Below are 141641 nucleotides of genomic sequence, written 5' to 3'. Positions count from 1 at the left end.
TACATGAGACCCTATTTCAAACAACAAAAGGCCCAGCCCCTCCCCTGACACAGTTTCACGGTCTGTAGTGAAAGGAAACTCTGACCAGAAGCCAAACACTCAAGTTCAAGTCCCTCCTCCGTACATTGTTTACCTCCTGGTTCATACCTTGAAGGCAGCCAGGAAGATTCGCTGCAACGACATGGCTAAGGCGGAAGGTACGTTGGCTGAAACATGGGAAGGAACAGCCAAGTGTGAAAGCATTGTGCACGCTTCCTGTCTCTGCAAGGGATGGCTGCGGCCTGCAGAAGGGACGCGTGTTAGAGGGGCCCTCGGTCCTTTCATTCCTCGGGCTGACGGACAGCTCCCCGAAGCTAATGGGATCCCTTTCCCTGATCCTTGCACTCACACCGTCTCTGATGTCTCCAGTCAGTCAGCGTGCACAGGCCGAACTGGAAGCCGCCTGCCAGAAATAATCGACTTTGCATCTTATCAAAACTTTGAAAGTTGAAGCTCTGTTCAGAGGGAGGCAATGGGGGGCTGCGAAGGGGTAGGGGGAAAAGAATGCCAGGATCTTGGGATTATCAAGATTTGGATTAGTGTGCAATTTCCTGAGTCCCCAACTTCACAAATGAGGTCAGAAAGGTCCGTTCTGAATGGAGCCCATTAATCTCTCGGCTGTTCGAGGAAACATGGCCAGCGCAGGTGTGAACAGTCTCGCTGTTATTTTTGGGAGAATGTGAGCCGAACAGTCACAGGAAGTGCACGGTCCCCCGCCAGCATCCTGCTGTATTATTTTAGGCTGCAGAACTGAGGCCTGTAAGCAGAACCCAGCTTTCAATACACCTTTAAAGGCAGAGGGGCACTTGGCAGGCAAGAGCCCTGCTGCAGAGCTGGAGGACATTCCAACAATATGTGTGTCCAGAGGCCGAGCTCACAAAGGGTCACCTGTGGACCTCCTGGGAAGCCACATCTATGCAGTGGTCACAGGCTGACACAGAAGAGTGAGGGGGGACACAGCCCAATTTTACGGCTTCCTGGGCCTCGTGTGAGTCACCAGCTCACAGACAAAAGACAGATCACTTCAGATCAGGGTCCATAAAGGTCTGTAATTGGACATAGTAAAGGTTCTAGACACTCTGGGCTGGACAGCCCTGTAGGAAGTGGTCCACAATGTTGTCCCACATGACAGCCATGGGAACGGCCTATGATGAGTCCCCTTTATTTACAGCATGTCATTTTCAAGGGTCACCAAATACTCTTTTGACTTGTTCAGCCATTCCAGCAGGTGAAGCCGGGCTTGGCTCTCCAGCTCTGGTCAGCAGAGTGACTGGCTCCGAGGCATTGTTCGCTGACCCTTTTACTGAGTGAAGTAACCGCCACACTGACACCGTCACTAGAGGCCCGCAAGCTGAGCCAGGCACACGTGACAGAGTGTGAGCACTTATCTTCTGTCCCCAAACTCAGAGGAGCCATGGAGCAAGGGCCTGAAGTGTGATCCTGCAGCTTCGGAAAGGCAGACAGGGAAGAGTCAGCTTAGGTCCCTTACCACAGCCCTGGACCCTCAGAAAGCCCCATGCCCCCCAGGGCTCTCCAGGGTACAGGTTCTCTGTTTTGTTCATTTTCTATGCAAACATCTCCTGGTCACCTGCTACACACAGGCCTAGAGATAGGGCAGGGCTGGAGCTCTGGATAGGCTAAGACCCTGTCAACCCAAGACGCATCCCCTCAGGGCTAGCACAGGCATGGCGTCTGTCTGAGGGTACATGTGGTAAGACAAAGACCCAAGGGCAGCCTGGGTGCCAGTGTAAGATCAGTGAGGCAAGATGTGGGAAGCGGGCTTTGCTAGCAGCAGTGTGGTAGGTTTCAGCCAGTGCCTCTGGAACTCCGGTGGCCTGGGGCAGCTGTGACTTTCTGCCCCCCCACAGCTGTCAATCGCCACATCTGAAGTCACAACTTAAGAGGCACATCCTCTCCAGACCCTCCTTCCCCCATGGGGCCAAAATGACACCCATAGAACAGGGAGACCTCACTTGCCATCACACTGAATACCACAAGGATTTGGGCCAGGTGGGTCCGAGGATGAAGGGCTGGGGGAGTGGCTGTAGCCAGCCTTGGGAGCACCTGGGGCAGTAGGCAGAACAGTCCAGAGAGGATAAATCTCCCAGGAAGAACAGGGGCCTGCCTGCCCAGAACTCAACAAATGATGTCACAGACTAGTGGGAAATGGCTTTGGGAAGACCTCAACGCTCCCTAGCCAGGAGTTCACCTCCATTTTCTGCGGGCCTCAGTCTCTCCATCTGTCCAATGGGTGCAGCAGCCCCTACGTGACGCATGCCCCATCTTGGGACCTGAGCTGCCACCTTCCTGTGAACTGTCAGTCCCTTCCCAAAGGGAGTTGTGGGGTCCTTGGCAAGGAGGTCGGGGGAGGGGCTTCCTCGCCTCAGCTGGCCAGAAGAGCAACTAGAAGGGGTTCTAGTCACCTCGCATGATCAGGTGGGAGAGCAGATCGCCAGCAATTGAGGTCGTAAATACTCACCTTCCCTTTTAGCACGTTTACAGCGCTCCCTCTTTTCCGACGCAGTAACTTACACTAATGTCTTCCTCCCACTGCATTTGCTACCCCGCTGACATCTGTTTAAATGTGGGGCCGGTGGGACTGAGTAAATCACCCTCTGCTGATTGCACGGATTTGGTTCCAACGCGTGCTGCAGAGACCACGCCAGCTTCACGGCCGGCCTGCGGCCACAAACGCCGAGCACAGCTCTCAGCCTTATCTTGATGAAGAGACATAAATCGTAACTCCTGTAGAGTGTGTATCAGGAGGATCTGGCGGATGGAACATGTGACTCTCCCTCCATGTGTCGAGGCAGCCATGAATCAGGTCTGGAGGACCTGCCACCAACTGCTAATGCCGAGACATCAAGAGGGCCGGGGAGAGACACACCACCGGTCTCCTGGGTTCATGCTGGGTGGGAAAGTATCCCAGGCTCACTTTTGCTAAAGTCTGACGTTGCTGCAAAGTGCACACACTGTCCCCTTTAGCGCTGGGCCCTGCTACACAGGAACAAAACAAAACTGAGCTGGTGACTGGTGGTTTATACCTGCGACATTTTATTCTTTAACATAAACGAGAGACTCATTCAGCGCTGAATGGTTTTTGCATGAAGTTGGAAACAGTCTCAGCTCCTTTTGGATTCTATATGGTTGTAAGATAGCTGCCTAAGCTCCAACTATCACATCTCGACAACAAAAACGTCCAAAGAAGGAGAGAGGAAAGGGTTTGCCCGGCCCTTTGAAAGAAAAGAGAAAAACAAAATAAAACATACTTTCTTCTGCAGAACGGTTTTAGAATAATGAAAAATTGTGAAAATCATCCGGAAAGCCCCACGTACTCCACCCTCCTTAATGTCTTCCTTTGGTGTGGTGTCCATGGGACAGTGAGAATCATCACTGACCAGAGACTCTACTTGATTTGGGCTTGCCTCATTTTCCTCCTCGTGAGATTCTCCTGGAGACCCCAGGCTTCCCCATCCTGTGTCTCCATCCCGGAGCCATGCTGTCTGACTCTGCCCTAAGCTGCCTACCCAAGCTCTCCGGGACCCTGAGGCTGAACCAAGTCATTTCAAGATGCAGGGCCAGGGGCTGAGAGATGGCTCAGTGGTTAAGTGTTTTCCTTGCACGCGTAAGGACCTGAGCTTGAGCCATGGTACCCACATTAGAACAAAACAAAACAAACAGCAAACAAACCAACAAAAGCAAGCAGGCATGGCGGCATGCGTTTGCATTCCCAGGGCTGGGGAAGTAGCAGGCAGAAGCAGGCAGGTTCCCGAGGCTTGCTGGACACATGGCCCAGCCCACTTGGTGAGTTCCAGGCCCGAGGGAGACCCTGCCTCAAAAAACAAGGTGGACAGCCTTTGAGGAATGACAATCAAGATTGTTCTTTGACTCCACACACACATGTACACATACATTTCCCTGAAGATATGTGAACACATGTACATGTATGTGCGTTCACATGACTCAGAGAGAGGCTCAGAGTGCAACATTGCTGGAACATGCATTCCTATAAGCTAGCTGCAGGAATAAAAACCCTGGTTTAAGGACCCAAGCCTCTACACATGGTCCTCTCTCTGTCGTGGTCCCACTCAGTGAGGAGGGCTCCATGTGGAGTTCAGGAATCCAGGATCTGTTTCCTGGGGTCTTGGGGGGGTCTTCTCTCCCAGTGGCAGATAACAGAAGATGGTAGGATCCGGTTCCGGGTCAGACACCTCTCCACAGCCACTGTCTAGGGCCCAGATAGAGAGCCATGTAACTCCATGAGTCAGGAAGTGACGGTGGGTGGGTGGCGATAGGGCAGCTGGGCTAAGGGGTGGGTGAAGTGCCTGCTACATAAGCTTGGGGACCCGAGTTCAATCTCCAGAGCCCTTGTAAAAAGCTAGACATGGTGATACATGCCTGTAAGCCCGGAATTGGGGAGAGAGAGACAGGAAGATTCCTGGAACTCTCTGGCTGGACAGACTAGCCAAATCACCAAGCTCCAGATTCAATGAGAAACCCTGCCTGGAAAACAAGCTTGATGACTTCTGAGATTCCTGGGGTAGTCCTCGGCCTTCATGTGCCCACACCATGTGAACCCACATAAAAATGAACACATGTGCTCTCTCTCTCTCTCTCTCTCTCTCTCTCTCTCTCTCTCTCTCTCACACACACACACACACACACACACACACACACACACACACACACACGGACATGGAATGACATGGATGAGCTGGTCCGGCTCACAGAGCATCTCAGGGCCCTCCAAGGACAGAAGGGAGCTTCTTGGCTGGTGTACAGCAAAATTGGTGTGTAGGAGGAAGGAATACCATAGTACAGAGCAGAGCCTTGCCCTGTCACCCTCACTTGACAAGCTTCTTCTGGAATTCGAGACTCAAGGTATTCCGAACTTGCTGGGCAGAGTTGTAACCTCCATGATGGAGTCCAGTCCGAGGTTTCTAGGAGACACCCAGGAACACAATGGGCAAGTCCCTTCAGAGCTGACCTTGCAAAGGACTCCACAGAACCCCAAAGCTACAGCCATTCCCGGATCAGGAGGGGCTCCAGGAAGAGCGGCAGGTGTTTACATTTGCTGAAGGGATCATTTGGGTGACGGATGACAGGCCCCGGCCTCGGAAGATCATACAGGCTTTGCCTTTCAGTCTTTCCAGGGTCAGATACAGTGCAGGGCTGACATCAAGCTCTGCGTTGGGAGGGCCGCTGCTGTGGATAGTCGCATGCTTCGGCACTTCTGGTTTCTGAGAGTTGAGTAAAAGTGACGATGATGTCACATGTCCTCCTGAGGGACTCATGTATCCTCAGCACCCTGGGCCAAGGTATGGCTATGGTTCCTTACTCCGGTTTCAGCGGACTACAACAGGTGCCCACACTAGGCAGAGGTCACCTCCAAGTTGGGATGGTCCGTTTGGGGCCTCCAGGCCTCAGTTGCGTACAGCCAAGCAAGGTACAAAGCATTATAGGGCAAAGGGTGGCTGCCTGGCAGATGTCAAGACTAGCCTGGAACCCCTAAGGAAGATCATGGGTGAGCAGGGCACTGAATGCCAGCTGGCTGGGCCCTGCTGCCCTGCTCTCACTAGGAAGCCCACACAGTCCTGTAGAGGAAGTTTCTGACTATGCAAGGAATCAGGAGGAGTGCCCCAGCACTGGAGACGGGCCCCCAGCAGGAACGGTCTGTGTGTTCTGTCACACAGGAGTCACCTGGGGGTCCATGGACATCCATGAGGGCCTCTTCTCTTACACCCAGCAGCACTCTGGCAGGTAACAGGATGCAGGGCACAGGGCAGAGTGTGCTCAGAGAGAGGCTGCTGTGCCTCTGGAAGGGCGGGACAGCCCTGGCGCCTCCTGTCACCTTGCTGGGGCTTTTCTGGATGGAGCGTCGCGTGTGACTTCTCTGAGTGTCATTTTCCTTCCTCCGTAAGGGGCTGCCAAAGCCTGGGCCAAGATTTCAGGGGGGACTGCCAACCACTACAGCAAGATTCTCAGGCCTCGGCCTGAGGCGGTTTGAGGCCCAGGAACCCCTAGTGTACCTCCCTTTGGCGTTCCAAGCCATGGGACATCCCTGCCCTGTCACCTTCTGGAAGCCAGCCCCACTCTCCTCCCCTACCCCACACTGGTAGGCCCCACTGGAGGACAGGCTGTGAGGATCAAAGGTGGTGTATGCAGTAGGTGATCACGGGACACCAGCCTGGCATGACTGCCCATCAGAGATGAGTGGCATAGAGACTCATTACACATGGGCTCAAGATGGCCCAGAGGGCATTTCTCTGTTCTGTCCATGGCAGCCTGGGAGATGCCTCTCCTGGAAAACTGAGCCAGTGACGGCCATAGCCACCTGCAGCCACCAGCGACAACCAAGGGCCAAGATGGTCTCTGAGGCGGTAGCAAGCCGTGGGCCAGGCTGAGGGGGTGGGAAAGACACTGAGGGCATGAACGCTGACCCCTAACCTCTAGGATTTTACCAGAACCCACCCTAGCTGTGGCATTGAAATGACAGAACAAGACTCCTATCCAGGACACACACCACCCTGATGACTCCAGGCTGCACTGACCCTGGGGGTCCTCTCCTCCCACGGACATCGGGGACACCGCCCTCCCCAGCAGAGTCTCACAGGCTTATCTCAGGGCTCCTAACGGGAAAAGGAGGTATTTACAAGGGGTGAAGTCCGCCCTGGCTGCTGGCCAGTTCACATCCTTCACAGAGGGCAAGTGTTTTTTTTTTTCAGACTTCCATATTCTGTGGAGCTGAACAAACGCACTCCTGGTGAAAACAGAGAGGAGGCAAGTCAGCCTGGCTCAGAGCGGGAGAGCCAGCCTGCCCAGCTTACAGCCTGGCTCAGAGCAGGAGAGCCAGCCTGCCCAGCTTACAGCGGCGAAATAAATACACATGGGAGGAACAGGTGGGACAAGGGGGGAGCAACTTGCCTAGCATGTCCGAGTCCTGGTTCCATCCCCCGAGCTGAATAAATACATGAATATTTTCTCCACACCTGACATCAAATGGATCCCGCACACACACCCATGGGCTCTGTGTCCTGCGATGTGAGGTGACCCCGAGCTGACAACAGTGGAGTGACTGTGACCCACCTGGTCACCAAACAGGAACAAATCCTCTGGAAATGGTTTTGAAGTGTGTGTGTCTGGTGTGTGTGTGTGTGTGTGTGTGTGTGTGTGTGTGTGTCTCAGTTGATAGAGAGTCGGCCAGGCCTGATGACCTGATTTTGATGCCTGGAACACACACTGTGGAAGGAGAGAACCGACTCCAGAAAGTTGTCCTCTGAACTGCATATGAGGGTCATGGTGCATGCACGTGCACATGCACGCACGCGCGCGCGCGCGCGCACACACACACACACACACACACACTCATATACATACATGAATGTAAAATAAAAAAAACAGATTGTTCAGTAGAGGCAGTGAGGTCATGGGTCATCTATTATTTTCAAATACAGGTAAGAAATAAAAATAAAATATAAAAAATTAATATGGCTGGATTTCAAGGTCATTCAGGGGGTTTAAAATAGTGAACACACTGCCAACTGGGAGGATTAGGTAGAAAGGGGCCCTCTAGCCCCCAGGCTCCCAAAAGCTTCCGCAGCCCCACACACTAGCAGGGACTAGTACCCTGTCTTGGAAAGTGCAGGGTGTGAGGCTTACCTGTGCTAAAGTACAGGATGGGTGGACGTGCAAGGCCCAGAGTCTCTACATCTCTGCTCTGGCCCCAGCTCCCCAGCTGTTCTGCGTACTGTGTAAGGCATCCCGGAACAGGGTGAGCTTGCTAGCTGTTCAGGCTCCAGAAGCGGTCGGCATCATTCCATTGTGTGGCCCAGCCCTTCTCTCGACACTTCTCAGCATTGTTTGGCTCTTGGCCCTCCATCCCCCAGAATCATGCCGCTGTGGATGCCCATAAAACACAGAGGCCCTCACCTTCCTGTTTTTGCAGCCCTGGCTCCCTCAGGATGTGCTTCACCTCGGAGCTTTGCTCAGGTTCCCAGGCACCTCTAAGTGTGCAGCTCCCAGATCTGCAGCTGCCTGGAGCTTGATTCTCTGGGGATGGCCTTGAACTGTGGGTTTCTAGGGGTATCCAGGGAATTTTCTGGAATTTATATAGCTAGGTATCCATTCTTTTGCCTGTGTGCTCATATAGCAAATATTTAAGGACTACAACCCCAATCATGGGGTTCCATCTTCAAAGAGACAAGACTTTGAGGGGTGTCCCAGCTAGCTAATGCTGTGTAACAAAGCACCCCAAAACTTAGAGCTGTAACTCTACAATCATTTGTATTGTCTGTGTTTGTTTGTTGAGAATGCTGGGCCAGAATGCCATTCGTATCTCAGGCCCCTCTCCTGGGGGATTTATGCAATAGGATTTTATTCTAGCATAGATCTGGAATCCAAGTATCTGATACAGAAGTGTCCACTGAGCTGGTTCATTCTTGGAGTGGGAGGGAGAAATGGTTTGGGCTGCACCTCACGTTCTACCTGCTTTGGCTCTGGGTTCTGTTTCTTGCAGACCTATCTACCCAGCCTCTGCCTTTATCTCTGCTTGGTGCTCTCCCTATGCCGATTTCTTGCTTCTGTCAGACCGAATTCCAGCTCACCCTCATGGCCTCTGATTCACTTTGCTGCTGTTCTGACAAAACACCGTGGCCAGAAGAACTTAGAGAAGGAAGGGTTTGTTTGAGCTTATGATTCCAGGGGGCTAAGAGTCCGTCACTACAGGGGAACACAGTGGCAAGCAGCAGACGTGGCAGCTGGAGCAGGAAGCTGAGAGCACACATTCTCAACCATAAGAATGACGCCAAGAAAGCAAGCTGGAAGTGGGGTGAAGCTACCTACTCTCAAAACCCACCCCCAGGGACATACTTCCTCCAGCAAAGCTGCACTGCCCTAAGTTTCCCAAACAGCACCACCTACTGGTGGACAAAGTGTTCAAACACCCAAGATGATGGGGGACATTCTCAAACAAACCACCGCAACCTCCTGTTAAAGGAGCCTCTGTGAGTTCTCCATTGCTGAATAAAATCACCCAGCAGGGGTTGGAACACCCCTAGCGTCTCCTCTGGGTCCTGTGGTGGCCACGGCAGGGTTAAGTGGATGCCTGAGCCTATCAAACCTAGCCACAAACCACATTGTGTCACAGCTACTCAGTGCCAGGGCTGACTCTCTCTGTCACCCAGAATGGATACGTACATGGGGCAGTGCATCCTAGAGATGTAGAGGCTGGATGTGTGGGGAAAGCCCTCCCTGTGCACCCTCCACTGTGGCCAGGGTCCATATCTGGAGCTGCTACCACACAGCACTGCAGGGAGTGTCAATGAGTGTCCTTCAGCAGAGGGGGTAACCTGAAGACCACCCTTTCACGGGCAAAGCAGACGCCCTGTAGGGGTGGCTGGCTGAGCATGGGGAAACTGGGAGCATGCAGTAGGTACCCCCCTGGAAGATGGAAGGGCCTGAGCTTGTATTCTCAGGGCAGATTCTCATGGGACACCCAAGGCTCATTTCCAGTCACATCTGGGCATTTCTGAGACCCCAGTGACTCCTCCTGTCAATACACGTGTTCAAAGTCACAAGTTTGTTTCCCTCTGTGTGATAAAAAAAAAAAAAAAAAAAAAAAAAAAAAAAAACAACTTGTCAGATTGACAAAAGAAATGTGGGGACCTGTAGAGTCCAAACCTGTGTGGAAACATCACACTTGAGATGTCCATGGCTGAGGAAACAGCATGAAGGGTCAGATCTGAACACAGGCCTGTAGCTGGGAAGCAAGGACAGGCCGACCACTACAGAAGCTTTCACTCTGGGGCACCCGCTTCCTCCAGGGGCTTCCTCAGGGGCTTCCTCAGGCGCTTCCTCGCTTTGAGCCCAGGTGTACCCCTCCTACACAGAGGGACACGCAGGACCAGCTCCTGAATGGATATTCGCAGTGTGCCTCAAACTCAGTTGTTTTACAGCGTCGATGACTTCCACACCAGAAAGGCTCCAAATCAAAGGCTTCCTGCTGCAAATTCCCTTCCACATCTCAGGTACTGAGTCACTGGAAGAGCTGGTGAAAACTGAAAATGCTCCAAAAATAGTCTGGGGAAGGATGGGGGGGGCTGACCTTGGAAGATTTGGGGGGACTACCTTGTGTTTGCCAGAGTTTTGAAGATGTTTGAAGCATCTTATTTTTGTTATTCTAAAATCTTTAGTGTTAAAAACAACAGCTTATTTTTTAATTTGGCAGCAGACGTGGGCACAGAAGGGCAGGTGAGATCGCTCAGTGGCAAATGTGTTTGCAGCCAAGCCTGGGACCTGAGTTCAATCCCCCAACCCCACGTGGTGGAAAGAGAGAACCAACTCATGCAAACTGTCTTCTGACCTTCACTCATGGGCCATGCATGACACATGTATGTTCACACACATGGCACACTAAACAAATAGAATATGATTTTTTTAAAGTGGACATGTAAGACAGAACTTGAAAATAAGTGATGGGACCAATGTCCAAGAGTGTTGAAAACCATTTAAAAAGCAGATGGTGACGTGACTGGGACCTGGGTCTCCATAAGACCCATGAGTTTGACGAAGGCAGGAGGGTTCCCAGCCAGGCCCACACCATCCTTCTCCTTGAGCCATCCTCCCCCTCCCTTCAAGACTGACTGACCCTAGAGGTCTCAGCTTCATTGAGAAGAACCCAGTACTGAGGTGGCAGTGGTACAGTGAGTGCCTTTTTTTTTTTTTTTTTTTTTTTTTTGGTTTTTCGAGACAGGGTTTCTCTGTGTAGCTTTGCGCCTGTCCTGGAACTCACTTGGTAGCCCAGGCTGGCCTCGAACTCACAGAGATCAGCCTGGCTCTGCCTCCCGAGTGCTGGGATTAAAGGCGTGCGCCACCACCGCCCGGCGAGTGAGTGCCTTTTGTGCTGTTTCTGTGGTGGCTTGTGTCTGGTGGCTGAGTGTCCTCTCCGTCCTCGCTCACCTAGGCACAGTCACAGTCACCAGGATTCATCATTTTAGCTGTCCCAAGGAGTGTGTGGCTTTATCTCATTGTGGTCTCTTTCCTTTTATTTCGTCATGGATGTGTGTGTTTGCATGCATGTGGGCACATGTGTGCGCTTATGTGTGGAGGCCAAGAGTTGATATCCTGAGGCAGGATTTTTTTACTTGACTCCCAAAGTTCACTGACTCAGCTGGTTGCTAGCCAGCTTGCCCTGAGGATCTCGTTTCCACCTCCCAAATGCTGGGATTACAGGCAGGCTACCACACCTATCCAGCTTTTACATGTGTGCTTTGATCAAAAATCCAATCCTCAGGCCTGCTTGCCAAGTGTTTACTGCTGAGCCATTTCCCTGGTTTCAGCTCGCATCTCTCAGCATGAGATGAGGTTTACTGTCTGCATCTTTGACTCAGGATGCCTTTGGCCGAGGGAACCCACCATGGCCAGCTTTTGCACACCCCCGGGCTATCTTACAGCTCTTCTTCCCTAGGGTTGTTGGTCCACAGCAGAGACTTGGCTCTGGTGGCTGGGATGAGAATAGAGAACATACAGTTTCAAGGCGGGGTTCCTCAGAGGTAAGTGGAAATGACTGCTGGGGTGTGAGCCTGTGTTTATCTAATGCCAAAACCCATACTGAACCCCGAGTGCCCCCACCAACCCTCCTACACTGTAGGCACCAGATGTTTGGTGTGGGGTAGCCACATCTGCTTGCTGAGCTGAGTACTCCAGTTGTCAGTCTCTTAAGAGACCCATTACACCTCACACTCCCACCAGGAAAAGCCAGTCTCACAGGAGCCAGGTCATGTTTATCCTGGGACACCGATCAGTCTAGAAAAGACTACATACAGGTGGTAACAGGTCTGCTGAGCAATGGTGTCCATGGTCATATCATACACTCTTCCCCCAGTGAGTGGGGACTTTGAGTGACAGCATTAAAGGGTCTCCCAGTATGAGTGTAGGCTTTGAATGACAGTATTAAAGGGTCAGTCTGACACGTGATCAAAACAAGCCAGGCACAGAGGGAGCAGCGCAGAGCTGGCCAGAGCCGCACATGGTTTCTTAACGTGGCCTGTGCAGCGAGGACGGGATTTCACAGACCTGCTTTACGGCTCCCCTAAGTAACATTATCTTGTTAAAGACATTAACCTCAGGCCTTGGCTGTTACATATTTAGTTTTATTGTTTTTTCATCCTGGGGAGAGACCTGTAGGAGACACTCCTCGGTGAGAAAAGGGTCGAGGGTCAAGAAAACATTGAATGTCAAGGTGGCCAAATGGCTGCTTGGGGAACGCTGGCCAATTACAAAGAACAGACAGTGCTGCTCTTCACGGTCTGTTTTATGATCTAAAAAAAATCTATGAAATACCAAACGTTAATAACCCTTTCATAGTTTGGCCCAATGTGACACAGCTGTGAGAGAATGCTCCTGAGCTCAAGCGTGGACAAGGCAGGGAAAGGCTGTCATCCTGCCCCATGGGGCTGAGGCCACCCCAGCTGGGGCAGGTCTTCGGAACGAGGAAATGCATCTGCCTTGGCACCCCACAATGCCCACGAAACAGCTGCAGGTCCTGCCGCTCCAACCAGCCAGGAAATGACTTTCATTCTGATTGGGTCCATGGGAGTGGGGTTGGGGACACCTCTTCTGACAGAGCCTGGGCTTATGGTCTCAGCTTGTCTAAGATTTGGGATTTCCTCATCTGGAGAGAAAACTCCAGGTAACTGAGTCAAGCAGGGGCCAGTTGGATTCCCTGGAGCTGGAGTTACAGATGGCTATGAATCACCTGACGTGGTGCTGGGAACCGAACCCTGGCTCTTGAGCCCCTAGCTCTTGACCATCTCTCTAGTCCCTGAATCTCATTCTTTCTGAAGCTCATCCATTCCTTGCTTGATAAAAATCATCACCAAGTAGGACGTAGGAACACCCCATGCTTCCTGTGCCCACTTCCCTCTGCCCAATGGCATGGGTGTCAGGATCAACACAAGGAAACTGGGCTGGCCAGGAACCCTGGATGTCAGTACTATACCAGACCCATGTTCTTTCCACAGACCACATTGCTTTGGCTTGCTCACCCTCAAGATTGGCCCACAGACTCTGGGACCAGAAGTGAATGACACAAGGGAGGTGTGGTTAACAGTGGACCCAGGACTCAAGATGTCTGAGGTTCCTGACTGGATGATCCTGTGCCTGCCTTGCTCTGGCCAAGCAGGAATGTTTTGTGAGTTCATGGCCAGTCACCTGACTATCCTGCATAACGTCATCTTTTGAACTTGAGATAGGTCTTGTGGTGCCCTTGGATGTCAGAACATCAACTAGCCTGCTTCCTTCCTACCCCATGCACAAATAATTTGGAAGCCCAAACATGTAGCAAGACGATCCTGGGGAAGAGGCTTTTCTGAGAGGTCTGCACAGAATTGCACTTCGCCGTCTTTTCCCCTCCTCCCCCTCCCTTCCTTTGCAGGCACAGTGGACCACTGGCTCAGCTTCCCAGAGTAACCAGAATATTCCAACTTGGAATATCATCTGAGTTTTAGTGGCTAAAAAGCCTCTGAAATACTGGAGTTTTAATTCAGAAAGTCTTTTCAAAACCCCATCTACCCTGAACCCTGCTCTTCAAAGTATAGATTTGCTCAAAGAGCTTTTCTGGAAGTCTATGTAGTAATATCTACCAAGCTTGAATAAACAGCAACTTGGCTTCCCCGAGGTTCGGGATTACAGAGAGGAAATAATTAAGGATGTGTGTGGACTTGACGATGAGATGTTCACTGTGGTGATGTTTATCTAGATGTCGGTCAGCAAGCGATGCCAGCAGCTCTGAGGAAGGGCCCTAAACTGCAGGGGGATTCCATTCAGAGAATGAAAATGCAGCCAGATCATGTGCATCTGGGAAAGGGTGGGGGCTTGGGGTGGAGCTCAGCAGCAAGGCTTTGGCTCAGTTCAATCCCAGTGTCACAGCAGTTTTCTTTGTTGGTTGTTGGCTTTGGTGTTTATCTTTCTGCTCCGTCTCTCACTGCGATGTCAGCTAAGAGCGGTGAGCAGTAACCACGCCACACCCTGGAGGCCCCCACCCCAACCCCGTCGTGAAGTTTCCTGCACTAAAGAAATTAGCTCATCACTTTTATTTTTTATTTTTATTTTTATTTTTTTTTTTTTGGTTTTTCGAGACAGGGTTTCTCTGTGTAGCTTTGCGCCTTTTCCTGGAACTCACTTGGTAGCCCAGGCTGGCCTCGAACTCACAGAGATCCGCCTGGCTCTGCCTCCCGAGTGCTGGGATTAAAGGCGTGCGCCACCACTGCCCGGCTCATCACTTTTAAAACGCAGGCTTGATCAGATGTTGAAGACACAGGCAGAACGTAGCCAGCCAGGCTCTTTGCCAAAAGGTGACCTACATGACCTCTAGCTCAGTTCCCAGGAAAGTCCTTGTTCCGCTCAGAAACCTCACCAGCCAGGTCTCTACTGCCTACATTATTGTCTTCCAAGATCCCACCAGAATGGTCCACAAGGCTCTGCTGGGTTCCTTTAACCCACCACTCCAGAGCCTGCAACACTTCCCCAGCATGCTCTCTCCAAAGGCCTACAAACCCAGACTCAGGGTTACAGTGGCAACAGCCCACGCCTCGGTGCCAATTAGTTTTCTAGTTGCTTTGACAAATGCCATGTAAGGAAAGGGGACTTCTATCTTGACTCACTGTTGAGAGTGGGATCCATCCTGCAGCAGGCATGGTGGCCCGGGCACGAGGCAGCTGCTTACATCGTCTGCGGTCAGGAAGCAGAGGGGGACACTGATCGATGCTCAGCTCACTTTCTTCTTATCTTTTAACTAAGTCTGGGTACCAGCCCATAAGATTGTGCGACTCACTCAGGGTGGGTCCCTCTTCCCCAGTTAAGCTTCTGTGGCAACACCCTCACACATACCTAGAGGTGAGTCTCTCAGGTGAACTTAAGTCATGGCAAGTTGACAGTGAAGAGAATCCTCACATATTTATTTCCTTACACACACATGTGTTTCCTTACCGTATTCTAGACAGTGCCACGTCCTAACAGTGGTCACCAACAGGACAATACACAGGGTCAGAAGCAAGGGAAATGGCATGAGTGGATAGATGGATGCTTTGTGGGTTCTTTAATCATATTTTTATTTTCTTAGGAACGGGCAAAGCTCCTATGAGGGATTCAAGGTGGGTGGGGTCCCTGACCTCGTCTTCACATGGATTAGGTGTGTTTCCCTGCCGTCACTTTGGCTCGTCAACCCTCTTTCCCGTCTGTCAGAAAGCACCAGGTTTCTGCACTACGTGACTTCCAGCACCACCGTCCTCTGTGGTCCCTTTTCCTCATCTAGACAGGTAGCCACCCCTGCCTGCCTTCGGCACAGCTTAAGCTAGCATCCCTTGGAGAAGTCAGGAGTCGGAAGTCCCACCCTCAGCAGGGAAGGAGACAGAGCATGAACTGCAGACGGGCGGGGTCGGGAGGGTTCTGACTCCAGATACAGCAGAGGAGTCAGCCGCAGGAAAATTCTATCACCATTCCCCCCCCCCCCAACACCCCTGCCTTGGACTCAGGACCCAGAACATACAGGGACTCCTGTGGGAGTTGTAGCTCCAAGTGGACTTCTGAACAGGCAGGTGGAGATGGCAGAGGCTCCCATGTCCTGGGCTTCAGCTGGGCAGCAAAGGCCTGCAGTTCAGAGCTATATCGGGCATTTGAACTTGGAGAGATGGCAGAGGGGTCAGGGCCAGTGACAGAAACACTCAGAGGTAAGAGGTACAAGGGTTCAAGCCTTTCAGCCACCTGTCAGCCTTCCTTCCCCCGGAGGGTAGGTGTGCACTCACAGCTGAGGGGTTCCCGACAGCGAGACTTGACTCTAGAAAGTTCCACAGATGTGTTTCTCTTTTTCCAGTTGACTGGGAAAGCTGACTCAGCAGCCCGACCAGCTCCCTGGCTTCCTGTACAGCAACCCTCCTCCACCACAGGCAGCTGATGCCAGGGTTTATTTTTCTGTACGCAGCTGTGAGAGAAGATGCTCTCTCACACAGGTGAACCTCCATGGGCACCTGGGGACCAGGCTCCCTGAGTGAGACACAGCAGGAGCAGGGTGGGTAAGTCAGGAAGATTCCAGAGAGGACCATCTGAGCCAATCCATGATGGAGCCAGGGGTCAGCCGGGTACCTCAGAGGGACACGAAAACTCACAGTATCGGGCCAATAAGAGAGACTGTGAGCACTTAACCCATCAGGTTAACACTGGCTCTGGTTTGGCTGGACAGGTTGTTCCAGCCTCTTACCCATCCCAGGCTGCTGAGGTTCCCTGGTGCTAGCTCCTGGCAGTGACTCACCACCACTACCACCCACTCCACCACCGCTGTACCAGTTCTAGGTCAGAGGGATGAGGAGGACAGAGACATTGTTAGCCAGGCCAGCAAGGTCGGCGTAAGGACTAGAGCAGGGAGGGTGATAGTATTAACGCCAAAGCCACCATGCCAGGGTGACTCAGGTCAGGCCTGGCTTCTGGCTGAGCAGCTCTGGGCAAGGTACTAAGGTCCCAAGCCTCTGAGGACCCCAGGAGATGAAGGAAACCTAGCACAACAATATGAATAAGGAACAGTGCGGGTGACAGAAAGTCCCCAAGGAACAGTGGCTTCAGTGATCTAGAACCTTCTCCCTGTGTCATAACTGGAGATGGGCATCTGGGGCCAGTTGCTCTGCTCCACAAAGGCCCTGGGGACCTGGACTCCTCGCTGCCTTGAACTCTGTGCTCTACCATGGGCTTTGCTTTTCCCCACAGTGACAACCTAGTCACCATCCCATACACACAGTTGAAGCAGGAGGAAGGCAGAGACTGTATGAGGGAATGTGTCGGAGACCTGGCATTAGACCCCACTCACGGGAGGACTGTGGAGATGGTCTAGAGAGAGAGAAGGAGCGCCAGATATGACTGCAGCTGGGGCCTCAGCTATCCTCAGGCATCTGTAGAGTGGGGCTGTCTCCGGGCCATCCTGAATTGAGCCCAGAGGGTACCCGTGTCACATGGTACTACCTAGACTCAGTGTAGGCAGGCCTCCAATTCAGGGCACTCTCCTAAAAGGACCCTAGGTGACCAATCCATCACCCATCAGCTGCCCTGGAACTCAGTCACCCATGCTGGATGACGGTCCTGAAAGTCTTGCCAGGACACTCACAAAGCCTTGCCTCACTGCCAGAGAAGCTGGCCCATTGTCAGCTTTATCCTCGTGTGTCGTGGAACCTAGGGAGTGAGAAAGGGGTCCTGCTGCAAAGAAAGGCAGAGAGAACAGACAGTCGGGGACGCCAGCGGTCTGCCCATGGCCATCAGTGTGAGCTGGCATGGCCAACACTGAGACACAGTCATACAGCTCAATTCTGTTGTCAACAGAAGAAATAAAGCGCTCTCAGGGCCCAGGGCCCCAAAGAGACACAGGCCAGGTAGAGAGGAGATCCATGACACCTGGTGGGCCCTTGGGCAATTAAAATCAGAGCTGGTCACACACAGGACACCATCTGGAGTCCTCTCCCATCCTATAGCTCTGGGAGAAGTCACCCACCTTCAGCACCAAGAGGTGCATAGAAAACCTGTTGATCTGTGGTCTGCAGAATGGGCCTCATTGGATCAGTGGTTTTTGTGAAGCCTGAGGATGCCGCAGAATTGGGAGGTTGGTGGCAGGCTGAGCAGTCCCAGAGGTTTTCTCAGGGTAATAGTTCCTCTTCCCTGTACACTTGACTGGATTTAGAATCGTCTGGGAGATGCATCATGTCTTCAAGGCTGCTTCCAGGGAGATTTAACTGACAAAGGAAGACCCTTCCCAAACGTGGGTGGCTCCATCCCCGACTAAATACAAAGCAACTTAAGGAGGGTCTTGCTCTGGCTCACAGTTCGAGGCCACAGTCCAGCATGGTGGAGAAGGTGTGGTGGGAGGAGTGGGGGGCAGCTGACCACATGGCATCCACAGTCAGGAAGTTCAGATCCTTTTCTTTTTACTCAGTCAAGCACCTACCCCTCTTTACAATGGGTCCTCTCGTCTAATTAACATAATCAAGATAATCCCTCCCAGGCCTGGCCAGAGGCTAAACTAATCTAAATAATCCCTCACAGATGTGCCTGAAGGCCTGCCTCCTGGGTGATTCCAGATCTGGTCATGTTGACAATCTGTGCTGCCCATCACCATAACCCTGAAGTCACTGTTCTGTGGCTGGTTACAGACCCAGCTCCTCCACTCCCTCATCACACGCCTTGAGACAAAATGGACTAGGGTTTTGGAGCCCTGGCTTCCACCCTGTGTAAGACAGAGGACAGCAGTCCCTGCCCCAGGGGGTTGTGAGGTGTTGAGGAGACCCTGCAGGCCAAGCTCCGGTCACCATGATAGGTAGGACAGTGCTCCCTGATTGATAGCTCCTTTCATATGAAGTGGTTACATGGAGTGTAACAAGCCTCCCCCAGCTCGGTGGGCACAACATCAACCATTTAAATACATATAAAAATACAGTATTAACGCCTGAGAGGGACTCTATCTAAATTGGGTATTGATTTAAATATTAAGGCAACTCACGTAGTTAAAAGGGAGGTTTATTTTGTGGGGCAACTTACAAGTGAAGGGATAGGTTACAGGATCTGGGAAAGGTGTGGCGCAGTCCGGCGGTGTTCTCTGGAGAACTCTGCTCAGTCTACCTCCAGTGTCCAGGATCCAGGAACCAAGAGAGCTGGCCCATCTGGATCTCAGGTCTTCAGGGGTCCTCTCTCAGCCCCGCCTTGTAGGCTAGTTACCGAAGCCTCAAAGGGGGTGGTACTTCCAGGTCAAAGCTGGAACGGCTACCCACTACAATTAGGGGAGGGGGTGCTTGAAGGTGTCCTCCCTTCTTTCTGGCCTGGTGTTGTCTAAGCCAGCATTCCCGATCACTGTCAGCTGTGCTCCTGTGGGTGAATGGTGGAGACAGAATTACATGCCCACCCTCTACCTAAGGCACACACCAATTCATTTGTGGGTTCAGCTTGCCAATCCAACAGACCATCTGGACACATAGTGTTGTGATTTAGTATATCCCCAAACTCACATTTGGCCATGTGACAGTATGAAGAGGTGGGGCCCCAAGGAGGAGACTAGGTCGTAAGAGAGGTGTCCTTGTGGGTGGGATTAGGGCTTGAGAGGGAGTCCAGTCTATTCCTGTCATTCCTCCTGCCACCTGAGGACATAGCGCTTAAGGTGCCATTTTGGAAGCAAAGACCAGGCCCCCTACTAGACAGAACCAGCTAGGAATTTCCCAGAATCCAGAACAACGAGAGAAAGAGAAACAATCTTTATTGTTTATAGATTACTCAGCGTGTGAGGTCATGTGACAGCAACACAGGACTCACATGGGGTGCTCACCTTGGGGCACCACAGAGGCTTATCTTATAAGGCAGTCACAGCAAACCCCGAGACGGAAGACCAGTCTGCAAGGAAATGCCCCCGGAGGCAAACGTGTCCACCAGAGTCGCCAAGGCTTGTGGAAAGCACTACGGAAGCTCAGAAGGGCTGGCTGTCTCTACCCTGTGTTCTGATTGAACCTCTTCCTTTCCCTGGCCACTGTGTTCAGAACCATGATGTCCCGTTTGCTCCGGGCAAGGCAAACATAAGCTTGTAAAGAGTCATCTTGGACAAATTTTGAAAGATAAGCTACCTACAGGAGGTTGGGAGAGGGCTCCGTCTGTACAAACACGAGGACCTGAATTTTATACCCAGCGCCCACATGAACAGCTCAACATGGGGCACCCACGTTAACAGCCCAGCATGGCGGCACCCATCTGTAATCCCAACACTGGGAGAGCAGCGACAGGCAGGTGGATCTGTCCGGATCTCACTGTCCTGTCAGTCTAGCTGAATGGGTCAGCTCCGGGGTTAGTGAGAGACTGTCTCAGAAGTAAGAAGAGTGACTGAAGGAGAGAGTGGATATGGACCTCTGGCCTCCATGTAGGGCCATATGCGCGCGCTCATGCGCGTACGCATGCACGCATGCACGCTGCTGACAGCCATCCGAGGCATCCAAGTCTGAGTTCTGATTTTGTCCTGTGTAGGGCTCAGGACAGGGTGCGGTGGGTCTTGGCCCCTTCACAGCAGTCCCATCTAAGCCCCAAGAAGAGTCACTGCTCTTCACAGCCACTTCCTGGCTGAAGAACAGCTTCACCATCACGAACTTGATCATGAGTCAACCAGGGGGCACCGTCTCTCCTGGGCCCCCTCCGTTGGGCCCCTTGGAGCAGGTGTTCCCCGGGCGAGGTCTCAATGCTTACATAACCCTGGTTCCATTTGGAAGGATGAAAAATCACCCTGCGGTTCACTGTAAACAGGCTTAGGCTCACCCAAACACACCGAGGAAAGGTCAGCAGATTATTCATGAGCCCCTCTTGCCCCTTTGTCCCTCCACCTCCCCCGCCTCCCCAGCTGCAGACATCCTGGTACCCACCCTCTCCACCTGGCCATCCAGGGCCTGGCGATGGGGGTCTCCTCAGCAGCACTGAGGACCCTGTCTTGGCAACCATTCCCATAAGAAGAGGCCAGTGGGAGGGGGTACAGGAAGTTACCAGAGAGGCTGCCGTGAGTGGAAGCTTGCTCAAGGAAAGGCCATCTTTCACCATGACAGAAATGGAGCTAGGAACTGAGAGGGAGGGGCCAGAGAGGTTTGTTCAGAGGAACAAGGTCTTGACTGTACACCAGCTAATGGAGCCCCATAAAACCTCCGCACTTGGAGTATCTACAGGTATCTCCCTCAGGCTTGAGACAGTGTCTCAGGCCTATTTTACAGATGGGAAACTGAGCTAGGAGGCCTGTGCTCTCTGGGTTCTGTGTGGGTGCATGGTGCAGCTGGATCCCCATCCAAGAAGGCACAAGAAAGATGGTTGTGGCTATAACCAACCAGGTGAAACCTGAGACTCACTGAAGGTCTCAAGAAGGACATTGGAGTGTCCCATTTGGAAATGCAAATGTGGGGTTTGTTGTAATGACTACAGGCCCACCTTTAGGCATACTTTCTGCTGACATACAGAAGTGCCCTGTTGACAGGATCCCAGATAAGACAGTAGTGGAGTCATCTGGGGACTTGATGGAATTCCTTTGGGCGTCACCCAGCCCTCCCGAAATGCCAGGGAAGGGCCATAGGGCAGACTCTGTCCGTGTTCTTGTGTTTGCTGGTTTGTTTTTGTTTTGCTTTGTGTGGTGTGTATGTGTGCCAGGTGGGTGCACATTTGTGTGCGAGTGCACATGCACATGTGTTCACATGTGTGAGACAACCAGAGACAGAACTTGGGTGTTACTTTTTCAGCTTTTCATCTCATTGTTTTGAGAAAGGGACTCTCATGGGCCTGGACCTTGGTGCGTAGGCTAGGCTTACTGGCCAGCAAGCCCCAGGGATGCCCTGTCTCTGTTTCTCAGAGCTGGGGTTACAGGTGTGAGAATCTATATGTAGATTCTTGGGAACGGAACTCAGATCCTAATGCTTTCATGACAAGCACATACTGACTGAGTCATCCATGCTCTTTAATGCTGTCTGGTGCTGCTGATATCCCACCAACTCTGGCATCTGATGATGCTTTGACCAGGGTCTATGGGGCCTGACCCAAGGTATAAGATTGACAAGACTCTGTATGAGGAGGTTGGACCAGTTTTTCATGCACTAGTTGTATCAACTCCAGCAAGAAACAGAGGGAGGGCTAGACAGAGGACTCCCCTGCACACTGTGAACCTTGCCCAGAGAGTCGTCAGGCCATGTGCTGAGGCTTCCCGTGGACACTGGCTGAAGCAGGGGACAGGTGGGTGGGGCTCAGGATGGCATGTGAGTGCCCAGAGAGCACAGGGCTGGCTGAGAGCTCATGCTCGGACAGCAGGTTTTTATGGGAATATGTACTCTGGGGAGAATCAAACACGGAGGGTGGTTTGTGGGAGGCGGGGTGTGAACGGAGGTCTGGATCACGAAGAGAACTTAGGGAGCATAAGTAGGGCAGAGGCAGCTTGGGGTGAATAAAGCATCCTGAGTCAAAGAGTCCCAAGCACAGAACAGGTGAAGTAGCATATGGGTCCAAGAGTGTGATGGAGCCCACATGCCCAGGTGTCTATAGTCACATCTGTCCTTATTGCTTCACCTTTGGTGGTAAGACACTCTGACATTTCACCGGCTTTGGAAAACAACAGCAAAAAGTGCAACCCACCTGGAATGAGTCAGCAGTGGTCCCAGTTGTTACCATGGAGATGGGTCCAGGGGAAGCCTGGTGTCATGGAGGCTGTGATGAAGGCAGGGATGGGAGGCACAGCTGTGTCAGGGCACCCTATGTGTGTGCTCCTTACACTCATCTTCATTGTATATGCTACAGAACTGATGGTCACATGTCTCACACTTGCCCAAATGAGGCTGGACACCAACCTTACTGGGGGACCAAAGTTTAGGGGTCCAAAGTTCACTGGCACCAGCTTTAGCTTGCACAGTCCACTGAAGGCAGAAGAGAAGGGGCGGTCATGGACAGGTCCCCACTGAAGAAAGCACAGGGAGGTGGCTTAGGGCAGTGTCTTAGCTCTTCCTCTCTGGGAAGAAGGAAAGGGAAGCAAGAAGCCATCCACATGGACGAGCAAGCCTTTGTCAAATACTCAAACATGGCTGTACAGACTATACCCTCTCTCAGCCTTAGTTAGCAAGCCCTAGAATATGAACACAGCTGACATGTTTAAGTTCAGATGTGTAGGATTTGTTTACATCCAGTTTTACACGCTAGTTTACATCCAGTTCTAAACCCTAGTTTACATCCAGACTTGGCTCTTCAAGATCTGTGTGACTGAGGAAAAGTTATTCATTTCTGTAAGTCTGTTTTCCTGTCCATACAGTGGGCATGGTAGGACATGGCTTCAGGGAGATTGGAATCATGGCCTCCAAAAGTTACTCCTACAATACCATCTGCTATTGTTTCCATGCTAACACAATGGTAATGATGGTGATAGTGGTGATGGTGGTGTTAGTAATGATGATGATAGTGGTGGTAGTGATGGTGATGGTGGTGAAGGTGGTAGTGATGGTGATGGTGGTGGTGATGGCGGTGGTGGTGATGGTAGTGATGATGATGATGATGGTGGTAGTGATGGTGATGGTGGTGTGGTGATGATAATGGTGAACTCTAGCCTTAGGCCTAATCCTACTGCAGGATCACCTCTTGGAAGAAGAGGAGGAGGAGAAAAAAGAGAAGAGGAGTGGGAGGAAGAGGAGGGGCATCATGACTCTTTCCCCACTTCTCATCTTACTTAGACACAATGGATCCAAGGATGTCTCCTACCTGGTTCCCACACCAACTTTACTGGATGCCTTTCAATTCCATTCCTGATTTACTTCCTGAGCAGCTGGTCCCTTGCAATGTACCCTGGGTCGTGGATGACCTGGGTCTTTTCTCATCCTACACAATGCTTCAGTAAATACAGGAAATGTGGATTTGTTCCCAGACATGACCGTACAAAACTCTGATGGATAGTGCATACTCCTTTTTTGTTTTGTTTTTGTTTTTCAAGACAGGGTTTTTCTCTGTGTAGCAGTCCTAGCTCTTCTGGAAGTTGCTCTGTAGACCAGGCAGGCCTCATACTCACAGAGATCCATCTGTCTCTGCCTCCTGAATGCTGGGATTAGAGGCATGTGCCACCACCACCTGGCTGCATACTTGTTTTTTAACCACCCCAATCAAGGCTCAAAACTGACCTTTCCAAATTCTACACGCAGATGGACTCCCTAGGTGATTCCAAATCCAAACTCCAGCTCTTTGAGAAGAAAAAACCCAGGCTGGTTGGGTAGGTCTGTAAAACACCTTGAATCAAATGGTGGTGTCACCCACCTCACCCCTAAGCAATCATTGGTCCAAGGGGATAGTCCCAGGCATTGGCGTAGGAAGGTCTGCAAGCCTGAGATCAGGTCCTAGCACTGATGGTTGGAGCTACATGGCTTTGAATAAGTCACTGTGCCTCAGTTTTCCAACATGTCCAAAGAAGTAGTAGTGGCAATACTTGCCTGAGAGAGCTGTAGGGACTAAATGAGAAGTGTCTGGTGTCTGCTAACAATGACACACTGAGAGAATGCTTTGTTACAGATGAATGTGTACACAAAGATGTGGATGGTGAATGATGGATGAATAAAGATATGATTGAATGGGTGGATGGTAGACAGAATGGGTGAGTGGAGTATTGGTGGAGGATGAATAGAAGATGGGTGAATGGATGGTAGATGATAGGTGGATAGATGGATACCCGGGTGAGTGGATGGGTAGGTTGATGGATGGATGGATGGATGAGTGGATGGTGAGTGACTGGGTGAATGAATGAATGGGTCGATGGATGGGTACATGATGGATTGAAGATGGATAAACAGATGGTGGATGCATGGGTTAGATAGATGGTGGGTGGGCAGATGGAGAAAAAAATGGATGGGTGGGGGAATCATCCTCTGCCCACCACATGCTCATGTGCATCTCCCTCTCTCTTTATCCAGCTGAAAATGGCTAGATAGGCTCTGGACCCTCACCATGCCACCAAGGGACATTTGCATTTCTGTGTGGCTTTTTGTGCTGCAAACATGTTATTAAAACCTGAAGCAGAGCTGTTAAGTAAATTAGGCTTCAGAAGTGAAACAGAAAGCCTCTTTAAATCAACAATGTTGTGACCCAATCACAAAGAGAGCATGGACCTAAACAGAGAGTTCTCAAGAGAAGTACAAATGCCTGATGAATATTTTTTATGCTCAATATCCACAGCCACCAAGTAAATGAAAACAAAAATTCCCACCTAGTCAGAATGGTTATTGTTAGTGACAATGAATGATGGCAAGGATGCGTGGAAGGGGACCCCTGTTGTAGAAGATTTGTTTAACTATGCAAAGATGTGTTGCATTTGTTTAACTATATAAAGATGTAGTGTTGTTTCACCTTGCCTGCCTAAGGTACCTGATTGGTCTAATAAAAAACTGAATGTAAAATAGCAAGGCAGGAGAGGGATAGGCAGGGCTAGCGGGCAAAGAGAATGAGTAGGAGGAGGAATCTAGGTTCAGGGAAGGAGAAAGGAGAGAATGAGGGAGGAAGAAAGGGAGGTGCCCAGGCCAGCCAGCCAGCCAGGCGCCAACCAGACACAGAGTAGGACATACAGAATGAAATAAAGGTAAAAGGCCCCAAGGCAAAATGTAGACAAAGAAAAACAGGTTAATTCAAGTTATAAGAGCTAGTGGGACAAGCATAAGCTAAGGTTGAGCATTCATAACTATTAATAAGTCTCTGTGTCATAATTTGGGAGCTGGCTGATGGCCCAAAAAGAAAGCCTGCTACACACACCTCCTAATAGTGCCACTCCCTATGAGCCTATTGGGGTCATTTTCATTCATACCACCTCAGTGTTTCATCACAGCAATAGAAACCTTAACTATGACAAGTTGGTGCCAGGATAATGGGGTATTGCTGTGACAGATCTAACCATATTGTTTCAGGAGGATTATTGAAGTACTTTGGAACTTTGGGTTAGAAAAGTCAATGAATATTGAGACCTCAATGGGTTGTTCTGTAGGAGCTTGGAAGATAAGAGTTCTGAAAGCCGTGAAGATGTGAAGGCCTGGCTTGTGAAGTTTCAGAGGGAAGCAAAGACTCTTCCAGGCCATTTGTGTAAAGAATCTGTGGTGTCTGGTCAGCTGAAACTGAAGAGTCAGCCGTGATTAACAAGGGATCAGAACCACTAAAGAAAAACCTTCTCTTTGCTGGGACAATGGATGCTGGACAGCTGGGGCTGGAGAATCAGCTGCAATTAAGAAGAGGCCAGCATCACTGAGGCGATGTCTTCTGGGAGGTATTTCCTCAGGGTCAGCACACAAAAGCTGTGTTCCAGAGGTGGCCAAGGCTGTGCCTCATGCTGGCAGCCGAACTTGGTAGTGTAAGAGTCACCCAGGTGGTACTGGTTTCACAGGTGTGAAGGGGTCATGGAGACCAGCTGAGGCTGGCACTGTGTGGCGGGGCTGGAATCCCTGACGAGAGCCCAGGAGAGGCACTCAGTAGTAACAGTGCATCCTTTTTGCAGCAAAAGACCCCGGCATTTTGGAGATGCCAGTACCATGGGATGACCACCAAGAACAGCAGCAGCAGTGGAGTGGAGCCAGCTTGAGCCTAGAGCTGTGTGTGCTGCAGACGGCGGAGCTAGACAACTGACCCAAGGCCTTTGGAGGAGCCCAGAAGATCATGAGTGGATCCTAGACACTGGGCAGTGAATTACTTACAATGTTGGAGTATGGTTTTGTTTTGGTTTTTAGATTGTGACTGTGCTCTGCTTCATCCCTCTTGAAGTAAGAAAGTATTTAACTTATTTTTTATTTTACAGGAGCCCACAGTTGAGAGACTGAGTTTTTAAAGAGACTTTAGGGTGGTTCGTTTGTTTTGTTTTTTCCCACAGGGTTTCTGTGTGTGTCCCTGGCTATTCTGGAACTCACTCTGTAGACTAGGCTGGCCTCCGACTTAGAGATCCACCTGCCTCTGCCTCCCAAGTGCTGGGATTAAAGGTGTGCACCACCACTGCCTGGAGGGATTTTAGGTTTTAAAAGAGACTTTGGACTTTTAAAGCGACTGAACTTTTAAAATGTTTGAAGTGGTAAAGACTGTGGAACTTTTAAGTTTGTAATATGCTTTACATTTGTTGCATTTACTAATCTTAGATCTTGGGGATGAACAAAAAAATGGAAAAGTTATGGCTTAATGGTGATGTGTGTGTGTGTGTATGTGTGTGTGTGTCAAGTTGACAAGGACAGTTGTGCTGGCTAGTTATATGTCAACTTGACATAAGCTAGAGTCATCTGAAAGGAGGGAACCTCAATTGAGAAAATGCCTCATTAAGATCTTGCTGCAGAGCATTTTCTTAATTAATGATTGATGGGGGAGGACCCAGTCCATTGTGGGTGGTGCCATTCCTAGCCTAGTGGTCCTGGGTTGTAGCTAAAGTTTTCCTGCCTGGCCCACAGTCAGGACAAATCTCTGCCACCTGCCAGTCCCACAGCTGCTCAGACCCGACCAAGTAAACACAGAGACTTATATTGGTTACAAACTGTATGGCCGTGGCAGGCTTCTTGCTAACTGTTCTTACAGCTTAAATTAATCCATTTCCATTAATCTATACCTTGCCACATGGCTCGTGGCTTACCGGCATCTTCACATGAGGCTTGTCATCATGGCGGCTGGCAGCGTCTCTCTGACTCAGCCTTCCCTTTCCAGCTCTATTCTCCTCCTTGTCCCGCCTATACTTCCTGCCTGGCCACGGGCCAATCAGTGATTTATTTATTGATCAATCAGCAACACATTTGACATACAGACCATCCCACAGCACTGGGTTCTGTAAAAAAGCAGGCTGAGCAAGCCATGATGAGCAGTCCAGTAAGCAGCACCCCTCCATGGCCACTGGATCAGCTCCCGCCTCCAGGGTCCTGCCCTGTTTGATTTACTGTCCTGACTTTCTTCAATGATAGATTACAATGTGGAAGCGTAAGCCAAATAAGCCCTTTCCTCCCCAACTTAATTTTGGTCATGGTGTTTCATCACAGCAGTAGAAACCCTAACTAAGACAAACTGGAACACATTAGACTATGAGATAATCCAGGCCCAGAGACACAAATACCATGTGTCTTCACTCTGTGGATCTTAACTTTGAGTTTTTAGATTTGTGTGTTTAACTGAGAGTGTCTGTGAAGGTAAGAAAGTCAGAAAGAGCCCGTGAGTGTGGCAGGAGATAGTAAAACGTGATAATAAACTAACTGGAGGGATAGTAAGAGTTAAAGTGTTAAGCCTGGATGGGTGCTGGCAGATGGGAGAGGAGAGGCAATGTGGATAAGTTAACCAAAACCTAAGGGTGTATTGGAAGGCCTTATGGAAAAATCACTGCTTTGTAAAAAATACCATATAAAAGAGGAATCTGGAGATGGAGGCATCCTATATGGATGGACAATGCCACTCCCTGAAGACATGGGTTATTAAATGGAAATCTCAGTCTTAGGTGTAGCTAGAGTTTTCCTGCCTGGCCCACAGTCAGGACAAATCTCTCTAACCTGCCAATCCCACAGCCACTCAGACCCAACCAAGTAAACACAGAGACTTATATTGGTTACAAACTGTATGGCCGTGGCAGGCTTCTTGCTAACTGTTCCTACAGCTCAAATTAATCCATCTCTATAAATCTATACCTTGCCACATGGCTTGTGGCTTACCAGCATCTTCACATGCTGCTTGTCATTATAGCGGCTGGCAGTGTCTCTGACTCAGCCTTCCACTTCCCAGCTTTATTCTCCTCCTTGTCCCGCCTATACTTCCTGCCTAGCCACTGGCCAATCAGTGATTTATTTATTGACCAATCAGAGCAACACGTTTGACATACAGACTATCCCACAGCACTTAGGTGTGGGATACCTCCCTCTGAGTTGTTGGTCAAGAAGTTCCCAAAACAACAGACTATTGCCATTGCTTAGCTGCCTACTATACTAGCTGGTGAGACCTTATTGCTGAAGGCACTTTGTTTGCAAGATATGGAGAAATCAATCTGCAACTGACCAGGATACTCCCTCCTGCTAGGTGGCTTTTGTAGTTCCAGAAGGTGCTATGCAGTCAGTCTGCTGGGGGAGAAAAGAGATCAATGGTCTTACCCAGTGGTGGAGCCTGAATGCTACAGCACCTATGTCAAGCATGTTGTGTCTACTAATGCAATAGTGGCGTGATAGTTATGGGGGTAACCAACTGCTTTATTCTTGGATCTGAGGCCTGTTTAATGGGAGGGAATTGATGCCTAATGCTATAAATCTGGTCAACTATCCATTACTCAGGAGGTCATAGTTACTAGGGCAGAAACCTACTATAGTTGTTTTGTTTAGTAGACATGTTGCCAAAATGCTTTGTAAATATTTCTGTTTCTACCCATAGATTAGTGCTGCTCTCAACCTTGGTCAGAGGGACTTCTCTTGCAAGGGGCAATAGTTAATGCAAAGACTCAAATAACTAAGAAAATGTAATATTGAGTGCTCAGCCATATACAGGACATCTGTATCAACCCTCTCCCTGCCCAAGGGAACATCATGGAAGAGGGCATGGGAAGGAGGTAAGAGCCAGAGGATGGGAAGCAGTACTGTGAAATGCTGTCCTCTGAACACAATATGGCCATTGCACTCATGAAGATGCATAAGATCAAGTCAGACAAAATCTCAGCATGGATATGGAGGTGCTCATGGAACTCCGCCCCAGATGAGGAGTTTTGACAGTTGATAGCTGCAGAGGGGACGAGAGTCACTTTTCTTTGGGGTGTGGGCACTGGTAGGCTGCCCATGCTCTGGTGGATGGCCCTACACCCATGCACATTTGGGCATCACGAATAAAGGAGAGAAGAACATAAAGTTGGGAAAGGGACATCTGGAGGAGGCAGTGGGAGATAGATATGATCAAAATACGTTGTATACTGCCAGTGGCCATGTCAGAGGAGCAGCAGATGGCTGTTGATTTTGGGGTATCAGCCCACCAGGAGGCAAACCCTTGATGGGTGAATCTTGCATAGGCAAGGCCCCGAGACCACAGACTCCAGAATGTCTTTTGCTTCTGCTGTGCCTTCACATGTTTGCTGCTGCTGTCTTTCTTTAGTATCTGGTATGGTGTGAATGCATGTAGGGAGATCCCCACTGCCTGTAACGTAGTGTGTTTATCTCATGAAAATATCCTGTTCTACTGGGCATTTTTACCTGTGGATTATTATGAAGATAATTTCTTCCTAAGCTGTGCTGTCTAATTGATAATAATAATAATGTTAGTTTAAATAGAGTTTTGATGATTGAAAATTAAACAAGGAAATGTCACACAGCTAGAACACATGAGTTTCTATTGAGGAGCCACATAGACTGTGGCTTAGCTTAATGATTAAGAAAAACAATTGGGGGCTGGAGAGGTGGCTCAGAGGTTAAGAGCACTGGCTGCTCTTTCAGAGATCCTGAGTTCAATTCCCAGCAACCACATGGTGGCTCACAACCATCTGTAGTGAGATCTGGTGCCCTCTTCAGGCATGCAGGAGTATATGCAGCCAGATTATATACTGTATAATAAATAAATAAATAAATAAATAAATAAATAAATAGATAGATAGCTAGAAAAACAATTGAGTCCCAGTAGGCCAGCTAGCTTAAATTCTTTTAACCTTAATGTTGGGAGATGTGTTCACAGGTTTCAGAGTGCATCATAGCTGAAACAAGGAATAAGTCTGTTGTTGTTTGTTTTTTACTCTTTTTGGGGGGCCCGCCACCCAGCTCCCAAATAAATCACACATGGAGGCTTATTATTACTTATGAATGCCTGGCCTTAGCTTGCCTTAGTTTCTAGCCAACTTTCCTTATCTTAAATTATTCCATTTACCTTTTGCCTCTGGGCTTTTCCCATTCTCTAACTTCTGTAAATCTTACTCTTACTCTGTGGCTTGCTATCTGGCTGGCCCCTGGAGTCCTCCTCCTGCTTTGGCTCCTAGATCTTAGCTCTCCTCCCAGATTTCTCCCTCTATATATTCTCTATGCCTGCCAGCCCTGTGTGGTGATATTGTGTTCCCTAAAATATTGTGCACCCTAATAAACTTATCTGGGGTCAGAGAACAGAACAGCCACAATATTAAACATAGAGGATAGGCAGAGGTAGCACACGCCTTTAATCCTAGCATTCCAGATCTTGGATCTCTGTGAGTTCAAGGCCACACTGGAAACAGCCAGACGTGGTAACAAGAGCCTTTAATTTCAGGAAGTGATGGCAGGAAGCAGAAAGGTATTTAAGGCATGAGGACGAGGAACTAGAGGCTGGTTAAGCTTTTAGGCTTTTGAGCAGCAATTCAGCTGAGATCCATTTGGATAAGGACACAGAAGCTTCCAGTCTGAGGAAACAGGATCAGCTGAGGAACTGGCGAGGTGAGAAAGCTGTGGCTTGTTCTGCTTCTCTGATCATTCAGTGTTCACCCCAATACCTGGCTCCATGTTTGTTTTTATAAATAAGAACTTTTGAGATTCATGCTACAGCCCTGCCTATCCTTTCTTCTGCCTTGCTATTGGCCATTCAGCTCTTTATTAGACCATCAGGTGTTTTACACAGGCACAGTAACACAGCTTCACAGAGTTAAACAAATACAACGTAAGTACAAGTAACACACGTTAAAATAATATTCTACTACATAAGTCAAGATTATATAATAAGTAAAGTTGTGGAGGCTACATAAAGGGCACACAGTAACTTTTAATGATGTCACACTGAGTCAATGTGTAAAATAAAACACAGATTGAAAAAAAGTAAACATGGCCTGGGAGATGGGCAGAGGAAGGGAGAAAGCGGATCCCAGCATCTTTGGTGCTTTCCGTGAGTGTCTTGGCAGGATGTACTCTGCCTGACTGAATTCAGCTCATACTTTAAAGCCTCACAGGACCCTGAGGTCTTCTTCCCACTTCACAGATGGGGAAACTGAGGCTCACCAAGAGTGTTGGGTATTTTCACAGTATTTCCTCCAAGGTCATTACAGGACCTGGGAAGTCCTGTCCCACATTCAATGGCCTGGATTTTCCCAGTGTATGAAGTGACTCAGTTTCCCTCCTTCTCCTCCTACCACTGAGCCAAGTACACACTCTGAATCAAATCCTATGCAGGTTCAACAGTCCCCTTTAATATGCCACTGACCTCAAATTTCCCAAAAACTTGGGGCCAAGACTCTGGATGACAGTGATTGGCATGGCCTCCACCATGACCGAGAGCTCTGGCCATTCCAGGAGGCTCTGCCGTAACTCAGATGTCTGAGGTTTCATTCAATAGTGGCAAGGGAAAGCTCTGGGAGGAAGGGCCATGAGTCACCACAACTCCTCCCCACCATAGTAGTAATGCCAGCCTCCACCACGCCAAACCCAGGGACGGGCGGGGGCTGTGAGTTCAGTTTATGGGTCTCTTGGGCTGCCTTCAGGTCTGTGTCGTCAGCAGGCAGCAGGTCAAATCTATTATGACTGGGCCTTTTCCAGCCCTCCGTGGTCGGAGGCAAAACCAGCCTTACAGAGCCACTCGTCCCATGTCCCCAGCTCCAGCTTTCCTCGATGACACTCCGACCTCACCACTTTCTGACATCCATCCGCCCAGTGCGGGTGTGCCATGGCCCCCAATTCTCCCCTTCCTCTTCTCCTAATGGGATGGGTATGGACCGCTGCTGAGGGAGATGACAGGTCTTTCTGCACCCCGTCCTCACATTTGGGGGCATTGGGAGTCAGTACTGCCCAAGTATGCCCCAGTAATTTAGGCCATGGGAGGACCCAGGAGCTTCTTAAGAACCAGCGCCTCCCCGCCATTAGTGAGAACTGTTGCTGTGGCTCTGATCATGGTCGTCGGGGCCACACGAGAGGGGTCAAAAATGAACTCTCCACTGTCAGCACACTTCCTGTTCAGTAAATATGGGATGTGGCCAGGAATTGATATCATTGTTTATAGTTGTTTTTAATTAGCATGCAAAGTAATGGGCTCCAGGGGACAAAGTTTGGTGCTAGAGAGCTTGCTGAGTGTGTGTGAAAGCCTGCGTTTGATACCCACTCCTGAAAAAAAGCAATGGGCTTCCCTGTGGCATTTCCATACTAACTTTGTCTTGGTGGTCCTCTTCCCAACTCACAAAGCTCTCAGAAGCAGCTTCTCTAAGCCAGGGGCTGCAGGCCTGGCAACTCAGCTACTCGAGGGGCTTAGGTGGGAGGACACTAAGTTCAAAGCCAGCCTGAGCAACCAAGGGAATTCAAACCAACCCAGGCAACTTGAGCCTGGATTGGATTGTGGTTGCTGCCCACCATGTCAGGGACACCCTCCTCACCCTGCAGGGTCAGCCTAGGCCATTCCCAAGGCCACTTCAGGTTTCCTAGTACCCACTCAAGCCACACAGGCTCCCAGGTCAGAGCTGGGGGGGGAGATGTTTGGGGTCCCCTAAAGCCAGCTGCTGAGTGACAGTCCACAGGCTTCACTGCCTATGCCTGGGACGGAGCCAAGAGCTGCCTTCGGCAGTTTTTAACTCTAAAATACTCCCAGCTTCCAACAATCTTCATAACTGTCCGCAGCCATGAATGTGGCTGGTGCCCAGACAATGCTCATGCCCAGATGCTTGAGCACAGACACCTGAGTGCAGGTGGTTTCTGGGGTGGCATCTGGGTTCTCTCCTCAAGCGGTGCATGATGGGACTTCCTACCCCCTTCTTGTCTGACACCTAGAGACCCTGGCCAGGAGGTGCCAACCCAGCATCTGTCCCATGGAACTGCACTTTCTACCACCAAAGGCTTCCAAGGCCAGCTGGGCCCATCAGTGAGGCGAGGGGGGACGGCAGATGTGTGGGTGTTTTAGGATTACAGGAAGCTCTTGGTGGCCTCCAAGTACCAGGTCAGGGTTCTTTGACAGAGTTGGAGACCTGGAAGTCCCTGGTCGGGGAAACAAGAAAGCGTCAAACCTTTCCTCTGGCCAGGGCAGAGACTGAAGTAATCTGGTGGGATGCATTTGATTTAAATAATGAGATTTAGATGAAAAAGTCACAACCCTCACCTCTCAGGAGTATTTTTTTTTAAAAAGCAGTTGTTTATTAAAATCAAAATTGTAAGGATGGAGAATGTAGCTCAGTGGGTATAAAGCTTACCCAGAATACAGGAAACCCTTGAATTCTATTCCCAGCACCACAAACAATACTGGGTATGGTTGCACATGCCTATTAATCCCAATACTTGGGAGGAGGAAGTAGAAGGATCAGCAATTCAAGGTCATCCTAGGTCACATAGTGCACTCATGGCCAGCCTGTGCTACATGAGATCCTGGCTCATGGCCAACCTGTGCCACATGAAATCCTGCCTCAAAAAAGGTAAGTCAAAACTGTAAAACTCCATATAACAAGCAAAATATCAAATTTTTAAAAGGACAAAATATGATCCTGACTTTATAAAACCCTTCCTGACTGGCCCATCCCTGATTCTGGCCCCGGACCTAATAAAACTTTATTTATATTTTTAAAAAAAAAGGCTTGCCAATCACAGCAGATAATGGTTTAGCACTTTAATTTTTCTTTCCTAGGCTAAAATATCATTTGTCTTGATCACCCAGATTTCGGGTATACTTTTGTCTGTTTTGAGTTGCTGGAGACAGAACTCAGGGACTCATCCATGCTCGGTGAGCATTCTGCCACCAGGCTGCACCCTTGACCCTCCGTTGCATTCTGCAGGTGGCCCTACCCTGTGCCCCACATCCTGAATCTGCCTGGCTTGACACGTGCCACATTTGAGGCTCATGAGCATCGGGGCTTGGATTTGGGGGTGCAGCCACGGTTTTCTGGGTTCTGCCCCGCTTAGCCTGCATATTTGCAGAGAACGTTCTGGGGTCCATTCTGCTGACGGGGCACAGCCCTTGCCAGGGGTACTGGCATCAAAGTCTTTTCAACTTTAACGATGTATGACATTTTGGAGACAAAATACGGCTGGGCTAATCATATTTTAATAGCCCTACCTTTCTGCGCAGCCCTCCTGCCCTGCGCACAGCGATGTTTTAATTTCCCAGCTCTGATGAGCCTCATTCCAACTAGGCATTCAGTTTCCCCACTTATAAATTTCTCTCCCAGATGTCGGATGCCAGGGAACTCTCCAGAACAACTCCACAAATATAATATTTAATATTGGATGTCAGTTTGGGTGTTCCACTCAATTTCCTGGAAAGAGCTTGAACCGCCTCTCCTTTGGGTGGGACGTCCAATCAGCTCCATACTCCCAGGCCAGCGGAGTGCCGTGTGATACCACGGAACTGAGTGCTCTCATTTCTGAAACACAAATTTGGAGCAGATGTGAGGAAAGAGTGTCGTGCATTTCCAAATGCAGCCGTTATCAGGCAAGCAGGCAGGAGGGACCACGTTATCAGGGGCCAAGCTTGTGAGTCCCTTCCCTCCATAGCACAGCAGGCTTTCTGGGCAGCCCACCAATGGAAAGGCAGGCAAAGGTGGCTGGCATGGCATCCCACTCTCTGCTCTTGAGGAATGAAGGTAAGATGCAGAGGCTTGGAGCAGGCTTTCTACTGGACTTGGGATTTTATTTCATTAAGAAAAAGGTTTCACATAGCCCAGGCTGGCCCCAAGTTCACTAGTTAAGTAGCCCAGGACAGCCTTAAACTTATGCTCCTCCTGCCTCTACCTCCCCAGAGTTGGGATCACTGGCATGCACCATCACACCCAGGTTATGCCATGCTGAGAATGGAACCCAGGGCTTCTTGCATGCTTGGCAGGAACTCCATCAAATGAGCCACACCCCAGCCTCTGACTTGGAGTTTTAGAGCTATATTATTGGGGTGCAGATACAGGGAAAAAGTCAGTAGTCTCCAGACAGCCACCCCAGCTGGATCCCAGGCTCACAAACGTCCTCTGTCCAGCTGTTTCTTCATTTCTTGAGGTCACCCAGTTCTTTGAGCCTCAAAGTTTCTGTTCCTGGCAGAGGTTCCTTGGTAAATTTCTGCTGCAGTAAGCTGGACTTCCTGGAGAGAGAGCCCTGGGGCACTGACACGGGTGGAAACACAGCCTCAGCCATCTAGGGCCAGAGAGGCTCAGGACCAGAGTGGACAGTGTGCCGAGGGCAGGAGGCAAGATGCCAACAAGCACTCGGCTGCCCCATCCCATGAGGAAAGGATGGGTCCCTAAGTGGGCTCCTCCTCTGGGTCCCTGAGTGGGCTCCTCCTCTGTCACAGACAGAGTGACAGAATTAACAGAGCTGGGAACCAGAACCTCACCGCAGGACAGTGAGCTTCTGACCCCTGCAATGCTTGTTCTGGGCACACACATAATTGAGGCAGGATGACAACAGAGCCTTCCTAGGAGTCTAATGTGGACCTAAGTGTCATGGAGTCAGAAGGCTGGGGTCTAGTCCTAGCTCTCCTGGGCCTCTGAGGAACTCACTTTACCATCTGGGCCTCAGTTTCCCAGTGTCAAAACCAGAAGTGGGACAGAGGAGCCTCAAGGCCCTTCCTAGAGCTCAGATCTCACCCCTTCACTGAGGACAGAAGGTGAAGATGAGGCCCTTCATCACCTTCTTACCAGGCTAGAAGACAACCTGAGTCCTTTGCCTGTGGAGGCCCCAAGTGGGACTTAAGGAGCCACAGCTGCGGTGCCACATCTGGGGGAAGTGTGTGGGCGGTTCCTGACCACCTCCTTGCTGCTTGGTCTGGCTGAGTGTTCAGGAGTTATGTCCGCCTCCCACAAGGTTATGGAGCCCCCTTCCTCATCCCCCATAACAAGTGACTGGGCCTCCCATCTGCTGAGTTTGGGGGGTGTCTATTGCTAATTGAATTGTAGAAGATGACCCCACCTCACAGCTGTCCGCAAAGCAAACAGAGCCCCAGTGACTGGATGAATGAAATGGAGACCATGGGGCAGGGTTACCTGGGACATTCTCTGCAAGGCCTAGCCTGGTGTTGGAGGGGGTGGTGGGATCCTGTAGTGACCTAAGCAAAGCTGGGGTAGAGGCGGAGAGCCCTTGGCTGCTGGGAAGGGCATGCCTTCTCTGAAGACCACATGTGCTCACCCCTGTCATGGTGAAATACGTACTACTGAGCCATCTCACTACACCCTGCCCCATCACACACCATGGGACTGAGCAGTGAGCCCTGATGAGCCCCATGTCAGTCCCTCTGCTGCACCATACAAGCATCTGTCCACTCACGGAAACCCTCGCACAGTCCGGGCTCTGACATGAACACCAGGGACACACAGGAACACAGAAACAGCCCCCGCAGCCAGGTATATGGACACCCAGAATTAAAGCCACACTTCCCAGCCTCCCCTGCTGGTGGCTGATGTTATCTGACCACATTATAGCTAATAAGATTAAGGTAAGAATGTGGTCACTCTATCCCTAAAACATCAAACAAACCCCTACAGCTGACTGGAGCCCTGCTCTTCCTTCTAAGCAGTCCTCTTTCCTGCTGGCTGGAATAGAGGGGTGATCCACAGAGCTGAAGCAGCCCTCTTGTGTGAGAGGGCACAGGGTCCATACTGCAGGAGTCATGGAGGAGAGGTGCCACAGCCCCGTGGCCTTGGCGTGACAGAGAGGGGAGTCTCCGTGCGTGCTTGTTTGCTCTTTTGGTGTTTTCACCTGGAGACCACTGAAATCCACCAGAGGCCACAGTGGGAACAAGAGGCTCTGCCTACAGACACTGCCCTGTGGGGAAGCGCTGGACTACTAGGGACCTGAGAAGTCCTGCTCTGCCTGATAAAACAGGCGTGAGGCACTTGTCCCGTGTCAGAGGGAAAGGCTGTGAGCCTCTGATAGAATGCATGCCATCCTGCACAGGATAGAGGAAACCCCCCCCCCAAGTGTGAAGACTGGTTAAAGTCCTGACCACAGCTCTGAACCAAGGGTGTACAGTGTCTGTGGTGTAGTACTCATTGCACAATGCCCACAGTGTGGTGCTCCTTGCACAATGCTCCTTGCACAGTGCTCACTGTGTGGTGCTCATCACACAGTGCTCATAGTGTAGTGCTCACTGTACAGTGCTCATAGTGTGGTGCTCATTGCATAGTGTTCATTGTACAGTGCCCATAGTGTGGTGCTCATCACACAGTGGACACATTGCTCATCACAGTGTCCATGGTGTAGTACTCATCACACAGTGCCCACAGTGTGGTGCTCACTGCACAGTGCCCATAGTGTGGTGCTCACTGCACAGTGCTCATCACACCCTCACTCAGAGGTTCTCAGCTCAGCCCAGAACATGGGCTAGCCCCTGAATCCTGGACCCTGGGTTCATATGCTCCTTGACCTATAGTCCAGCCTCCTCTCTCCTCAGGTCCCCACTGTTCTCCGGATCACCTAGGGAAACTATCTCGAAATCAAAAATCACAGGGCTGGGCAGGGCTGCTCAGTGGTGAGAGCCAACTCTCGAAAGTTGTCCTCTGACCTTGACACAAACTGCACACACACAGTAATAAAATTCAAACTTTTATTTCTTTGTCTTATGTGCGTGGTTGGTTTGCCTGTATGCATGCACCACGTGCCTGCCTGGTGCCTATGGAGGCAGAAGAGGGCACTATACACCCCAAGAACTGGAGTTAGAGATGGTTGTGAGCTGCCCTGTGAGTGTTGGGAATCCAGCCCCGGCCTCTACAAGAGCATCATGCTTTTAACCTCTGAGCCATCTCCACTGCCCCTGCCCCAAATTTTTAAATGTTTAAAATAAACAAAGGGGAAAAGGCAGGAATGCACATCCTGGCACTCTACGGGAAGCCTGGAGTTTTGGGGTGCACTGACTTGGATTTTGGCTGTTTTTTTTTTTTTTTTTTTTTTTTACTTAACAGTCAGGACCACGTGTCTGATCTCGGCGTGGATGATCCCAGCAGGCACTGGAGGCTGACCAGCATCGCAGCTACTTCAGCATCCGCAAAGGCTGCCGTGGGGAGACCCTCCACTGCAGACTCTGAAAAAGACAGCTTCGCATAGCATTCCCGAACTGTGAGGAACGAACTGTTTTCTTATTTGGGGGGAAAAGTGTCCTTTTATGGGAAACAGGCTCGGCCCTGTGTATGTTCGTCACATGAAAGCCACTCTGCCCTCATTTGTGGCCTCCTGACCACAAGACAAGATCTTTAATTAAAATCGGTTTGGTTGTGTGTGTGTGTGTGTGTGTGTGTTTCAAAGAAAACCATGGAAATAGTGTTTGTGAGTCAAGACCTAACAGACGCTACCCTAGTAGCCTTCTTTTTAGCCTGTCTTCCACGAGACACTGAATGGTTGGGAGGTGGTGTCATTGTGGCCCTGTGGGTCTGGGTCTGGCGAACCCCTGAGCATATGTGCTCTGGTCTTCACCGAGGGCAAGAGGAGGGTGCCTAGTGTATCCAAAGGGCAGGCCTAGGCCAGGGCTGGGGAATGCCTGGCTCTGAATGGCTAGAACGCCAGGGCCAGACCAGGCAGATTTGCTCATTATCCGCACATGGCCAGGGGGAATGTGGAATCACATGGCTTTTGGGAACTGTTTCTAGCCCAGGAATGAGCCTGCGGAGACCCGAGTGCCATCTAACATGTTAGCGAAATTAATGCTTAGCCGTGTTTTTGGGAATCCTGTGGTTGGGCGTTCCATGTTTTTTCCTCTGCCAACAGCTCTCTGCAAAGAAAAGCCAGGGCTGCACATGACAGAGCCCCACTCAAGCAAGATCTAGACGCTCCAGGCTCCAGGCTGGGCTCGCAGGCTTGCCCACCTTCTCAATGCTTCCCGCCTGCTCCCAGAGGTGGCTCCTCCTCGCCACAGACCTTTTAAAGTCTGCAGCATGGACTTGGACTCTGGCACTCAGACATGTGTGTGACATTTTCCAGCTCTCACTTATCCTCAGCTGTGCTGGACTAGCTACATAAGCCCAGGTGGACGTCTATGCCACTGCTACAAACGATCAAGGAAGCTGCTTTCCAGTGGCAGGGGAGGAACTCTACGATCTAGGGGTAAGGGCAGAGTTCAACCATGTAACAGAATGCACAATGCACTCACTTGGGAGGGGAGGTAATCATATACAGTCAATGACAGAATATGCATTTTATCCTATGAACCGAAGAAATTCTAAAATAATAAAACTGGGTTTCCAGAAAAGTGGCTGAAAAAGATGCTGAGAATCAGACAGGTGGGATGCAGGTGGGAGTGTGCACACCATGCACACCCTGCACACTGTGCACAGGCACACGTCTACAGTGTATTGGTTATTGTCTCTTTGCTATGACAGAATTCTTGACAAAAGCAACTTCAAGCAGGAAGGATTTATTGTGGCTCACAGTTCGAGGGTGCAGAGTCTATCATGGCGGGGAAGGCACAGAGACAGGAGTGTGTCACATCACATCCGCAGTCAGGAAGCAAAGAAAGATGAACGCTGGTGCTCAGCTCACTTCTTCCTTTATTCAGCCCAGGACCCAAGACCATGAGATGGTGCTGCCAACATTCAGGGTGGATCTTCCCACTTTGGTGACCACAACCTAGAAACTTCCTGGCAGGCATACCCAGAGACTTGTTTCCATGGTGATTGTGAATCCCATCATGTTGACCCTCAATAGAGACCTTCCCAGGGATAGACACATGTTACATGACTGGAGCTGTTTAAATCCCACCCTCAGCTGATGGAATAAATAAGCAAGATAAACCAGTCAAATCACGAGGCTGACATGATCCTGCCTGTTGTCCTGACCTCAGGGAATTCACAGAGGAACCACCCAGCAGTTGTAGATGCCTCCTTCTTTCTGAGTGCCTAAGAAGCCTATGCCAAGATAGGGGGGCAGAGGGGTAGGACATTGCCATATGTCATAGGGAGCTGAATGTGCAGCTGGTTCTCTGGCTGCAAGGGGGCTGTCTAGAGAATTTCAGGATAGCTGGAAGTGAAGGAACAAAGGCAAAGCAAGACCTACCGCTGGTGCGATAGTGGCATGGCAGTCATGGGGTAAACCAACTGTTTCCCGGTGGGATCTGAGGTCTGCTTCATAAGAAGGGATCCAAGTCGAGTACACCTGGTCAAAAGCTGGAGGGTAGGAGGTCACAGGTCATGCTGTTGTTTTGTTAAATGGACATGTTACCAAATTGCCTTCGAAGTATTTCTGTCTGTATCCACAAACTATCTCTGCTCTCAGCCTGGGTCAGAGAAGCTTCTCTCCAGTGTAGTGGTTAGCGCAGAGACTAGTGACTGGGTAGAGTGCTGAGGATAAGTGACTGCTGAGTTCTCACCCTCAATGGGACATCTACATCCATCCTTTCCCTGCAGGACTCAGGGAACATCGTGGAAAAGGAGTCAGGAAGAATGAAAGAGTTGCGGGCCGGGGGAGGGCTGTGACATGGTGTCTTCTGGACACGACACGGCCTTTGTACTCATCAACTCACAGCAGCTGTGGTGACCTCCACAGGATCAAGCCAGTCAGCCTCCCAGCATGGATAGGAGAGGGGCTCATAAAAGCCCGTCCCTAGGTGAGAACCCACTGACAACTGATGGCTGCTGGAAAAGGAGGGCCAATTTTCCTCAAAGGTGTGGCTGCATGGTGCCCATGCCCCCTGGATGGATCAATACCCACATGCATTTTTTTATTTTATTATTTATTATGTGTACAGTGTTCTGTCTGCACAACAGAAGAGGGCATCAGATCTCATTTTAGATGGTTGTGAGCCACCAGCCAGGCCCCAGCAAGTCTCACGTCACCCACACGAGCTGCCCAAAGGTGGCAAGTACCATTCTGTTACTGCTGCCCCTCAAAAGCAACTCAGAGAATTTAATTAGCTTGCCTGTCCTCCCTCCCCCAGGAGCGTGTGTCTGGCTCTTTTCAGGGTGAAGGAGTATTTTGATGGGCAACTTGTCACATGGCTGACTGCTCCAGAGTCCACAGGCCAGGGGGCCACATTTCTTGCCCCTAATTTGTCTGTCTCCAGAAATGAACTGGGAGCTCAGAGGCTGGCAGCCTTACTTGTACCTTTCAGGAATCCAGTCATACTGTCTACCCATCCTACCATGTCTGGTCCTACAAGGAAATAGCTTTCTAACAGTTAGAAATCTGTCAGTGCTGTTTTATCCCAGTTTACAGGGAATACACAAACCCACAGCTCCTTGTCCCCAGCATACACGTATGCATGCACACACACATACATACACATGTGCATGCATGCACACATGTGCACACATACATATACATGGGCACATACATGTGTGCACACATGCACAAACACACACTCATACACATGCACACACGAATGCACATGTACACACACATACACATGAACAGACATACTCGTGCACATACACGCACACACACATGCAGCTCCCAGTGCACATAGAAGACAGGGCATGTTCCCAGGAGCCCAGGCCGCTGGGGTCCTGCCCACCCCATCAGCTTCTCTAAAAGGCCCCTCTGTGACAGGAGGGCTTTGACCCTACACAATGCTCTCTTGTCCACTGGCCTCCAGAGAAGGAAGGGAGTAATTTCGCAGCGGTTTCCCCAGCGCTGAATTCTGCTGGAGACTCACGTTTCCCAGACTGATCTGCAACGCAGACTCTGTCCCCAAGGAGACCCAGCCTGAGCCTGGAGAAGGCCAGCAGGGTGGAACACAGGAGCTCATGCCATCGTGCTCCCTGGGATGCTGAAAAGCCCACATTCTGGGAGGACACTGGAAGCAAGGTACCCAGAGGGAAAGCCCAGCCAGCAGGCCAGGCGGCACACCTTTCTTCCTGTGCTCTGAAAGAGGAGCTTTGCGTGGTTGAGATTAAACACTGGACGCTCTGTGGTGAGAGTGGACTTCTCATCTCTGCAGCGTCAATCACAGAAACTGCATCCGGGTTACCACCTGCAGGTGCACTTGGGGACAGGCTGCACCCTCACTGTGGGGCTGCCCATGGTTCACTGCTTTAGAACTCCTACCTCAGTCCAGCATTCCCCCAGATGCCACTGGCCTGTGGTATCCAGAGCTATGGTACGAGCCCCCAAAACCTAACTGAGAGATGATTTGTGCTGAATCTGGCAGGAAGAAAGTCTCGGGTTTTACACTGTCTTTGGGAAAGCCCGAAGCCAACCTATAGCTGATTGAAGGAAACAAAACTGGCATTTAGGAAATTCTTCCCATGCTTCTCCAGAAGATCAGCAGGGGTGACTCCTCAGAAAGTTCCAGAGAAGGAAGCCTGGGACCAAACTCTCCACTGGGTAAGATCTGCCCTCCTGATTGTACGAAAAAGTTTTCGGACACTTTCTGGCTATCAGCACAGTGTGACACAGAGAAGTGACATTCCAAGATGGCATAGAGACTCATCTGCCTGCCTGTGGGCTTCTCTGCATAATGGCCGTGTGACTTTGAGCAACGTGTGTAACAACTGCCCCTGGGTATACATAAGGGAGTTAATACTTACAGTGGCTGAAGGCTGTTGGTGCATAATAAATGCTCAGCATGTCACTGTGGCATGTGTGATGGCCCCACTATCATCCCATATGCGGGACTCAGCTCTACCAGAAGGGCACAAAGGCCAGTGGTGGAGGCTGGGACTCTGTCACTATGGCAAGCTCGGTCCTGGAGAATGTCAACACAAATGCTAATCAACAACACATATAAGTACACGGGCTGAGGAGCCAGGCGCCAGGCCTGATGGCTGACACGGGCCTGCCCAGTGGCACAAGACTGGGCCTATAGGGCAGATGGACAGCAACCATGGCAGGTCCAGTGCTGACACCTGCCTCAGAGTCCACCTCTGGTGGAACAGCTGAGTTCATCGGGCTCCCTCCAGTGCCTCCAGAACCCCAACCTCAACCCCTCTCTCCACCATCTACAGAAACAGGACACAAGCAAGTCTGCATTTTGTCCTTGGACTTTGGTGCCTGGACAGGTGAGAAGTGAGTCTTTCTGCATGAAGTGATGGGAGCCAAAGCATCCCCCCGGTAGGGACCACCACCCCATGCCTGCAAACATTGGCTCAATGCTTCTGCAGATCCAGGAAGGTCTAGCCAGAAATCATCAATCACCATCATCTTCCAGCACTTTCCCCCAATATTGGCCCCTCAAGTGATATCTGGTCTGACTCTTGTCACTCTGGATCCTGTTCACCTGTTGGTCTGTCTTGCCATTTTCCTCCATGTGTGGATGTGCCCTGTGAGCAGGTCTCAAGACTCCCAGGAGCCTATGCCTGGACTATGTGTGTCCCATATGCTTCTTGATTCTGTTTCTGTCCCTGACTTCTGCCCTTAGGTGGACAGGAAGGCTGAGGCCCCGGAGTTGATACTTCCCTTCCTCCAGGCTCACGTGATGGAGACTTGGTCCTCTATGTGGCAGAACTGGGATATGGTCGAGCCTTTAATAGATGGGTCCTAGGGAAAGATGATTGGGTCACTGAGAGCATGGCATTCAGAGAAGATCCACAAGAAAGCACGTTACAACCAAGCGAGACGGCCCTGATCTGCTGTCTAGCCTTGCCACACCTCCTCCCTCCCACCCACTGCCACCTCGATGCCATTAGTCACATCATGGCACAGCCAGGGCTTTAACCGCACCACACTCCATGCTGGTTAGTTTTCTTTTGTCAACTTAATAAAGGCTGGAGTCATCTGAAGAGAGGGATCCTCAGTTGAGGATTTACCTCTACCAAACTGTCTACTGACAAGTCTGTGCAGCATTTTCTTGGTTGATGATTATGAGGAGGGCCCAGCTCACTATGGGTGGGGCCACCCCTGGGTCAATGATCCTGAGTTATCTAAGAAAGCAGGATGAGCAAGCCAGTAAGCAGCACTGCTCCATGGTCTCTGCATCAGTTCCTGCCTCCAGGTTCCTGCCTCAAGCTCCTGCCCTGACTTCCGTCGATGATAGACTTTCACCTGGGATGTATAAGCCAAATAATGCTCTTTTCTTCCCAAACCGCTTTTGGTAATAGTGTTTATCACAGAAACAGGGAGCAAACTAGGACATGGACACACACACACACACACACACACACACACACACACACACACACACATTGCCATCAACCTCTTCTCTTTATAAAGCACCAAGCCTCTGGTGTTTTATCATATCAACAGCAGACACACAAGCGCCCATTGCAGGTGGGAAATCTGTCCCTAAACTCACAAGCAGACTCTAGGGGAGCAACATTTGCATGAACTTGCTGGGCTAGCCATATCAGCCAGGGCAGGAACAACATGGTGGCTATGGCACAGTACCATAGGGCTCATTTCTGGGAAAGGCTCCACGCCCATGCCTCAAAGGAACAAAACCCCAAACCCCACAGACCTGCCCCCAGGAAGCTCTGCCTCCTGCTGTCTCCACAGTGCTTGGAAGCTCATCACTGAAGTGGGTTGAACCCTTTCTGTTGGTTTGAAGAAAAATAACTTCTCTTGTTTGTTATAGCCACATTTGTTATTTAAAGGGATGAAATAATTAAAACAAGTGGCCCCATGCAGTCGGGTTTTATCTCCACCATCACCATTTGACGTAATAATCGTACAGTAACTGGGGTCCATGAACTTTATCTGTCACCCTTGACTTACAATACTGATCTTTTATTTAACAATACATGGAAATCAGGTTCTTCACTGTAGCCAGCTTCCTGGGACCAGCTTCCCCATTTCTCTCTGACTAAGAGTCTTAGACAACACAGTCCATTTTCTCTCTGCTCTCAAGGCCAGGACCTGGAAGGTGAGAGCACACCTGGTCCTTTGGTCAACTCTGAGACTGTTCTACCTCACTCCAGCATCCCGTGTCCCCAGCCACCCTAGGCATTCCTCACTGAGCACTGAGATGACCCCTCCAATGTCTACTTCTCTAAAAAGGGGGGGGGGTGGATAAATGGTTCAGCAGTTAAATGTGCTTGATACCAAGAGTTTGATCCCTGGACCCTATATGGTAGAAAGAGAGAACCAGCTGGGCATGGTAGCATATGACTCTAATCCCAGCACTCGGGAGGCAGGGGCAGGTAGATCTTTGTGGGTTTGAGGCCAGCCTGGTCTATATAGTGAGTTCTGGGATAACCAGAGCTACATACATAGTAAGACCCTGTCTCAAAAAGAAAGAAGTTTAAATTTTTGTTTTATTTTTATTTTAAAGAACACCACATAAAATCTTTATTTTTACACTTTTTTTTAAAGTCAGAGTTTCATTCTGTAGCCCAGACTGGCCTCAAACTTACAGTGATCCTCCTGCCTCTGCCTCCTTCCCTTCTTCCCCATATGTAGCATGAATCTTAACAGTTCTTATCAATAAAATCAAACCTGAGGCCAGTTATTGGGGTGAATGTTGGAGGATCAGAGAAGCAGAACAAGCCACAGCTACCTCACCTTGCCAATTCCTCAGCTGATCCTGTTTCCTCAGACTGGATGCCTCTGAGTCCTCATCTAGAATGAATCTCAGCTGAATTGCCGCTCAACAGCCTGAAAGCTTAACCAGTCAAATGCTTCTAGTTTCTGGTCCTCATGCCTTATATATCTTTCTGCTTTCTGCCATCACTCCCTGGGATTAAAGACTCACTTTCTGAGATTAAAGGCGTGAGTCACCATGCCTGGCTGTTTCCAGTGTGGCCTTGAACTCACAGAGATCCAGAGGGATTTCTGCCTCTGGAATGCTAGGATTAAAGGCGTGTGCTACCACTACCTAACCTCTATGTTTAATATTGTGGCTGTTCTGTCTCTGACTCCAGATAAGTTTATTAGGGTGCACAATATTTTGGGGAACACAATAACACCACACCCACAAACAATTACCCCCTCCTGTTTTCTTGCCTCACACATTTGAGAATGCAGACAGCATGAAAAACTGCCCACAATCCCAGGCAGTGGACTCTTGGCTCCAGGTCTCCGAGGTGGCCCCTCTGCCCTGGCACCATGTTGGGACATGTCTACATCTCAGTCCCTCCTGCCTGCTGCACTGTGCCCTCCTCTGCTCCCATTCCCTGAGCTGAGGAGGCGTGTGACCCTGGCCGGGTACCCAGGGGTGTGTGGTCCTGCACTGGTGGCAGGGCATTCCCAGAAGAGTGGTTCAGTGAGGCCCCTGTGCTGCCTCAGGGACTCCAGCCCAACCAAGCCTCTGGAGGTGACATTACATGGCACAGAGGGATGCCCTGCCCCATCAGTCCAGAGAACCCGATTTGTGGCGGTGGTCTGTGAAACCCAACTCCATCCACACAGAAATGTGCAGACGGGCACCCAAGGCTCTCCTGTCCCATGGGGTACTACATGAGATGAAATGAAGGAACTACACCTCTGTGTAGAGGCCTGGGGGATTCTTAGTCCCAATATAGGGTGTCCAGCATCAGCACACTCTGTCAGCTTCTACGTACACATGACAGCAGGCCTGTCTCTGGGTCTTCACGTCTAGAGGGGTCACCTGGGGGTGGCAGGGTTTGCAGGGGCCTTTGGCAGTTAGAATGTGTTGACTGTGAGAAAATCATCCAGCTCAACCATGGACACTTCTGTAGTGTTTCCGTTTCACTACAACAACCAATGCTTTTTCTTCAAGTGTGTGTTGGTACTATGCTAGACAAGGAGACAGCTGACATACGAGATGGGACAGCCAGAGTCACCCCTCCAGCTGACACAGGCTTCTGGGAGTATGTGTGTGTGGGGGGGTGTCTTTTCTAGTCCCAGAAGAAGGGATCTGTATCTGCTGTGATTGGGGGCTCCAGTACCTTTGCAGATGTAGGTCGAGAATCAAAATAGAATGTAGACCAACTACATTTCCCAGAATCCTTTGCAACAGGTGCACCACTGGAGAGGGTTAAGGTCGGTGGTCGCCCCTGGACGTTTTATGTAAAGAGTTCCGACCTCCAGCTGGGTGGTGTGTTGGTGTGGTCTTGAAATCAACAGTCCCCACGGCCATGTCCTGGTTCTGTTCAGAATTCTTTTTGGAGCCAGCTACAGAGTTCACACCTCTGGTCCTTCAGGTAACCCTGCATTAAATCCCATCTGGGCAATCCAGATGTCAGGAAAGATGAAGAGGAAGTGGTGTGTGCGCCTACCTGGAGGCTTGGAGTGACCCAAGTGTCTGGCTGGACACCCCAGGCTCTGGCACCCGCTCCGGAAACATCCAGACACTTCCATGTGAGGCACAATTGGTCCACCAGTCTACCCAGGGTGCTGTGAGTGGTGTGTCCCTCCGAATGGCCACATGAGCCAGACGTCCGTGTTCCCTAACCCAGGTGTCCACAAAGAAACCCTCAAACCCCAGGGATGGCATCGGGTGGGAGGGCCTCTAGAAGGAGCCCTGTGGTGGCCCAGGGCCCCCACGAAAAGGACAGGAAGCAACTTTGTCCCCTTCCTGCCTCGTGGGGAGGTGACAGAGCAACGGGGGGGGGGCCCCCCGGAAGGGGGCCTACCATGCACCTGGGCCCGCACCTCCCGCCCTCCCAGAACTACAGAGAACGTGTCTGTTTTCAAGTCACTGGCCACTGCCAACGGCACTGTGCTCAGGCAGTGCTGACTGTGAGCAGGGTTAACACGGTCCTCTTCTGGGAGGCCAGACTTCAAAATAATAACAACAATAACAACAACAACAATAATAATAATAGAAAACTGGGCATCCGCATCAGTTGATCAGCTACAGGAGCAGAAAAGCTCCTAGCCTTTCTGGTCTCCCCTTCTGGCCCCCTTACCACACACAACACCCCCCCCCCCCCCGCACACACACACACACAAGTGCACAAGCAGTATTTGGTTTTGTTCCAAGGCAGGTGCATGTGGAGCCTAGAGGTTGGCGCTGGCATCTTCCTCAATCCCTCTCCACCTTCCTCTTCTTCAGACAGGGTCTGTCACTGAACCTGGGCATGATGAGCTAGGCTGCCCGGCCAGCAGCTCAGACCCTCTGGTTTCCACCTCCCTCCTCAGTGCCCAGGACCGGGGCTGTAGGCTGGCACCACATCTGGTTTTTATGTGGGTGCTGGGGATCAGCACATCAGGACTCACGGGGTCCCCATGTTTATACAGCAGGCACTTCACTCACTGAGGCCTCCGTCTCCCCAGGCCTTCCTGAAGCTCTACGTGCCTGGGATTTCTTCCCATGGAGGGTGGCTTTTTTTTTTTTAGCATCCTTTGGATCAATGTACTCTGTAGTTCCCCGTTTTCTTCTGCGGTGGTTTGAATGAGAATGCCCCCCCCCCCAGCCTCATGTCTGTGAGTGTCTGGTCTCCGGCTAGTGGAACTGTTTAGGATTCGAAGGTGTAGCCTGGTTGGAGGAGGTGTGTCACTGTGGGGAGGGATGAGATTAGAGGTTTCAAAAGACCGTGCTATTCCCAGTGTGCTCTCTGCTTCCTCCTTAGGCATCCAGATGTGAGCTCCCAGCTGTTCCTGCTGCTGTGCCTGTGCTCGGGCATCATGGACTGAAACCGTAAACTCAATCAAATGCTTTCTTTTGTGATGCCTTGGTCACAGTGTTTTGCCACACAGTAGAAAAGAAACTAAAGTCACACGTGGTGGCACACGCCTTTAATCCCAACACTCGGGAGGCAGAGGCAGGTAGATCTCTGTGAGTTCGAGGCCAGCCTGGTCTACAGAAGAAGTTCCAGGATATCCAGGGCTTCACAGAAAAACCCTGTCTCAAAAAAACAAGAAACAAAAGAAAAGAAACTAAGACACCTCCCCAGTTCGCCCTGTGTGGGACCAGCTCACAAAGACAATCTTAGGCTGTGCATGGTGGTGCATGCCTTTAATCCCAGCACTTGGGAGGCAGAAGCAGACAGGCCTTTGTAAGACCAGCCTGTAGCAAGTCCAGATGAGCCGGAGCTACATAATGAGACTCTGTGTCAAAAAAGAAAAAGAAAGAAAAAGACAACTGTATCCCTTTTTAATCACAGAAAAATAAATCATAACGTGAACACGATATTCAACCTCCATACACTGAGCCCAGCATCAGTTACAGCACCCCAGGCCTGTCTTGCTCCTTTTTGCCTTGCCTACATTCTCACCCCTCCCATTAGGCTGGGGTTCCCCCTGTATTGCGGATGGGGCTGGCTTCCCTGGCAATTCAACTGCTGGTCAAATGTGAGTCACATTCTGACATATCCTGTTTGGAAAAGTGTCCTTTGAGAGAGACAGAGGCCCTAATTTCTCAGAAAAAAAAAATCACAGGTAAGAACACATGCATTCACTGTGCATACACATGTGTGCACACACAGGCATACAGAAAAGGCATGCAAACACATACCTGGGCATGCAAACACATGCCACATACACTCGTGTTTGTGTACACACAGGCATAGAAACATACACACAGGTGTGCAGAATGGGCATGCATGCACATGCATACTGTGACTCTAGGTGCTAGGAAGCCCTCGGTCCTCAGGTGCACAGATTAAGGACTCACTTTAGCACCCACACAGCCTGGGCCCAACTCCTCCAGAACCTTCCTGTGGGAAGTGAACTCCAAGGCTCAAGCTCAACCCCTGAAGATCACGTGATAAAAACACCAGAGATACTGAGCCTCCAGCTCAGCCCCTTGTCTGGATCCAGGTTCCATCACTCCCTGGTGTGAGACCCTGGGGAACCCTCTACCTTCCCCATATTCTCATCCAATTCCTCTCTCGTCAACTAGCCTCAGCCAGCCTGTCTGATGCTCAGGGATGACCCCTAGACATGAAGTCACAGTAGCCAAACTGGCCAGATGCCCTCCTCCTCAGCCCCCTGGGGGTCAGCTGAGATGATCCTGGAAAGCCAGGAGAATGGGCCAAATCCAATCCCAGAAGGGTAGAGCCTGCCTGGGGGAGCCTAATCCTGAGTCTTCTGAGTGTTCGTGGGCCAGTCTCCCAGAAAGCCCCACTCTCAATGGGAAGGAAACATGGAAAACAAAAATGATGCTGCATTGGGCACTACACTGCCTTCCTGCTGGAACAGCCGGAGACAAAACAGCTCTGCACACAGTCACGGGGAACAAATCTGTCATCTCAGACCTAAAGAGAGAGACCTTCCCTGCCACCAAACAGCCCAAGTGGTCGTGAGGATACGGAGATGCTGGCTTCTGATACAAGGAGCGGGTGGCCCAAGGCCAGTGCCTAGACTCAGAGCCTGGTAACAACGTATGGAATTCTTCATCAGAGCTGTCATCCACAGCCCAGCCGTGTCTTCTGTTCCTGCCTCACCCCCTTGGAGGTCCTGAGCAATTCAGGACCAGCCTGGTAATCTGGACCACTTCCTGCTCATGACTTCACAGCAATAATCCACATATCCACACCAGCCACTGAAAAATGCATCTGATAACATGACTTAGCACAAACTCTGACGCAGATGAGCGTGTGGAGAGATGATTAAAGCCACCAGAGACTTTGCACCTGGTTCTCCTGAGAACCAGCTCCCTGACCACCAACCAGCAGGAGCCACACAGGCTGCGGAGGTGACAGGCCTTCTCTCCGAGCAGAAAGCCTTGTGCCCTCCAGCTCACCTCTTAAGTTCTTTCATCCTCAGTTGTACCATCTGAGAAACAGAGAATACGGACACCTGCCTCCAAGGCTGTGGGGACTGACCACCTGGGCAGAACCCACCACTCACTTCCCAGGCTCACACAGTATTGCTACCTCAGAGCTGCCAGTGACCCACCCTGGAAATGCGTGAGGGGTGTGTGTGTGTGTGTGTGTGTGTGTGTGTGTGTGTGTGTAAAGGTGGCAAATCTGCCTCCCCTCACCAAGGCTGGGGTTCAGGCACAGCCCCATCTCTGGTTTTGAATGGGTGCTAAGGAAGGGAATGCATGAGCTTTCCGGAGGCCAAGAGGCTGTGTGCATGTGTACACAAGTGTATGGGATATGTGTACGTGGTGTGTTTGTGTGCTCCAGCAGGCAGGACCTAGAAGGCCTGCCCTCTGGCCAACACAGCCCACACCACTGAGGCATTCGGAATTCCCAGGAAGGATGGTGGGGTGTTAGCAGATGACCTGGGATCGTGCCTGACCTGGAAGCTGAAAGCTGAACCATGGCTAGTGGGGCTGGGGACCTAGCCCACGTTCCTCTAGATCACAGCTGCTGTGTTGGGGGAGGGGGCTCCGCCTCATGACTAATCTGCCCTCCAAGACCTCAGGCAAACATTTAGACTGGGGACTCCCTCCTCTCCTCTGATATGTCCAAATATTTGCAGCTTGTGGGTCACCCAAGCCACTTCCTGAGAGGCAGGATTTAGGATGCTCCTGCCCACACAAACCTTCAGTGTGTCTGGAAGGTTCTGGTTCCACTTGGGCCACCTGTGCCCAGGATGGTGAGGAAGGGGGTGGTAGGTTGAGGAGGAAGCTGGGAGGGGGTGACTTAGAGCGTCTTTTGCTGAGTCCAGGCTTGAGCCGACAGATGAGCTGACAGATGGAAACCTGGGGCCTGGACTGGGAGCTGAAGTCGAGCCCTCTACCCTGAACCCCAGTTCTCCCCCCTCCTCTCACGAGAGGCTCTGCTCACTCCTTCACTCCTCCCAGCAGCCTAGAGTTACCCTCTACTCCCTCCCCCTACCTCCTCTCAACTCCCCCCCCCCCCCACTCTCCTCTCCTTTGTGATGGGATCCAGCCTAGGGCTTCAGGCTTTCCCACTGAGCTGCACCCCCAATGTGACTGACCTCCCTGCCTACTTCTGGAACTCTCTCCCTGGCCTGCAGCCTTCACTGAGTTCTCTGCCTTCATTCCCCTCAGGGGTCCTGGGAAGAGACTGACTTCTCCTTCATTTCACAAATGAGGCTGGGTAACCCACCCAAGGCAGCCCGGCTGTAGGGGCCTGCAGACCTGGTCCACTCTTACATTGTTGCTGGTGTCCCTGTGTACATCCCTCTGGGGGCTCCCCACTGCAGCCCCAGGGGGCATTTGTCAGACCACCAGCTCCTGCTCCATAGTGGTACAGCAACTCAGAGGCAGTGCCAGGCCTGTGGTGGGTACAGGCAATGCCAGAAAGAGCCTGGAAGCCGGCTGCTCCTGCCTGGGTCTCCTGGAAAGCCCAGCCTGTACTTAGCTCTCGCGGTAAATAACAGTCCTGGTTTCTGCTAAAAGGATTCATTCCCAGAATGCAGTCATTTCCATCCCCTGCTCGCTACAACCCCTATTTTATGGCTAAATATACGCCATAATGAGGCTCTGGCCTGATAGCGTTGTTAAGGAGATATTTGACCTTGGGTTTAATTGCAGGATGGAAGAAATGGCTGGGGCGCACACAAGGGACCCTGCCAGCGCATTCAGGACTCGGCATCTGGTGTCTCTGGCCCAGGAGAAAGTGGAGGGACTGTGCCTGAGGCCAGTGATGCTCAGCCAGGACCCACCCTGGAGTCCCCAGACCGGCCACATGAGGGCCACCCTAATCCTGAGGGGCTCAATCTCTTAGTCCTTCCTTATGCCTGACCTTGGCCTCTCTGAAGCTACCAGGTGGGGGAAAAAATGCCACTGCCGTCCAGGAGCCAAGGAAAAGGTCGGCCACTGTTGGGACAGACTGTACCAGCGTTCAGCCTTGTTTGAAGGGGCACAGAAAGTGGCATGCACCTGCTACAGGTCAAGCAGAGATGGATGCAGAACCTGACAATTGAGTTAATTGGCTGGAAGGTGGGGGCGGAGCTATAACCTAGCTGGCCTGGGAGGCGGGGTCAAGGCCTGCAGCTGCAGAGGGGCTCCCCCCTGCCGCAGAGGGGCTCCCCCCTTCCCAACCCCTTGCTCCGCACCTCTGCACACTCAGCTTCTTCTCTAGGCTGCTCAGTGTCAATGCTCCAGAGCCTGTCAAGCGGGGGTGGGGGGGGGGGGGGGGGGGGTCAGTGAATGCGCGACTTTAAAGAATGTCTTTGAAAGATGGTTGGCTGCCGCTGTGACTTATGCCCACTTTATTCTGTTTGGGTGGATTAGGAACCATAACTATCTGGGGAAGGTCAGGATGCTGCTGATCCCCCAATACAACCACACACCTACCATGCTACCCAAGATCTTTTGATGACCAGTTAAGAAAAAGCCAACAAGTCGGGCATGGTGTCATAGACCTCTGAGTTCCGGCTACCTTGGTCTATAGAGCAAGTTCCAGTGCAGTCATGGGCCACACAGAAAAACCCTGTCTAAAAAAGCAAAGCAAAAAACAAACAAACAAAGGAAAGAAAAGCCCAAAAGTGTCACTGGCTCCATTACAGAAGGTAAGGACACTGAGGGGCCAGCCAGTCCCCAGGAGCTCAGCACTCAGCCCTGAGGTGGCTGAGCAGAGGGGTGGGACCAAGTCCTCAAGCGCTTTCCTGAGTGTGTGAGCATGCTGGATGCCTAACCCTAGATTGGACTACAGACCTAGTTCCTTCTGGCCTGTAGTCCGAGCCTTCAGAAACTGAGGCAGGAGAATCCCAGTGGGTTTAAGGCCAGTGCTCAGGGCCCAGTTAGGCTATAGAGCGAGACCCTGTCTCAAAAGTAAATACATCCTTTTCCCCGAGACAGGGTTTCTCTGTGTAACAGCTCTGGCTCTCCTGGAACTCACTTTGTAGACCAGCCAGACTAGCCTCGAACTCACAGTGATCCACCTGCTGCTGTTGGGATTAAAGACACGGGCCACCATCAACTGTCTCTGCATAGGTTTTTCGAGACAGAGTTTCTCTGTAGCTTTGGAGTCTGTCCTGGACTAGCTCTGTAGACCAGGCCGGCCTCGAACTCACAGAGATCCACCTGCCTCTGCCTCCCAAGCGCTGGGATTACAGGTGTGTGCCACCACCGCCCGGCCTCATAAATATATTTTTAAACCCAAACCTCTCCTCTTGAGCCCTCCATCCAAGGACAAGGTCATGGCAGAACTTCCTATAGTGTCCCCTCTCCCCTTTGGGAGGTTGTCTGCTGAGCTCAGTTGGACTCCTCTCCTTCAGGCTATGCTGGCTGGGTCCCCAAGGCCTGCTGAAGTTATTATGTAGGTGTGTTTTCCAAGTGAGAAGACGCAAAGGCCCCCAAATGACGAGGAGATTGTGGCACCCCAACATTGACCTGAGGCCCAGCTCTCTATGTGGGAAGCCAACCGGGCGACTCCGCCCTGCAGGCATCCGAAGCAGAGCTGAACCAAGGCCATGCCCATCTTGTCTGCACAAGCAGCGGTATAAAGATAGAGGAAGTATGTCAGATAACCACCACCCAGTCCAGCCCAGTCCACTGTTTTCCAGGAAAGATTAGACAAGATTCAGAGCTAAGCAGCTGGGTGGACAGTCCTGAGTGGGTCTGGCTTCATGGTGTGGAAAGGGGCTGGGGACACCTTTCCAAAAGCCGTTCAGCCCTCTGTCCTGGTTCAGGCAGGCACCCCTTGCCTACCAAGCTAAACCACCGCCCACCGCCCAGAGGAACCCTGAGGATCCTGGGTTTTTTTTTTTTTTTATTTTTTGTTTTGTTTTGTTTTTTAAATCCTGGGTTCTCCTTGACAGAAGAAAATGAGGGGTCGGAAGCCTGCTCCACCGCCACCCATCGGGCTTTTTCATAGGCAGAGCAGAGGTGGAGAGGGGTGCAGTTGTTGGAGAAAAGATGGGGGAAGATTGTCTTAGGGAGGCAGACCGACCGGGTATGTGTTTGGAAAGACCAAGTGCTCTGGGGAGGGGAGGGATCTGGCTGGGGAACAGGAGTCAAACCCCTGGCAAATTCTATTACAAAAAGAAAGGGAAAGTCGGGCTGGAAGGGTTATCGGCTCTCCCAGGGCCATTTTGGAAAGGGCCCTTTTTCTTCTGCAAACCCAATTGTATTGCCGCTTCGGACACCACAGTTTTCCAGTTGGGAGGGTCGGAGAGTGGACTGGAGGGTGCACAAGTTGGAACGGGGGTTCCTGCAGCAGCACCCCAGGCTGGGGTGGAGTTCCTGCTAAGTCTCCCAAGGCAAAGCGAGAGCCCTTTCGGCATAGAGTCCCCAGCGGCACCTAACTCCCATCGTGTGCTGTTTGTAACCCCATCCTTTTTCCATTAACGTAAACACCACTTGAACAAAAATATACAGGGCCACCTACTTCGCTGGGAAGATGGTCCAGCGCCCACCGACCGGCTTCTGTCCAGGAGGTGCTCAGGGACGCCAAGTCCCTCTCCCCTCCCCACCCCCCAGGTCACCGCACCTCAGGCGGCTTTGAAGCCTGGAACTCCAACCTCTCCAGGCTCACCCCAACCGTCAAACACGGGCTGGTGGAGTCCGGGTGGCGGTGGAATCGTCAGCTCAAATTCCTGATCAAACCACTTGCTGATAACACTGGGTAAGCCGGCTCCTCTCTACTGGCCCGCCAGGACACTCCCTGCCCTGCCGCACAGGCCCTGGTGCCCACCGGCACCTTGCAAGGAGTTGCTTGAGTTAGAGTCGGCCAGGCCTTCCTTCAGCTGGAGGATGAGGGGGAAGGGGGTGGGGATAAGGCCGGGCCTAGGACCTCAGCTAGGCATTAGCCACTGGACCTTTTGGTGGAGTCAGATCAAATGTATGCAGGGGTGAAGGGTGCCTGCAGTCCCGGACAACTGAATGCTGTGGCCATTTAGGGGCTCCCTGGCTTCCACTTGGGCCCTGTGATTGCTGAAAACTGAAAATGGAAAGGTACTGGAAAATCAGCCAGACCCACCAACTTCCAAGGCAGGTCTACAGAGGCCCAGGCAGGTGGAGTTTGAAGCTGGCCTTGCTAAGCTTCGATGTGACAACACTGCTTCTGAGCCTAACTTCTAAGAATATTTTCATCACTGGCATCACGGGCTCCCAGTTTAAGAACATCTCTTAGTTTTTCATGGGCAAAATCAGACGGAAGCACACCCAATTCACAGACATAGTCACCTCAGAGGCAGCCTGGGTTGTAGAGTCCAGCAGGGAAGCCTTCACCCCTGGCTCATTTCGCACCTCCTGGCCTCAGAGTGGAGGTGGTCTATGCCCAGGGTTGGGCAGACACTCAGACCATGGCCAAAGGGGCAGAAGGTGCTGAACTGGGTCCCCCCCCCTCAGAAAGTGGCTGATGTGTGCCCCTGTGCCCTGGCTCCCTGGTCCCCCTATTCCAAGGGCTTGAGGGAAGAAAGGCTGAAACCTACCCTAAGCCAGACAGGCGATGCCCTGCTGGTATGTGTGGAGAGGGGATGCATTAGGAGAGTGCCTAAGCCAGTTTCCCAGCAGAACGGTGGGATTTGGGGCCCGAGGGTCCTTCCCCGGCTTGCACTCCTCCCCCGGCTGGTGGAGCGAAAATAAACACCAAGTTCACAAAATCAGGACCCGTCATTAGCCCAACCGCAGTAAAAGAACTCTCTTCACAGAGCAACAGAAACCAGCCCGGACTGCCAGGGACCCTCCTGCTGCCTTGCCCCAGGGGACTGGATCCCGCTGCAGCTGGGGCCACCAAGCCAGAATCGAGCGGACTCAGTCAGCTACTAAGGGCACTTTCTCTGCCTCCTCCAGCATCCAGATCACCGGCATACCGCCTCGGCCGAAGGCCAGCCGGAGTTTTGTTTTGTTTTTCCTGGGAGACTACGATGGGGAAAAAAAATGTTCCAGACAGACTCACAGAATCGAGGGAGTCTCCACTGCAAAAAAGGAGAAAACTTAGGAGCAGGTAGGAGGCGGCCAAGGGCAGCATGGCTCTCACCTGGTAGGAAGGGACTTCGAAAGCTAGCAGAAACCGGGCTAAGCTGGGAGGGAGGGAGGGAGGGAGGAGAGAGTGCTCGTTCAAGCCCACGAAAGAGCCAATTCGATTCCTAATTAGGTTGGTTTTCATGGTGAATTAAATAGGTCCCGGCCCAATTTGCAGGAAAAATAATGACCCCCCTCCGAGGGCATCCGTAGAAGACCGTCTTCAGTTCTTCAGAGAGAGAAGGGAGGCGAGAGGGAAGATGACAGATGGAGCTGACCCAGGGATATAACGAAGTATTTGAAATATGTTTGGGTTTATATTTTCCCAAAACAGCTAATTGTGAACATCCCCCTATGCCAGGGACAGAATTTTTGCAGGCAATTAATTGAGAACTACTAGAAACACGGGTGTGGGAGCTCCTTCGTGCTGGGATAGGGAGTGAAGTACTGCGGCGAGCAAGGCGGGGAAATTCCTTTTAAAACGAACAGGCGTTAGGGGCTGGAAGTGACCGAACTGTAAAGAGCAACAGATTGGTGTACCTCTGAGCTTTGAGAAAACACATTCAAAAATAAAAGGATGAGCAGGATGGACCACTCTGTCCTGCTTCTGACTCCTTTTGTTTCGTTTGTCAATTTGCAGGGTAGAAAGCGGCTGGCTAGGCTGAGGGTGTGGTGGTGGTAAATATTACTGTCTGGGAACAGGGTGAAAGTTGAGTGGGTACCAAATAATAAAAATAATAATAATAATAATAATAATAGCCGTAATCAGAGAAGGAGAGAGAGAGAGAGAGAGAGAGAGAGAGAGAGAGAGAGAGAGAGAGAATCTTAAATTGCAAGGGACTAAGGGGCTGTCTGTGTGTATTAGTAGGTTTCTTCAAAGGCGCCAGAAGGAGAGCCGGGTTCATAAGCAACCCCTCCTGGGTCTGTTTATGAAGGGAGAGGGAGCTCCGGCCTCAAAGAAGCTAAGCCCGGGGTTCCTTCAAGCGCCTCTGCTCAAAGTCCTTCTCTTCCAAGCCCATACCTCGACAGCAGCCTCCTCGTTAAGGACTCCCTTAACTCCCCAGAAAGGGAGGTCAGAGTTTGAGTCCCCTACTCAGCAAGACCACCAGAGCGACTCTGGGGACACTGCTGCTCCAGAGGTGTCCAGCCAGCCCCACTCCACCCCTCCCTGGCACTTCTCAGAACCGGGGCAGTAGAGAGTGGTGCCGGGAAACCGTTGCTCCCCCAGCCTGCTGGCTCTGCTCTCTTGCCAAGTGAGGAGGCGGGGAAACCAGCGGGGCTGGGGGGGGGGCGGGCTGGAGGTGTGATTTGGTTAAGAAATGTGGTGGAACACCCAGCACCAAGCTTGCCTTACACCCTGGCAGAGTCCGGGACACCGCACCTCCCAGGTCCTCCTCACTGCTCACTGTTGCTGGAGGGATCCGCATGGTTGCGGGTTCCATCCAGAAGGGAAGTCCCTTCCAACAGCTCTCAGGGTACTGAGACCCTTCTGTTCACCCCTGGGTGACCTGTGTTACCCTGCCCTGAAACGGGGCAGAGCTGGCAGGTGCTCAGAGCTTCTCCAGGGTCAAGGCTGTCCCCCCAGAAGTCTTCAGAGCCCTAAGGGGAAGCCAAGCCGGCTGCGGTGATTCTGCCTATCAGTCACCTGGAAATCATAGCCTCTGAACGGGGAAGAAGCCTGCTCCAAGAGAACACCCTGACACTCACACACCAAGTGCGGAACTCATCCAGTCTGAGGCCAGGACTAGCTCTGTAGAAGGGGGTACCTGAGATGGCCCCTGCTCCCTTCCCTCAGAAACCAGGCAGGGATCCTTGTCGCTGAGAATCCCTCACCTGTCTGCCCACCTCCAATTCTTCCTACTAGCCCATAAGCCCAGGCTAAGACTCCACAGACTTTGGGAAGCTGCCTCAAAACAGCAAGGCTCCAGGGATCTCTGCACCTTGGGAAGAACAACCCCACCCAACAATTACAAGCATATCTGCTCCTCCAAACCACACAGAAGAGAGGTGGTATCCTTATTCTTGTTTGCACAGAGAGGCAAGGCCACTGGCTCTGGGCCACAGAGCAGTGAAACCAAACTGTAACCATAAATCGTTACTACAGGACCCAAGTGGTTATGTTTGTTTGTTCATTTAACAATTTGACATGGTTTGAGTTTACAGTGTCTTTCCTCCCTGACCCACCAGGCTTCTTGAACACTAGTTCTGATGTTTCTCTTCTTATCCATAGGTCAGCTCAGGGATGAGCACTGACAGTACTCTGTTGACAAGATGAAGAAACTGAGGCACCAGAAGACAGAAGGAAGCGCCTTGACGGGCCTGAAATGTTTGCCTCTGTGTGCCAACAGTGGATACTCAAAGCAAAGTTTTTCACCAACAGACACACATACACACAGAGGAACACAGGCACCTCTCTCTACACACACACACACACACACACACACACACACACACACACACACACACATATGCACACTTCTTCTCCCTCAGGACCCCATCCAGCAGAGGTACAGAATCTTCCTGTGGGTTCTCAGTCAGCCTAGGTTTCAAGCCTCTCTCTGGACACTTTACTCTTTGCTACTGCTCTAGGTGAGCCTTAGTCCTCAGGAGAACGTCACCCCCTGTCCCTGTCTGGAGCAAGCACCCCCATTCTCTCCAGGTGACTCCACTGACTTCCCATCCAAATTTATTTTCTTCATCACACTCCTGAGGATCCTTCTGCCTCAGCCTTCTGGGATTGCAGGTGCCAGCCATCACTCCCCCAACCCCTTACAGCCTCATTTCTTCTCCTGCTGCCCTCCCCCAGGCTACTAGTTCACTCTTCAAGGACTTTTCCCCCCCTGGATCTCGCTCTGTAGACCAGGCTGGCCTCGAACTCACAGGGATCCACCTGGCTCTGCCTCCCGAGTGCTGGGATTAAAGGAGTGTGCCACCACCGCCCGGCTCATTCTTTTATCTGAATGCACAAAGCAGGTCTGACCACAAGCCCAAATACAAATCCTTCTAACCCGGCTAGGACAAAAAAAAAGAAGAAGAGGAGGAGGAAGAGGAGGAGGAGGAGGAGGAGGAGGAGGAGGAGGAGGAGGAGGAGAAAGAAGAAGAAGAAGAAGAAGAAGAAGAAGAAGAAGAAGAAGAAGAAGAAGAAGAAAGAATCCACACTGTAGTTGTAGCTGAGCTGGCAGGAGGTATGAGAAGAGGGTGTAACCCCCACTCTCTCAGCCAAGCCTGGGTGGGCCTCTGCTGGGAGCTGGCAGGTGAGCCCCCTCCTCCCGACCGGCCTACTAGGCTGGGTGGAGTCTGTTTCTCTCTGCGAAGGCAGTTTCCACCCTTTCCAGTGCCCTCTAATGCGGCACACTGGTGAATGTGCAGAGGCTGCTGGCTGAGGGTACCTTGGGAGTGAGTCCGCACATGAGCAGGTTCCTGGCAGCAAATTGTTGGATTTCAAAAAACAAATCTGAGCCTGTTTCCTTGACCCGACTTTTTCAGCAAGAGGGCCGTGGCCTCTCTTGCTGAACCCTCTCCTTCGGGGTCTGTGTGTGCGTGGGCTCTGTCATTCACACACACACACACACAGTCTGCGTGGGCTCTGTTGTTCATGCAGACTGTGTATGTGTGGGCTCTGTCTTACTCTATATCTCTTAAACCTGAAAAACATAAAAATAAAAATATCTGATCCTTGACATTTAATGTGTGTTTTCTTGTTGGCTTGTTTGGGAAGCTCATTCTCAGCTTTCTCTCCCTTTGCCCTCCGTCTCAGTCCTACTTTCTCTAGAAAACCTCAAGCCTCTCTCCATCCTCACCTCTGTGATCAGTGATCCTCTGCTCAGATCCGTCCTCAGAAACCCGCTCTGGTAGTCTCAGTCTGTCTCTGTCTCTCTGTCTCTGTCTCTCACACACACACACACACACACACACACACACACACACACACACACACACACGGCAGCAACATTCTAACTTTCTAAGTACAAATGAAATGCTCGGGCTGCCAGAATAAAAACATTTGGGGATACGCGGGGTGCCTCTGCGGGAGGAAAGAGCTGCCTAGGAAGGAGGCGTCAGAAGCCAGCCTGCAGGAGACTGAGTACCCCTGGAACCTTCTCTTTCTTGGAGTAATGCGATCTGATCCATTCAGGAAAGCTCCATTTCTCAGGGAAGAGCTGTGAATTCCGGAGCTGCAACGCCATCAAGTATTTCACTGAGGGACATCATGGAAAATGACGCTTTGGGGTAAAGGGCTAGTGGAAGAACCGAGCTCAGGCTTTGGCACCGAGTGCTAACCTTATTTACTTGCTTAGACAGAGTTTTCTGTAGCCCAGGCTACCCTTAAACTCATTGTGTAGCTCAGGATGACCTTGAACTTCTGATCCTCCTATCTCTACCTCCGAAGTGATGGGATTACAGGCTTGTATCAAGCCTGATTGATTTATCTGGTTCTGAGTACCACACCCCGGGTAAGGCAAGTGGGTGTTTTGTTTTCATTTTACTAATTGAGCTATATCCACAGTCTTATTTTTAAAAAAAAAAATAAAAAGGAAATGATTAACCCATTCTCAAGGTAAAGGGCACAGGGGAGATATAGGTTCTAGAAGCTGGTGATGGCACTTGGCAGGCCACAGACACCGAGAGCCCGATGTCCCCCTCTTTCCACGAGTAATGCTTGGCTAGGCAGAACACCCAGCAGATTCCTGTCCTTACTGCAAGGTGCATCCCAACACCAGTGGCAGCAGCATGCCTTCTCTCGAAGGCATCATGCACATCTGACAGAAACGGCACACAGCACTCTGTATACTCCAGAGCCCTTTTTTCTGTGACCTGCAGAGTTAAAATATTCTGCCTCCTGGGCACATGTTTAGAACACACTCCAGAACATTCCACCTGTAACCTGCAGTCCTGACCACATCTCACCACCGAGTATAAAGCAGTTACATTTTGCAGGCTCTTTATAGCCCTTATCTTACATTCCAGCATTCTGCACACACAACCGTTCATAATGTAATGTCCATATTGTTATTTATTTAGGGGCATAGAGTCTTGGATATCCCAGGCTGGTCCCCAACTTGCTAAATTCAAGGATGACCTTGAACTTCTGATTCTCTTGCCTCCACAACCTGAGTCTGGAATTACAGACCACTGCTGCCCTGGTTTACAGTGCCGGGGATGGAACTGAGTGTTTCTGTACACACTTTAGTTGGTCATTCTACTAACTAAGCCGGTTGATGGATTAAAAAGGAGCCCTGCCCAGTTAGAATCTTCAAATACTGATGGCATGTGAAGCCACACCAGACCCAGGTCCTCCAGTCGTGGGCAGGGATGAATAGATGGTATTTGTTTGTTTGCCTTTTGCCCTGCTACCTCCACCTCCCACTCTCCAGTTTCCAGGGTCGTCCTGGGTGCCTGCCCCACGCGCACACTTTGTCCACAGGTCAGCCTCCGCAGGCAGGCGGTACTCTGGATTCCGGTGCCCAAAGGCTGATTTTCTACCCACGTTCCCGTTCCCTCCCGTTGCCACCCCTGAACTTTGGCCCGCGTGCCCCGTGCTCCCTCCAGATGCCCCGGGATGCGCAATCTCTCGTGGGGTCCTGGCCGTGCTAATGCACAGCAGGGCGGCCGGCCTCGCTGTGGGTGGTCGGCGGCGCCCGCGGCCCCACGGCCGAAGCAGGATCTGGTTCCGCGCTCGGGTTTCGCCGGGCGCGCTCTCGGCCGGCGGCTTCACTTAAGCAATTAGCCAATGCAGATACCTGGGGCCCCCGAGAGTCGGGGGCGTCCTCCCCGAAACGGGGGCATTCCTGGGGCCAGTGCTGAGTGTAGGGATTTGATTTGAGATGGGAAAGGCGTCTTGTGAATGTTCAGCTGAGTGCAAGTATCTTCCTACGGACCGGGACCCTGCCTCCCTGGGGACTTTGATATCGTCCTTTCCGGTAGTCCCGACTGATTGCTGCCGCAAACCTAAGAACTCATTGCTGCAGTTGGAGCGCGTACAAAAAAACTTGGTACAGTACAAAACGGCCTAGTGAGCATCCGAAGTTGTGAGTTCAAGTCCTACACTGGGAATATTGGGGAGAGCGGCTCCCGGAGTCTCTCAAGAAGCGGTTCCAAGTCTGCTCCCTGCAGTCAGACTGGATCCCAGTAACACGAAATGACCAAGGGCCTGGCATGGCCTCCCCAGTCCATCTGAAAAGGAACCGGTGGGTGCAATTGGCACTTTTTAAAAAGCGTCGGTTGGCGGTAGTTTATTGGTCCAGCAAGGGGAGCCACTGATAGACCCTACCACTGAACCCCCGTTTCCCCTCTTCAAAAGCGTGAGATTTAGGGAGAGCTAGGCGTGTCTGAGAGCTAACTTTTCTCGGAACTCATAGGCAAGCCCCCCTTTGCTATAAAGGTAGTTTAACAGCATAGAGGGTCCTCCACGCTACAGGACCCGGGCTTCCTAACCCTCCTGGTTACCCACTTTCACCTCCCTCCTTAGTAGAAATAGGGATTGGGGTGAGCCTCAGGCTGGTGGGCCCCCTTTCTTTCCTGCCACGGGGACTGGCGACTGGGCCTGAGGACTGAAGGGTTAAGTGGAGTCCCGACTTAAGTTTCCTCCCCAAGAAAAGAAACTACCTCACCCCAAACCTAAGGAGCCTCCAAGAGAGGGGCTCTGTGAAGGACAGTGGTCTGTGGTCGTTCAGGAAAGGAGGGAACAGAGCTGGAGGTCACCTATGGGCAGAGTTTGTGCCTCTGTCTTTGGAGGCCCCCTTGGCCTGCAGACAGAGGCTTGGCTACTACCACTTTCCTGGACCATCCCCCCACCCCCAGTGCAAAACGCAGCCCCTGCTGGCTCGGAAGTTGGACACCTCCCTCAGCTCACCTCTAGCTAAAAGGCCAGGTATCCAGCACCCTTCTGGAAACTTCCCTCCCTGCTATACAGTCCAAGTCCGTGGGACTGGGGTTGTCAGTAGAGATCAAAACGGAAAGAAAATGAAAAGAGAGGAAAGAAAAGGGGAAAAAAAGGAGAGAGAGAAAGAAAAAAAAAAAAAAAACCAGGAGTATGGGAGTGAGTGGCTTGGGGTGGGGGCGTGCCCTGGCGTATAGGGCCCATTCTTGTGATAGTGTGGTTATGTGTGGGCGAAGGCACAGTCCAGTAACGTGCAAGCTACATGCAGTGTGTCCTCCCCAGGGTGGCGCCCCTGAATTGCCCAGAAGTCCCCTGAGAAGGTTCAGGCCAGTCTGTGGATGGTGCTGAGGGATGCTGCCTAGGCCAGCTGCGTGAAGCAGACGCCGTTCTCACAGGGCGTCTATGTGTGCGAACGCATAACCACATATACGCGCTCACATCCCCTTCCGCCCCTTTTCCCCGGTTGGGCCACAGAGTTCTCAAGCCCGTCCTGGAAAAAAAGTTCCGGAAAGGCGACTCTAGTCTGCGAACTCGGCCCTACCAAAGGAGGCAGCGACAGAGCGACAACCTAAGTCAGCAAGCCCCCAGCCTCTTGCACAGACGTGCCAGGCGCCTAGAAGGCGACAAGGCGCCTTCCACCAAAGCTGAAGGCGTGGGGGTGGGGAGAAGATGGGGAACCAGGAATCCAACGAAACTTGAGGCCGGCGGGCTTTGAAGGAGACCCGCACACACCTCTCCCTGCAGCTCGCGCCAGGGCGCAGCTGCCTGGCTCCTCCGTGCCTCGCACTGACTCGCTAAAAGGTCCTTCATCACCCTCCCTGCCACCAAGGACCCGCGCGCGCGTCTGTGCTGCGCGAGGCCCGCACTCACCTGGCTTCGGGCGCGCAGAATCCAGCCCGGTCTCGCGCGCGCTGCTGCGCCCCGCACCAGCTTTCCACGGCCGCGACCCTGCAGCCAGGGCCGCTCCCTGCCGCGCTCCCCGCCAGCGCCGCCCGCTTTCCGGAACCGGCCTGGCGTGCAGTGTCGGAGGCCCCGCGGCGGCGGCAGGCCGAGCCCATAGGGGCATCAGGCCAACTCCCCCCGCGCCCGCAGGCTTCTCTACTCTTATTATTAAAGGATCCCCCGGAACGTGTTTACGTTGAGCCTTGTAAACTTCCTGCCCCGGACTTTGCCATCTCTCAGGAAATCAGAACCTGCGCTTGTAAAAGGGGACTCGGGGCCGCGGGGCCAACTAAGCGGATTTCAGAGTTGAGCAGTGGGGGGAGGGGGCTCCGAGGAGACCTCGCTGTTTGAGTTCAGATCTGAGAGTGGCGTGTGTGTGATTGAGGGCGATCGCAATGGCAGCTCCGATGGGACCCTGGGGTACGTGAGTGGGGCGCGCACTGGGTGTAAGTTTGTATGTCTGAGTTGGTCATTTGGGAATTCGCTTGGGGCATCACTGCGTGTGCGCTCCGAGCGCGCGTTAAAGCACGCGTGTGTGTTTGTGCGCCTTCATGAATGAGTGAACCGGCCGTCCTGCTGGGGAACCTGCGCGGTTCGTGGCGCTGCAAGAACTGAAGCCACTCGCCGGGTCCCGCTTGCAGCGCTGGAGACAAAAGCGCCCGCGAAGCGGCCTGCGGTTTCGTTTTCCGCCCGCGATCGGCCGGGGCAGTGGCTGCAGCGCGGCTGGGCGAGTCGGAGGACCGCCGGGCGCCGGCGCAGCGCTTCCCGGGGCGGGGAGTGAGGGGAGGCGGTCCCTCTCGGGAACTTACGCCGTCCTGCCTCGAGGGCCGGGAACCCAGTCGCTTGCTCTGCCCACGCTGGTCACGACCCAAGGCCTTCGCCACCGCCGCAGCCCAGTGTGCTGGAAAGACCGGGGCCCCGGGCGCGTGTCCAGCCCAGTCGTCCGGGCCTAGGAGGCGGGAGCCGGCGCACCGGGTCCAGGTCGGCAGAGGCGGGGCGGGCTGTGCAGATCGGGCAGGGCGGGGGCCGAGGGGGCGCGCGGGGAGGGACCTGGGGGGCTCGCGCTGGCTGAGTAGCGGCGGGGGGATCGGACGCTGAAGGCTGCGGGGGCGCAAAGGCGTGCAGCCCCCCGGGGGGGCGGTGCCGGGCCCCCTAACGCGCGTGGCCTCCCGCAAGGAGGAGGAGGAGAATCGCGAGCCAGGGGAGGGCGGGCACGCGGGGGAGGCGCGCTCGGGAGCCGCAGTGACGGCAGAGGTGCAGCCGCCCCGCGCAGCCCCCTCCCCTCCCTCCCCTCCTGCTCCTCCTCCTCCCGGCTCGGCGGCGCAGAGCAGCGGCGGCAGCGGCGGCGGCAGCAGCCACCCGATGTCCGCGCCCGACAAGCAGCAGCCGCCGCACGGCGGGGGCACAGGAGGAGGCGGCGGCGCGGGCGGCCAGGCCATGGACCCCGCGGCGGCGGGCCCCACCAAGGCCAAGAAGACCAACGCCGGCGTGCGGCGGCCGGAGAAGCCGCCCTACTCGTACATCGCACTCATCGTCATGGCCATCCAGAGCTCGCCCAGCAAGCGCCTGACGCTCAGCGAGATCTACCAGTTCCTGCAGGCGCGTTTCCCATTCTTCCGAGGCGCCTACCAGGGCTGGAAGAATTCGGTGCGCCACAACCTGTCACTCAACGAGTGCTTCATCAAGCTGCCCAAGGGCCTCGGGCGGCCGGGCAAGGGCCACTACTGGACCATCGACCCAGCCAGCGAGTTCATGTTCGAGGAGGGCTCGTTCCGCCGGCGGCCGCGCGGCTTCCGAAGGAAATGCCAGGCGCTCAAGCCTGTGTACAGTATGGTGAACGGGCTGGGCTTCAACCACCTCCCCGACACCTACGGCTTCCAGGGCTCCGGAGGCCTCTCCTGTGCTCCCAACAGCCTGGCGCTGGAGGGCGGCTTGGGCATGATGAATGGCCACTTGGCGGGCAACGTGGACGGCATGGCTTTGCCCAGCCACTCGGTGCCACACCTGCCCTCCAACGGCGGCCACTCGTACATGGGCGGCTGCGGTGGCTCTGCGGCCGGAGAATACCCGCACCACGACAGCTCGGTGCCCGCTTCCCCGCTGCTGCCGGCCGGCGCCGGCGGGGTCATGGAGCCGCACGCTGTCTACTCCAGCTCGGCAGCAGCCTGGCCGCCCTCGGCCTCCGCAGCTCTCAACAGCGGGACCTCCTACATCAAGCAACAGCCTCTATCCCCTTGTAACCCAGCGGCCAACCCCCTGTCGGGCAGCCTCTCCACGCACTCCCTGGACCAGCCGTACCTGCACCAAAACAGTCACAACGGGCCGGCGGAACTGCAAGGTGAGTGAGTGCAAGGGTCCCCAACCCCAGACCCCTGACAGCCTGTGAACCAGTCCTGCTCCTAGAGCGTTAGCCCCAACTCTGAGGGGGAGACAGCAACCCCCTAGGATGCCTTTGGGTACCACTGCTCTCTCTGACGAGTTAGTGTAGTTTGATACCCTCCCGGTTTAGGCTGGTTTAGTTTCTATTCTGGCTTCTCTTTGCTGGCTGCCCTAAGCCTGCCCAGGTAGGCCCCATTCTCACCCCCAAAGAGTCAGAGCCCAGTATTCTTAAGCCCATTGGGGCGTGTGGGTTCCTTCACATCTAGCAAAGGTTCCCTGTATGTAATCAGAGGCCTAACCCCGGCCAGTAGGCCCACCTTTCTGATAGTCCCCATGCAAGGAGTCTGTGTTAGGCAAGAACTGAAGAGTTAGGCCCAAAGTAAGAGTTAGGCCCAAAGCGGCCTGGGCCCAACAGAGAGGCTCAGCCCAGGCTCTTCAGGAAACCTGGCCTGGTGAGTTCAGGGGCATTTTGTGCTGACAGAAGCTGGCCCATGTGGTGACTGGGCCTGGAGATGAGGATCGGAGTTACAGGCCCCAGTGCTCTTTGTCTTTCTGGATCCAGGTTTCAAGGTCCCTCAGTGCCCACCCCAGACTCACCTCGCTGAGAGAGAAGACAGCCAGCGTGCTCTACTCTTAGCCTTTCATGGGTAGCTTTCTCCTTCCGGGCCTAGTTCTGGAAGGAGAAATGGGTAGAGAGCTGGCCAGAAATAAGCTTGTCAGAGTCCCTGGGAGGCAGAGCACTAGGCAGGACACGGTGGGCCACCTCTCTTCAGGGTCAACCAAGTTGGAATCCCATTTCCACACATCCCGGGCACTGCCTGTCCTTCAGGGAGGACTGCTGTGGGTTGAAGGTGATCGAACCTAGCCCATGGCTGGGAAGTTTGCTGACCCACTTGGGCCTCTCCCTTCACCAGGGTGTAAGTGACAGCTGTAGAAACCTCAGTCTCCCAGGCTCTGGGGCATCAGAAGCCATAACTGCTTCCTCTGCTGTCCTCTTGGGCTTCGAAGAAGCCCTCAGACAGGCACAGCGTCCAGGCTGGAGAGGCCTGGGGAAGTTGGAGCTTCCCCAAGCAGGACTTGTAGCCAGGGTTCTAGTATGGGTCCTGGGATGCACAGGGAGGGGCCATTCCTCTTCCCCAGTTCTGTCCCCACTGAGGGCTCCAACATACTGGGGCCAGGCAGCGATGTGCCTGGTCAGCACAGGGCCTCTGGGCTCTGGACTCTCGCCTTAGAAGCTAATATTTTGCTCCCCACTCTCGCTACCCGCCTCACCCTCCAGGCATCCCTCGGTATCACTCACAGTCACCCAGCATGTGTGACCGAAAGGAGTTTGTCTTCTCCTTCAATGCCATGGCGTCGTCTTCCATGCACTCAACCGGTGGAGGCTCCTACTACCACCAACAGGTCACCTACCAAGACATCAAGCCGTGTGTGATGTGAAGCTGAGGCCGTGGGCCCTCCAGCCCAGCCTGGCCGGCCCAGGGACCAGGAGCCCACCACTACAAACTGCTTTACTCTGGAGGTATAACCGTCAGCAAGAGAAAAGGGCCTGTCCCCTTCCCTAACGGATTATTTGGAAAGAAAACCCCAACACAGACCTGGCGCTGTGGTCGGCGACTCCACCCCCCCACTCCCTCACTAATTTCTAAAACACAGTGGCCAGTGGGGCCAGATCGGACTGCCGCTGTCAGTAAATAAATACTTATTTTCAGCCCCATTGAAAGCAGCCACGAAGGTGCTGTGTCGGGGGTCTCCAGCCAGCTACATGGGAAGAATTCTGCCGAGGTCTCTCCACCCCTCCCACACCAAGGGACAGTTTTTAGAAGCACGACCGTGTGAGACCAATCATTATCAAATACTTTTATTTTTGATTGAGTATTTATCTTTTAATTTTTAACTTTTTTTGAAAGACTGTCTTGAAATGCACAGTTCTCCCCTCAGCCATCTTCCCCCCCCCTCCTCCTTGGGAGAAGGAAAGGACCAGGCGTGGCATACCCCTCTCCCAACCTGGGGTCTCCTCCAGCAGTCACAGGTGGATCTTCATGGGGATGACGCGGATACCCGGAGCCACGGTTTGACTTTTAAAAAAGGAAACGGGCTGAGAAGCTGCCCCAGCCTCCGTCCCTTCCATTTTCTTCTTCCTCCAGCGTCTTTCACTTGGTTTGGAGTTACGATTCGACCTCTTCGGTGGGTGTCTTTCTGTTTCCCAGTCTCTACTGTAACTCTGAAAGGAAACAAACACAAGTGGAGGAGGTTTGCTCGGTCAGGTGGTGTAGTCCAGGCTCTCTGACACCGTAGACAGGCTCAGCCTGTTATTTATTCCGCTTTCTTTTCCTAATCAAAACACCACGTAGCTCTGCCCTCTCAGTATTAATGGTGTGACTTCGTTGGCAATATTTGCCGTGTAGAGTTTTTTTTTTTATTTGATGCCCATTGTAAATTTGAAACAAAGACCAATCCGTGTAAAAACAAATTTCCATATGTTTTATATAAATATATATAAAATGAAGGACTGTCCCCCTTTTTAGTATTTTGGCCGCAGAGGTGCGGCATCCGTGACACATTTTAAACCTCCTGCACTGTATAAAAGGACAATCCGAGGGTATGCTTTTTGTGTATTTTTTTTCCTACAAAAAGAACAAAAATAAAAATGTGTAACATTTGTACATGGCCTCTTAAACTCTTGTCGCTAGAAATAAACCGGAGTGGCTACTTTGATGGGGGTAATAGACCAATGCATGGCGGATCCTGGGAGCTTCAGCTCCCTGGATGAGACAAAAGCAAAACAAAACCTGAAGTCTAGGTGAATCTAACTCGCATCCACCCTATTAGTCCTCTTTTTCACTCTTCATTTCACACTGGAGTCAAATCTGGGTAGGGGTAACTTCTCCTTCCGCTTCTAGTTTTTTGAAGATGAGCCCTCTGTTGTCCTTCTAAATGTCGTTTCTTGGTTTGAAGAAATAATCAAACATTTAAAGAAAAACTGTAGTCTTCCATTCTTGGGGAAAAGCAAGTGTGTGTGTGTACGCACAGAGGCTTTAACATATATTTACGCATAACTTTTTTTTTTTTTTTTGGTTTTTCGAGACAGGGTTTCTCTGTGTAGCAACTCAATCTGTAGCCCAGGCTGGCCTTGAACTCACAGAGATCCGCCTGCCTCTGCCTCCCGGGTGCTGGGATTAAGGGCGTGCACCACCACCGCCCAGGCTACAAACTTCTGCTACCTTGAGCCCAGTTTACTCCAGGCATGAGCCTTGACCCGTCTTGCATTCTGTCATAGATAATGAAGCAACTTCAAAGGTTTGTTGGCTTGTTTGTTTTATTTTGTCTATTTTTTAAAATTGCCTGATGCTCTTCTCCGATGGACTCCTGTAAAACCCAGCCAGGAAGAGACCTTCCATCCGTGGGTGTCCAGGACTACATCCATGTTCCCACCCCTAGCATATTTGCCTTCTAAATCGTATTTTAACCCCCTCTTCTGGAGACAACGAACAGCTAAGCTCTGGGCTCCCCCGACCACCATCTCCATCGCCAACCGCCCACCTAGGAAAACAAACACAATAAGCCGCATTGTTGGTGCCGCGGTCCTGACCCACCGCAGTGTCTGTGCGCTGTGGGGTCGCGCCTCAGAAGCTGCTTCTTCTCAGACTTGACATTCTGGACGGGAGGGTAATTTCTCCGGTGCTCTGTTACATCAAAATTATCAATAAACTCGTCCGGGCAATTAATGTCCCAAACTAACAGCTGTCTATAAAACCCAGATAAAGAGGACAGGAAAAGGCCGGAGCTGAGGCGTCTGCAGCATCGCGCGGGGGCTGCGGCCTCGCTGCTCTCACGGTCCTGCGGCCTGGAGGCAGGTTCGAAGCCAGGGGGAGGCTCTGTCCTCCGCAGTCCGAGACCTCCACTCGGGGCCGGAAAGCAGGTCCAGGGAAAAGCCTCTGGGCCCTAGAGCCGGGAACCTCCCTCCCTGGGGCTGATTGCGCCCCAGTGAGGACAGTGGAAGCAAGGAGGCGGCCCGGTGCAGTGGCTTCTGCACCCAGGATCCGTGTCCCGGCGGCGGCGGCGGCGAACCCCAGCTTCCGGCTCATCACTGGGCTCCTGTGCGGGTTTCGCGGGATTTCCCAACTCCCCCACATCAAGGCCAGCCGAGTGGAAGGGACCCAGAGTGGCTCTTGCAGAACTGGCCAGGGCCCGGGGGATGGCGCCCGGACTCTCCCTTTCGCCTGAACCGACTGACGCTGGAGGGTGGGAGGGAAAGTCCGGCCTTCCCCAGAGGAGGGCCAGGCTCCAGGCAAGCTGAGAGGGCCGGATTCGGCCGGCAAGATCGCCTAACCCGCTTTGGTTTCCCGCCGCCGCTTTGATGGCGCCAGGGTTTCCCCCGGGCTCATTCTGGCTCAGGTTCGTAAGTGGTGGGAAGGGCCCGCCGCTGTGCCCACGAAAGCACTCGGGCACATGCAAGTCACGGGCCTAAATTGGTGCAAGGGCCTCTGAGTGGCATGGAATTGTGAGTGCTTACTTATTGTTAGCGCAGACTGAGCTGTGTTAGTTATCTCCAAGCACCCTTGCAGAACGGTCCAGAGGCCCCGCGTGTGTTTAAGGCCTAAGGCAGAAGGCCCGGGGATGGACAAGCCGCCGCGAGGCACAAAGCTCAGCCCCGTGGGTGAATCACACGGTCTCCTCTACAACCTCCTCTTGCGGACCTGGGTGCACAGCCTCCTAGGCCCCGACTCTAGGTCCCACAGACCTAGTTGGGAGGAACTGCCGGCGCAGACCACAGGGACCGACTGACCGTGAACCCAGTCCCAGCCTGACCTCAGCTCCTAGGACCTAGGGGACGACAGGGTGTGAGCTGTGGAGTGCAGGTGCCTGTCCCGAAGAGGTGCGATCTATTGTCCTTTCTCTTTGGGACTGAAGGGTCTAGGGCAGGGAAGGGTTGGTGCTGCACCCAAACCTGGCTCCCTGTCTGTCGGATGCACATCAGTGACTATTCCTACGAGGGACTGGAAATACTGACCCGGAGTCCTTGCCCTGGGGCCTTGGTGTTGTGCAAACCAAGCCACCCCTCTTAGCTTTCCTCATCTCTGACAGTGTCCCAGCGAGAGGGGGCAGTGATGTGCTCAGGTGGAAAGGGACACAATTCCCTGGCACCCAGAAGGGAGGGGGGCGGCCTTCGGACCCCTCCTGGTGTTTCTCATTGTGGGGATGGGGGTGGGTCGACAACATGGATGCACCAGTCCACACTGTCCAGGAGCCGCCTCTTGGGTGCTTCCTATGAGCACCCAGTTTGGAGATGGCTACACAGTAGGTTGGGGCCTGAGACCCCCACACAGACTACCAGAACATTCTGACACCTGAGGGCCTCGGGTGGGGAGAAGAAAGGATTTCATTCTTGCTGGTGGCTCTCAGTGACCCACCACATCAGGGTTCTTTTATAGCATGTTGTTCTCTAGAGGAGGGACAGGGGTCTCCACAACTTGACAGGGGTCCTGGTAAGGGCTGAAGTGTGAGCTCCTCCTTAGAGTCCTGCCAACCCCAGGCGACCCTGCTGAGGTGGCTTGGTCTGGCCTCTGCTGCCCTCTCCTGCTTGCCCTCGCTCCAGTGGTAGTTAGGGAAAACTGGGTGCCCCGGGGAAATAGGCGGCATTCAGGAGACTCTTGCATCCTGGCGGCCCTCTCCAGACGGGACACCTCAGCCCACCCTCACAACACCCCTTAGGTGGCTCTCACTGCCCCCCCCCCCCCAAGCATGGAAGTCAAACTCAGAGGGGACGCAAAGGCGCTGGTGTAGACTAGGAGGGTGTGGGATTGGGGGCTCAGACCCTGGACTTTGTGACCCCAAAGCTCATGCCCTGTTTTCCTGGATAACCCATCATCAGTGGAGAGGAGAATGTTGAAGAGGGTTCCTGACCCAGCCCAGGCTGGCCTCCACTCTACACAAGGGCCACCAGACCCTGCCCAGCTTTCCCGCTGAGCCCAGGAAGGCTGCAGGCGCTCAGTTTACAGTCTGACTGGGGACTCCAACTCCCCCCCTGGAGTTACAGAAACTGCCATTTCAATTTTCACCATGGCTCCCTGCCTGCTCCCCTTTCTTCCTTCAACCCCTTGGTACAGTGGAAATAAACATCAAGCAAAAGTTGACACAAGACCAGAGAAGCTGTGGGCGGCAGTAGGGTGCGGCTGCCTGGTTCTGTTTCTCCGGGTAAGGGGAGGAAGGGGCCTTCTTTCCTGCAAGTCCAGGTGGGGCCGCGGCCAGTCTCTGGGCTGTTGTAGAGATCAGCAGATGGATCGTGGACCTTTAACAGTGAGCTTTTTTCCTGGCTGCATTTCTTCACTCCCCCACCCTTTCTCCGTTTCTCCCTCCGTCTCTCCTCCTCCTCCTCTTCTGTACTGAGTATCATCCCCAGCGTCTCACTCTTAGGATGCTATCGACCATAGATCTCTACTCCCACCCTTATAATAATTTCTGGTGAGCTTTGGCAGCCCAGAGAGGAATACAATCCACGAGAAACAACAGGATGGGTAAAGGGCGACCACAGCCGCTCAGTCCACCCACACTGAGCACCTACAGGGCCACACTGCGCAGCCGCGGCTGCCTGGCGATCGACCTGTTCGCAGCCGTCAGGTCGGCATAGCCATAGTGTCCGTAGTCACGGGCTGGCCATAGGAAAGAAGCCCACTCCGCCCGCAGAGAGCATGATAGGAAGATGCGGTCACCCAGGCAGGATTGCACACCTGTTCTGAACCTGTTCTGCTGGGTCCTGCGGCTGTTTCTACCACCAGGAAAGCTCATGCGACTCCCCTGAAGGAATGTCCCTGGGCCTGGGCCGCCCAAGGGACAGTTGGGTGGGGTAGTCTGAACAGAGCTGAAAGCTAGCCCTACGGAGCCCGACCACAGTGCCTGCACAGCCCTTTCGGTGGGCCGTTTGCCTGGGCAAGGCAAACAGCACTGCTGGGACCCAGCCCATATTACTCTGTCATCGTTCTGGTGTTCAGTGCCCTCATGGTGACACAGCATGGTCTGGGGGAGGACCATGTGCTGAGCCTCTCCGAGCATCTTATTAAAACTAGTGACATCACACCAGGGAGGCGGGGGGGGGGGGGGCATGTTCCCTGGCTGTCCGGGTCACAGCCATGTGGAAGAATGCCAGGTTCTTAGATGTCCCTGGAAAAGGACAAGTCGTCTGTCTTTGGGAATGTATCCCGAAAGCAAGTTCTAGATAGGCACACGGTGTCTCTGGGTTTCTGTGTGACAGGGGCTTGGCAGGACTGAGCTCTCTCTGGACCCTCAGCACCGGCTCCAGTCATCAGGCTGGGGTCAAGAGAGCTAGGCCTATGTGAAGGAAGGTAGCAACAGGGGGCCAGAGGGGTAAACCCTGGGAGGGAAGGGCAGCAGATGGGCAAGGGGCAGGGGGCCGCAGGCTGCACTTTATTGTGGAGTCTGTACAGGGAGAGCTCAAGCTGCCCTGGGATTTTGCCCCTGGCTATGTCTAACGAGGAGACAGCGCCACCTGCTGTCCATTTCTCACGGTTCCTGCTAGAACTACGGAAAACCGGATTTCGCCAGCCAGCAGGCAGCAGGCATGTATGTCCAGAGGAGTGGACTCTGTTTCAGACCCTTAGACCTCAGTTTGGGGGAGGTGGGTTATTTTTGTTTGGAGCTGAACTAACTACCTTCTCCTAGTTACATAAACGATAGGGCTTTAGGAAAATGGACTTCAGAAAAGTGGAGTGTAAAGTCACTTCCAGCCCCATCCCAGGCAGCTTTACCGTCCCTGAACAAATCCCCTGGACACCGAGACCATGTGGCCCCTGGAGAAGCAGATAATGGACATGCTGTTTTGGGGCTCCTAGCCACAAGGTGTGGTTCCAGTCCTGACTCCGACTCTTCCTCACTCTGCTTCCCTCCTGTGAGGGGTGGGTGGGTGAGAAGTAGGCTGCCAGTCTCCAAAGAGTTAACTCTGAAGAACTCAGGCACAGAGAGGGTGAGCCCTGCCTGAGGTCACACAGCTAGAGCACACTGCATGCAAACCACCACCCCGCCTCAAGGCCGTGTGTGACTTTGACTCCAAATTCTTCAACCACTCAATGTTCTCTGTGTTCTGACAAGTTGCTGTGGCTTCCAGTTGGCCTAGAGGCCCTGCTTGTGGTCAGGAGATGAGCAGGTCAGTGTTCCCCTGGGAACAGCCATTTTGCATTCCACCGGGCCAGGATCCAGGGATCCAGCCAGTGCTGGCCTGAGACCCTTATCTGGAAAGCTGCTACCGGTGGGTTTGTCCGAACCGCAGGTGGGAGCGATGTTGGATTTACCCACAGCTCAGCACCTCAAGACCGATGCTTACCGCTTCCAACCACCAAAGTATGGAGCATCCACACCACACGGGCACGTGTCAGCTCCCATTTCAACCGTCATGATTTATGGCTCTGGAAAATAAAGGACTCCATTCACAGGAGGCAGCCCTGCCTCTTCGAAGGAAAGAGGGCAGCTCCTCACCTAAGTCAGCTTGTCTGAACATCTGCGGCAGTTCCCAGTAAAACCTTGGGTGACCCGGACTCTCTGGGGCTTGGCAGCATGGAGGGATCAGAAGAGCTCCAGGGTCTTTGGGACCTGCAGTGTTGTACACAGGAGCACCCGCGAGGCAGGGGCCACAACCTAGAGGGGAGAGGGGGGGAAGGATGCAGGATGGACCCAGCACAGTGGGTGACCCTGACAGCCACGCCACACACCCAAGTCCATGTTTCCTCTGCTGTGGGAAGACTGAAGTCGCCTCACAGGGGAGGGATGGTTTTCTCTCCTGCCAAATGGCCCTGACTTGAGCCTGACACTGGGAGTAAAGGGCAACGTGGCTGAGCTCCTGGGACCTCAGCTGCCCAAGGAACCTGTATCTGCAATGATGATGATGGTTATGGTAAACCCTCTATCTACTCTTGTGAATTACTATTCTTTAGAGGAAATATTGATCTATACTTTAATATATGATTTATGTGTGCTTATCGTTATCTGTGATGATAAGTGAAACTGCATGACTGGTTACCAAGGAAGCATACACTTGCCCTAAGTTTACTGGCTTATAACAACAAGTCATCTCACGAGGTTACAGGGCTGCCTCTGTGGGACCAGTGAGGACTTCCTGCCCTCTTGGCCCAGAATCCCTTCCAAAATAGCACACCATCCTGGCAGTGCTGGATGCCTGGTCCTCTCCATAGGGCAGCTCAGCATCACCACTGCATGGAGCTGGTCCCTAGGTGACAAGCCAAACATGGTGTGACTTTAGCCAGCTTTGGGGGAAGACTTCTGGTGGGGAGAGCTGAAGTGCTTCCTTGGCACTTAAAGTCCTTGGGTGAATAGAAGAGAGCTCCCCTCATCCCACTAGCTGTAAGGAAAGGGAGTTCAGAGTGTAAGAAAGGTGACAGGAGCAGTACCCACTAAAGAATGCTGAGGACCACAGGCTGGGTGTCACCTACATGTCAGCCCTTATACAGGGGTCCTATGAAAGATCTACTTTGCAGAAAGGCTCTGGTATTTTTAACTTTGAAGGTGGGTGTGGTGAGAGACAGAGGCAGGCAGATCTCTGTGAGTTTGAAGTCAGCCTGGTCTATGTAGCTAGTTCTAGGCCAGCCAGTGCTATACAGAGAGACCCTGTCTCAAAACACCAAAACAGAGCCAGGAGTAGTGGCACATGCCTTTAATCCCAGCACTCTGGAAGCAGGTCTCTGAGTTTGAGGCCAGCACGGTCTACAGAGTAAGTTCCAGGACAGCCAGGGCCACATGGAGAAACCCTGTCTCAAAAAACAAAACGTAAATTTTATTTGTACTGAAATGTGATTTTATTTGTATACTAATAAATAAAGTTGCTTGGGGCTGGAGAGATGGCTCAGAGGTTAAGAGCACTGACTGCTCTTCCAGAGGTCCTGAGTTCAATTCCCAGCAACCACATGGTGGCTCACAACCATCTACAATGAGAGATCTGGCGCCCTCTTCTGGCCTGCAGTCATACATGCTGTATACATAATAAATAAATAAATCTTTAAAAAAATAAAATAAAATAAAGTTGCTTGGGGGTCAGAGCTAATAGCAAGCCATAGCAGAAGTCTGGCAGTGGTAGCACACGCCTTTAATCCCAATCACATGACAGGCAGATCTCTGTGTGTTCAAGGACACCACCAGCATGGAGACACACGCCTTTAATCTCAATACCAACCACAGAAGACCAGCGGCCCTGTGCCTTTAAATGTGTTTCCATGGGCCTGACCATCCAGAGTGCTAGGATAGACTGAGTGTTTGTTGTGCGTGCCTGATGGACAAACGTGCTTCACCTAATGTGACAACTAGTTTTACATCAACTGGATACAAACTGGAGTCATTTTGGAAGGAGGAACCTCAACTAAGGAAATATCCCCACTAGACTGGCCTGTGGGCAAGTTTTTAGTGCATTTTGATTGATGACTGATGGGGTGGAGCTCACTGTAGGCAGTGCCACCCCTAGGTTGGCAGTCCTGGGTTCTACAAGCAGGCTTAGCAAGCCATGAGGGGTAAGCCAGTGAGCAGTCCTCTTCCATGGGTTCTGCATCAGCTCTGACTTCTTTTGATGACAGACTTTTGCTTTTGGCCATGGTGTTTTATTACAGCGACAGAAATCCTAAGACACCTAAAGTGACCTCAAGGCTCAGCAACCTCATCTCTGGCATTCTATCCTTCAAGCCACCATCTGATTCCTCAAAATGATGGCTGCTGCTGCTCTGGCCTCTCCCGCTGGGGCATCCTGGTTTTTGTATTAAGTGTGGCTTCACCATGACTGCAGGACAGGGGGATATGCCAACAGCACCACCTGGAACTTTGACCCTTGTAACCCCAAACCTCATCTCCAATCCAGGGACTAGAATCACCTAAAAGCCAGCATTGGGAGGGTCACTTCATTCTGTTCCCATGTTCATGTGTGTGTGTGTACATATGGAGGAGACCAGAGGTCACCTTCTGCTGTCCTCTGCTCTTGCTGGTGACAATTCCCAAGTATCTGCCTGCTGCTTAGTTCCCTGAGGAGCTTCTGCTAGGACCTTGCTGGACATGCTGGAACTGAGGCATCTCTCTGTGGCTCCACTTCCTGTAAAACTCGTCTCACCTACAGGAGCCTGAGCGGCTTATCAGCCAGTCCCAACTACTTACGAGTTTTACCACTGTTATTGTGTGTTCAGTACCCATGGAGGTCGGATGAGGGTGTCAGACATCAGCAGCTGAAGCTATGGGTGCTTGTGAGCTTTGTGACATGGGTGGTGGGAGCTGAACTCATCTTCTGGAAGAGCAGAAAGGGCTCCTAACAACTGAGCATCCCTCTAGCCCCTGCTGCTACATTTCTAAAAGCCTCGTTATAACGGATGTTGGGAAAGCCATTGGCTTGCATCTTCCTGCATTAGCTAGTTTCTCATTACTATGAAGATGCCCAGAGGAGTTTGGCTCAGCTTCAGGTATCAGTCCGAGTCATGGCAGGAGGCTGAGGCTCTGTTCTCATCAGAACAGCCAGGATACAGGACAGGCAAGCACACACAGGAAGAGGCCAGTGTGCTGGCTAGTTTTATGTTAACCTGACACAAGCCAGAGTCATCTGAGAGGAAGGAACCTCAATTGAGAAAATGCCTCCAGAAGACTGGGTGGCAGACAAGCCTATAGAACATTTTCTTAGTGACTAATGTGATAGGACCCAGACCATGGTGGGTGGTGCTACCCCTGGGCTAGTGGTCCTGGGCTTTCTATGTAAGCAGGCTGAGCAAGCCATGTGGAACAAGCCACTTAACAGCACCCCTCCTCAGCCTGCACATCAGTTCCTGCCTCCACTGCTTTTGATGATCAACTGTTGTATCTCTGAGCAAAATAAATCCTTTCCTTCCTAAGCTGATTTTGATCATGGCGTTTCATCACAGCAATAGTAATCCTAAGACGGTCAGGGTGAGATCCAGCCCAAAGGACCGATTTCTTCTCAACAGCCCAAACCATTGGTGAAGCCAAGTACCACGTGGGTGGGTACCATGGAGGGGCCCAGAAACATGCACCAACACTCACAGCCTCTTTGACACCTCAGCACCTGACAAGAGTTCTTTCTGTCCATTTTTTATTATGTGCTATACAATCACAGCAACAAAGGATGCAATGACTTGGTCACATGTGGCTCACCAGCCACCTGGGGAACAAGACTTGAAGGCATCCTGAGACAGGGTACACCCTGCAGCACCCACCAGGGCTGAGACCAAGGGCACCCGGGCTTCAGTGCTGATGCCACTTTACACAAATACTCAAGTGGCTCAGATTATGTGTCAACACATCTGGATTATTCTGGCCCCAAGTGACAAGAGGTCCATACCATTTGGGTGACCTGAGTGATCATTTGACTGGAGTCAGGCTTGGCTGATTTTTGGGTAAGGGTCATCTCCCCATTTCCCAGCTCTGATGGACAGCTCACATAACACAGGATTTCCTGAGTTGCTCATGCCCTGCTGGTCTGCAGCAAGAGGGTAAAGACAGCTCCATGCTGCTAACCTGCAGTCGCAGTCCCATGGGGAACATCAATGCTAAAAGGGACACAAATGGCAGTCGAGGACCCAAATGCAGGCAGAACCCTGGGGAAAGCAGAGCAGGGAGAGGATGGAATGGCCAGTGGCTGTGCTGGGGAGGAGTGAGAAGGGGAGGCCAGGCCAGCACAGCTCGAGGCCTGCTTCTCATGTCCACGTCCTCATAGCACCTGTGACAACTTGGAAGGGATTACTGAACTAGCACAGTGTTCTCTCTCCCTCGTTCTCTCTTGGTTTATTCGAGACAGGGTTTCTCTGTAGCTTTGGAGCCTGTCCTGGAACTTGCTCTGTAGACCAGGCTGGCCTTGAACTCATAGAAATTCACCTGTCTCTGCCTCCGGAGTGCTGGGATTAAAGGTGTGTACCATCATCGCCTGGCTCTAGCAGTTTTCTAAGGCTGGGTCCCTGCAAGGAGACGTGTGTCACAGATTTTTTTTTTCTTTAATATGTGAACAAGGCTGGGTCGTGGTGGCTCACGCCTTTAATCCCAACACTCTGGAGGCAGAGGCAGGCGGATCTCTGTGAGTTCAAGGCCATCCTGGGCTACAGAGTGAGTTCCAGGACAGCTAGGGCTACACAGAGAAACCCTGTCTTGAAAAAACAAATAAATAAAGGAACAAACAAAAAATATGGGAACAAGGCCTGCCCTTCTGGGGCAAAGGACAATGTTAACGGACACTGTGGAAGATCCATTGGTAAAAATAAGAAACTTCTCAGGCATGTCCATTTGAATGAATCAAACTCTCTACATAAATGCTTATTTTGACTTCTGCCTAGGATCCACAGCACAAGTGCTCCCCCTCCTTCTCCCCATCCTTACCTAGGGACAGTGAAGCCCTAAGCCTGTTGACTTACAGCTGTGCAGCCTGGGTAGACATGACCACACAAGTGCACACTGTGGTGTGTCTGTGCTCCCCTCTCCTCTTCTGCTGGACTGGGGGTCTGCAGTGATCACAAGGACAGTCTTCTGTCTCTGCTGCCTGCCTGCCCTCGATCCCTGCCCTGGCCTCTTCTCTGCGGGCCTGTTACTTTCTCTCCTATCCTAAATCAGGTTTCCATTCTCTACCCCTTGTCCCTGCTGCTCAGTCCCTAAACCTTCTGCACCCAGAGAGCGTCACATGGACTTCACAACCAGAACTGGAACGGGTCAGAATGAGTAAGAGCTCACAGGATCCTGAGAGTTGGGCTGTGTTGCTTGCTACACATCCCCACCCATCAGGAAAGTTTGGCTCTTCCCATGAAGATAGTATAGGCCTCACAGAGCAGCAGGCTACCATCAATGGCAAATTGTCACATGCCAGAGATATCCCAACAACAGAGAGGGCATGGCTCTTCTGCTGAGGGATGCTCACCAGGTCACGTATCCCTCTGCTGCCCCAGTGCCACCCTCAAGGTGTTGGCACCTAGATGTAGGCCCTGAAGGCGGGAGGCAGCCTGCTGGGCAGCAGCTGAGTCTGCATAGTGTAGAATGGCCCTATGCTGGGGCCCCTGCCAGGTAAGCCTCAGGGGCACTGCCCCCAGCTCCTGGAGTGCTCTCTTCAGCTCACGTACACGAGCATCGTAGGGCAGGTTTTCCACACGCACAGTGGCAGCTAGTTGGGTGTCCACCCCCTGCAGGGGGCTGTGGGACCGTCCTAGGGCACCTGCGTGTGACTGTGGTATATCCCGGGCTCTCCTGATAGTGCTTGGACCTGGGCACTGGCTGCCAGGCTCGGCTTGAAGAGCAACATCCTTCCCGGCCCGCTTCTCTCGCTCACGGAGGCTCCTGAGTACTGGGATTTTCGTAAGCATCTCACAACTGACCTGAAAAAGACAGTGACCTCAGTTGGTCTTGGGGTGTCCAGGGAGTAGTCACACCAAGGCCACACCCACACACTCAGGAGGAATTCTGGCAATGTAGCACACCATATGGATGAAAGGATGCTGAAGGGCCCAGCGCAGTCTTTGGGGAGGTAAGACTCCACTGCATGTTTCATTTTATTTATTTCTGTGATGCTGGGGGTGAAGCACAGGGCTTCTCATAGGCTAGACAAGCATTCTACCACTGCGCCACAGCCCAGCCATTTCTCTTGAGACAAGCCTTCATCATATTGTCTAGGCTTGTCTGGATGTCAAATTTGCCATCCTCCTGCCTCAGCATCCAGAGTGTCTGGATGATAAGCCTGCAATACCAGGCCAGGCCTAGATTCCAATCCTTAACAGAAAGTCACCAGCCTGTAGCTCTGACCCCACAGCAGCCTAAATGAAATCCTGACATCCTGAAGCTGCCCAGGTTGTCCCTTCATGTGCCACAGTGAGGGTGGACTGGGCCTCTAGCTTCCTGGAGGAAAATGCTGGGGTTCCTTTGTGGGCCATTCACTCAGAAGAGACTCCTGCAGTCAGTGGTATTAACACGGGCCACAGAGGGCAATCCCTGCCTACCTCCAGGGGAGTGAAGGCTCCTATGGTACCTGCAGCTGGGACGGGGTCCTTTACACGCCCAGGAGCATCTCTTGGGTCAAACTGAGGCCTTGGCATACACACAGTCAGGCAGGTACGACACTGAGTATGACTCATGTAGTACTCTCTAGCAGTGGGGCACCCAGTTGCTAAATGAACAGCTTGTTGAGCTCAGTGTCAGCCTGGGGCTTTTGCACAGGCCACCTGTGGTCCTGCCGAGTTGGTATAGTTGGTCACCAACATCCCAACCACCTGCAGAGGCAATGGAAAGCAGGTCAGCATGTGGGCACAGTGTGCCTTGGAGGATGAGCCGGGGTGGGGGTGGGGGTCTGACCCGCGTGCACAGGCATGGCTGGAAGCATGTGGACCATCGCAGCCAGGTGGCCAGTGGGCTGCCTGGCCTGAGCTGGCAGATCAGCCAACAGCAGAGCCTGCAGTGGGTCAGGAAGCAGACTTGTTCAGTCCTTTCTGACACGTCTCACCCATCAGAGGCAATCTCTTCTTTAATTTTGGGGGCACAACTGGTAAACAAGCAGTTACTGAACTGAGAGAACAGCTGCGGCTCCATGGCAGGATTTCTTGTTTGGTTTTTGTTTTTGTTTGTTTGCTTGTTTTGTTTGTTTTTGCAGTTGTTGCTGCTGTTTTGTTTTTTTTTGAGGGGGGGGGTGGGATTCTCACTATATAGCTCTGGCTATCCAGGAACTCACCCTGGAGACCAGGCTGGCCTCGAACTCACAGAGATCCACCTGCTTCTGCCTCCCGAGTGCTGGGATTTAAGGCATGCGCCACCACCCAGCTCAAGGCAGGGTCTTTACAGTGCACACACATCAGCACTCAGGTGCTTTCCTATGAAGCCGAGCAGCACAGGAGCCGCAATGACAGCATCTCCTGATGTTCAGGCGACCATGGAGCCAGGCGTCACTCCTTTCTGGAACAGCCTGTTTTGAGTAGGGAGTGATGACACCCAGCATGGGGTGGGTCACTTCTCCACAAGTCCCAAGCACACTGGCACTGCCATTTTCTAGCTGCTTACATTTGGGCTAGCAGAACAGGGTTGACGCCGCTGCCCAGGCTGACAGGGCATTCTGTTTTTCCTAGCTGGCAATGAGGAACTGTCATTATGCTTTGTCAATGTGCCGCATGAAATGAAAATTCTACTTGTTAATTAAACAGAAAACAACATTTCTATGTTCTAAAACTAACCATTCTAGCCTCCAAAAATTATAACTCAGGCCGGGCGGTGGTGGCGCACGCCTTTAATCCCAGCACTCGGGAGGCAGAGCCAGGCGGATCTCTGTGAGTTCGAGGCCAGCCTGGACTACCAAGTGAGTCCCAGGAAAGGCGCAAAGCTACACAGAGAAACCCTGTCTCGAAAAAAAAAAAAAAAAAAAAAATTATAACTCAGATTTGATTTTCATGTGTCAATCACCTAGAAGTCTGCAATCCCTTGTGGGGGTTGGCAGTGTAGGCTTGTACTCCTCGCTACTTGAGAGGCCTAGGCAGTGAACCCTGCCTCCAAAATAATAATCAGCAAAGGACTGGGAGGTAGCTTAGGAGCAGAGTGCTTACCCAGCAGCACAAGGCTGTAAGTCCAACTCCACAGAACTGCAAAACCAAGAAAAAATAAAAATCTCCAGGGCATGGTGGCACACACCCTGAGGAATGATATCCAAGGCTGACCTCTGGCCTCCACACATGCACACATGAACACAAATGCGCACACGTACGTGTACACACACACACACACACACACACACACACACACACACACACACACACACACACACACAGGAAAACACTACCATGAGAGCCACCACAGTAGGCCATGCCAGCCACAGTAATGACCCACCTTGGACCAGATGATCCCTGTTGGCTTTGGGCGTGTACAGCCTGTAGCAATGACCCTGGTAGGAGTGATGATGTAGTCAACGGTGAGATCATGGTCCTCCAGAAGAGCCTCAGGGATGTCAACGACCTGGACAGGGTAAGGTGGTGACTAGTCAGGTTACAGCAGGGCCCTGAAGGAACTAAGCAACTGGAGAGATGATTGTCAGTGCCTCATCAATCAATACCTCTCACAGCATGATGCAAGAATAGGTATTGTGGAACATTACTTTATGTAAATATGTGTTACATTTGTATATGCTGTGGCATAATACTTTAACTAGGCAAAGATGTGTTACATTTGTTTAACAATGTAAAGATGTGTTGCTGTTTCACCGTGCCTGCCTAAGGTGCCTGATTCATCTAATAAAAAGGTGAACGGCCAATAGCGAGGTAGAGGGACAGATGGGGCAGAGAGAACAAGTAGGAGGAGGGATCGAGGCTCAAGAGGAGAGAGAAGAGAGAACAATGGAGAAAGAGCGGGAGATGCCTGGGGCCAGCCAGACACGGAAGAAGCAGGAAACGCAGGACATACAGAATGAAAGAAAGTTATAAGAGCTAGTGGGACAAGCATAAGCTAAGGCTGAGCACTCATAACTAATAATAGGTCTTTGTGTCATGATTTAGGGGCTGGCAGTCTGAGAAAGCCTACTACAAATAGGTGTCTCTCTCACGCCTCCCTCCCCTGGAGTGGCTGTGAGGGGTACCAACGACACATCTGCAGGACATACCTGGCAGTCATGGACGATGGTGACAACCGGTGTCCCTTCGTGGACAGCTCCCATCGACACCATCATGGCATATTCAAGATCGGCATAGCCTTCTCCCTTCCCAATTCGCCAGCCTAAGAGACAAGGCGGGGGCACAGCAGAAGTGGGTTCCTGTCAGGCCTCTGCGGAAAGGATGGGATCTAGTGTTCCTGTCGTCCACAGCAACCCACAAGCAGCCCTGGAACATGAACCCACGGGACCAAACAATCAAAGTGCACAGTGAGTAGGGGAGTCTCAGAGGCCACAGGGGGTCAAGCTCGCACTTGTGGGCCGGTCTTGTCAGCAAGACCCCGTGACAGCGGCCAGGTGCTGCGGCCCAGCTGCAATCAGCACTCGGAGGCTAAGGTGGAAGGATGGAGAGCTAAAGTCAAGTTCTGAAATCCAAAACCAAGCCACGCAAGGTCAGCGTGTGAAGACACAGAAGACAGGTCTACTCCGAAGGGCAGGTGTAGAGCTGCCTGCCTTAGGAAGAGAAGCCAGATGCAAAGAGGAGGCCAGGCTCAGTGGGGCTGCATGGTCACAGGCCTATGCAGGCAGAAGTACAAAGGACCACAGCAGTCAGCAAGCAGTAACAGTCTCTGGCTCCCAGTGCACCTGGGTTCTCCTCACCTGGAGTCTGGGTACCATCACAGCATCACCCCAGGAGGAAGCACACCACCAAGATGCCTCTCTAAGATAGGCCTGCCTGAGCTCCTCTGACGGAAATGTGTATGCAAAGGAACAAGACAAAGACACTGGGACAGAAGGGCAGCAGACAGTATGTGCAGCCTACACAGCGGGGTGAGCTGAGAGGAGGTCAAAAGGCGGGCAGGAGGCCCTACTGTTAGTGTCAACTGTCAACTTTAAAGAGTCAAGCATCACCAGGGAAACAGGACTCCGTAAATGCCTATGAGGATTATCCAGATTGCATTAGTTGAGGTGCAAGACTCACTCACTATTCTACGGTACTCATGAGATTCTGGACTGATTAGAACAGGACTAGACAAGTGACCAGTGCAGTGGCTGAGGTCAGGCATGCAGAGCCGAAAGACTGTCAAGGGGAGAGTGCACAGGGCAGGTTTCAGGAACACCGACCGACCGGAACAGCCTGTCTCTAGCTTACCTTTCTCAGACACAGCAACAGATCCCACCACAATTAAATCCACGAGGACACTGGAATCCAAGCTCACAGGGACACTGAAGTTCCGCACACCCTATAAAGGGAATTGGGAGGCTGAGCTCATGGTCTCAGAGCAGTCAGAGTGGGTGTGACTCCCGCACTACCCTACAGGAGGCAGTATCCTAGGACAGCCAGTTCCAGGAACAATTTGAGGGTGTGCCTTCTACAACTCCTATCCCAGGAAGATGGCCAGAGGGAACTGACCACACAAAGTCACTGAACACTAATGCCAAAAGAGCACCATAGGTAGAATCAGGTGGGAGCCACACACAACCAGGCCAGACCCCGCTGGGTCACAGGAGCTTCATGGCACAAGCACACCAGGATGAAGGTTAAAAACAAGGACGCAGGAGGTTATGCTCCTTAAGCTAGACATGGTCAGTACCCCTGTGTGGCCATAGCTTCATGCAAGGCACTCTTGCTCCTGCATATGTACCCCAAGTACACCCACTCATCCTGAAGATCAGAGGCCTATATACAAAGTGTGAAGGGACTGCATCTGTGTAGCAGGTCAGAGACCTGGAAAGTCTCTTCTGGGATCAGTGCACAGCCAGGATGGGTCTCCCTGGAGCACATCACAGTGCATGCCTGAAGCATCCATCCTGTTGGAGTCTTGTGCCGTCCCTCTCAGTGGCCATGAAAATAGGTTTCTCACTGCCTGAGTTGGGGCCCAGGACTGACCACTGCCCTGTCTCTGAGAATCCTGAGCTGTGGGCTTGGGATTGACCAGAACTATGGTTTTATCTTACTTTTCATCTTTTTTCTTTTTCTATTTCCTTCAGTGCTGGGATGGAATCTGGGGCCTCACACATGCTGGGGAAGGGCTCTAGTGAGCTGAATTCCACCTCATCCCAATATATTTTAATCTTTATTTTGAAATGCAGTCCTGCTACAACGCCAAGGCAGGTGTCAATCAGCAGCCCATCTGCCCCAGCTTCCCAGGAGGCTGATTCCAAATGTGTACCACCAAATCCAGCCCTCCCTAACTTGATCCTCTACACACACATTTTTTTTTTTTTTTTTTTGGTTTTTCAAGACAGTTCTCTATGTAGCTTTGCACCTTTCCTGGATCTCGCTCTGTAGACCAGGCCTGCCTCTGCCTCCCCAGTGCTGGGATTAAAGGCGTGTACTACCACCGCCCAGCCACATATTTTATCTTTATAGCATACTGTATTTTTGTAAGCCATAGCCAATTCTATTTTTTTCAATAAGAAAAGTTATCAAAAAATAAAAAGTCATTCAACCTCAAGGTAAAATCCCTTTATAAGGGATAAGTAAAATGACATGTGGTTTATGGTTCTTAAAAAACAAAACAAACAAAAGAAAAAGTATAAAATGTTATTTAACGTAAGATGCAAATCCTGGTCCTCTAACACATCAATGAATTTACAGACTCCAGTTTAGCTGGATGGACTGTGAAGTATCTGATGACGTGTAATCATGCTCCTGTCAACAGTTACAACTGACAGGCACTTTCCAGCCTGCTCTGCAAAGAGGGCCCATCCTACTCTCCACTGCAGCATCTAAACAGGTGGGAGCAAGCACAAGTGCACAGCACCAAATCTACCACAAGAGGGCACCAGAGTGCCTGATGCTGGGTCTCACCAGCTCCTGAACAAGCACTTCTAACTAGCCGAACCATCTATTCAAATATCTACTGCATGGGCAGACCTGCTGACTACTTTAACACTGCTCTCGTGGCTTTGTGTAAACTCTACGGTGTTCTATTTTACAGTAAGCTGACTCATGAGGACGGTCCCCCAGGGAGGGGGGCTTCTAGCACTCACCTGGGAGGTGGCACATTTCCTCAGTATGTCTTTAGTGGCTCCAGGAGGTGGTGTGATCTTATTAAACAGCCCTGTCCTCAGTCGTGGTGTTGGGACCAGCAGGGTCTTTTTGCTCTTTGAGGGAAATGACAATCAATTACACAGCAAATGCATGTTTTCCCCAGGAAGAAAGGGAATCTCAACTAAGGAACCTGAGCACACCTGGGCCACTGGAGGACTGCTGGTGACAGTACAGTGTCCATCCCCAGTGTCCCCTCCCATCAGCAACGGCTCCCGATGCTCCTTGCTGTCCTCACTGCTGTGTGGGGTGTCACTCAAGTTCAAACACCATCTCACTGCCTGGGAAGTGAGGCTGATACTTCTGTGCCTCCAGGAAGCCTCCTTCAATCTCATGGGCCAGATCCTGCTCAGCTTAGAGCACCAGGGTAGGAGTTCCACACCACTGTTCCTCTCAGCACAAAGGCCTTATGACCTTCCTTAGCGCACAGTGTGGAAGGTGTCCTGCATAGCTGAGGCTTCTGCCACGTAATGTGACAGCAATGGGGGACCAGCAAGTCACTCCACAGCATCTGGCAGTCCCAGGCTGGTTTCCAAAGCCCCTGTGCCTGACATTCAGTGCCAAAAGCAGCAGCAGACTTGGTTCAGCAACGCTATGTCAATCATCACATTACATTAACTGTGTCATTCAGTGATACCTTTGTGGCTCTGCCTGTATTCACTTTATCTGCTTTCATTATTATAATTGATTAAGAGCTATGAGCATTAAAATGCACACCAAGGGCTGGGAGATGGCTCGGTGGTTAAGAGCACTGACTGTTCTTCCAGAGGTCCTGAGTTCAATTCCCAGAAACCATATGGTGGCTCACAACCATCTGTAATGAGATGTGGTGCCCTCTTCTGGCCTAAAAGCATAAATGCAGGCAGAACACTGTATACATAATAAATAAGCAAATCTTAAAAAAAAAAATGCACACCAAACTTCTCTTCTCATACTAAATGAGATGATAAAAAGTAGTTGGAATCAACGCTGGGGGTGCTCTCTTTTCTTTGAGAAGTAGTCTATACATTTGTTTGTTTGGTTTTCAAGACAGGGTTTCTCTATGTTGCGCTGGCTGTCCTGGAACTCACTTTGTAGACCAGGCTGCCTGCCTTCCAAGTGCTGGGATTAAAAGTGTGTGCCACTACCACCTAAGACAGTATTATATTTATAACTGAGTTGTTTGTTTCAAGGAATTAGAACATTACAAATTAAAACTGCAGTCACAGCATTTTACCTAGATACACTGCACGCACTCAGCAGTCACTGGAGTGAGCTCTCCTGACTGAGGGCAGCTTGGGAACGTGGAGTTACCTGCAGTGCCAGCAACCGGACACCTTCCAGGGGCTTATCAGGGTCCACTTTCACCTCCTGTGTCCCAGCAAACACTTCCAGATCTTTGATGCTTTGGCAAGCCAGGTAAGACCCCTAGTTAGGCAAAGACAGAGCTGCACTCACCTCCAGCACGAGGAAGCGGGCATTTCTCTGAGGAGCATCAGGATTGACTTTAATGGTTCTCGCCACACTGAAAGCATGCAGGTGTGGGAAATGTTCTGCAGCACAAGAAGCACCCTGTGTGAATGTGACTACATGTCACCGTGAGGACACGGGCCAGCTACAGCTTAGGGATCACAGCCCAGCATCTACCCAGATACAGGAGCCCACATTCCCCCAAGAAGACACCTCAGAAAGAGCACAGGATGGAAAGGGACTAACCCAGAACTCAGCTTTTTGTTTGTTTTTTATTTTTTAAAGATTTGGGCTGGAGAGATGGCTCAGAGGTTAAGAGCTTGGCTGCTCTTCCAGAGGTACTGAGTTCAATTCCCAGCAACCACATGGTGGCTCACAACCATCTGTAATGAGATCTGGTGCCCTCTTCTGGCCTGCAGTCATATATGCGGTATACATTATAAATAAATTAATCTTTTAAAAAAAAAGATTTATTTATTTTATGTGTATGTGTGCCTTATCGACTTTATGCCAGAAGAGGGCATCAGATCCCACTATGAATGGTCATGAGCCACCATGTGGTTGCTGGGAACTGAACTCAGGACCTCTGGAAGAGCAGCCAGTGCTCTTAACTTCTGAGCCATCTCTCCAGCTCCAGAACTCAGTTTTTAAGGGAAGAAAACTCTAAAAAGCACAAATCCCAAGGGCAGAGTCTGAGGGATTACCCCAGAACGGAGCTCATGTAAGCACCACCCAGTCAAGGAGTAGGATGCCCAGAGACCTCCTTCGCCAGCTTCATTCACTCCAGAGACCATGAGCTCATCATCCTGAGCTTCCTGTGCCCTCTTCTCTGCACTCCATGTCCATCTGTCTCCCACAAAGCATAGAAACAACTAAGACCACAGAGAGGGATGGTCTCCAGAGGCCCTGCAGTCTGAAGCCAGTTCATCCAGAACCAGAGCTAGGCCAGTGTAGGGAGAAGGTTCAGGCAACATGGGGTGCTGGTGGGCACCAGGTCCTAGGCCAACCAGGGCCTTGGTCTATCTTCACAAAGCACTTCAGTTCTCTTCAAAAAGACAAACCACAAACCATTTATGCTGCATGCCGCCCTCCCCACCCCACTCCCTGCCAATCTCTCTGTCTGCCTCTCTGAGACAGGGTCTTATGTAGCCCAGTCAGACTTCCAACTCACAATGTAGCTGTGGACGACCTTAAACTCCTGATCCTCCTCCTCTGTCTTCCCAGTGCTGGGATAACCAGCCTGAGCCAGCACCTGGCTTACACTGCCTCTTTCAGGCAGACTATCAGCAAGAGTCATCTTAGGTTGACTTATATTTTGAACAGTTAAGAAACTGAGGCCCAAGCCGGGCAGTGGTGGCACACGCCTTTAATCCCAGCACACGGGAGGCAGAGCCAGGCGAATCTTTGTGAGTTCGAGGCCAGCCTAGTCTACAGAGTGAGATCCAGGACAGGCTCCAAAGCTACACAGAGAAACCCTGTCTCGAAAAAAGAAAAAGAAAAAAAAAAGAAACTGAGGCCCGGGTTGGGGATTTAGCTCAATGGTAGAGCACTTGCCTAGCAAGCGCAAGGTCCTGGGTTTGGTCCTCAGCTCCGGGGGTGGGGGTGGGGCGGGGGAAAGAGAAAAGAAACTGAGGCCCAGGGCTTCAGATCATATGATGCTTCTCTGGGCACTAAAGGCTGGGCTTCCTTCTGGGGGTTCCATAAGCCCCTCCATAAGTGGCTGAGAGAGGCCAGCTCTGTAAAAAGTACTGGTAGTACAGTCTAACCCCTCCACTTCCACAGAGAGGTTGTGCCCCACTGGGTGATGGAGGGAATGTGTCAAAACACAAAGAGCCCTCCAAGCCCTCTTCTGCCTCTGCTCATTGTGCCTCTAAAATCAATCCTAACAGAAAGCAGAGGGGCTGTGTCACTGACTTTACTCTCCCAGGGAAAGCTTGATCCCCTTCTAACAACACCAGGAACACTACTGTACCTTAAAGTTGGGAATCCTGTGATGAACAGGTCTGGGAAAGTCAGCTAAATCATGTGATTCCATATAGTCCCAAATTTGTTCACGGATGCCTTGCTTGGAGACACCTACGACAAAAAAGGTCTGTGACTTACTGATAAAAAGGAATCCCACAGTGCACGCGGCCACTTGTATACCTGTCCTTATGACAACACCGGCACAGGCGTTTGTGTCCACACCAAACCAGCTTAAGGAGCCAAGTCTCTCTTCAGGGCAATGGAAATATTAGTTTCCCTTCGAGCTCCCTCACCAGTTGAGAGAAGAGCTCCTACTCAGCCTCCATTTCTGCCAGGAAACGGGAGCATGCTGGAAAGCAAAGCTGTCAAGTCATTTGTATTTCCTCTGCAGTACTAGAGGCTCCAGCATAAAGCGTTCGTTCCACTGATGAGCCACACACCTTTTTGAGGAAGGGTGTCACTCTGTTGCACAGACGGGCCTCGAACCTGAAGTGCTCTTGCTTCAGCCTCCCAAGTAGCAAGAGGTACGAGTGTGTACCACCAGGTTTGGCTAGAATGTATGCAGTCTTTTTAATTATTTAGTGGTGCAGTGGGTCAAATTCACGGCTTTAAGTGCATTAAGCAAGCACACTATCACTGAGCCCCACCCCCAACCTATCCTTTTAAATTTTTTTTTTTTTTTTTGGTTTTTCGAGACAGGGTTTCTCTGTGTAGCTTTGTGCCTTTCCTGGGACTCACTTGGTAGCCCAGGCTGGCCTCGAACTCACAGAGATCCACCTGCCTCTGCCTCCCGAGTGCTGGGATTAAAGGCGTGCGTCACCACCGCCCGGCTAAATTTTTTTTTTTAATTTTATTTTTTTTTAGGTTTTTTGAGACAGGGTTTCTCTGTGTAGCTTTGCGCCTTTCCTGGATCTCGCTCTGTAGACCAGGCTGGCCTCAAACTTACAGAGATCCGCCTGCCTCTGCCTCCCGAGTGCTGGGATTAAAGGCATGTGCCCCCACCGCCCGGCCCTTTTAAATTGTTAAACCTCACAAGACTGGTGTGTAGAAAGCATATTTGTCTTTTCTTCCCTCCCCCCTCGAGACAGGGTTTCTCTGGAGCTTTGGTTCCTGTCCTGTATCTCGCTCTGCAGACCAGGCTGGCCTTGAGCTCACAGGGACCCACCTGGCTCTGCCTCCCTAGTGCTGGGATTAAAGGCGTGTGCCACCACCGCCCGTTGTCTTTCTTTTTAAAAAGATTTATTATATATGTGTGTCCGCGTTTGTTTACGTGTTTATGTGCATAACCAGCAACTGCAAGGGGGTAGGGGCATGCAGGTGCCAACGGAGGCCAGGGGCCAGAGGTCACTGGGTCCCTTCGCTTGGAATTGGAATTGTGAGTTATCTCATATGCTTGCTGGGACTGAACTCCAGTCCTCTGTAAGAGGAACAAGCGCTCTTAACCGCAGAGCTCTCTCTCCAGCCCCAACTATTGTCCTTTGTAAACTCTGTGGCATCACAGCGCTTGCAAGGGCAGATTCCAGACTGGCAAGTGGATGCATTCCAAACTTTCGCTGCTTGGTACATATGCTTGCTCGTTTAAAATGCTTTGTAGCGCGGGGCAGTAAATACGCTGCGCGGGTACTCGACGCTGAATGATCCCACCTCCCATCCTCACCCCAGCTCTGGCTAATTTAAACGTGTCTAACCCCACTGGGTGAGGGTCGGACTGATTCTCCCTCGCGGCTGTCAGCCTGGGCATCACAGCCCTAACAGGCCGAGTCGCACCCTCGCACCCTCCACACGCCACGTTCGGACCACGGGGACTTCTGTGCCGTCCCAGCCTCGGTTTCCCCCGCTGCCCTCCGCGTTCCTCACCCGTCAGTGCCTCCATGGCCAAGAAACGTCACAGTGCGACGCCTCTCGCCGCTCAAGCTGGCGCTTTCAGTGACGTCAATCGCCTGCGCTTCGAACCGCGCCTGCGCACTGAGGCTAGATGGTCTCGGGCACACGCATGCGCAGTCGACGCAGCGGGCGGGGTTCCCGCTCTGGGCTTGCGTTCTTCTCTAACTTTCCACTTGCCAAACTCTGCAGAAGCACTCCACGCCTTAGTGGATTTGAGGTCGCCACTAAACAAGGATGCCCGGGACTTCCCGAGGACACATAAGCACACAGCACGCATGCATTCGTATTATATGGAACATCCCCTGGGCCCACTGTAAGAGACTGGTATTGACTCAGGACCCCCAAGACCAAGTTCGCAGCACAAAGCAGATTTATTTGCCCCAGGGGGATGGAGGCAGGGAATAAGAGACAAGCACAGGAGATTGAGGACTTGAGAGAAGGGCTTGGAAGGGACCAAGGGAGAGGGGCAGGGGTGTTTGCGGAGGGGCGGGGGATACAAAGGACTGAGACAGCCTTAGCATATAGAAAAATGGTGGTTTGTAAAGGTACAAGGGGAAACCGTGTTAGGATGAGGTGTTTAATTTTAATTGGGTATGTTAGTTAGGTGAGCCAAAGGGGGCTTTTGATTGCTGGATTTCAATACTTTGATAGCTGGACCCTGGTAGTCAGCCTCAGGAGGAGGAAGTGGCCAAATAAGGGAACAGACCTTGGTGGCTAGCTTTAGGGATGCAATCTAATGGTTTTTAGAAAGGCAGAGGGGATGGGGGAGAAGGGCAAGGCCTGTCAGAGCCATGTTTGCCATGCTCCAGCTGGCCAGAGTCCCTTCACCCACATAGTGGAAGGAGAAAAAAACTGACTCCCTAAAGTTGTCCTCTGATCTCCACAAACGGTGCTGTATTACAAATCCATACACATACATTATGCACATACACAAAGAATACATGGAACATACATATATATGTATATGCAAGTATGTGTAGACTATCTTGTGTGGACATCTGTAGAGACGTCGCTTGAAATTCAAATTTAGCAAGGAAACCTGTATATAGGAATGGATCTGAGATGGGGAACACCCACTACAATTTCCAGCTTCCTGTGTCTCAGAACAAAGAATAGTCCTAGGGACACGTGGTTAGATGTAGAAATAAAGAGTGTTTATTAAGGAAAGGAAAGACACTCTTGAAATGGAGAGGGCGGTAAGCTGGGGACAGCTAGAAGCTCAAAAGTGCTGGGCCCGAAGGCTTCTGACTCCTCATGGGTCATTTATATACACCCACTCCAGCCTTTATTCATTTCAGGCTTTTTGGGTCATGATGTGTTTCATGCTTGTGACCAGGTAGAGAAGGGTTTCCAGGCTTTTGTAACAGCTGGTCTCTTTCATATAAGTGTGTGTGTGTGTGTGTGTGTGTGTGTGTGTGTGTGTGTGTGTGTCCCTGAGCATGTGTGTGCAGGTGGAAGTCAGGGGCAGCCTCGGGCTTTTATTCACTCTTCCTTCTTAAGCCACTATAGCCGTACCTGCTGGCTTCTGCTGCGTGTTTAAAGGTGGCACTAAAGAAATAGGCTGGTTCCCAATGCAAGGAGGTGTGGAGGTGCCTTAGAGGGTGACCAAAGCTGCTCTGTGTTTGCATGTAGTCAGCACACTGTGCGTTTGGAGCATCTGAGTGGCTAGGGATGTCAGTTCAAGTCTGTGGTGGCTGCCCAGCTCCCACCCACCCCGGCCTCTGCTGGAGGATTCTGTTGTTTGCTTTGCAGGTTACCTGTGTTTGCACCTTGAAGAAATAAGGCTCCCCTGAACTGTTCCCTCCCTGAGAAATGTGGCCCCATGGCTGCCATCTCCACCGATTCCCCAGTTGGTCAGAGTTTGTTAGCACTCTGCTCCTTCCTGCCTACTGATCACCAGAATGATTGGTGCACTTTTTTTTTTTTTTTGGTTTTTTGGTTTTTTTGAGACAGGGTTTCTCTGTGTAGCTTTTGAGCCTGTCCTGGAACTCACAGAGATCTGCCTGCCTCTGCCTCCCGAGTGCTGGGATTAAAGGCGTGTGCCACCACGGCCCGGCCATTTTTTTGAGACTGGATCACACTATGTAGCCCTGGCTGGCCTTCAACTCATCATGTAAACCAGGCTGGCCTTGAAATCACAGATCCACTTGTCTCAGCCTCCTGAGTACTGGGATCAAGGGTGTGCACAGCCTCACCTGGCAGGATTTAATTTTTACTGGTTATCTTTTTTTTTTTTTTAAGTTTTAGGTTCACAGCAAAAGCCACAGAGAGTCCTATATGCTCCTTCCCCATTGTCACACCTCTGCCGGAGAGGGAAAGCTGTCACAGGAGCATCCCACACAGTCAACTCACGGTCAACCTGGTACACAGCACTCTTGGTGGGGTAATCTAGTTTCCTGTGAAAGATGGGAGTGGGGGAGGGGACAGTGTTTCAGGGACGGGAAATGGGAACAAAATGAGAAAGGAAGAGAGTAAACTTGAATTTGGATCCAGCAGAGATGTGTTGTGGCTGAGAGCTGAGGGTGTGTCTGGACATTGGGATGAATCAGGGTCACGGCTGCTCACGGAAGATCACCAATAGGAAGCTGCTAAGTCATAGCTAGAAGGTCTATACAGTGGTGTGTAGCAGGTGGAGGGGGCAGGGAAACAAAGTCAGAAGAAAGGAGAAGGAGAGTGGCAGCGTTAGGAGGCTGATAGACTAAGGGCTGTCACTACTCGGGCTGGCTGATGGCAGCAAGAATGTCTAGGAATCTTTGTAATGCCTCAGGATTCCTGGTCTTGCCAAAATGGGCAGTCTCCTATGGCAGGCCGGGCACTGATGGCTGCTGCCCCAAGCCCAGGAGAAGGACATCATGAAGAGCAGAACGGGGGAGTGGGGGGGAGAGGGGATGAGTGCCCAAGAAGAACATCCTAGTCTCAGGAACTGGGCTTGCCGTTACAATTCCCCAAGACTTAGTGTTTTCCCTTCTCCTCCTCCTCCTCCTCCTCCTCCTCCTCCTCCTCCTCCTCCTCCTCCTCCTCCTCCTCCTTCTCCTCCTCCTCCTCCTCCTCCTCCTGCTCTTTCTCTTCCTCTCCCTGCTCTTCCTCCTCCTCCTTCCTCCCCCTCTTCCTTTTTTTTTTCCTGGAGCTGAGGACCGAACCCAGGGCCTTGTGCTTGCTAGACAAGCACTCTACCACTGAGCTAAATCCCCAACCCCCCCTTATCTTTTTTTATTGAGACAAGATATCTCTACATAGTCCTGGAAATTCTGGAACTCACTAAGTAGACCAGGCTGGACTTGAACTCAGAGACCCATTGTACCAGGCTTTCTTTTGGGCCACCAACCAGTTCCCAAATCATGACATGGAGATGTTTTAGTTATGAATGCTAGGCCTTAGCTTAGGCTTGTTTCTCGCTAGCTCTTATAACTTAACCTGTTTCTATTCATCTGTTTGCCTTGGGGATGTTTACCTTCCTTTCCTTCTGCATATCTTACTTTCACCACTTCTGCATGTCTGGCTGGTGGCCGCCTGGCTTCGGGCTCCAGTGTGTCCCTCTCTTTCTCCCTTGTTCTCTTCTCTTCTCCTCTCGTCTTGTCTCTTCTCCTCTCCTCTTCTCTATTGAGCTTAGATTCCTCCACCTATTTATTCTCTCTGCCCAACAGCCATGCCTGTCCCTCTCTTGCCTAGGTATTGGATGTTCAGCTTTTTATTAGACCAGTCAGGTGCCTTAGGCAGGCAAGGTGAAACAAATGCAACACATCTTTACATAATTAAACAAATGCAGCATAAACAAGTGTAACAATTCTTACATTATGAAACAATGCAGCAGAAACAAATATAATACACTTTTACATAGTTAAAGTAATATTCCACAGCATAAACAAATGTAACACATCTTTACATAGTTAATTATTCCACAACAATCCATCTGATTCTCTCTCTCAAGTGCTGGAATTCAAGGTGTCTGCCATCATGCCTGGCTAATGTTTTCTTTTCTGCCCCTCCTTATTCTGGTCTTCCTCTTTCTCCTCCTCTTCCTCCTCCTTTTCCTCCTTTTCTTCTGCCTCTTCCTGCTCCTTTAGGTGTTTTGAGCCAGGGTCTTACTCTGTCCTGGCCTTGAATTCACAATCCTCCTGCCTCAGCCTCCCACCCTCCCAAATGCTGGGATTACAGGCCTATGACATCACACCTCAGTTTGCATTTTCTTTTCCCTTTCCTGTGCGTGTAGTGTGTGTGTGTGTGTGTGTGTGTGTGTGTGTGTGTGTGTGTGTGTGTATGTATGTATGTGTGTGTGTGTGTATGTATGTGTGTGTGTGTGTATGTGCGTGTAGCGTGTGTGTGTGTGTGTGTGTGTGTGGTGGTATTTCCTTTGTGTGCACGTGAGGAAGCTGTTGCCATTCTCATGAACCATCCACCTTGTTTTTTGATTGTCCCGAGGAATCTGCCTGTATCCACCTCCTGCCGGATTTCCAAATCCTGCTGGATTCCCAAGGGCACACTACCACACCCAGATATTTATTTTTATTTTTTAACATGGTTGCTGCTTACAAGGCAAGAATTTTACCAATTGAGCCCTTTCTTACTCCAGATACCTTCTAACTGGAACATGTGTCATGAAGGAGGGAATGACGGTGTCCTGTCTAGTGTCTTCTGGTTTCTAGAATTGTCATTACTATGGGGGACATGTGAGACTGTCCCCTGAGTTAAGACTGGGACCTGGGCTGTTGACCATCACCCCTTTGTACAGACATCTGGGTACCTGGCTTTCCAGGACCTGCTCACTCTCCTGAAACACTCTTAAATGAAACATATTTCCCTGGAAGTGGGGGAGACACCTCTCCAGCAGATTTTAACAGTCCTTCATTTATTTATTCTGGATTGTGAGGCAGGATCTCAGAGCCCAGGACCTACAGGGTGGAAGCACAGAACTGACTTCTGATGCCTGAAAGTTGCCCTTCGACCTCCACACAGTCATCATGGCCCACATTCCCCTGCCCCACATACATAAATGCAACACATTTTTAATTACAAAAGGAAGAGATCCTAAGATCGGGGATCTAAGCTGCCCTGCCTCCACTTCCTTCTGCTGTGTGTGTGGCCTGTCAACAAATGCAAGCAGATCCTACTAGCCTGACTGGTGTGGCTGAGAAATGGAACAGAGTCAGAGGGGTGTGTGTGTGTGGAGGGGAAGAAGGCAGGTGGTCCTCATTGGAGGCTTCAGAGGAGGAGGCTGGGGAGCAGGCACCTGAACTTGAGGGACAGCCAAAAGCTCAGCAGGTGCAGTGGGCCTAAAGAGGGTCCTGGAGGAAGCAGGGTGAGGGCAACCCTAGCTTTGTCAACCCTAAAGGGAAGGGTCCACTCTGCCCCTGCCCTACTCAGTCCATGAGCATCCTGTTGTTCCTGTGAGGTCCCAGTGTCAGTCTTAATGGCTGCTTTGAGTCACTGTTCCAAATTGGGGCATCTGAGTCCGGCTCATGCTCAGAGCTAGGAATGTCAATCTGGTAGGCTGCAAAGCCCATAGAGACCAAATGTCCACCTCCTTACCCCTTTCTCTCCCTGCCCCTGGAGATAGTCAAGTTCATTTCTGACCCCCCAGTGCAGGCTCCCACGGGGGTCCACAACATCACAGCCATTCATGGCTGGAGTTTTAGAAAACCCCAAAACAGTAGCAGAGGAGACATTTGGTGATTCTTGATAAACAGTCTCCATTCACTGCTGTGGAAAGATCTTTGCTTTCTGTCATTTTTATTCTGTTTTCAGAGTTATAATGATGTTTTGATTTTGAAAATTTCCAAGAAAAATTTCCAGAACGCTACAATGGAGGGCCTAAGTTTAAAAACTGCCATTTTGTTACATTTGTAGGACCCCTTCCAATTCCTATCACCTGTGTCAGTGTCGATTGTGAATTTGACAGAATCTACACTCACTTGGGAGTATAGCTTTTTGTTTGTTTGTTTGTTTTTGAGACAGGTTTTCTCTGTGTTGTTTTGGTACCTGACCTGGTTCTCGCTCTGTAGACTAGACTGGCCTTGAACTCACAGAGATCCACCTGGCTCTGCCTCCCAAGTGCAGGGATTAAAGGCGTGTGCCACCACCTCCGGGCTGTGGGGAGATTATCTTGATGGCATTAACTGAGGTGGGAGGATCCAACACTGTAGACATCTGCATTCCCTGACTGGAGTTCTGGACTGTATGAAACATAATGGAGCTGAACACTAGCACTGTGGCCACCTCAAGTCCCTGCACTGTGACACGATCTCCCTCCCCCGCGCAAGACGAGGAACTGTGAGTTGAAATAAACTCTTTCCCCCTTAAATTACCTTTGTCAGAGTATTTTATCCTGGGCACAGAAACCAGGCTAAGGTGCATCATCAGGGAGTATCCACTTCCCCCTCCCTTCGCTCCTCCTCCCTCCCCTCCCCTGCCCTTCCTTCTTCCTCTTCCTCCCTCCCTTCATCTGTCCTCTCTCCCTTTGCAATGCTGGGATGGAACTCAAGGCCTTGTATGCCAGGCAATCACTCGTCTTTGCAGCACATCCCCTTTCAAATATTTTCAGATGTGCAGAGACTAGACATCAGCCCTAAATATGGCATGTGTCAGCTGCAGGCAGGACGTGTTCTTACCTGAGCACAGTCCTATCTCACTCAGGGATCTTAACCTGGGGAAGATGGCTACGCTACACACACTCTGGATTCCGATTCCCTCAGACCTGTCCTTTATTTGTTTTACACTTTCTACCACCTAGCATCAAACATTGCATATAGCTGTTGAGTCTCCTTAATGCCCTTTGACCTGAGAGAACCAAGCAGACGCTCAGTCTTCTCTTAGAGACCAGGCCTCAATGTCAGCTTCCTAAGACTGAGTAAGCAGTTTCTGAGGGAGTCATGAACAAAGGACAATCAATCTCCAACATCCCCGGCAGCAAGGATGAGGAGGCCTGGTACATGCAATACCAGGCCAGGCCTGAGCCATAGTCAGCAGATAACCAAATAAGGACAAAGCTTGGTACTTGTCCAGGCCTGCCCCAAAATGGAAAAACTGTAGCCTTAACCAACCCCTACTAGCCCTGACCAATTAGAACGTACTAATATGACTGCCACTTGCTTAAGCCAACTGTGGATAAAATGACCTCACTGCTCTAGGAACTCCCCTTGGCTATACTTAAAAAGAGCCTGCAAGCTCCTCTGGGGTCATCGCCATTTTACCTTTGTGTGGGATGGTCGGCTCCAGCATGCTGGGATGAAAAACACCTCTTGCTGATTGCTTACGTGGATCTTTTGTGAGACTTCTCCAGGACCCTAACAGACTCTCCCACCTTCACCCCCCACCTTTCTCCATCATCTCAACTCCTGAAAAAGTCATTCTCAGTAAAATGAGTTTTGAATCCATCAAGGGCTGAAACTTCTGGCCTGAAAGGGGTAATTTCTAGAAGCCAACTTACAGGGCTGTTTAAAAAGTAGCTCTGAGGCTGGGCAGTGGTGTTCTACAGCTTTAATCCCAGCACTCTGGAGGCAGAGGCAGGTGAATCTCTGAGTTCGAGACCAACCTGGTCTACAGAGTGAGTTCCAGGATGGCCAGGGCTACACAGAGAAACCCTGTCTGGGAAAAACAAAAGAAACAAATAGATAAATAAATAAATAAATAGTAGCTCTGATGGGCCACGATGTACACCTTTAATGCCAGCACTCAGGTCAGGCAATAGAAACAGGTGTATCTCTGTGAATTCCAGGCCAGCCTGGTCTATATAGTGAGACCCTGTCTTGAAAAGGGAGGATGGCTCGCCATCTTTTATATTTTTTTAAATGAAGTACAGATGACTAATGCAATGGAATGTACTTTTGAAAATTACTTCATATATATATATATATATATATATATATATATATATGTGTGTGTGTGTGTGTGTGTGTGTGTGTGTGTGTGTGTGTGTGTGTGTGTGTTTGGATACACGTGGAGCAGAGACCAACTTGTAGGAGTTGGTTCTTTCCTTCCATGTGGGCTCCAGGAATAAAACATGGAGAGCTACAAAGGAAAACACCAAATGTTGACCGTGCTGGCTGGTTTCATGTCAACTGGATGCAATCTAGAGTCATTACAGGAAGGCGCCTCCATGGAGGAAAGGCCTCCATGAGATCCGGCTGTAAGGCATTTTCTCATTTAGCGATCAATGCGGGAGGGCCCAGCCCATGGTGGGTGGTGCCAATCTGAGCCGGTGGTCCTGGGTTCTATGAGAAGGTGGACTGAGCAAGCCATGGAGAGCAAGCTAGTCAGCAGCACCCCTCCATGGCCTCTGCATCAGCTCCTGCCTCCAGGCTCCTGCCCTGAATGAGTTCCTGTCCTGACTTCCTTCAATGATGAACAGCAATGCTGAAGTGTAAGCTGAATAAACCCTTTCCTTCTCCCTGCCCCCCCCAAAAAAAGGGAGGATGGCTCTCTGCCCATGTCTAACCCACAGGTCAGTTTCCAAGTAGCCTAGGAACCTGGGACTCTTCTGCTATCTCGTTCCTAAAACGGAAGGCATCTCCTGAGCCCAAAGGATGCTAAGCAAAGAACTGAGAACAAAATCAGCTTCCAGCTTTTCTGCATTGGCCCATGCTGGGCCTGGATGGCAGAAGTCTCTGGACCCTCCAGATCCTGCCTGTCATCACACATCCCAATAGTCAGCTCTCTGCTCAACTTCCCAGCCCTCCTACAACACATCTCCGCGGGCAGGCAATTTGTTCAACAGCCCTGTGGGGTTTAAGCCAGCCTTCTAGCCAGCCAGCTAGGATGTGCAGAACCTCCTTGCTTCCCTGGAAACTTCCAGAAGTCTCAAAAGATGTTTTGGTCGTTCAGCAGCCTTGAAACATGGCAAAGCTATGGAAAATGACTTTTTGTAAGCTACATGCCAGGCACAGTTGACTTAAATCTTTTTCTGAGTTTTGCAGGTTTTATTCTTGCAGTGCAGAGCGTCCTGGCGTCCACAAGATGTCAGCACTTTCATTAGCACTAAACCTGTCTGGCTTTCCTCGCTTCTTTTTGCGCCCCCGCTGTAGTTCCCCAGTTGGCCTCACGATGGCACCATCACCCACAGAGTGCGTGTCTCCAGGTGATGGAGCCCTGGCGCCTGCAGAGGAAGAAGGGCCTTTGGGAGGAGGAGGAGGAGAGGCACCTCTCCGCCCTTTTCATCGCTTATTATTTGACTAACACACGAGGCCCCCATGGGGTCTGTTTTGCTTTCTACTCGCTGATAAGACAAGGAAGAGAAGGAACAGGCAATAAGCAAGAATGTAGCAACTCTTAGAGGGCTGCCTCGAGGCCTCTGCAGGCTGTCGACGGAGCCGCGTGACATGGTTCCTGCCAAGTCCAGGTGTGTGCAGTGTTGTTTTAAGATTCCCCAGCTGGCCTCACGATGGCACCATCACCCACAGAGTGCGTGTCTCCAGGTGATGGAGCCCCGGTGCCTGCAGAGGAAGAAGGACCTTTGGGAGGAGGAGGAGGAGAGGCACCTCTCCGCCCTTTTCATCGTTTATTATTCGACTAACACACGAGGCCCCCATGGGGTCTGATTTGCTTTCCACTCGCTGATAAGACAAGGAAGAGAAGGAACAGGCAATAAGCAAGAATGTAGCAACTCTTAGAGGGCTGAGGCCTCTGCAGGCTGTCGGAGCTGGGTCCTGCCAAGTCCAGGTGTGTGCAGTGTTGTTTTAGAAACCGGAACAAACAGATCTCTCATTGCTCCACGTAAGTTGGAGAAGCCCAGGTCGAGTGGAGGAACACCACTACCACCTCTGAGCCTCCTGAGGAGCCCCCAACCCCTTCTCGGGGTGAGAGACAGTCTGTGATTGCTAAATCAAAGTTCTTTCCATTTGACACTGGTTTAAACCTGGGCATACTCAGGCAGAAAGTGGCCTTTGGGAATTTAGATTTCATAGTCAGAGGCGTTTGGTTTCTGCCCTGTACTTTGATAAAGCTATTTAACACGGACACACACACACACACACACACACACACACACACACACACCTCACAAAAGCAGAGTATAAATATTGTCCCTGCAGGAAGCCCACAGCTGGGGGGGGGGGCGATTTTCTTGATCAATGGTGGAATTTCCAGCAAAATCGTGAGAAAAATTCAACACTGCCTGCCACGGGCTTCAGAGGTGAAAAGGCACTTTTCTGTCATAGTCATTAAAAACATCCCCCCCCCCAAAAAAAACACATGACCGCAAATACACTAGGGGCATTGGAACAATAAGGTCTTAGTGTGAGCCTGAGAGGAGGGAGAAGCTTAAACCCCTACCAGGACAGGCACCCAACCTGCACCCAGGAAGCCTTATTTTGCTGCTTAAAGGGGGTGAAGGGGAAACATGTCAAAGAAGAATCCAGAACAGCCACCCAAAAAATGCGTTTCCCTAGATGCTTCAGGTCAGGGGACCTTGTACCTCCCTTCCCTTTAAATTCTGAAGTTATCTAGTCAAAGATAATACACACAAATACTTATTTGGTTGTTTCGATAATTCATGTGATGCCACTAACGTCACTGCTCAAGGGTCAAAGCTGAAAAAGAGGGCTCTAACGTCTCAGCCTTTTGCTGACAATCTAGTGAGGGGGGCACGAAAAGCTGAAACAAATGTGTTATCAGTCGCCGTCTTCCCTACCCAACCGGACCAACAACTTCCAGAAGGTTCTGCGGGGCATGGAGCCTTTCCGAAGGGATGTCCCAGTGCTTCTGGGGAAGCGGGCGAGCAGGGATCCGATGACGACCGGAGGTGTTGAAGGAATAAATAACCACTTCACAAATAAACAAACCGTCCCTGGGATTTCTAGAGGGAAGGAGAAAGCTTGAAGGTCGGAGACCTCGGTGTCACTGCGCATCAAGACTGGCAACGATAAAAATCCTCCAGTTACCAGGCCCTCTGAGGAGCCGCTGGACCCCGGCTCACCTTATCAAAACTCAGCAAAACAAACGGACTGAAATATAGTCAATATACAGGATCCCAAAGATGCTGGCCTCAGAGTGGGATCCCGCGTGGGCCAGGGAAGCAGGTTGGAGGCCACGCAGTGCCGCACTCCCGTAAGTCTCTGGCGGCGAAGCCCCGGGTGGAAAGCAGGCCTGGAGCTCCCCACGCGGGGAGGGGACCCCGGCCAGCCTGCACTGGGGACACCTTCGGGCAGCGCGGGAGTCGGCTTCCCAAAGCAATGGCATAGCTAGAGAGAAGGGAGAACGGTCGGGTGGATGACACGGGAGGCTAGCCCGCGTCTACGCGGGAGAGGAGAGGGAGAAAACAAGCGCAGGGTTCATGCGCTTCCCAGAGCCCCACGGAATGGGCTGGAGGACGCGGCTCAGTCACCCAAGCCACAGCGAAGACTGAGAATCAATTGCTCCCGAGGTGTTACCTCCCCGTTTAGCTTTCCCGCCGAGCCTTCCTTCCCAGGCGCCGGACTCCCAGGCGTGGGAGCGGGAGGAACCCAGTTCTACAACCGGGCCTCCTTTGTGGGCTCTTCTCAACCCTCCGACCTCGAAGCGCCCTGTGGATTATTCACCATTGCATTCAGGAGGCCCCGCCGGCTCAATCCGTTTGCTCTGAACCCATTACAACTAGGCCCCGATAATTAAGAAATCTAATTATTCGCCTCTTCACTCATTAATAAGAAAAATCTTTAGGATCTTTGCTACTTACAAGGTCTTGGTCGGGGCAGACCTTTGCCCAACTTCATCAATTCGATTTTAAATTCCAAACTAAATCTTTTTTTTTTTTTTTTTACTTTGCAAAGGAACGAGTTTTTATTTTTTGCTGTGGACACGTGGTCTCGTTAAACAAAATGTGATAATAAAATAAAATTTAATAAGATGTAACTTATTTTTAAAAGTCCTCAAGTTAACTTGAGCTACAGGGGGTGGAGGGGGGGGGAGAAAATCTGGCTAAGAGCCGCTGGGTCTTAGAGCCGACGGATTCCAGCGCTTCTCGCCCTGATTGGTTCCATCCTTCTCACAGCTGCCAGATGATTGGTTCAAGCTTCCTGGAGGGGGCGCGGCCTGAGGAAAGTAAAAACTCGCTTTGAGCCTGAAGACTTTTGAAACTTTTCCCAATCCCTAAAAGGGACTTCGCTTCTTTTTCCGGGCTCGGCCGGGCAGCCTCTCCGGACCCCAGCTCGCTGAGGCTCCAGGCTGCCGTTCTGCTGGCGGGGCTTCGAGAGCTGCGGTCTCCTTTCCTAGCGTTCAGAAGGGTCGGTCTCGCTCCACGATCGCGCGTGGCGTCTCTGCCGCCGGTTCAGGGCTGCCACCCACCGGGCCCAGAGCGCGCGGCCAGCGGGGCCGCCCGGGGCGCGCCCTCCAGGATGCTGACCCGCCCGGTCGGCTGAACCCGAGCGCTCCGGTCGGCCCGAGCGCCCGCGCCTTCCGCGCGTGGCCCGCGAGGCTGCCCCGAGCAGGGGCTGCCCGCGCCACTCCATCCCCTCCTACTCTCCTGCTCCGGGCCTCGCTCGCCGCGGGCCGCAGTCGGTGCGCACAGGCGGCGGCCGAGCGTCTGGGACGCAGCATGCAGGCGCGCTACTCGGTGTCGGACCCCAACGCCTTGGGAGTGGTGCCCTACTTAAGCGAGCAAAACTACTACCGGGCAGCGGGCAGTTACAGCGGCATGGCCAGCCCCATGGGCGTCTACTCCAGCCACCCGGAGCAGTACGGCGCCGGCATGGGCCGCTCCTACGCGCCCTACCACCACCAGCCCGCGGCGCCCAAGGACCTGGTGAAGCCGCCTTACAGCTACATCGCGCTCATCACCATGGCGATCCAGAACGCCCCCGAGAAGAAGATCACCCTGAACGGCATCTACCAGTTCATCATGGACCGCTTCCCATTCTACCGCGAGAACAAGCAGGGCTGGCAGAACAGCATCCGCCACAACCTGTCGCTCAATGAGTGCTTCGTGAAGGTGCCGCGCGATGATAAGAAACCCGGCAAGGGCAGCTACTGGACGCTCGACCCGGACTCCTACAATATGTTCGAGAATGGCAGCTTTCTACGGCGTCGCCGGCGCTTCAAGAAGAAGGACGTGCCCAAGGACAAGGAGGAGCGGGCCCACCTCAAGGAGCCGCCCCCGGCCGCGGCCAAGGGCGCCCCGACGGGGACCCCGGTAGCGGACGCGCCCAAGGAGGCCGAGAAGAAAGTGGTGGTCAAGAGCGAGGCGGCATCACCCGCGCTGCCGGTCATCACTAAGGTGGAGACGCTGAGCCCCGAGGGCGCGCTGCAGGCCAGTCCCCGCAGCGCAGCCTCCACGCCGGCTGGCTCCCCGGACGGCTCGCTGCCTGAGCACCACGCCGCGGCGCCCAACGGGCTGCCAGGCTTCAGCGTGGAGACCATCATGACGCTGCGCACCTCGCCTCCGGGCGGCGATCTGAGCCCGGCCGCGGCGCGCGCCGGCCTGGTGGTGCCTCCGCTGGCTCTGCCTTACGCCGCCGCGCCACCCGCTGCTTACGCGCAGCCTTGCGCGCAGGGCCTGGAGGCCGCAGGTTCTGCCGGCTACCAGTGCAGCATGCGGGCCATGAGCCTGTACACCGGGGCCGAGCGACCCGCGCACGTGTGCGTCCCGCCCGCGCTGGACGAGGCTTTGTCGGACCACCCGAGCGGCCCTGGCTCCCCACTCGGAGCCCTCAACCTCGCGGCGGGCCAGGAGGGCGCGCTAGGGGCCGCGGGCCACCACCACCAGCATCACAGCCACCTCCACCCGCAGGCGCCGCCGCCTGCCCCGCAGCCCCCGCCCGCGCCGCAGCCCGCCACCCAGGCCACCTCCTGGTATCTGAACCACAGCGGGGACCTGAGCCACCTCCCGGGCCACACGTTTGCCACCCAACAGCAAACTTTCCCCAATGTCCGGGAGATGTTCAACTCGCACCGTCTGGGACTGGAAAACTCGACCCTCGGGGAGTCCCAGGTGAGCAATGCGAGCTGTCAGCTGCCCTACCGAGCCACACCGTCCCTCTACCGCCATGCGGCCCCCTACTCCTACGACTGTACCAAATACTGACACTCCCAGCCCGCCCTTGCCCCAGGCCCACACCGGCTTCGCCTCCCCATGGGACCCTCTTCGACGGAGCCGCAGAAAGCGACGGAACGCGCCCCTCTCTCAGACCCGGGAGCAGAGAGCTCCGCGCAACTCGCAGGTAACTTATCCGCAACTCGGTTTCTGAGATCCCAGCGAGTCCCTCTAACGGGGACGCAGCCCACCGAAACGAAATACCGATTTTTAAACATTTCCTTTCCCTGCCCGGATACTGCGCCTGCTCCCTTTGGGGATTCACAGATTAGTTTATGGACCAAACCCCACAGGGACCCCTAATGACTTTCTGTGGAGACGCCCCACAGGCGCATGAGGTCTCTCCGGATAAGGTGCCTTCTGTAAACGAGTGCGGATTTGTAACCAGGTTATTTTGTTGTTGCCCAGAGCCTTTAATATAATATTTAAAGTTGTGTCCACTGGATGAGGCTTCATCTTGCCCAACCGTTTCTGCCAAATTAAATTCAAGAAACCTATGTGGGTTTTTCTCCCCACAGTACCATAATAAAATAGAATTCTTTCCCCAACTGTAGTTCTTTTACAAAACAAGAAAATAATTTATTTTTTTGTTGGTGGTGGATAACAAAGTCAATTATCTGATACTTTTAATTTAGAAAGTATGATGGCTTTGTACAGTAGACGCCATCTGAAGTATTCCTAAAAGACACAAAAAGACTTAAAATTTTAACTTCATTTGTGTTTGTCTTATGTGGTCTCAATGTTGTATTTACCTTAAAATAAACCCATGTTGTTTTTCTGCCCAAAGTTCGGACAGTGTCTTTGTGTTCTTGAATTAAAAAAAAAAAGTTGTAGTAAACCCACTTGTGATTATTTTTATGGTGCAGGTGGCCTGGTACGTGGATGCATGTACGTGTCATGGGACAATGGAGCTCTCCTTTAGTAATAGAGAGGGCTCTTGATTTGTTGAAGTATCCCATCCTGGGATTTTGCTCTCAAGGCAGGCTGAGGAACTGTTCTCCCCACATACACACATGGACAGGGTTGCCTGAGGGCAACTAGCTGGCCTCTGAACAAAATGCTTTTCGGACGCAGAAAACTCTTGCCAATTGTCAAAACAAAATGGTGTCACTCCATCTCAGTGTCCAGCTGTCCCCTATTTAAGGGAGAAACAGAAAACGGACAAACGGTCACAGCTTGCCTACCTCAACAGAGCCAGAGCCTGGGTGAGTCCTGTGTTCCTTCGTTTCCTTAAATGCGGACTTGTTGCCCGTTAGTGTTTGAGCCGCACCCGTAAGAGCAAGAGGATTGATGTCTCCTATTTAACAGCTGGCTTGGGGGATCAGATTAGAGGTGGCTTTCGGTCTGATTTAAGTTCTCAATTTGGGCTTCAAATATCTACCCCCCTGTGGTGAAAGGGGGAGCCATGCCGCTCCTTATAAACACGATGTTTCAACACTGAAATGGATCTGATTTTCAGCACCCTACAGAGCAGGGAGATTATTTTTCTGATTTTCATTTCTAAAAAAAATTTTGATAGGGACAAAACTTGGATATACCTGGTGGGGAGGTCGGTGTCTTTCTTGCCGTTCTGCTGGCTGAAAAGCACGACTTCATTGCAGGCCTGTGTGTTGGACCTTAGGCACTCAGCATCATGGATTCCCGCCCCAGCTGGTAACCTGTACTGTGCCCATGGAAGTTCTTCCTCCACAGAACATGTTGGCCAAGGGGGACTTTGCGGAAGGTCATCTGTTTCGCTCAGTGGTGGTCACTGTAACACGTCGTCGTGTATCGTGTTATTGTTAAAACTGCAAGTTTTATATTTGCTATTTTGAAATGGATTTAGGGGAAGTTTGAATCCTGATCATTCTCCCCATATGTGTAAGACAGTCTTTCAACCTGCAACACCAGGAGGTGGCCCATGTTTCGTCACCTTTCATAAAGTGGGGACACTGAGGACTTGATAGGGGAGGGAGGAGGGGAGAGGGAGCAGGTATTCATGCCTTGGTTCCTAAGCCAGAGCAGATAGCTCAGGAGGATCTCTGAAGATCTCTGGTCCCTCCCAACACTGGTTTCATTTTGTACCGATCTCTTCAAACCACTTTCCCCAGGAGAAGCGAAAGGCTTCCTAGCCAGCTGGCTCTCTCCTTTCCCAGATGTTTTAGGGGCCACCCTGAAAGCTTGCCCTCAACTTAAGATTTGGAACTCCTGGTGCCTTGTGACTGACCCAGGAAAAGAAAGGAGGTGGTTGGTGGGGGGCGGGGGGGGGGGGGCGATAGAGTTCTTAAGGAGAACTCTTCGGGAGTAGGTAGCTAGAGAAAAGCTCCCAGACCGGCACTATGCAAGGTCTTTCCTTTTCTTGGAACATAGACAGCCAGCTTGTGTTGCGGGCTTTTTCTAGGCCTCCTGGAGCAGCAATGTGGATAACAGGGCCCTGGGAAATATTGGTCTGGGGTGTCGCTTCCTCAGGGCGACAGAGGAGAAGGACAGGCCGCAGAATTTGGGTTTCTAATTCTTAGGCTCTGCTTGGCCCAGCCTTCAGCAGCCTCAGCCGGCTCCTTAGAACTAGGGGTTTATCACCACTCTTCAGATAAACCAGGAAGCGCCTCCCTGCCAGTGTAGCCAGCAGCAAGGAGGCAAGGTCGAGCCACAATATCAGGGTCTTGACAGCCACACCGAGAGCTGGATACTCCTTGCACTAAAACTTCTGTGAGGACATAGATTGTCTTCGATTCACCACCCCTACCCTGGTCTTCCTTAGGCCTCTCTGTCCCTGGCAAGTCCAGGACATTCCAGGAAAAGGGGGCAAAGAGTTCCAAGGAGGAAAGCCAGGCATGCCTATCCCAGGTAGTTCAGCTCTCTGCCGGGGTGGGGATGATTCTGCTCTCCACCCAAACACAGCCTTGTCTGATAACCACGACTCAAGAAGATAATGCCTCAAGAAGACAAGCAGCTGAGCAGATCTCAAAGATAGGCCAGATAAAGAGCAAAGCAAGCCCTGTAATACCGGCAAAGGTGTTCCTGTGGGTTTACCCCAAGTACCAGCTGGCCTTAACCAGGTGCGCCGATGAACGGGCTGCTGGGTTTTGACAGATTCAGGTCTACCTGAGAGCCCTCCATGCTTCACACTCCCAACTCAGACACTGGCTGGAGGGAGGCTGTACTACCATTGCCTTCTTAGGCTGAAGTTATGCTACCACACCCGCCGTTTTCAGGAAGTGCCTGCCAGCCTCGCCCCGGCTCACACCTCTCCCCAAACCAGCTTGGATCTGCAGCTACAGTCCTCACTGCCTGGCTCGGGTGGCCCGCCACAGCAGGTGAAAAATTGAAAGTGACTTTGGTCCAGAATGGGTCCAGTTGGAACTTTGACTCCTACATCTCAAGGCATGAACCCCTGCCGCCTGGGCATCACCAGGGAGGTAGACCAGTTTATGACTCGTACTTCTTTCTTACTGAACTAAATGGAGATCAGACGTGAGAAGGAGAAGAAAATGAAGGATCCAGGGAATACTGGTGGCTCGCCTCATACCCTTCAGGGTCCTCTCCTTTATAGTGCCACTGTCTCAGCTCTGTGAATGGCTGGTGAACTTCACATTGTAGAAAAAGTTTTCAGCCTTCTGCCCAAAGAGGTCTGTTGAGCGAGCAAGTCTTCTTCGTCCTTGTCCCCGCTCCCAAATCCAAAGGTAGGGGCAGGTATCTCCAACTTTGTTGTTAACCCCAAACAGGTAAGTGTGATGAATAAAGACATGGGGAAGTTGTCTCACGGCTCACCCAGCCCCCAGGGCTCCCCCAAAACTGCCGCATCCCGCATGGCCGACTGCCTCTGTCTGACTGCTGTGGCTTGAAGATGGGTCAGTGGGTAGCTCAGGTAGGGATGGAGACATCGAAAGTCCGATTTTCGATCCAGGTGGAGGCACGGGCTGAGTCAGAGCCACAGAGTGCCATCTCCCTCCCACCCCCTAGAGCCATCCAGTTCAGAATATTTGGAATGCTTTCCCAAACTTTGAGAAGCATTCCTTGCCCGCCTTTCTTGCTTGCCCTCCACGGCGTTTGAAATGTTTGCTTTTTTGACACAGGCATGCAAGGAAGGGGGTAGCATGCTTCCAGGGTATTTAGGAGGCTGGCAGCCACCAGCGACATTGGGGACCGTGCCTGGGAAGGTGCCATGCACCTTTAACTTGCGTCAGCCTTCTTACTTTTCAGCAGCAGATGTGCGGTGGGTATTGCTGGGCGATGGAGCCTGTCCCTTTGGGTGCTGTTGGCTTTGTAAGTGTTCGAACGTGGGAGTTTGTCCTGGGGCCCTGAGTACGTGCAGAGCTGGGGTGGAGGGGGGGCAGTGACAATGGTACAGCATCCTAGATGACTAAGAGAGAAAGAGCTGGGTAGCAGGAGGCTTCAACCTGCCCCGTGCTGCCACGGAGTATGGCCTTGTGTTTTTGGATCTCAGTCTCTGGCCACTGGGGTGAGAAGCCTGGCTGGCCATTAGACAGTGGTGGCCTTCCAGCCGGGACTCTGCTATTCCCCAGGCACCCTGCCTCCCCGGGAGTCTGTCTACAGTTGAAGCCCCAGCACTATTCCAGGTCCCATAAACAGTCAAACTTCACCCCATTCCCTTAAGCTTTGAGGCCGGTTTCTTAGGTGGCATTTCTTAGGACTGTGGAACAGAGTTTTAACGAGCGGGGTGCAGTTCCAGGTCTGTAACATCACCGTGATAGGGAGAGTTCTCAGAAGGGATTCTGCTGTCTGTCTTGCCTATCCGGATGGCTTTGAGTGGGGTAGTGGACGTGCCCTCAGGGCCTCTTTGAGAGCCTTCCCATCCTTTCTGGGAACAAGGTGCTCTATAAATAAGTATGTCATTTGGAAAACCCTGCTCTGCTCTCTGGGCCCCACGTACCATCAGCTGACCAGGCCCAGCTCCCATCTATATACACCCTCTAGGGGAAGCAGGGGAAGACTCCGCTCTTTTCAAGGGGGAGGGCAGAAGAAATCAAACCTTCTGGGTTTGTAAGTGAGGATTCAGGGGAACCCTGAGGCTCCCAACACTGGGGCTACACACTTCTCTCTCCTGAGGACACCTGAGCAGTCAGGCCCCACTGTACCCACCTTTGAGGACAACCTGTGGCTGTTACCCAAGTGGCAGTAGCTGGGGAGTGCTCTGTGACTTAGCCTCAGTTTCATGCTCTGCAGAATGGGTGACTCCTTCAGGTTTGTCTTTCACTGTTGATGCAAGGGCCTGAGAAGGAAGTTCTTTCCACAGGGGTCCTGAGTGCTGCATACAGGGTGGCCGTCGTCATATGATTGTGTCCCGGTCTTTGGACAGCTCTCCATGGGAGAACTGAGACATGGTACCTTACTGGGCCCCAGCTTCTTGGTGTGAAAAAGGAATTAACAAATGTTACTTCTTCTTTTAATTTGTGTGTGTGTGTGTGTGTGTGTGTGTGTGTGTGTGTGTGTGTGTGTGTATTATTGGGAATTGAATCCTGAATTTCACACATGCTGGGCAAATGTCACATTACTGTCCCACAAACCCTGTTACTTAAAAATATTTTATGATTTAATTATTCTGCCCCTGGAGCTGGAGTTACAAGGTGGTTGTCAGCTTCCCTATGTAGATGCTGAGAACCAAACATGGGTCCTCCAGAAGAACTACTAACCCACCTCTCTAGGCTCTCCTTTTTCAGACAGGCTCTCATGTAGCCCAGGCTGACCTCAAACTCACTATGTAGCTGAGGATGACTCTGAACTTGTGATCCTTCTGCTTCTACCCCTTAGGTGCTGGGATTACTGGCCTAGGCCACCATGCCTGAATTATGTGGGTTTCCTGAAGGCTAGGGCAAGCGTTCTACCAACTGAGTGGTCCCTCATCCCTAATTTACATTTTTGTGTTTTGTATTTTATATTTTGAGACGGGGGTCTCACTAAGTTACCCCACTTGCTTTGAACCCACTGCACAGCCCCGACAGACCATGAACTTGCAATCCTCCTCCCTCAGCTTCCTGAGTAGCTGTGATAAGATGCCTGAGGCTGCTTAGAGTTGCTGTACGGGTGAGATGATTTAATGCAAACACTTCACACGGCACACAGTGGTGCTCAATTCACTTTAGGAAGAGCGGTTTTTTGACACAGGGTTTCTCTGAGCAGCCCCCTGGCTGTCCTGGAACTTGCTCTGTAGCCCAGGCTGGCCTCGAACTCGCAGAGATCTGCCTGCCTCTGCCTCTAGAGTGCTGGGATTAAAGGTGGGCCCTACCACCACTCTGCGTCCACAGCGTTTTTAAATTGTCATTAAGGTGACCAGTCTGAGTCCCCACCCAAACATACTATACTAGGTGAGGTCAGAGGCCCAGTGATACTTGTAATACTGTCATCTGAATAGGAAAAGAACTGCGGATGGACGCTGGGAGAACACCACAGACAGCCCCTCATTTGGAGGCCTACTTTGTTCTGGTTGTGACTGGGAGTGGTAGGAGAGAATCCTAACTCATTCTTCCCGGTGCTGGCTTTTTGGGAGGCCTGTCTCCTCCCCAAAACCTCCCGGAGGAGCGCACATCCGCTTTGTCCCAGCACTGGGAATGTGGCTGTCAGTTCTCATCCCACGCAGAAACCACTGCCCGTTCTGCTTCCAGGCATCTGGAGGAGCATGGGGCTCTCCTGGGAGGAAGATGGCTGTCTCCAACTGACTGCCCAGGACATGATGAGGTGGTCATTTTTTGTTTTTCGGGATTTGAACACTTAAGGAACCTGGCTGGAACCCCTCTTCTCTGTAACACCCACTCCTCCCAGGCTCCCCCACCGGGCCAGGTTCATCTTCAGAGGACTGAGCTTCCGCACGAGGGCGCATCCGCTCCTAGAGTAGCAGACTCTTAGCTTTTGCGCGGCAGTCCCCGGAAAGGCAGGAATGGGCCCCTGAACGAGGATCCTCCCACAGCAGCCTCCCTGCGTCCTCCTCACCCCCCACGTGCTAAGGCTGCGAGTGTCACCTGGGAGCCCAGGCTGCAGACTGCGCCCGTGCCGGACCGGGTGCAGCGGCTCCAGCCTCCTGCAGACACTGCCAACCGCCGGCCCTGAGCTCCCAAACTGCTGGTTCCATTCGCTGGAGGTTTCTAAACTTTTCCCCTTTTCCTAGCCGTGCCCCGCCCACCTGCCGGGCGTGTTTCCTCCTCCAGCGGCCAGCCCACGCCTAAAGTGGGCGGTGTTTATTATTGTTGGAATTCAAGCTCAGATTTGCCTTAGGGTTCAGAAGACTCGTCGGGACAGCTCAGCGGGGCGCGCCTATCGGGAGGGTCGAGGGTGCGTGCTGGACTTGGGGTCCTGGAGAGCTTTGGGATTGACGCGGGCTGCGGAGGTGAGGGAGGGTATTGCACGTGACACTGGTTTATTTCTGGGTCTGAGTCTGTTAAGGGAGTTCAGAATCAAGGGACCGGGGTGTCAAAGCTGAGGTTGCTCACTCACCTTTCACCCCAGAATTAAAAAGGGTATTCTGGTGAAAGCCAGGGTTCTGAGAGAAAGAAACACATTCCCACCCCCACCCCCGCACCTAGACGGGTAGCCAGGGTTGCTTGCGGGAGATGGAATGGGCAAGGACTAGCTGGACACTCTCACAGGCCCACCTTTCACCAAAATCTTTTTGTTGTTGTTTTCCAACCAGGGGTAAAACTTCTATTTTCTATTTCCTTACTCGCTTCTCTGTGGTGGTGGGATGCTAGGACATCATAAACCCGAAGGCTATATTCTGGATTCCTCGCTTCCGAGTGGGACGATCACCACCCCACTTTTTCCACGTTCAGAGACCATCTGAGTACCAGTCACTGGTCCAAATCTGGTACCCTCATTGGCGCCCAGTGCGTTTCCCCCTCCAATGGGTAGCAGAAAGCTATTTCTTTACCCACTTGCACCCCCAAACGCTCCCCTCTTCTGCAGATTACTCAGGGGGCAGCTACTAACCCAGTTCTTCACACTGTTTCCACTTCCTTTCAAAGAACACTGGCAGGCAGACATCGTGAATGGAGACTGGTAACACCAGGCTAACCTGCATCTCTACCCCACTGGAGAAGAGCCAATTGGGGAGATGCCCCCTTTGGAAGGAACATCATTCAGGAGTTTGGATTCAAAGTGTGACGTGGCTAAATGTAAAATGAGCCAGGGTGGGGGATGCTTACACCCCTGGGTGGGTGGGGGGACCAGCACGCAGGCTTCACAAATGCTTAATGTAATCACCAGCCAGCTGTGCACACTTGTAAAGCTGTTGTAACCCCCCTCCTTGTTATAAACAGGAAGGCACAGAGTATGGAGCTAAAGACCCACATTCACGAACACCAGCTCCCCGCCAGCTGCCACCCCCACCCCCATGACGTGCCTTGCTAGCAACCTTAGCCAGACCAGAAAGACCTTCCCTCCCCCCAACTCTCCAAAGGGGGTTGTTTTGCAATCTTTAAAGGAACTAAGAACCAGGTACCCTGTCCACCTACAGCTTCCCAGTACTATTTGCTTTCCCCCTGGCAAAAAGGCTGGCTCTTGGGGTCCACTCCTTTCCCCTGAGTCTCCAGGTGCCCTGTTAGGTAGGGCCTCCGGGACAGTAGTACCCCCTGAAGAGTGCTCACCTCCATGAGATGTGTCTAGTGTCTTCCCAGCTCCCCCAAACGCAGAGAACGGTGCTATCTTTACATCCTGTTAAGCTTAGAGGAAATAAAAGATCTTTTGTGGGAGGGTCCCCCAGACGAGCCTTAAAATGTACCCCTTGGCTTCCCCACCCCCATCTCCATCCCTCCTTCCTGGCCTAGCAGACCCAGTTCGGGGAGAGCCACCCGTCTCCACATCCTGCCTCGCTGACTGTGTGCTTACAGCGTCAAGGGGTGGACGTGGTATTTCAAACATCAGATCAGTGCGTTTATATATTGGGTGCCCGGAAATTTTTCCAAATAAACACAGCTTGATTCAACTTGGGTGGGCGGACTTATCAACAGACTAATTCTATAAACAAATGAGGAATAGCCCTGAAACCGATTGGCTGGTATCAAAAAGACACGTGGAGGGAAGAGCTGGGAGATTTTCAGCAATGAAATTTTAATTAATGTGGGTGGGCTGAGAACACAAGGACTGTTTATCATAGACAATTTATTTTCCAGCGCTAAGTCAACACATAATAGCAAACTTACAACAATTATTTAACATTTTTAAAGCCATGAAGAAGGGACAGAGCGCGCAGCGGCTGGAGAGAGCGGCAGATCGCAGGGCAGACGCACGGAGGGTTCCCCAGGAGGGCCCTGGCGCGGGGCGAAGTCCCTAGGCTGCCCGGGTGGCAGAGCGCAGAGGCTGCTGTCGCCATGAGCCACCTCTTCAGTCCCCCACTGGCCGCTCTGGCCGCCTCGCCGCTGCTCTACGTGTACAGCCCCGAGAGGCCCGGGCTGCCCCTGGCCTTCACCCCAGCCGCTGCGCTGGCCGGCCCTGGCCGGGCCGAGCCCCCGCAGAAGCCGCCCTACAGCTACATCGCGCTCATCGCCATGGCGATCCAGGATGCGCCCGAGCAGAGGGTCACACTGAATGGCATCTACCAGTTCATCATGGACCGTTTCCCCTTCTACCACGACAACCGCCAGGGTTGGCAGAACAGCATCCGCCACAACCTGTCCCTCAACGAGTGCTTCGTGAAAGTGCCGCGTGAGAAGGGGCGGCCGGGCAAGGGAAGCTACTGGACGCTGGACCCTCGCTGCCTGGACATGTTCGAGAACGGCAACTACCGGCGCAGGAAAAGAAAGCCCAAGCCCGCCGCGGGTTCCCCGGAGGCCAAGCGCACCCGGGCGGAGCCGCCGGAGCCCGAGGTGGGCTGCAATGCAGGATGCCCGCCGCGCGCGCCGGATCGTGGTCAGTCCCCGACGGGAGGCACCGCGCGGCCAGCGCTCTTTCCCTGGTCCAGCCCTGAGTCCTGGGACCCCGACGCGGACCGCACAGTCCAGGGCGCGGGGCCAGTGGTGGGTGGCCAGCGCGATAGCACGGTGCACCGCCCGGGGTCCCCTCTGCGCCCCGACCCCAGCGGCTCCCCCAAGGGTTCCAAGTCTAAGAGCTTCAGCATCGACAGCATCTTGGCCGGGAGGCCAAAGCCGGCCTCAGGGGCGGAGGCCTCGGGGGTCCCAAAGCCCGTGCCAGGCTTGCTGGGCGCCTCGCTGCTGGGCACCTCCTCCGGCCTACCACCTCCTTTCAACGCTTCGCTGGTGTTCGACCCGCATGTCCAGGGCGGCTTTTCCCAGCTGGGAATCCCCTTCCTTTCCTATTTCCCGCTGCAGGTCCCGGAGGCTGCGGTGCTTCGCTTCCAATAAGGCGGATCAACAACTGTTTCCCCGCCCTGCGAGCCCCCACCTCCAGCGAGCAAAGGCCGTGGCAACTGCTTGCCTGAGGGTGAAGAAGTCACCTTGGTCTCTGCCCTGGCAACTGTGAGTTTGAAGCAGTGTAACCACATCGGCCAAACCTGGTGCACTGGGGGTTATGTTGGTCTACCTTCTCCGACGATGACTTAACCAGCCGCGGGGAACTTTGCAGACTTAAAAGACCTGTCCAGGAGAGGACGTGATCACCGCACACCCAAGCGCTCACAACCCATCACCAGCAGAAGTCCGTTGGGTGGGCCGTTGGCATTGTTGAATGACCTGACCTTCTTCACACACCACATGACCTCGCTAGAGTCTTCTGCTGACCCCGAGGGCAGGACTTACAGACATGGCGAACATTTCTACACGTAAACTCAACTGGACCGTGGAAGGCTCAGCGGACTCCCTGTGGTCCAGGCCTTGGCTGTGACCTCTTTGGATGATGAGAGCTTGCATCCAGGGCCCTGGGGATGATCCGTGATCCCCAGGGTCTGGGAAGAGATGTAAGCCTGGTTATCATTTACAGCTAAGTTTAAGAGAAACCAGGCAGAGCAGCAACACTCAATATGAATAGATAAACCTCCTTCTACAGTAAAAGGACATTTATTCTTGGCTTATAAACCAGGCTCCTCTTACTTGGCTAGCAGTCTTTCAAGGCACCCCATACTTGGCATGCACCTACGGCCTAGGGTGGTACATTAGTGCATTCTGCAGCTGTACAGCCCCCTGTTAGCTTCTGCTTTTCTTTTTAAGGGACCAAAAGAGTTGAGGGGACACAGGAGGGTGTGTGTGTGTGTGGAGTGAATACGTCTCAAGGTCAGAATTTTTATTTCTCTCTTTTTTTTCAAGATCTAAGTTTCTTTCCCCCTCCCCATTTTCCAGAATCACATAGTAAAGGACACCATGTAATGAGAAAGGCTGGAGGAGCAAGCACACTCCTGTCTGATGGGGGACAAAAGCTTCTAGGCTTGATAGGGACTCTCCAGACTCAACTGGTGGTGCCCTAAGTCAGTGTTCCTTCCAGGAGGATCTGGACCCTGACATTAAATAAACACGTAGGGGTGACCAGAGAGTGTCGGGGGGGGGGGGGGGGGGGACCAACAATGATCCGTTTAAGACAACTGAGTTGGTTAGAGTTCGGTCCAGCTTTCAGCTTGCGGGGAAACAGGCAGACCTTCACCATGCCTGTGTTTTAGTTTTCTGATGGGTTCTGAAGTTTGACTTCCTGAGGAACTAAAGAACTGTCTTTTATCTGGGGTAAGAAAGGTCTAAAAATGAAGACTTCTTGGGCATCAGCCCAGAGTGAAGTCTCACAACAGCCACCGAGTGCCACGTCACATCTGTAATTTCAGTATTTTTGAGGCTGAGGCAGGAGGATTGCTGTGAGTTTAAGGCTAGTCTGTGCCACAGAGTTAGACCTGTCTCAAACTGACTAAGGGAAATCAAACAAACCACTTCCCAGTACTTGGGCAAAAATGCTTAAGAACTCTCAAGTCCCCTGCTGGTCAGTGGTGGGAAAAGCATTTTAGGCAGATGGGATACTATTGGGTTTCCAGAGTCAGAGCTCTGCAATTCAGTCTTACAGCCCCATCCAGGTCCCACCAGGTCTGTGGGGAGATGGGTGTGTGTGTGTGTGTGTGTGTGTACAGCAGCTCTATTTGAAGGACTTTGAGGAGACCCCATCGTGAATCCAGGTGGCTGTGACTGACTGGAGTGCAGCAGGCAGGCTGCCATTGGATGTTTCCCATGTGCTCAGCCTCTGAATAAAGGTTGTTTTTTCATTAACCTCTCACTGACTGGTTCAGCGGATTATGGGGACATAAACAAACAGTGTAGTCGGAATGAGAGAGCGGGATTATATCCGAGAACCCGGTCAGCATCTTTGGCAGCCTTGGCTTCCGAGGGTGAAGACAAGCTGCCTGCCTGGGAGGGACCAGAAACCCCACTGAGCCCTGGAGGGGATTGAATGGCAGAAAGAGTGGGCCATTCTGCGGTGCTGGGTGCTTTTAGTTTTCCTTTTCATTCTTGTGTTTGACATGCTGTCTTGGGTGTGTTTGTTGATTTGTGACAACCGACTTTTGGAGAAACAACTGATTTAATACTGCTGTTCTTAGAAGGTGGTATTTTAGGGTTGTAATTCAAAAAGCATTTGTAAGAACATTGTTTTTGAGGGGCAGATGGATGCAAGAGCGTGTGCGTGTGTGTTTACGCAGAAAGATTCCATGCAGTTTCAGCTTTCATCAGGCGCAAAATCGCTGGAGAACTGGACTGTGAAGATGTTTTCTATCCAGTCTGTGTCAGCCTCTGTGGGTTTCTTTCCTATTGAGGAAAAGGAAGGGCACTGGATTCTCACTAACCAAACCACTACTCTAATTTCTCATATGTGTAACTGGCTCAGTAGTAAAGATGATTATCATTATTACTATTACTACTATTATTGTTATTATTAATTATTGTTATTATAGATCAGCTAGACTAAGAAATGGTTTCAGGCCAGGCCTGGTAAAGCACACCAGTAATCCCAACACTCAGGAGGCAGAAGCAGTCAGGTTGATCTCTGAGATCAAGGCCAGCCTGGTATACTGATCTACATAGGAGATCCAGGCCACCTCGGGTTACACAGTGAGATTCTGCCTCAAAAAAAAAAAAAAAAAAAAAAAGTAGATCTCTGCTAGTAATTAGGACGGTTATGTTTAGTGGGAAGCAGAAACAAGACTATGGTTCCACTCTCACGCAACCAGAAGGTCGAGTCTCTCCACAGAACAAGGGGGTGGAGGCAGCCTTGCTTCTCCTCTGATGGCTGTGTACCTCTCTCTTTCTGTGTCTCAATTTCTTACCGTCTCTTTGTCTCTGTTTGTCTGTCTGCCACCTGCCTGTCTCTCTTTCACACATGCAGATGAGTTCGCTGCACGTGATGACAGGTACGTTAATGGTGACTGTGTATACTTATGCAAACACACGTGCCCTTGTGTACACGTAAATATCTATATCTATGTATCTGTGCAGTGTACATGGACACTCAGAAACTTTTGCATGTAGGTGGGACTTGGATTGAATGCTGAATTCTGAGGCTTTATACACAACTTCCTTTTTTTAAACTTGTTGCGTGTGTGTGTGTGTGTGTGTGTGTGTGTGTGTGTGTGTGTATGATCATCTGCGTGAGTGTGGTTATATGTGTGCTATGGCACACATGTGGAGGTCAAAGGACAAGCTTCGGTGTTAGTCTTTATCTTCTGTCTTGTTTGAAGTAGGGGTATCTACTGTTTACTTTGCATGCATAGATGGGGCTGGCTGATCCACCAGCTTCTGGAGTCTCCTGTTCCCACCTCCCATCTTCCTGCAGAAGCCCTGAGATCACAGTTGCCTGCCCTATAGCATCTGGCTTTTCTATGGGTTCTGGGGATCCGAACTCAGTCTTCAAGTTTGCACCACAAGCCTTTACCCACTGAGCCACCTCCCCAGCTCAGTTTCGTTTTCTGCATAGTTCTGACCAGGACAGATTATCCATGTTTCTCTGCATTACCGTGATGAGACTAAGCCAGGTTCTGCATCTCAGAAGACACCCTGACTCGGAGGCCTTTGCTAAGTAGACAGTTTTATAGACCAGATGCTTTGGATAGTGGGGGCCTGACACATATTTTCGAGAACATGAACTAGACCCGTCCAGGGCATTGAGGGTGTGGCCACTAACTCCAGCCATTCTCATATGGACCTTGGGGCCATGTGTCCTCCTCACCATTTCAAGGAGTGGCCAGTGACTGTTCATGTGTGAGTTAAAGAAGAGACCACAGATGGTGACTATTATGGTGAGAGCCAGGGCTGGTTGCCCCTGTGTCGGCAGACTGAAGTTTCCACCACAGAAACCCCATGCGTGAGAAATCAATGGAGAGCTGAGGCTTTGTGTGCGGCCCTGCCTCGTGGTGTTGGAAATAATGATTGCTTCATAGAGTATATTAATGATAAAAATCACCTGTAACACGAATTCCTGTCATTAAAAAGAAAGAACAGGGACTTGTGGGAAAAGTAGAATTAATTCACTATGCATTCAAAGTCATTTAAAAATAACCCAGTGACAAGTGGTCTGCCATACTGCTCCTGCCTCAAGGTCCCAGGGTCAGGTTCTGCAGGCCCAGGCAGATGCCAGAGTGTTTACAGTGACTTGGGAGGGGCCACATAAAAGGCCTGAAAGGGGAAATCCTGTCTCTTCAAATGGCATCCAGATGCCAGTGGCCCTGGGCAAGATGGATATGTGGCTCATAGGCCAGACTGGGGGGTGAGCTGGCTACATGTACCATGAGGACTGGGGTGTCCTTGTTTATACTGGTAGTCGGTGAGGAGGAGGAAGGGGAGGCTGTGGGGTAAAGGCTGGTCTTAAGCCTCTTTTTCTACCAAGTTTGAGAGTCAGGGTCCCACAGGAAATTGAAACTCACTCAGGTCAATGACAAGGATCATTTTGTGGGGACTGAGGATTGGGCAAGGAAACTAGAGGGCTCAGTAGGGTGAGGACATGGTCCACCTCCTCCCCCTTACAGCCTCCAGCACACCCCAGCCGTTCCGCCCCTCCCCCGTTCCCCTTGGTGTGCATGACTTCTGCCACTGACACCACCTCCGATTCACTGTGACCTGCCATAGTTGCAGCCACGAGGAAGACCAGGCAAAACGGCTTATAGAAGATAAGCTGTCTACTTGCTGCTTACTTGGGACAGAGTGGACCTGAGCAAGGACATGGGTGTGGGAAGGCCAGTGAAGCATGAATGACAGACTGTGAGGTCTTTCTTCTTGGACCAGTCAGTGGCCACTGTCCTGACCACAGCTATGCCATTCAAGAGCGAGACTGGGACGCCTCAGACGACGCCTCACTGAACCCTGACTTCCTGGAGACTGGGCCCCTTCCTGGCAAGCTTCCAAGAGGACACAGCAGCTCTAGACACTATTCCAGAGCCCCTTAGATGGGCAAGATCTGGAGCTGGACATGGTTCCCAGGGGTCATACCTTGGGCCCTTGGGTCTCCACCCTTACACCTTAGAGTCCAGGAGGGGGCTGCTGAGTTGGGAAGGTTGTATCTGACTGTACTCGACTTGTCTTAGTTTGTCATGGAGCACAAGGTCACCCCTTGCCAGGTGACTCTCCGGATGGGACAGACTCTACACTGTCCTTCCAGAATGTGTGTCCATCTACCCGTATAGGGGAGGGAGGGCATGATGGTGTCTTGGCTGCAGGGCAGTGTCTCCCATAAGTCGATTTGGAGGGGACAAGACCACACCCTGTTGTTCATGGATCAGGTGGACATTGACAGGGCTGACTTTCAATGGTGACTCACATTCTCATGGTGTACAATAAGAAATGCTGTAAGCCTCGGGCAGCTGTAGGCACCTGGCCCCCATATCCTTGCTCTGTAGCTGGTCACCATCCACCACCCACTACCCCATTCTTTGGGCATGGTCCCACCTCTGGACTCTCCTGCCACCAGCTTCCTATCAATTTGTCACCCGTTGGGACTTGATTTTGGGGCAGGGTGGGAAGGAGCCATTGTCGGGGTCTAGAAAAATCAGTGACCCAGCTCCACCTTGACTTGACTTTGGCAAAGCCACCAAACTCCCTAGCTCTTGACTTTTGTCACATACCCAGTGGAGGAAACATTTACCTCTGCCTCTGCCCCACAGAGATGTCACAGCAGTGACCCAACAGATGGGCAGAAGTCCCCTGCGCCTGGGTAATCTGCTTTGGCTTAGAGTTAAGTTGAGTGGCATGTGTGAGAGACTAGCCCAACCTCTGCTGGAGACTTCTGAGTCTTGGGACAGTCCCTGGACCAGCAGCTCTGTCAGGGTGCTGCAGCTCTCCAGGCTGCCTACTCACTCCCCAACCTGAGCAGACCCAGGCTAGCCCCATGGAATCTCTTGCATTTAGTTTATCTCTTGGGATGGCCTGAGCCTGTGAACTCACCATGCAAAGCAAAAGAAATTGCTGGCTCAGTGGGGAAGGACAGCAGGGGATATCAGAGCCCAGGGACAGAGCTGGTGGTTCCCAGGGACAGCAGAAGGAAAGCCCTGTGCACTTCCCTGCTGTCCAAGGACACTTTCTGGGACCTGAGGCCTAGCCTTATGAGTTCACAGATTAACAAAAGTCCTTTGTTTCTGCCCCAGCACTGAGGCTTTCCATGGGGCAAGGGAGAGCCCAGGCCCCTCTCCTATGGCGAAGGGGACCTGAAGAGGACTTTTTGCTAAACCCTCCCATCCCGTGGCCCGCCTTATAAAGAACGTGGCTTTTCAATGCTGCCGCTAAATATAGCAAGGGCTTGATCAGCGAGAACGCTTTTAGAAAGCACATTACAAATCAGGAATGTTTGGGAGAAATAAACTTTCCCACATTTTTGGACTTGGCGTTGGCACTGTGTGCTCCGTCTTCAGCACAGGATGGAGGCCAGTGATGATTACCCATGTGGGCACTACCCAGGGCCCACACTGGTGCCTGAGGACACAGACACTTTGCAAGGATCCGGGTGGTAGGGTGAGACACTCTCTGGGGGAGGGCAGCACCAAGTCTCTGTAAGGGTCACTTAGCTAGCAAGGAAGTCAGATGCAAGAAACAAACCTAATCCTGGAGTTCTGTTTCTCATCTCTGCTAGTTTTCTCTGAGGCACTCATTGAGATGAGATCACAGCCACGAGCCACGGGCCGCCCATTCTGACCAGTGATGGCTTCCTGGTGCCTGTGCCCTGTTCCCAGAGGTCAGAGTCATCTGGTGGTGAGACCAGGTGACTGAGTTTTTGTTTTTAATTTTTTTTAAAGATGTATTTTTATTTAATGTGTATAGGTGTTCTGACTGCACGCATGTCTCTGCATCATGTCTATGGATTGCCCACAGAGGCCAGAAGAGGTCCAATGATCCTCCAGAACTGGATTGACAGATGGTTGTGAGATACCATATAGGTTCTGGGAACTGAACTCAGGTCCTCTAAAGAGCAGTCAGGGCTCTTTAAGGCTGAGCCTTAAGCCCTGATAGGGAGTTTTCAAAAGCTTCCAGACGACCCTGCAGATTCTGCAACCAGCACTGAGAACCACTGCAGTGACAGGCAGATGACAAGGCTGGATTTTAGGGACAAAGAGTAAAAGAGTTGCCAACCACAGATCACTCCTTATTTTCCTGTGCTGTCACTTGCCAGGCTCTTACATCTGACCCACCATTTGTGTATAATTTACATTTGGCCCCAGTAGGCTCTGAGGATCTGTGAGCTTAACTTTTCTTGACTTTGCTCTCTCTGGTGATGTATGTGACCTTCAAAAGGCACTGAAGAGAGAAAACCCCTACTCTGTGTCACCTGGATGGTTCAGGAGTATGTTTAGTGCTCCCAATGTGCCTTGCTATCTTTTCATATGTAGCTATGTGTGTATAGTGGTTTGTTTTTCTTTTTTTTTTTTTTTGTGGTACAAGAAATGGGTCCCAGGACCTTGCACATGGTAGGTGAGTATTCTACCATGGAGCTACACTCCCAGAATGTATATAGATGTTTATGTCATCAACGGTACACCATTGTCACCATCTTTGTTATCATCATTACCGCCACCACTATTATTAGTACTATTGCCATCATCAGCACCATCACCATCACCGTCATTACCAGCAGCAGTGGTACCATCAGCATCCTCATCATTACCAGCAGCAGCCGTACCATCACCATCACCATCATTACCCACAGCAGTGGTACCATCAACATCACCATCATTACCAGCAGCAGTGGTACCATTAACATCCTCATCATTACCAGCAGCAGTGGTACCATCAACATCATCATTACCAGCAGCAGTGGTACCATCAACATCACCATCATTACCAGCAACAGTGGTACCATCAGCATCCTCATCATTATCAGCAGCAGCGGTACCATCAGCATCCCCATCATTATCAGCAACAGCGGTACCATCAGCATCACCATCATTACCAGCAGCAGTGGTACCATCCATCACCATCCTCATTGTCAGTATAAGAAAAATTCATTTACCATATCCTGTGAAGTGCAAAACATCTCCGGATGTAACAACCCTTTACTGTGGGCAGCCTGGCGATGGAGAGAAGTGTGAACAAAAAGAGATGAATTTACTCAGTATTTTTTTTATTTTGATGTAGGATGGTATGAGGAACTGTACATGGAGATGAGAGAATTATTTTGCTCAATATTTTTTTTGAGACAGAGTTTCTCTGTGTATCAGCTCTGGCTGTCCTTGAACTCACTTTGTAGATCAGACTGGCTTCGAGATCCTCCTGCTTCTGTCTCCTGAGCGCTGGGATCAAAGGCGTGCACCACCACCACCTGGCTTTGCTTTTTTTTTTTTTTCTTTTTTTAAAGAATTTCTTCTTAAAAAATTAGATCACAGGGCTGTAGAGATGGCTCAGCAGTTAAGAGGAAATTGCTGCTCATGCAGAGGACCTGGGTTCAGTTCCCAGCACTGATGTTGGGTATCTCATAACCACCTGTAACTCCACTTCCACAGGATCTGAAGCTGTTTTCTGGACTCTGCTGGCACTAAGTACTCACATGGTGCACAAATATACCTGTAAGCAACCATTCAAGCACATACGGTTTTTAAATATCTTCAAAAATTAAATCACAGGACATGGTTCATGTTTACTCTCTCTGAGGTGTGTGTTTTCTCTCGGTGTGTGTGTGTGTGTGTGTGTGTGTGTGTGTGTGTGTGTGATGTATATGTAGGCACATGTGTGCTACAGTGCACACATGACTCTTTTCTGTGGAGTTGTTCCTGCCCTTCCACGTTTCCATGGGTTCCAGGTACAGAACTCGGGTTGCCAGACTTGTACAGCAAACCTCTTGACCCACTGAGCCATCTTATTGGTCTCTTGTTCAAGAACTCTCATCTCCATTTTTCATTTTACATTTGTTTTTAACCGTCCTTGCATGAGATTTCATATACACACACCCCTTCTCTCTGGTGGTCAGGTGGCATGTCCAACACATGTAGTTTTTAAACTCCCATAAAGGGTCAGGGAGATGGCTCAGTGGGTAAAATGCTTACCATGCAAGCCTGGTAATCAGAGTTCAGATGCCCGAGACCCACATTAAAAGATGGTGATGCACATCTGTAATCCAAACACTCCTGGGGCAAGATAGAAAACAGAGATGGAGAATTGTCCAGAGGCTTGAGAACCAGCTAGCCTGGAGTACAGCCCAGGAGCTTGAGGACCAGCTAGCCTGGCTGGAGTACAGCCCAGGAGCTTGAGGACCAGCTAGCCTGGAGTACAGCCCAGGAGCTTGAGGACCAGCTAGTCTGGAGTACAGCCCAGGAGCTTGAGGACCAGCTAGCCTGGAGTACAGCCCAGGAGCTTGAGGACCAGCTAACCTGGAGTACAGCCCAGGAGCTTGAGGACCAGCTAGCCTGGAGTACAGCCCAGGAGCTTGAGGACCAGCTAACCTGGAGTACAGCCTAGGAGCTTGAGGACCAGCTAGTCTGGAGTACAGCCCAGGAGCTTGAGGACCAGCTAGCCTGGAGTACAACCCAGGAGCTTGAGGACCAGATAGCCTGACTGGAGTACATAGCCCAGGAGCTTGAGGACCAGCTAGCCTGGCTGGAGTACATAGCCCAGTAGCAGAAAAAAGAGAGACCCTGCTGCAGAAGGCAGAAGGCAAGATCAAGATCTTGAAAGTTCTACACACACACACACACACACACACACACACACACACACACACACACACACACACACACATACAGATTCTTCATCAAATGACCTTTTGACTGTACAAATTGTGTGTGAAATATAATTAAATTAGGATTAAATTAATGTTCACACTTGAGGCTTATCCTCAAGATAGCTCACATGCAAACATGTCAAGATCTTGACAAAGTCCCAAACGAGAACCCCTCCCTCCAGTACTGAGCTCTATGATAAGGGTCCTCTCCCTGTGGTACTGAGGGTATCCCCTGTGTGAACTCTCAGCATTGCAGGGGACAAAGCCCATGGAACAAGCTACTCTTCTATCATCTTGTCTCCCTGTGACAGGTTCACAGAGTTCTGGAATTCTCTTTCTCTTTCCCTTCTCTTTTTGTGGTGCCGGGTGTGTGTGTGGGGTGGGTGGGTGGGAGGAGGCAGGGCTTGAAAGGCATCAGTCGTGTGCTTGGGGACATTATTTCACCTAGTCTAGTCACGATGCCCCTGTCACTGCAGGCTGTGGCCACATTTAAAAGGTAAAAATAAGCAGGCAAAAGTAATCTTAGTAATGTATTTGACTTAACCTCAAATATCCAACCCCACATACCAAAATATTATCATTTCATTGGGTAGTTTAGTATGAAGAATTACTGAGATATTTTACATTGGTGTGTGTGTGTGTGTGTGTATGGGTGTGTGTGTGTGTGTGTGTGTGTGTGTGTGTGTGTGTGTGTGTGTGTGAGAGAGAGAGAGAGAGAGAGAGAGAGAGAGAGAGAGAGAGAGAGAGAGAGAGCGTTTAGACAAACTGTGCTTGCCACACTTGGGCAGTGGAGGCTCACACCTGGTGGCTGCTGGAGTGGGTGGCACAACCTCATCAGTCTCATATTAACCAATCAAGATGCTTTTGTAGCATTTGGAAGTTCTCTGTAGTACTTGTGCGTTATGGTAGTTTGGATGAGAAATGTCCCCCACAGGCTCAGATACTTGAATAATTGGTCCCCAGTTGGTGGTGCTGTTTTGCCAAACAGGCTACGGGGAGGGACAGCCTTGCTGGAGAGAGTGCAGCACCAGGTGGGTTTTGAGAGCTTAAAGCCTCACCCCACTTCCGTTGCACTGTCTCTGCTGTGCTTGCGGCAAACAATGTGATCGCTCACATTCCTGCTTCTGCTGCCCTGTCTGCTGCTTTCTGTCATGCTTCCCCGAAGACAATGGAATCTTATCCTTCTGGAATCATAAGCCTGAATACGATCTTTCTTTATAAGCTGCTTGACTTGGTACTTTATCACAGCAACAGAAAAGTAGCTAGGACACGCGTCACCATCATCATCACCATCATCACCACCATGAACATAATCATGAAAACCACCACCACCATCATCATCATCACTAACACCATCAGCATCACCTTCATCACAAGAATCCCCATCACTAAGATCAGCACCACCAACACCATCATCATCACCACCGCTGTCATCACAACCACCATCATTAATTATCATTAGCATCACCACCATCAACATCATCATGAAAACCCCACCACCATCATCACTAACACCATCAGCATCACCTTCATTGCAACAACACCATCACCAACATCAGCACCACAACACCATCATCATCACCATCACCGAATTAGGAAATTGCTTAGGGAGCTTGGTGGTAGTGTGCTTGCCTAGCATGTCTGAGGTTCCAGATTAAATCTTCAACACCAAGAATAAGAAAGAAAGAAATGGCTCTGTCTTAAGTTTACACCTTTTTCCTCAACTGTTCCATGAACAGCCCACTGGGATGATGGTCTATCATTCTTGCTGCCTTCCTGTTTGCCAGTGGGGTGCCAGATGAGTTCATCACAAGATTAAACTTCTCACCTGGATGCCTGGTTCTCCCATCTGAGGGGATGCACGTACAGACGATGCTTGTAGGATTAGTGTTTCACTTCATAAGGTGTCCCTTCGCACATCCACCCGGCACAGTGACTAAGTGGGGAGTGTATCTTCACTTGACCTCAGAGAAGCCAGTCTCCAGATGAGGTTTCATAGTCAGTGTTTGGTACCCTTGTGCCTTCTTGGGTCCCTGCTGATGGTCTCATTTACAGAGCCAGGAGGAGATGTGAACTCTTCCCTCTAAGCATGACGTCACGGCATTAAGATTGGAGAGATTTGAGCTCCAGTGTGCGGACAGGATAGTGCCAACCCAGAGAAAATCAGACAGTACTTATCTACCCTGGGTTTGACTGGAGTGAGAACCTCCCTGAAGAGTCAAAGAAGAGACCTCGCTGGCAACACCCCTTCCTGGAGGGACAAGGAATCTGGATGTTGCTCCCATGAGTTTACAGGCTCTCCAGTGGGCTCTACTGCCTGCTCTTGGCCAGAATGACACTCTCCAAAGGCTGATGTTGTAGCACTTGGGGAGGAAGGTGGCAGCTGGGAGTGTGAGAAATTACACAAGTCCTTCACATTCCAGCGGGAGTGACTGGTCATCTTTCCTCGCAGCTGGAATTGTCCGTGGGCCCCATAAGTCACCCTGTTGAGCCTAGCTTGCCTAGCCCAGAGAAGAGCTGTTGCCTGAATGGTCATGGGGTGGCGATTTTGGGAGTGTGTATATGTAGAAGTGGAGAGGCTGAAGATGACTTTGGCTGAGGGTGGGGGTGGGGGGGGGCAGGTGGTGATGAAGACTCTCCTCCCTTGCTCTTCCTTGCTTTCTGATTGGTAGAGACAGTCCCTCCTACTTGTGACTATCCCCTGAGCTCTGTCATTGTCCCAGCGCTCCCCAAGCCTTTGTTTTTGTTAGCAGAGCAATATGTGATCATAGTTGTTAAAATAATTGTATTTCTGTTTTAACATCTGTAAAGATTAAGTTAAACAGTGTGAAGCCCATTAAACCATTTCATGGCATGTTGCCATAAATCGCCCTTCATTCCCGGCTTCTTTGACGGCAGAGTCTACTTTGGAGATGGGTGCCTGCCACTGAGAGTTATTTATAGTAGCTCATTCATCAATTAAAAACTTCAAAAGGAATCTGTTGCTCTTCTGTTGGGAAGAAGAAAAAAAGAAAAGAAAAGAAAACCCTCACAGAAACGACCCCATTAAGAAACAAAGTGGGGACCACCACAAGTCTCGGGTTCACTAAGACTCAGATTTCTAACAAATACCCCATCCGGGGAGAGATGGCCTGCAAACTCAAGTCCATTTAAGCAGCTCGGTTCCCAATTGGATCGCTAAAATAAGCTGTTAAACAGTTGTATTTACCTTGGCTTCAAAGGGCTCAGGCCCCTTGCTGGGCTTTAAAAATGTAATAGATTTGTGATTTTGACGTGGTGAAGCAATTCTTTCATCTCAAGCCGGGTGTGTGTGTGTCCATGTGTGTGTGTGTGTGTGTGTGTGTGTGTGTGTGTGTGTGTGTGTGTGTATGCCTCTGTGTGTTCGTGTGTCCATGTGTGTGTTTACTCATTGCTTGCAGCTCAGACCACAGCATTCCCGGCTCTTCCTAGGACAGTTGGTAATCAGAAGAGGCTGGTGATGGGAATGTCTTTATCTGTCACTCACTAGGTTATTACACTACCCTGAAGAAACAAATGTGAATGGTTCCACTTAACAGATGGAAAAACTGATGTTGAGGGAGTTATCTGTGCCCATCAGGCTGGGCAGCAGCCATGTCCCTGTCTTTGGTGACATTGAGAATTACAGTTTTCATGTCAGGTCTCCCAGCAAGCAGAACCAGCTCATCTACATGGATATTCACAGACCTATTAACCTGACCAACACCTGGCCATCTGTGAGGCATGTTGAGATGCATGGAGAGGCACAGCTGGCAGATTGCCCTGGGTTTCTGTGTCTCAGTACGGGTTCTGGTCTGTGGAAAACTGGCTCTCTGGAAATGCTACATGACTCTTCCTTCTGCATTTTATTTTGCCAGTAGTCTCACGCTACGGTGAAGGTTTGAGATTACCCACCTAGGAGGTTGGCAGTGCTGGGATTAGAGCTTTCCCAGAACAGGGCTCATAAGAGAGACCCCTCCCCTATCCCAGCTCACAGGGGCGGGGAACTCAGCATCCAGAAAGTGTCCCAGCATTGTGCTTGTGAGTGTGCCAGAGCACCTTCAGAGAGACAGCTGATGGATAGCCAGCCTGGCTCCTGCTTGCCAACCTTGCAGCACCAAGCAGAGGCGCCTCCTAGGCTCAAGATGGTCCTGGAGCCGGGCCTATCAGACTGGGGATCTGGCTTTGCTGGTGGTTAGTTAGCAAGTCACTCAGCCTCCAGGAGCCTCGGGTGTCTCATCCCACAAATGGGGCTAATAACGCCAAGGCAGTAAGGAGGATTAAGTGGGATGAGGTCATTTATGTGTGGTGACTGGCACATCCGAAAGAGCAGCGGGCACTGCCTAAGCACCACAGCTTCAGCATGTGTGGACTCATGCAAGCCTGCTGCCCACCCTCTGAGGATGGATGCTCAATGGCAGAGAGGCTGGAATGCTGCCAATATCACACAGCTCTCCAGTGTGGGGCTGGGAGGCAGACCCAGGCAGCTGGGCATCAGAATTATTCTCCTCCCACTATTTACATCTGGGGCTCTGGATGCATACGGATAGACAGAATGGAGGCTGAGTTTTCAGAGCACGGACAGGTCAGGAGCAGTCTTGGAGAGTCTGGAAACTTCTGGGAGCTTTTTGTGCCCATTCCTGGGAAACAAAGCTACACAGGTTTGCAGTCATGTTCTAAATTCTAGACATCAGCACGTTGCCTTGGGCTGTGTTCAGTGATCTTGTGCTACAGCCTGGGCATGTCCTGGGAACTGAGAAACCCAGGTTCTGTCTGTAGGCCTGAAGCTGCTCATTTCCATGGGTGTCACTGAAGGACTGGCTGTCATCTGCTCCAGTGAGTTGAGGGTTTCAAAGTTTTGCACATGCCCAGACTAGAAGTACCTTTTGCTGTCTTGACTGTGATTGTGAATGGACACCCGGAACTCTGCATCACTCTGAGCCTAGGATGGGGCCCAGCTCAGCTCATCAGAGCCTGACTATGTGATTCTCTGGTGGGAGCCATGTTGGTTTTTTTTGTTTTGCTTTTTTTTTTTTTTTTTTTGGATGGCTGAGGAGAGGACTTGGATATATTTCTCATTGTGAGTGGTGACCAGAACAATCTTTGCCAGTCACCATCTCCTTGAACTTCTTTCCTGCCCTTTCATTCTTCAAGAAGGACAGGGGTAGCTATGAAGACTGGGAACACAATGGCTCTGAGAACTGCAATTTTCAGGGCCTGGCTTTTGGCTTGTTGGACGGAGGCCCGGAAGCCAATGGACACAGGGTGGTGTGCTCACCTATGCTCAGAGGCACTTTCCCCCCGAGCCCAGCATTTTGGACTTTCTGACCATGTCACACTGTTTGAAAAATTTGTGGGGCTTGGTAACTCTGAGAAGTTTGCCAGTGCCTCTCCCTTCGTGTTTTAAATCCTTGTGGATTTGAAGGGAATTCACTCCATATGTGTCTAGCCTATTTGCTCTCAACTCATCAAAACCTTGTTTTAGAAAAGCTATTTGATGTCCAAGGAGCTTTTGTAGTTGGGTTTTAAATCTTTTAAAGTCTTCGTTTCCCAGCTTTGAAATGAGATGTCACGTTTTGCCAAGTGCAAATGTGCTCCCACACGAGTAAAGGTTCATGTTTGGTTCATAATTAGAGAATTGTGAACTCTCAGTGGGCCACACAGCCGACAAAACCTGGAGTCCTTTGAAGACCTGTCAGAGCACTCTCCCCCAAGTCCCGAACGAGGGCCCCCACCCTTGCAGAGAAGGGCCTTCCCACTGGCTGGGGGTAACAGGAAACGAGATCCATACACACAGAATGAAACCCATTCTTCCTGGAGAAGGGCCACTGTGGGACATTTTGAGAAGTGCTTGACCCACATTTTAGGGGAATATTCCTAAGGAGACTTCTAATGTTTTCATAGAATCTGAGTTATGTTAAACTTTTATGATTACAGACTAGGTAGGGGCTGGGGGGTGGCTCAGGGGTTAAGAGTACTGCTCTTGCTGAGAACTCAAGTTCGGTTCCTAGAACTCAAGTCAGACAGCTTGTAACTGCCTGCAACTCCAGTTCTAGAGGATCAGACACCCTCTTCTGGACTCCAAGGGCACCTGCATGTGTATACACACACACACACACACACATACACACACACACACACACACACACACACACACACACCCCAACCCAAAACTTAAAGTTTAAAACACAAGAGCTGAGAGTACTTGTCACTAGAGGCCAGCACATGTGCCTCCCACTACTCCCACTTTGTAGAGGATGGAGCGGTGATGGGGCTCCACCCGTGGTCCACGGCTAAGGCCTGGTTCCCGATTCAGTATGTTGGCTTCACTATCAGGCCAGATGAATGTCAAGTGAATTCTCGACCTTCAGACATTTCACCATGAAACACTTAGGTATTTACTTTTAAAGGGGGAGGAAAAAGGACACACACACAGACCCCACTCACAAACATAGACACACAAACACAACACTCTCTCTCTCATCCCCACCCCATGGCTTCTTTGAATCAGAATCTAAACAATGGTCATATGCTACTTTTGCTGTTTTAGACATGTGGATCCTTTCCTCTCCTTCCCTGTTTCTCCTTCCCCCTCTTCCATCTCTCTTTCTTCTTTCTATTTCTCCTCTTCTTCTTTAGTATTTTCATAGAATAGTAGTTTAATCAAAATCACACATGTTGATATATAAGAATCAATCTAAAAGACTTACTATTTTTTTAAACTTTTTTTAATTGAATCTTTGGGAATTTCACATAATGTACCCCAATCCCAGTCCTTCTACATCTGCCCTCCACCCTTATAACCTCCCCATCCCCCCAAAAAAAACCCTGAAATTAGAAAAGAGAGAAAGGAAAAAAAAAAGGAAACTATCTCGCTGACCCCTGAAGACAACGACCTGCTCCTCTAACAACCACAGCGTTCTGTGCATGTACCATTCCGCTCCTCCATCTTTCCTACCTCTCCATCACACATTCCTTTGTCATAGCGGCATTGGAAGTTGCAATGTGTCACACAGTACACCCTTTTGCCCAAATGGCTTTACTTGTGAATGTTCATTGCAATGAGTCATTAGTCTAGTTCAAGGCCTTTGACTTCTGCTACACCATCAATACTGGACCCTCACAGAGACTCTTGAACATCCTGCTGTTGCCCTGAGTCATGGAGATCCTGTAGCTGTGGATCCCCAGGACTGGCCCCTTCACATGCTCCAGAAGCTCATGGATGGGGAAGATGTTGGGGTGGGTCAACTCAAAGTCTTAGATCTGGGCCTGGGTGGTAGTTGAGTCGGTCAGTCTGCCAGCTATCCTGCACCCAGGCGAGGGGCAGGATCAGCTCTCCTGAACTCATGACATGGGTCAGCTCTGTCTCTCCTTTTTTTTTTTTTTTTTTTTTTTTTTTTTGGCTTTTGAGGCAGTGTTTCTCTGTGCAGCTTTGGAGTCTATCCTGGAACTTGCTCTGTAGACTAGGCTGGCCTTGAACTCACAGAGATCCACCTGCCTCTGCCTCCCGAGTGCTGGGATTAAAGGCGTGCGCCACCACCACCTCCTCTTCCATGTCCTCACCAAGGCCAGCTCACCCATGTGCAGCATTCGTCGAGTGGTGGACCACGACCACATGCCTGCTGGAGCCACCATGCAGTGGCTGGTGGGGGCACAGCCAGCTCATTGAGACCCTCAAACACCAGCTTGGCTTCAGGCTGCAGCACAGACCACGGACACCCACATAGCCTTCGGTGGTCACATGGGCCATGCACATCAACACAGACCCTGGCTGCAGCAGGGACCCAGATGTGGCCCTCGGTGGCAGCATGGGCTCAGATGTCACCATGGCCTCAGGTGACAGTGGCAGGCATCTCCCATCAGGTTGTCCCTAGCCATGGCATCTCCAGTTCTGCCTCTCTTCAGCGTGCACAAACCGCTCTGGTTCTCTTTCTCTCCCCTCTCTCCACCACAGCCTTGCTCACTTTTGGGTTTGACCGGCTGGTAAGGGCCGAGCATGGCCCCATGTCTTGACCCTCCCACTACTTATTTTATTCTTAAAATTTCATGTATGTGAATGTGTGTGCAGGTACCTGAGGAGGCTCAAGAGGGCATCAGATCCAGTTGTGAGCTACCGAAGAACTGAACTTGGGTTCTCTGCAAGAGCATTGAGCCCTCTAAACCTCGGAACCATCTCTCCAGAAAAAACAAATAAATCAAATAAAAAATTTCAAGGCACGGTTTCTCTGTGTAACAGCTCTGGTTGTCTTGGAACTCGTTCGTAGACCAGGCTGTCCTCAAACTCACAGAGATCTGCCTGTCTCTGTCTCCTGAGTGCTGGGATTAAAAGTGTATGCTTCCACTTGGTAAAAAACATTAAAAAAAAAAACTAAAACACAAAAGTCAAGGTACCCACGAAGTCCAGGAAAACAGAAGTTAAACAAGAAGGAAAACAAAATAATACCACCCAGCGTGTCTCGGAATAGTGTGTTTGTGGTCTTAAGAGGAAACACTGCCAATTGTAACAGGCGATGGTCTGAATTTGACTATTTGACTAGACTGAGAAATGGCAGGATTAGTGAAGCCCACTTCTGGGCAGGTCTGTAAAGATGTTTCTAGAGATGACTGGCTCATGGGAAAGCAACCGAGGGGCAAGTCCCATTCCTGAGTGTGGGTGGCGTTGCCCAACAGCAGTCTCCCCTCCCCTCCCCCATCCACATGAGGTGAAAACCTTCACTCTTCCCCACGCCTGTTGTCACGAGGTTCATCCTGACTCAGACCCAAAGGGATGGAGCCATACGCGGACCCAAGTCCCCAAAACCGTGAGCCCAAACCAGCCTTCCTTTAAATGACCTGTCTGGTGTTTGCCACAACAGCAAAAAACGAATCTTTCCCGGCACCTGGGAAGGCAGAGGCAGGCAGATCTTCGTGAGTTTGGGGCCAGCCTGGTCTACATAGCGAGTTCCAGGATAACCTGGACTATGTGGAGTAGAACAAAAAGCAAACAAAAAAGCCAAATGCCCGAATACAGACTTCAAGGCCCCTCTCCGTTTCTCCCCCATTTCCTTCTCTGTGGTACCCACTCTCAGCCCTCCATTGCGTCCTGGGAGAATTTTCTCAACTTGATGTTCCAACACATGCACAGAACGCTTACTTCATGATGCCATGCTCCCTGCCCTCAAGTCCAGGTGAATTTTAGACGTGGCATGTTGTGTCTGATGCTCTTGCCTGACGCACTGGGTGCTTCTGTAAGTGCCGGCTGCCCTGTTTACGAGCTGGTCTGTCCCTTTATGGACCTACTTCATTCTACCATTGTGATGTCCAAGTGGCGGTGTGACCGTAGGTAAGCCAACGGCTGTAGCTATTCTTCAGACTTCATCACCATGAAATAGACATTCATGATTTTTCCGTGACACAATAATCCTAAAACACCCCCAGCCCCCTGCCCTACAACCATTTAAAAATGCGGGAACAGGGAGGGGGAGACAGCTCAGGTCGGAAAGCATTTACAAACAAGCTGTGTCTCATCTCCAGGACTCATGAGAAAAAAAGCTGGGCGTGGTGGAGCGCCACTATAATCCCAGGGCTGGGGAGGGAGAGCCAGGCTGTTCCTGGGGCCCACTGGCAGTCAGCTGACTCAGTGAGTCCTAGGTTCAGTGAGACGGTCTCAGGAAACAAGGTGGACGGCAACTGACCTCTGACCTGCACACACACAGGCTCTTAGCTCACAGACCAGGCTGGTTTTAGCTCAGGGGTGTAGGGTGTGTGTGTGTGTGTGTGTGTGTGTGTGTGTGTGTGTGTGTGTGTGTGTGTATGGCAGGGGTGTGTGGTGTGGTGGGGAGGCACCATTTATCTGACATTTCCTCTAAGGCTAGTATTGAATTTCTCTCCAGCTATCAGGACTGTCTCCATGGAACCCAGCGCCCCGTGCAGGCTAAGCACGTGACCCACCACCTAACTCTATCCTGGTTCATGTTGAGGGGTGTGTGTGTGTGTGTGTGTGTGTGTGTGTGTGTGTGTGTGTGTATGAGTGTGTGAACGCATCACAATGTGTGTGTGGAGGTCACAGGACAACTTGTCTGGTCTCTCTACCATGTGGATTCTGGGGACTGAACTTCTGTCGTAAGTCTCGACAACAAGCACTTTTTTTACCTGCTGAGCTATCCTATGGGTCCCTAGAGTCTTTACGTACTTAATAAGGAGGGGAACTCAAACTCTCGGAACCCTGGAAAAGGGGCATGTTGATGAACCAAGCATGCTTTGTGTATTTCATTCTTCCGCGGTGCTCGGATGTGTTCGCTTCACTATGAGGTGGGAAAAACGCTTCCCATTTCGCTCACTTCCGCACGGCCTGATTACATCAGGGAGACTCAGCTCTGTGGCTAACTGCCTCCAACACCTGCCAATCTTGGCATTTAACAGACAGCTCAAGCCCCAGGCGAGGCACCCCCGGCAGGGAACAATGTCTACCTAGACATTAGTCATACTGCGTTGTTTCTCCGTGTCCACTCAGTTATGTCCCACTTATCAGGACAACTGATTGCCACTGCACAGTGTTTCAGTGCCTTCTTTTTAAGGCGAAGTACAATAAAAACTGAGTCAACCTGAAGGAAATGTTTACCAGCTGCTGCAAGGCCCTCCTCCTGGCTCGAGGTCTAAGGAGGAGGTTGGGAGGCTGTGGCTCAGCCTCTCTCAGGATCTGACAAGTGCATGCCCTTGGGCAGCCACCCCACTTCTCGCAGATCTTCCTGTGTCATCTGTAGAGAGGGCTGAGCGCCCTGCCTGGGCCCCACCACCTCCCAGGGCTGCGGTTGGGAGCAGCGTTGATGAACGTGAAAGTACCTTGTAAACTTTAATTACCGTGCGTCCCTAATGGGCTCCTCTGCACTGGCTAGCTGCCGGTTGCCTCAGCCACCTCCTCCCCTCCCTCCTCCTCCTCCCCTCCCTCCTCCTCCTCCCCTCCCACCTCCTCCTTCTCCTCCCCTTCCCCTTCTCCTCTTTTCCACCTCCTCTTCCCTTTCCACTTCCTCTCCTTCCTCCTCCTCCTCCCCGCCCCCTCCATGGATTCTGCACTCTCTCCCCCTTGAGGCCCACACCTCCCACCGCCCCCCCCCCCACCTCTCAGTATTGTGTTGAAACTATAGCAGAAGGAAGAGATGGCCACTGAGAGGAGCTTACAGGAAAACAGACTTTTCTAGAAGGTACTGTTTCTGGTTAGACTCTACCCCTGGCTATGGTGATTGGCCGATCTTCATACACGTGACTCTCACTGAGCCAAGGAGAGTTGGCTCGGGGCTTTTGCTATTGACTTCTCTGGGATGGCTGTGGCCTCCTGGGTGGGTGGAGAGGCTGAGAGCCCCTGTCCACTCTCCTGCTTCCATGAACTGAACCGCGGGGTCTCAATGTGGGGCTTTTGTGTTCGCTCTGAAGGAAAAACTGGGGGAGAGAGGGGAGAGAAAAGGGAATGAATAAGTACAAGAGAGAGTACTCATCTGACTCCCTGACCTCTCTGCCCCTGAAATTGGATTGAAGGAGCTGGCAAATTCTGAAGCCAACCTGGGTTTCTGTCACCGTCCCTTTTCCAGAGCGCACGTTTGGCTGTGTGTGGCATCTTGGACACAGACATCTGCAGTAGACTCTGGATGGGTCGGTGGCTCTGCTGGGTCCCCCTCACAGCCCATCCCCTTGCTGACTTGCTATGACAGCCCTTCCAGAGCCTTCTGTCCCCTCCCCCAGGAACTCCCATGCACGTCACATGGCTTTTTGTGTGACATCTCTTTGGTAGGTTTGGAATGATTGTCAAGACCTGCCACGATGAGGCCAGCCCTGTGGTGCCGCAGAGGCACCAGTTTCTGTGCCGGTGTGGCTGACACCGAAGAACCAGACAGCCTAAGAACTCACTCAGGCTTTCATGAGACCAGAAAGTGCTGCACCTTGCACCTTTCTCCTCTCTCCTCCGTTTCTAGAAGACTGCCCTGGAATACTCTCTCCGTCAACCTCTTTTCACAGAGCTGTGCTGAGGTGGATGGGCCCGTCAGAGCCCCCCAGTACCTGTGTTGCTCCTACGAGATGCTCATGTCTGCAGCCATCCTTTCAGCACCCTGTATCTGGGTAAATCAGAAGGTGTTTGAGCAGCCTGCTGTGTCCTGCCTGGTCCCTGGCTGGCTTCTGTCCTTCCATCACCAAAAGGGTCCTTGTAGACCTTTGAGTCTGAAGCCACTGGCCCAGGGGTGGTATCATATGCTTTGTAGTAGTGTGTGTGTGTGTGTGTGTGTGTGTGTGTGTGTGTGTGTGTGTGTGTCTGTGTGTCTGTGTGTGTCTGTGTGCAAGCACATGACTATCAAGGCCAGAGGCCAGCCTTGGGCGTTGTTCCTCAGGAGCCACCCACCTGGTTTTAGGAGGCAGACCCCCCCCCCCCCAACTGGCCACAGATGAGGCTAGGCTGGCTTGCCAGTGAGCCTCAGAGTGCTGGCTCCCCAGTGCAGGGATTCCAAACTGGTGTCACCTGGCTTGGCTTTTTATGGAGCTTTTGGGGATTAAGCTCTGGTCCCCACGCTTGTGCGGCAAGCGCTTTACTGAGATGCCTCCTGGGGCCCCGCTTTGCTGTTTTGATGTCTTCGGGATCCTGTCTTACTCTATAAAAATCACCCTTCTAGGCACCAGCCAGGTAGGATGCAGCCTCCTCCATCATGCTCTGGTCTTCTGTCACCAGATCTGTTTCCTCTGCCCTTGGCTGCCAAACCAGGAACTGCACACCGGGTGGACTCTTTCTTGTCTGTTGCCTTTGCCTCCATACTGTGGCTGTGAGCCTCCTCTATGTCAGGAAGACTCATCCCTTCCTCAGTGCAGAACAGTGCTCCCGGCTCGGCCTGGACCACGGCTTACTTCTCTAGCCTACAGTCAGATGTGTGCGTTCTGGCAGTTCTGGGTTCTTACAAGTACAGCTGCTGTGAGCAAGGCTGAAGACGCCTTCTCAGAGGACAGAATTAACTTTCTTTTCATTGTACTTATTTGAAGACTGGGCTACCCCGGAACTCAGGATGTCGCCAAGGCTGACCTCAAAATGCAGCAGTCCTCTTGCCTCAGCATCCCGAGTCCTGGGATTACAGATGTGCACCACCACGTCCAGTTTTCCTTCTTTCTTTTTCTCCTTTCGTTTTCTTTGTTTAAAACAGGGTCTCACTCTGAAGCCCAGGGTGGCCTGTGCTCACTCTGAGCCCTAGGCTATTTTCAGACAGCAATTCTCCGGCTTCAGCCTTCCGAGTGCTGGGGCACAATCCCTCTTCCCGGCCCACAGTCACCACGATTCCCACCAGGAACCTTTTTTCATCATAGATGACAGTGGTGGACCGTGTCTCTCCCCAGGCATAGCACCTGTCATATCTGTCATGGCACCACAGGCAGAGATATCAGCACACCCAGGCCACAGATAGGAAGCCAAAGCCGGCACAGACATCCATCCCCCTGTCTACACATTTGTAGGTGATGGAGTTGGGATACAAGTCTGCCTGGGATCCGGGTTATCCACCCCAGTCCCATCTACTCCCAAGACCCTGAAGTTCTCCACAGTGTCCTTGGTAATCCCTGATGCCCATTCCCCAAGCAGCTCCTGCACTTTGTCTGTTCCACAGCATAAGAACGTTTCTTCTAGACAATCCTGCTTCCCCAAACTCTCCAGGGCCTCTGTCTGTTTATAAAAGGCCCTGAGCCTTCTCCCTCACTGGCCTCTATTGACAAATAAGTGACTGACTCACTTGGGTAAAAATACACTTTTGGATCTGAGCCGGGCAGAGTTATTAAAAGTTTGTTGTGTCTACTTAGATGGGACAGCCCTGCCAGGCTTGAGGCAGTGACGCCATCACAGGCTGAGTACAGCCCTGCATCTCCTCTCCTGACTCAGTAGCTTCCATGTGTTCCAGCCACTGTGACAGGCTCACAGGGTTCCTGGTGACTGCCCCCCTTAGCTCTCCAGGCAGATTGTAGTGTCACATCTGGAGCTGGGAGGACACTGGGCGTTCTCAGCTGTGTGACCCAGAATGAGTCACCTGCCCGCCAGGAGCCCTTCTCCCTCATCTATAAAAAGAGAATCATGAATCGACCTCCCAGGGTCTGGGATGCAGTATCAGCAAAAGGTAGATGAATGCCTTCTGGTTAGATGGCTGCTGGGGATAATGATCGTCGAGTGGGAAGAGGGATTTGTGTTCCAGCACAGAGGAGGCTGAGGCAGGAGGATTGCGGCAAGTTTGCAAGTGGAGTTGTCTTGAAACGACACTGGAGGGCTCGGGGCGTTATGGGCTGGGGATGTTAAATTCCTGGCCAAGATATGCTACTTGCCCCTCCTGTGACCCTGCAGACATTGTTAGTGGATCACCGAGTTTCTCCTGCTGGGTCTGGAAATGGAATCAAGACTTCTTAGGATGTGGCTCTCAGCAATCACATCCCTTAGTCAGAATGGGTGGGGTTGAAACCTGTTTGCAGTTCTTGCTGAAGC

General features: G+C 51.6%; 4 protein-coding genes and 1 long non-coding RNA gene across 10 annotated transcripts; 3 read left to right on the top strand and 2 right to left on the bottom strand.

Annotated features, from left to right (window-relative positions):
* Positions 1 to 39695: 39695 nt before the first annotated feature.
* On the bottom strand, positions 39696 to 65813 carry LOC128104415 (uncharacterized). 4 transcript variants are annotated; one of them, XR_008215992.1, is made up of 4 exons: positions 64736 to 65813; positions 43597 to 43856; positions 40437 to 42877; positions 39696 to 40021 (listed from the first exon to the last, which is right to left on the bottom strand). It is a non-coding gene; the product is annotated as an uncharacterized LOC128104415 (long non-coding RNA). The 4 variants fall into 4 exon arrangements; XR_008215991.1 differs by having other exon boundaries at positions 39700 to 40021; positions 40437 to 40546; positions 42908 to 43856; XR_008215990.1 differs by having other exon boundaries at positions 39696 to 40092; positions 40437 to 43856.
* Positions 65814 to 65901: 88 nt separating this feature from the next.
* Positions 65902 to 69852, top strand: Foxf1 (forkhead box F1). Its single transcript, XM_052727922.1, has 2 exons — positions 65902 to 67145; positions 68466 to 69852. The coding sequence occupies exons 1-2, from the start codon at positions 66170 to 66172 to the stop codon at positions 68624 to 68626; spliced, it is 1137 nt and encodes a 378-aa protein (XP_052583882.1). The 5' UTR covers positions 65902 to 66169; the 3' UTR covers positions 68627 to 69852.
* A 9416-nt stretch (positions 69853 to 79268) lies between these two features.
* On the bottom strand, positions 79269 to 93213 carry Mthfsd (methenyltetrahydrofolate synthetase domain containing). 3 transcript variants are annotated; one of them, XM_052728761.1, is made up of 8 exons: positions 93112 to 93213; positions 91262 to 91365; positions 89278 to 89391; positions 87783 to 87896; positions 85939 to 86029; positions 84798 to 84910; positions 84032 to 84157; positions 79269 to 81546 (listed from the first exon to the last, which is right to left on the bottom strand). In XM_052728761.1, the coding sequence occupies exons 1-8, from the start codon at positions 93125 to 93127 to the stop codon at positions 81100 to 81102; spliced, it is 1125 nt and encodes a 374-aa protein (XP_052584721.1). In that variant the 5' UTR covers positions 93128 to 93213; the 3' UTR covers positions 79269 to 81099. The 3 variants fall into 3 exon arrangements, with proteins under 3 accessions (XP_052584721.1, XP_052584720.1, XP_052584722.1); XM_052728760.1 differs by lacking the exon at positions 89278 to 89391 and adding an exon at positions 89134 to 89247; XM_052728762.1 differs by lacking the exon at positions 89278 to 89391.
* An 11898-nt stretch (positions 93214 to 105111) lies between these two features.
* On the top strand, positions 105112 to 109319 carry Foxc2 (forkhead box C2). Its single transcript, XM_052727933.1, has 2 exons — positions 105112 to 107261; positions 108001 to 109319. Exon 1 carries the CDS (start codon positions 105641 to 105643, stop codon positions 107123 to 107125), a length of 1485 nt encoding a protein of 494 aa, XP_052583893.1. The 5' UTR covers positions 105112 to 105640; the 3' UTR covers positions 107126 to 107261; positions 108001 to 109319.
* A 5396-nt stretch (positions 109320 to 114715) lies between these two features.
* Positions 114716 to 118543, top strand: Foxl1 (forkhead box L1). The gene has a single exon (XM_052728411.1). The coding sequence runs from the start codon at positions 116434 to 116436 to the stop codon at positions 117421 to 117423; it is 990 nt and encodes a 329-aa protein (XP_052584371.1). The 5' UTR covers positions 114716 to 116433; the 3' UTR covers positions 117424 to 118543.
* Positions 118544 to 141641: the final 23098 nt, after the last annotated feature.

The sequence above is a fragment of the Peromyscus californicus genome, unplaced genomic scaffold (genome assembly GCF_007827085.1).
Source record: "Peromyscus californicus insignis strain IS unplaced genomic scaffold, ASM782708v3 Scaffold_8__1_contigs__length_139910024, whole genome shotgun sequence".
Lineage (NCBI taxonomy): Eukaryota > Metazoa > Chordata > Mammalia > Rodentia > Cricetidae > Peromyscus > Peromyscus californicus.
Note: the sequence above shows the minus strand (reverse complement) of the source record. Positions and strands in the feature narration are given on the sequence as shown.

What these genes read in the sequence shown, in the direction of transcription:
- Foxf1 (XM_052727922.1), top strand. Translation starts at nt 66,170, where the DNA reads ATGTCCGCGCCCGACAAGCAGCAGCCGCCGCACGGCGGGGGCACAGGA. An exon ending in CGGGCCGGCGGAACTGCAAG is followed by an intron (nt 67,146 to 68,465) that starts GTGAGTGAGTGC and finishes CTCACCCTCCAG; the next exon opens with GCATCCCTCGGTATCACTCA.
- Mthfsd (XM_052728761.1), bottom strand. An exon ending in TGTTGCTGTGTCTGAGAAAG is followed by an intron (nt 84,911 to 85,938) that starts GTAAGCTAGAGA and finishes CTTGTCTCTTAG; the next exon opens with GCTGGCGAATTGGGAAGGGA. An exon ending in CCATCGTCCATGACTGCCAG is followed by an intron (nt 84,158 to 84,797) that starts GTATGTCCTGCA and finishes TACCCTGTCCAG; the next exon opens with GTCGTTGACATCCCTGAGGC.
- Foxc2 (XM_052727933.1), top strand. Translation starts at nt 105,641, where the DNA reads ATGCAGGCGCGCTACTCGGTGTCGGACCCCAACGCCTTGGGAGTGGTG.
- Foxl1 (XM_052728411.1), top strand. Translation starts at nt 116,434, where the DNA reads ATGAGCCACCTCTTCAGTCCCCCACTGGCCGCTCTGGCCGCCTCGCCG.